Below are 119,564 nucleotides of genomic sequence, written 5' to 3' on the forward strand. Positions count from 1 at the left end.
CGGTGGAGAGGAAGTGCTCTGTTCCTGGTAGTGTTGGTGTCGAGGCTGCTGGTTGTGATGGTGGTTGATGGCTAAGGATGACGGTGTGCTTCCGGTGATTGCAGCGGTGGAGGCCGGCGTTGGAAGTAAAGGAAGAAATCTACAGAAATTGGGTGATTATGCTGGTTTTTTGGCTGACTTTGGACCCGATTTTCTCACCTTCAGGTTTTCAACAGAGATTCTATTTATAGGCAGTGGAAGAGGGCAATCTTGTCTAGGTTGGGGAAAAATTGCAACTCTTGATTCAGTTGGGAAGCATCTCAACCATTGGCTCAAAGTGTGCACCTCGAGCTGCCAAATGTGGCAGCTCAAGGCTGTGAACTGCCCGAGGTGGCCACTCAACGGAGCTGTTTCAACGTTTATAAGCTCAAACGGACAATTCTCGGGGATAGAGGGGTTTCAGGTGGCCATTTTGGTGCATGAGTTGTCAATTTTGGGGAATAAACGAGGCATTAAACGCGCCTGCAAAAGGGCTACCCAGATAGCTTCACGGGGAAGATGATGAACAGTAACAACACGATTTTTTTTTTAAAAAAATTACTTATTATTTATTTATTATTTTTGTGGGATCCAAAAATGGGTTACAACAACAATGATTAATTTTTTTCTCTATATTGAAATATAACAAGCCTCCTCCCTCCTCTTACGAAAAAAGAGATTTAAAAATGAAAAAGGATGACAGAACAAAGTTTGATACTAAAATTAAATTTTAAAAAAATTAAAGGGGCTGATTATCTAATAGATTAAAAAAAAAAAGACTAAATGAAATTCTAAGACGCACCATTTATTTAACTCGTAGTTTCTATTTATTTCAATTCATGGTGACATGGGAGAGAATGAATAGTAAAAAAAAAAGCTACAGTAAATTTAATACGACGTAGTTTTTTGTATAATCATTTGGGATGCCAATCTTTTCAGCTTTATTCCAATTAAGGTGTCGTTTAGTGGTTTTGTTTTGGTGATGATAGTTTCATGGCCAATAATTGAACAATGATGCAGGAAGTGCTTGGATTAATAAAAAGCCATACCTTTGTGGGAAAAAAGAATATACCCCTTTATAATATATATCATGCGTCTTCATCAACCTCATTTTTTGCAATCTTTTTATTCCCCTGTACTAGTTATCATTGGTCTGTATAAATCATCTACAGTCACAGCAGAAATATTTAAAGAAAAAAAATATAAAGACTATATCATTTTTCATTAATTTATTGGCTGTGAAAAAAAAAAAAAAACATTGCTCGATATTTTCTATTGTTGATCAATTGTAACCCTTCAAGTTATGACATCACTGTTTTTTAAAAATATTTAAAGGCAAAACCTCCTAGAAAGAAAAATATATAAATATTAATTGAGCTATATACTCATTATCTTCATAAATAAAGTAATTAATCAGAAGAATAAAAATATATTTGGAAGGTCTCTGGGATTCCAGTTGAAACTTGAAAGGGGAATTTTACAATATGAACTCTTACAACTTGCGTTATGTGTAATTTTTATTTATTTGAAACATCTTTTATTGAAAATAAGATATGTACAGTTGAATATATTAATTTTCTAAAATAAATAAATAAACAATAACGATCCTCCTTTGGTTGCAATGAAGGATGCTAAATGGTCAAAGAACAAAAAAACTACATTACACGAAATATTAACAGGGTATTTATTATAATAATAGTAATAATTTTTAAAGTATTTTTTATTTAGAAATATATTAAAATAATATATATTTTTTATTTTTTAAATTTATTTTTAACAATAATGTATTAAAACAATAAAAAAATAATCAAAATACCATGAAACTCCAGCAGCATCGCTGCCCGAAACGGGCAATATTGCAACGTGACTCCATTACATGCATGAGCTAACAACGTGATTGTCCTGTAATGATTTGTTTATCATTTACAAGGATCGGAGGAGAAAACCAAATAACACACAACCCTTTAAGATTGGTTAAGTGGTTCGTCAAACAAACAAATCTTGCAAAATACTTTACCCGTTGATAAAGAAATAAACACTCTTAGTTTAAAGTTACTTTAATAAAAATAATAAGATTTAAACTTGTAATTGCTTGGTCATCAAGACATTGATACAATGTCAAAGAATTATCTCAACTCAATAACTTAAACCGGAGAAGTCTTAAAATATAATTTATATTATTCTTTAACATAAAATTCATTGAAATATATATATATATATATATATATATATATATATATATATAAAACAAAAATTTAGCAATCAAAACCAGAATGGTCAATAGTTTCTGTCAAGTTTAAGGATCTATGATAGCAAAAATATGTAGTTCCGGAATGCACAAGGCATTTGATTTTCCTTCATCCGCAATAAAATGTAATTGACTTAACAAAATTCTTGAGAATTGATGGGTTGAACTTTCAAGTTACCAAGTTTTTCATGCTCGATCGATGCTTCTGGACAATCTTTCAAGTTTCAACAAAATTCTCGACAGCAACATGTTACCCTGTACCAACATCTCTTTTGCATCACAATTAAACTCCGTCTCTGGTTATTTGCTTTTGGAACAATCTCACGACAGCTGCATGTACAATAATTGTTTACCTTCCTAGTGTATATTTATTTTTCTCTCTTTTATATATTCATGTAATTCGTTATGTTTGCGATTGCTTTTTAAAGGTTTTTTTTTAAACAATACATCGAAATAATATATTTTTTATTTTTTAAAATTAATTTTTAATATTATCATATCAAAATAATCTAATATCATAAAAAATTAATTAAAAAAAATTAAAAACACTTTTTAAATACAAAAATAAATAACCTATAATTAATTCACTACTCGAGAGGAACCACACGAGAGTAGAACATGGTTTAGAAACTTCAAAAAAACTTACCTATTAATGAAAAAAAGTTAATCGTATAATGTGCTTATACATACATACATACATATATATATATATATATATATATATATTATCATAATTGATTGATGAAAATTGTTCATGCTGTTTATACGAATTCAAGAGAAAAAGAAAAGAACAGAAATTATAGTACGTAAATTAAAGGGAGGAAGGTAGTATTTATTTATATATTTATTTGTTAAAGCATAAAAATGAGTCAGTAATTCAGCCAATCATCTCCTTGATGCTTTAAGATTTGTTTAAGAATAGGTTGGTAGGTAGTTCGTTAATTGCTTACCAAAAAAAAAAAAGTAGTTCGTTAATTATATTATAAGTTAATGGTAGTTATTAGATGCATTTGAATTCACAGTAAATCAACTATGTTGAACCAATGAAAGTCTACCACGCAAGAACTTCAGTTTAGTTTTTTATATTTTCCAAAATTAGATAGCGGTCGGAAAGTCATGTCTTGTCAAAGTTTAGATAAGGTTAAAAAGCGTCTACTGTCACGTGCCCTCCGTGGCTGCCTTCTTGGCCACGGGAATAAACAAATCTATTATTTATTATTTTACTGCAAGTCTGCACACCGTTGGCTAACTCATTGTATTCTCTTGCAGTAATGATTTTAAAATAAATTAATTTAGAAAATGAATGTTAATTTACAACTCTGGGTGACTAGTAATTTTACCCAGGTTATAGAGATCAGTACTTGTTAGAAATAAACATGAAAATTGAGAGAAACAATAAAAATAATAATTTTTAATAAGTTGATTTTTTTTATTTCAAATATGTTTTTATCTCTCATTTTTTATATTTATTTCTTATATTATATGTATGTATTAATAGTTATAGACAGTGCCAATAAAAATTAAAAATTGTAAATAAAAACAACAGAGATAAAAATATATTTAGTTGAAAAGATAAAGATAATGATACAAAATAAATCTATAATAATTTTTTATTTTTTTTAAATAAAAAAACATGTCTCTTATATTCTCCGTGTCTTTTTTGCCTAAGATAAAAAGTAAACGCTATATTAAAGATGGTAGCATGTCTTAAAATAAGAGATCGGATGATCAAACTTTTTAACCTTCGGATTCACAACCACATATATTTGACAATGGGATAATGTTATATAAAATAACAATAAAAAGTTTTTAAAAAATACATAAATAGATATAACTAGTTAGTTGCCCTACACTGTTGCACGAAACTTCTTGACAATGTTATGTAAATCGATATAGCTTGCGTGTATAATAACTTATTATATCAACCTCTTGCTAAGATGAGTTTTAAATTTAACTATATAAAAATTAATTTGATTTGATGTCATCCAATTAATTTGAAAGTATAATTTTGTTAAAATTTAGTTTGATTTTTATAAAAAAAACCAAAACAATTTTAATTTAAATAATTTTTAAAAGATAATAAAAAAAAACCAAAAATTAGTTAATTTGAAAGAAAATGAATTATGAATCATTTGAAAGAAAATGAGAATTCGGTGGAAAACCAAAAGAGTGATCCTTTAATAATTAGATAAAATTGTTACAAAAAAAAAACCAAGAGAGGTCAGTGTTTTCGCGTAACCCCACTCACAATTCATTGTGGATTTGTACAATAAAATTACCATATTGTACTTGAAAGAGAAACACAAGGGCTGGTTTTATAGATATTTTGAACTTTTCCACGAGATATATTTTGTATTTAGTATTGGTAAAGGGTATACATGCCTTTTTCTCTCTTGATTGCAGAGTGTAAAGTTCAAAACACCCTTGGAAGCTGAATTTCGATTTACTTTGGGAGAGGGGCTTTCTTGGTTTTACCTTTTACTTAACGTGAGATTACAAAAATATCCTTGAATTTTAAAATAAATGCTTTTATCTTTAGGGATATTTGTGTCTTTTGCACTCTATTTTTTTTGTAAATTTCATGTGAGGTTAGGGATGTTTTGATATTTATTTAAAAGATGAAAAAATTAAAAGCTACAAGCATGAACTGGTTAAGTGTCGGCGTGTTCAGGATATCCATGCCATTTTAGCGGCACGTGACACCTCCTCTAGTATTTAAAAATACCCAATTGTCGTCTTAGACGAAACGTCTCAAGGCATCACTTCTTTCTAACCGACATGTGTTGTAAACATATTCATTGTTAGACAACGGATGAATTATTTTTTCTCCATCCTCTTTTCTCTCTCTTCCACCCACCCAAAGTTAAAAAAATTCCTAACCTTTTGTATTCTTTCAATTATGGTCCTTGTTTTTTTTTTTATTGTTTTGTATTTGCTTTAAAATTTTTTTTATAATTTCATCATTTACCATTTCATTTTTATGTTAGGTACGATTCTCTTTATTTTTATTGATATTTATTTGCTTTTCACCCTTATTCTAATTGATTTTCTTTTTAATTTCATACATGATTTATTATTATTATTATTATTTAATTTGGTCTCCATTATTTTCATTATAATTTTGTTTGTTTATTTTTTTAATTGATTTTTCTAGATCCATCCCTCGTTTTTTTATTTTGTTTGATTTAGATGTCAAATTTGATCCTTATTTTTTCAATCATGGTTTTTAAACCTAAACCAGGGGTCAACCTTAGGCAAGTCTTGGATCATAGATCAAGTGGCTGACCAAGGTTACCATGATCAAACTTAACATGAAAAAAAATATTCAATGGGTTTTAAAAAAAATTTCACAAAGACATTGCAAACTTTTATTTTTATTTTTATCATGGTTTTTAAACCTAGCCTGAAGGTCGACCCCTAAATAAGTCTCAAGTTACAGGTTGAATGGGTTGGCCAGACTTGCCCGGACAACTAAATTTTTTATTTTACAAATATATAAAAATTACATTATTTTGGTTAAAATTTTTCAAAAAACAAATCAATGGGTTTTAAGATGGTTTTTTTTTTAAAAAAAAAAAACAATTTAACAAAAAAAATTAGGTCCTTATCCTTTTGATCATGGTTTTTAAATCCGGTCTAGGGGTCGACCCCAAGCAACTCTTGGGTCATGGGTCGAATAAGTGGACCTGGGTTACTCATATCAACTAATTTTTTTATTTAGAATAAATGTCAAAATTACATGTCTTTAATAAAGATTTAACAAAATAAAATCAATGAGTTTTGAAAAAAATTAATAATAAAAAAATTATTTATCATTTTTTATTGTGGTTTTTAATTAATTTTTTGTCTTGGTTTCACCCCTCAAAAGTTTTTATTTTTTATGTTTAAATATTTTAAATATTTTTGAATTGTTTTGATGTATTGACATCAAAAATAATTTTTTTATTAAAAGAAATTATTTAGATAAATTAAAAAAAATATTTTAAAAAATAACTGCTACCATAATACTAAACAAGCTCTTAGAAGAATTAGATACTTGAACCATCCATTTTAACACCCAGTTAGAAGCATAAATGTTTGCATTAGTAGCATCAATGCTCTCTCGACAATCTTAAACCTGATTTGTTTGCTATGGAGGCCGTGGTGATAGTCCCGGAACCCTTCATTGTGCTGTCTGAGTTCTCAGCAATCTCTCCAACTTGTTTTCAACTTTTTAAAGGATTATTTTGCAAATTTTTGAATTTTTATTATGTGTTTTAAAATATTGTTAAATTTTATTTTTTTATGGCTTGTAAACATATAATTGTAGGGTGTGTAAGTAAAAATATATTAAAAAAATATGTGTGTTTGCATTTTATTTTATCTCGTGTTAAATGAATGAAAAAAAAAGAGAAAATGATAAAAAAGATAAAAGTTTTTTAACCAAATGTTTTAATTGAATATGAAAAAATGATTTTCAGATTGTTGCATATAACTCAAGCCTTACAAAAAAAAAGTATTTTTATTTATAAAAAAAGAGAAACAAAATGTTTTAGAAATGTTTTTGTTTTTTTTTGCTTTTTTATGGAATTTACAATAAGTTTATAGAATTCCTAAAATATTTGATCAATATTTCAATAACCCTAAGTTTTGTTTTTCTTTCTCTGAAAATTAATGTTCAATATTCTTGTATAAAAATACTGGTATGCGCATAGTGTTTTTATAAATTTCATCTAACAGTGAAGGCACTTTCGTGTTATTCACTCAAAATTAGCTAGGTCTAACAGCACAGTATTCAAGAGTGAGTTTTAATCTATTTTTTTTTATTAAAATTAAAATTGTTTTTGTTTTAAATTAATCTTTCAATGTTTTTAAATAGTTTTAATATGTTATTATAAAAAAAAATAAAAAAATATATTTTTTTTAACAAAAAAAACTTTAACAAATAACTATTATTATATTTTTAAACAACCTCTTAAATACAATAATGATATTTAAATCGGAGTCTACTGATTCTGTCTAAATGTAAAATCAAAATTAAGTTTATCAATTACAGTGTTGTTAGTTGTCATTACTTTGGAATCACGGGATATGGATTGAACCATTTTTCTTTTAAAAAATCTCCCTTTTAATTTTTGAAAACGTAATACTACAAAGTATATACAACACCAGAAGCTAAAAAATAGGAACCTCTCTCGTATTTCTCACTGTCTGAATCTCCAAACTTATAAAGTGTGAAAATTCGCTTAGGTCCCCGACGACATTTTTAAATCAAAGTAAATTTAATTTTACTTGTCCAGGATATTTGAACAGATGCATTGCCTCTGGCAAGAAGGGAAGTTGTATCGAAGGATTTTTCTGTTTCAGATTAGCGTTAATTTAATTTCTCAAAAAGAAAGGAAGCTAGATATGTTGTTTAGTATTATCAATAGGTAACTGTTTCGTGCTTCGTTGTGGATTCATTGTAAAAAAATATATGAGATGTTCGTTAATAATTTTTTTTATTTTCAAGTAAAATTTTGATTATCAATTTTAAATTTAATGTATGCCAATTGCCAAGTAAATCCTTTTTTTTTAATTGAAATATTGAGACAAAAACATTTTTTTATCTACTTGGCTAACCTGATTTAACCCGTTAAACTTGCAATTTAAATTATGGACCCAATTAACCTAATAATATCATTTTTAAATAGTTTTAATTTAATTATATAATAAAAAAATTAAAAAAATAATCATATAAAGTTTGTTAATATTATGAAAAAGATTATTATAATCTTATTTAAAAGCAAACTAAAAATTCCAAGTTTCTTAACAAAATAATATCTAAAATGTATTCTTAATTGAAAAATAAATTAAAATTTATATATATATATATATATATATATATATATATATATATATGAAGTGTGCTAGTTTGGTAGCCTAGCAAGTTAATTGAAAAGCTTAAAAGGGTGTTTGAGAGTGTGGTATCGGTTGCTTTTCAAATAGCTTTTTGTGCCGAAAAGCATGCCAATAATGCTTTTATATTTTTTAAAAATTATTTTTGATATCAACATATCAAAACGATCTAAAAAGTACAAATCACACTTAATTTTAACAAAAAAAAAATTGAAAATTTATAAAAAACAGGTTCCACCACAATGCCAAACGAACACTAAATGTGCTTTGGTCTAGAAACCTAGCAAAGAGCCTCGGTATAGAAACACACACTTCCACCTAGATTTTCTTAAAAAAAATTCTTGAGAGGTCTTCGCTCCATTTTGTTTTAAATGAATATTTTTTTGGTTAATAATAAAAAAATCATATTGTTTTTAAGTTGTTTTTACTTTAAAAACAACCTTAAAATACCATAAAATCTCAATGAATCACTTAACAATCTCAAAATAACTCTAGAAATCGAAGACCAACTAAATTAGAAAATGTAAACAGACCTCTGTCTATATTTTTAGACATTTTTATTAAAAAAAAAATCATCATCAAACTTTTCTCATTGAAATTAAAATTGATTGTTTTGGTTGTTATAGTAAGGCTAACATAATATTTTCTTTTTTAGGATAACTTTTTTTTTATCTCTAAAAAAAAATAAAGTTTTTAATTGAAATGAATAACTTTCAAACTATTAAGAAATAAAAAAAGTTTGACAAAATCTTAAAAAAGAAAAGAAAAGAAAAGAAACGACATGTTTTGAATAATATATATATTTTTAAATGAACATCTACTAAATACGAGGACTTTTTTTGCACCCCGAGAAACGCATGGAAAGATAATAAAAACAAGTTTCATGTTAAAACACAAAATAATGCAGTGTACAAGAATAAAATACAAAAAATTTGCTGACTAAATAAAAAAAATAAAAAAAGACAAAAAAAACAAGATGAAAAGTCTTGACTCTCACGTGAGAGGACAAATAGTGTCATGTGAGACTATTCACAGTGAAATAAGTAATTTAAATTTACACGTATCCCACGACAGCACGACCCTACAGTACCTTAGGGCATAGGAAAATGCACCCGCCACTGACGCAAAAAGGCATGATAACTTATTGACAATAATACCAAAGCTTACTAGTCCTGTCTTCGCCATCTTCTCTCTGTAGTGGCGAACCCCACAAGATCCCTCGCTAGATCCTTGTCCACCCCTCCTCGCTGGAATTCAAAACCTCAGGGCTATTTCATTTTCAATCTTGACAGGGCTTCGTCAATTCCCAGTTATATTCAAAGCACGAGCACCCTGAATAATTAATAATTATCCATAAAAATTATCTCATTTCAATAATTTAAGTTATTAAATAATACTTTAAAATATAATTTATATTATTCTTTAATATATCATCTTAAGTAAAATCCAAATCATTTAAATTTAAAATTTACACAGATTCACATTAGACACCGTTTGTCTCTGCGTTGCAATCTGCGTTTTGGCAAATTTCAAATTTTTTTTTTGCTAAAATTGAGTGCGGTTTGTACCTTTTGGATCGTTTTGATGTGCTGATGTCAAAAATAATTTTTTAAAAATAAAAAAATATCATTAGCATGTATTTCGGTACGAAAAGCTATTTGAAAAGCAACCGCTACCACACTGCCAAACACGCTCTTATTCTATGCTTAATTTTTATTAAATAAATAAGAAAGGTAAGATTTGAATTCATTATCTTGGTTATCAAGACTCTAATACCATCTTAAAGAACCATTTCAACCTAATAATTTAACCTGTTAAATAAAATTTAAAAATATAATTTATATTATTTTTTAATATTTTTACTGTTGATGATGTTGCTGAATGATGGATTAACTTGAGACACGTAGAAACCAAACCCCTGCTTTACTCGAGAACCACAAATTAAATGCTAATTCTTATTTAGAGCCTTACGATCACTTGCTAGGTTCGTGTTTTTCGCTATGCTCTTATCGGAATTGTACTGCAGGCTATGTAGAATTAGTCGTCGTTTGATAGGCAAACTGCTATACAACTCTTTCTTCGTTCATGCATAGATTAGATGGCGTCAAAACTTTATCTTATCTTGAACTACACGTACAAAAAAGTCTTCAGCACGTGGTTTGAAATGGTTGATTATCATCATTATGGTTCTCACTTCTCAGTTGTGATTCTTCTCTGGCCTGAGTCGTCAGCATCAAAGTTATGCTAGCAAACGTGAATTTAGATACTGAGTCGGAAATGTACTAACTCGATCGATAAAAAATATATTTAAGATGTTATAGGTTTTCATTATAATTATTTTAATACTCAAACCACTTTTAGGGTGTGTTTGGTATTGCGGTAGCTTTTGTGGTTGTGGTTTGAAAAAAAATTATTTTATAAAAAGTACTTTTAGTTGAGGTTGATTTGAAAAAATAGGTGTTTGGTTAAAACTGTGGTTGAAATTGAGGTCGAAGAAAAAGTAGTTTAATGTGTTTGGTTAAAAAAAAATATTTTTCAAATTGAGGTTATAAAATAATTAAAAAAAAATATATATATTAATATTAATGATTTTTAATTTAAATATTGTAAATTTAACTACTATTATTATATCATGAAATAAACAATATTGATATCAAATATTTTTTATTATTCTATTACACTATGTGCAATGCCATCACATACGAAATCTATCCAACAAGGACTACATTTTTCATGGTTTCTTAAGCGCGCAACAATAAAAATTGAATCTTTTATTATATCATCAAGTGATCTCCTTTTAATTTTTTGAATAGAACACAATTAAAATAAAAATAAAAACTGAATTTTTTTTAACTGGGCCAGACCCGGCAATAACATAATTGGAATTGCGATCAAATTTCACAACTACTAAGTCATTATAATTTTTAAAAAAACAAAAAAAAATTAAACTCATTTTCATGGTTTTTCAAAAAAAATAAAAAACAAACCTGTTCACGTGAACAGTGCGCAGTGGAGCATGGCTCCACTGTTCAATGAACAGTGGAGCCATGCTCCACTGTTGACGTTATTGTCAGTATGAGAAGCAGCAAAAATTAGTGGGTCAAAAATGCTGCTTCTCAAAACCTGCGGTCAGCATTAAAAATTAGTGGGTCCTACCAGCAAAACACATTTTTTTTCTTTTAACCAAATACCTGGTAGTGTGGTTGCGGGTGAACCTCACCTGCAACCACACTACCAAACAGCCACTTATTACCGGTCATCACTCCAATCAAGGCCAGCAGGAGAAAACGAAATTCACCATGGCCTCCACAACAAAGCTTTGCCACTACCACCATTGTTCGTCAAAAAACTCGTCAACCATGGCCACCACAACAACCATATCAGATTTCAAGCTTTGCCACTACTACCGTTGTTCACCAAAAATCCATCATTATTTAACGCTCAAGTGAGAGAGAAGCAAGGCAAAGCTACGATTCGGCTATCTTAATTAACACCAAGCTGCAAGCTACTTTCATTGAAAGGTTTGCGTAATCTGCAGAAAATTGCCAGGTCCTCGAACAACAAATCCAACCCAGAAATCAAGGAACAAAGAATGCCTGATTCATATCGCATAAAAAGCTACTACTTTTCCTGTCCAGAATTACAAAGAATCGAACAAGACCTGGATTTAAGCTTTGATGGCATTGTTTCAATCAAGGAAGATCAGGGAAACCAAGTGTATTTAGGCTATTTCTCTCGTAATCTTTCATATTGAAAACCCTAAGAATTTAGGGAATTTTTAAGAGAGGAAAAATGGATTCTGGTTGAAAAGATAAAAAGATTTTAAAAAAGACCGTGCTTTCTTGCAGCCTGGGTTATTAAAATGCAAGATATTTTATGTTATTTTAAATTAGTGTTGATTAGAGATGTAGATTTTAATTTTTTTAAAGTATGAAAAGAAAGTTTTGTCATGATTAAGACATGAGATTCTAGATTATTTTTCTATAATATAATTATAATTATAAAATCATGAATTAATTAAAAAGGAATAGACGCAATCTATGGCACGTCATCTGTATATAGATGATGCTCCCAGGTAGAACATGTGATTTTTTTAACCAATAGTATGAAGATGTAACAAATTAATATAGGTATACGTGTGTATGTCTTCAACTGATCATCCCTGTAATTTAATATATATATATATATATATATATATATATATATATATATATAGATTTTCCTTTTCTTATCATATTGACAAACACTGTTTCTTTTTTTTTTTTTTAATGCTCTGATGTTTTTTCTTCTTCACTGTCATTGGCTGCCTGGTCTAAATTAATTTCGAAGATGGCTCGTCGGCTATAATATTTAAAAGGAGGTTTAAATGGCTAGCTTAAAACCTTGGATTTAGTTTAAATGGCTACCAAAATCTCTTGGGGTTACGCATGATCCAAATCGCTGGTGGCGTCCGGCTGGAATTTGGTTTTTAAAATTGAGAATTTTTAAGTAGAGGGTGCAGATTTTTATAAATAAAATAATTAGAAACTCTCAAGGGGTCGTTAATTATGAGTGCTATCCAGAGTTAAATTGTTCCGAATTTCTCAAAACAAATATTGTTTCTCAAGTAAATAGTCCTAAATAAAAAGAAAATCCTAATTAAGTAATTAACCATTTAACAAAAAAAAAAACATGATATTAATGCCCTGGGAATGAGGCATGTCATAAATAATTAGCATAATTTTGTGGAAGAATTGTGTATATAATTATAACAGCCCACTCGTAGAAATGGTGGCGGACTCAGAAATTTATTTCCTTCAATAAGGTCAATTTATAACAACCGTCTCTCTCTTTAAATATATATTAGAGTGTTCTAAATTAAATTATTAAAGAGTAAAAAATATGTAAAATGAACGAATTGATTGTTATATATATATTAAAATAAATGCAATAGATAAATAAATATTAAAATAAATGTAAAATTAGTATTGCATGGTAATTTAATTATTAATGTTATATATTAAAATAAATGAAATAGATAAATAAATAAAAAATCAGTACAAGGATTTTACTAATTCTTTACGAAAGAGCAGATATATAAACGGATCGAACACTTTAAACCTCGTACCTCACTTTCTCATGAAATTAAGAAAAATATAAATGTAACCATGTAGGTTGTGGTCTAGTAGTAAAAGCTTGGGACTAAGAGGTTTGCTTCCTCTGTGGTCTCAGGTTCGAGCCCTAGGTTGCTCATATGATGGCCACTGGAGGCTTACATGATCGTTAACTTCAGGGCCCGTGGGATTAGTGGAGGTACGCGCAAGCTGACCCGGACACCCACGTTAAACTAAAAAAAAAAATATAAATGATGCGAAATCATCAATTAACACAGCATGATTCATTGCATTAATTAATTTCTACTGCTATAAAGTCAAGAATTAAGAAGGTTAGGGAGGTATTTAATGGGTTAATTTAAGATATTTAAATTAATTAAGTTTATTAAATTAATTAACCTAAATCTCATGTATATTTTTTTACTTTCTTATTCGTGTATTTACTTTTTTAAAAAAAAAAAATTTAAAATGAGGTCGGCTTGCAATTTGGCACGCGGGGTACCACTAGCCTTGTCTAACATGTGTGTGTGTATACACCTTTCAGTACTATAGCTTCGTACGAACAAAGGGCATTACTTTAAAAATAGGACTAAGAATTTTTATTTTTTTTTAATTTCCAAGGAAAGACACCCATCCAAGCGTCGGTCTAATCGAAGGGCAGCCAGCACCTAAGGAGGCAACTATACGGAAGGTCTTAAATGCCTGCTGTACCTCTTGAGTGGTAAACTGTTTATTTTTAAAAATAAAATTTATTTAAAAATATATTAAAATAATATATTTTTTTAAAAAAAAATATATTTTCATCCACGTTTTATTTTCCCCTCTCTGCACGGTGAATTATGACGTATCAGAGAGGGGCCAGAAAGAGTGAAAGAGGACGGGCAAGCAGAAGGAACAGAGTTGTGATCGTTGAAATGGTTTCAACTTTCAACCCAAAAACAAGACAATAATTGATAAAAACATCTTTTGTTGAGCTGATGCACATAGTTTACAAGCCCACAGATTTCATGGAGTGGGTCCCATCAGATAAAATCTCTTCGTCGGAGGCCGTGTCATCGTTGAGAATTGGCTGGTGGTCCTTAGAGACGAGCCGTGTAAAGATTCTCGGCTGCTTGGCATGATTTGATCGATCACAGAACTGGTTAGCTCTCCCTTGACGTGTACATGAAAACAAAATGTAATTTCCCGTCCCGACTATTATTGGGATAGTTTTATTCATCATTACATGGCTGTATATTTCTACATTTTAAAAAATTTTAACTTTTATTTTTTTTTGTTAATTTTAAATTAATATATTTTTAGTGTTTTCAAATCATTTTGATATGCATAATTTTTTTTAAAAAAATAAAATTATTAACATATATTTTATTATAAAAAAATATTTAAAAAATAATCATAACCATATTACAAAACAAGCTCGTACAAATTAGTGAAATTTTTATGAAAGATTCAAGTAACATTACGTTTCTTGATTTATATATAAAAAAAATTTTGCAAGATAAATTAAGAGGAGCGCTTAGCGATTTTGCAATGTAATTGAAACTAGTTTATAACCCAAAAACCATATGGAATTATGAATGTTCTAGAAGGAGTATGATTAGTTTATTAGGTAGCATGTAGCTAACAAATTATTGTATTTAAGTGTTGGGGGGGGGGGTAACTGGTTATATGCTTGCGAATAAGTTTTTTGAGCTAAGATTTTGGACCTCGATTGTTGAAAAAAAGAAAGTATATTCACATACACTATTATTTTTAAATATAATAGATATTTTTTTGAATTGTGTATTTTTTCATCTACTAAATGTGTTACAATTTATAATAAAAAAAAGATCAAAAAATTGCTATGTTTAGATTGATTTGCTTATATTTGATGTTTGTGAATGCATTGTATAGAATATTTGAAAGAATATTTTATAAATTGATTTAGGAAAGAAAGTGTTTTGAAATGAATATGTAAAAGGTTGTATAATGACTCTCACGTGACTATGAATAAAATAATAATATACGGTGAATGAATTCTAAAACCTGTTCTAGTAGTCCACCAGTAAGTTATAATAATTGGTAATAGCCTTTATCAATGGGCTACAAATAGTTGGTGAAGAATAGTCAACTAATAGTTGGTAAAGAATAGTCAATTAATAGCATGGTCACGAATGACAAGTAAAAACAAGTGTTGATGAGATGTTATATATATATATATATATATATTTCACTGTAGCTAAAGCGTTTTTTTTTTTTTTGACAGTTTTTTTTCGTTTTCTTTTTCAGTTTTTTTTTGTTGCATTTTTTTTTCGTTTTTAGTTTTGTTTTTCAATAGCAGTTTTTCCTTTTTTTTGTTTTAGTTTTTTTTTACATGTTTTTTTTTTAACGCGTGGGTTTTTCACTGTAGCAGTTTTGTTTTTTTTTCCCTCACTTTTTTTTCTTCTGTTTTTTACATATAATGTATCGTTGTGCACACAGTGAAACACTTGATTTTTTTTTTGTTTTGCTTTTTTCTTTGTGTTTTTTTTTTCTTTTAATCAATTTTTTTTGTTTAATTTAGTTTGTTAATGTGAAAAACAAATTCAATTTAGTTATCATACTTTTATTACACGGATCTCAGTTTTTTTTCTATATTAAGCTGGTTGAGAACTTAACTTTGTAGCTTTTTTCAAAAAGAAAAAAAAAATACTATGGATTACTACAGTGTTTCCCTTGCATGATTTTTGTTTGGCTGCAGTGTTTCCCCCACATGTTTATTTTTATTTTTTTTGCAGTTTTTTTTTCTGCTGCATTTTTGTTTGTTTTTGGTTTTGTTTTTCTATAGCAGTTTTTCCTCTTTTTTTTTTACATGTTTTTTTCTTTAACGCGTGGGTTTTTCACTGTAGCAGTTTTTTTTTTCCTCGCTTTTGTTTCTTCTGTTTTTTTACATATAATGTGTTGCTGTGCACACAGTGAAACACTTGATTTTTTTTTTCTTTTATTTTATTTTTAATTTTGCCTATGAGTTTTTTTTTTCTTTTTCTTTGTGTTTTTTTTCTTTTAATGAATTTTTTTTGTTTAATTTAGTTTGTTAATGTGAAAAAAAATTTAATTTAGTTATCATACTTTTATTACACGGATCTCGATTTTTTTTTCTATATTAAGCTGGTTGAGAACTTAACTTTGTAGCTTTTTTCAAAAAGAAAAAAAAATACTGTGGATTACTACAGTGTTTCTCTTGCATGATTTTTGTTTGGCTACAGTGTTTCCTCCACATGTTTATTTTTTAAATTATCTTTGATAAATTTATTTTTTTAATATTGAGTTGGTTGAAAATTTAGCTTTAGCTTTCCCCATGTTTTTTCATTATAATAATTATTATATTGTATTATATTATATGACTGTTTTTTTCTTTTTAATGATTTTTTTTTGTTTGATTTATTTTGTTAATGTTAAATTTTTTTATATTTAGTTATCATATTTTCATGATACGAATCTCGGGTTTGATAGGTTAACCTGATTTGACGAGTTATTTTTTTCATTTAGTTTAGTTTGTTAAAGTTAATTTTCTTTCTATTTAATTATCAGATTTTCATGACACGTATCCTGGCTTGACGGGTTAACTTGGTTTAATGGGTTAACCCGATTAATTCTTGGTAAACCCGTCATTTTTTTTTCTATTTAGTTATCAAACTTTCATGACCCAAATCTCAGGTTTTACAGGGTAACCTGGTTTAAAGGGTTAACCCAATTAATTCGATTTTTTTTTCTTTTTCTTCATTAGTTTTTTCCTTTCTGTTCATTTTTTTTCTTTGTTTTTTTTAATTACTCCATTTAATTATCACACTTTTATGACACGATCTTATAGCCAGACCCGCATCCAATATTCTTGGATCTGGTGTTACAACCAGGCTTACTTAAACTTGGGTCATGCAAGTTTAATTTTATTATTAATATTATAAATATTACTCTTATGTCAGATGTTGCAGCCAAACCCAAGATTCTTGGGTATAACTTTGCAGAAAAATCCAAGATTTTTCAATTTTTATTTTTTTAAATATTTTTTATACACGGCTTAGTCGATAAAATAAGCCAATTCTCATGAACATTGTGCACGGTGCCTCAAGCTACATTTTCTCGGTAAATCCCAGTATGATCAGAAAACTGCATTAATTTCTTGTAAATAAGTGCTCAAGGGTATTAATTTAGAGGCAAAATCTGTTGGTGTTAAGAGTCCAAGAAAACTGGATTTTACTTGCACCAGGGAGAGGGGGGCTAAGGCACATTGCAAAACCTAACTGTTAAACAAAAGGAAAAAATCAGACCACTATTAGCATGGAATAAAGAGGTAAGATTCAAAAGGACATACCAGTCATGATAAATTCCAATTAAACCTCTCTCGTAAATAACTCCTAAAGTGTTCTTAGCAATTGTTGGAACTACATTCATCACCCAAGATTTTGGGGATTCAAGTGCTGCTGCAAATCCCCCAAGCCTTGCATTCATATCCATGATGTTCCGATATCTTGTAGTGCCAATCAACTTATTGATCCTTTTATAAGCATGCACATGCTTTCTCAAAAGTTTATTGTCCTCCTCGAAAGATTCAGCTGTGACACCCTCAACAAGTCCCTCGGCTATTTGAGGAGGAACTGCATGAAGCCTCTCTGGAAATTTCTTCAACCCCCCTCCTGCTACTTCATTTGCACTGGATACTTTAGGGAGAGGAGTTTTGCAAGTTTCCATTTCCTTGTACCTAAAATAAATCACAGAAGAAAGAATCAGGGAAAGAATTGCAAATTATAGAAATTGCAAGGACCATTATAGCCAGTGATACCTTCAATTTTGTCAAAGGGGTCACTTGAGGGAAGGCTAATCCGATTAGTTCACCATGGAAATGGATAAAAGAAGAAGAAAAGGATGCTTTAATTGAAAATGGCACATAGAACGAAACACTCTTTCTGCAGGTTGACCTGCAATCATGTTATTTATTTATTTTATATTTGGCCCCTTCAATTAGTCGGTCAATCCATGGTTATCTTATTTTGAGCATATGTCACAAGCTGTGTATCTAGTTAGTCCAACCATTAATAAGACATTTTCTAATTTAGATGCTTGGTATGAATTCAAAACAGGGTGAAACTAAGCCTTGGCATTGCACAAAGATTCACCAACAACCACAAATGAAACATGGGTGAACCTAGTACTACTCTGTCTAGCCCAACTATAAACATCTCAAAAGAGATATTTTTAACCTAGAAATGGGATATCCTCCCCTTTCAAAAATCTTCTATTTCTAACCCTCCAAATTTCAACCAAATAGAACACAAGGAAGCAAACTCTTGAGCTTCTTCTTTTCCACTTTTAAACCACCACTCAATGCCATCTTTCTAAAAGTAAATATGGCAAACTTCGCAAATCCATGAGCATTCCAACATCACATCATACTCAATGAGCAAAACAATTAATGTTTTCATCTTCTAATTGGATGTTAAGATCTCCATCAGGTATAATAAAATACAAGCAAATCAAGTTGCATGCAAACTCACCAGACATCATCAGCATCTTTTGATTCACAAACACTAGCAGACTTCATGTGGCAGTTTTTGTCATTTACTTTTTTCCTAAAGATGGCAATATCTCCCTTCTCGTACTTTTTCTCCCAGCAAAGACTTTCAGCCAGCTCTTCAATCTTTCTTTGCTCGGCTTGGAGATCAGCCTTAGACCTCTTCCATGTTTGATAGTAGGTCTTCCAATTGATTGGCGGGCCAGAAAGGATCCAATATCCACCAGGTCTGAGGACACGGTCAACTTCCATTAAGTACATTCCATCTGGATACAGGAATCCACATGTTAAAAGGTTGTAAACTTCCACCAGGTGAACAGAGATCTATTCAATACAATCAGTTCATGAAACCTTAAATTTCAGATAATTGAACATAAAAGTTACAAGTAAATGTTAAACTAGAATAAGAAATATTCTTTTTGGGGAGTGCCATCTTAAAAAAATAAAAATAAAAATAATAAAATAATAATATTATTTAAAAACCATAAGTGAAGCAGTTTGTTAATTGTTTGTTTTCAAGTGCAAAAAAAAAGGACATAAAAGGTCAGGCCCATTGCTTAGGCCCCTAGTAGCAGGCCCACCCTAGAATTACTTTTTTTTTTTTTTTTTTATCAAGGGTGCAGACAACGCGTCGTATGTTGAGGCAAATGACATGTAATTCACTTGCCCAGTTTCCGACGACTGAAGCTGGCAAAAACTCTCTAGTTTTTTGTACCAAACAATCCATTTTTCTACCAATTTTTCACTTGAGAACACATAAAAAACAATATACACAACTCAAAAAACTCACTTGTCCCCTTAAGTTGCCAAAAATCAATCAAAAAATGAAAAATCAACCCAAGACTCCATGTAAACCCCCGGGCAATATCATAATTTACACCCTATGTCTTTCCCAAGCCCCAATCTGTATTTTCAACCAATTTAAATGCCAATAACCAACACCATCCAACTTCCCTAGTTGAATAGAACATTTGGGCACCAAACTTAATCACTTTTATGCCCGCAATCGTGACAACCAACCACTTTCTCTTTCTACCACCATTTTTTGGCGAGTCTCTCTCATTAAAAGATCTTAAAACAAATAAACTGAACTTGTGAATCAAAATAAACATTGGTAAAAATTGCAGATCAGACTTATTGTTCTTTGTGCTTTACAATTTAGCTCCCTCTTTAGATTTGGTACTTCTACCATAATTTCAATGTTAATTCATAAAGAATCCTAATTCTTCATAAGCACCATAAAGAATCCTTCTTTATTTTGAAGATGTAAGTGATTTTTACAAGAAATGGTTTGTTCACATTTCAGGAATGTTTTTACTTTGATATATAGTTTCTGCAGTGAACAGAAAGTGTCGTCAGTTGGTTATATATATATATATATTAGCATTCAATCATCAATCAACTCTTGCAAACTTATAATTTTCATGAAAAGGATCCTTAATGCTATAAATTTATGTATTCCATCGATCAGCTGAAACACTGAAGTCTCTTGCTTTAAGAAATATAAACAAAATCATCACTGATATTAATAGTAGTAGCACTAACCATTTGCAGTCCATGGAATAAGACATCGAGAGCACTGGGCCATATCGAAGGCTCTTGATGGGAAAGGAAGGCGTATTGAACCTAGAACCCCAATAACAGCAGGTACTCCCCGCTCCAATGCAAATTGTACCTGTGCTTCATGATTGTCTCGTGGTGCAAAGGACATAGCCAACACATTTCTTTTCATCAGGTATGCACCCCAGCTTGCAACCTATATGATAATTGCATTCATTAGTTTTGCAACTTAAGATAAAAAGAAACCAACATTAAAAATGAGTAGCTTTCATGCACTGCTTGCGAGAATAGAGGGGAAGGGGAGGAGGGCAGTATGTTAGGACTACTGGTGTAACAAATGATACATTTTTTTCTCCACTGTCATGTAATTAACACATAAAAAGGAAAAACCTAATGATCTTAAAACTGACAGGTCATATGACATTCGGTGAGCAAGATAGTAAAGAGGTTTTTGTACTTTAAAGAATCACCGAAAAACAAGGGATATACTATGGAACATTAGAGACTCAAGATTGGACCTGCATAAAGATATTAGAACCTTTGAAGAGGTGTGGCCATCCCCTATTTGGCCATCGCATCGAAATAAGGACAATACCAAGTGCCTGGTTATAAATAAGATGAATTTATGACAGCCCTTGAACTACAGGGGAATATCCAACTTGGTAAAGCATTACAGGACTATCAAGCAGTATTTAGGTGGCTCCACATGATAAATATCTCAAGACAAGACAATAGCTATAGAGATATTAGCAAAACAGTTAACCAAAAGTTCAGACTAATCACTGGTAGGAGCTCAATTCTAAGCTTACTAGGCTGCTGAACATTTATATACAATTTGCGTATGCATGAGTTGATTACAATTTGATTCAAAATATTGATAATAAGAGCAATCAACATACACCACAACCAGTATCTAGTGCTGTTCTGACAGAGCCATCTGCTATTGGGATCACAGATGCAAGTTCATCAATATATGCATCTGCCCCTTGAGGAAACATGGTTCCTCCTCCTGGAAATTTGAATACATCACCCTGAAATTGAACCCAGTTCTGAACAGCCTTCTCCACAGTTAGACTTTTATGAGGAACATTAGCATAGTGGACATAATCACGTCCTTTAGGCCAAGGAAATGGGGTCTTGTACCCTTTGGGTGCTGGAATAAGACAGTGCAGTTTTTCCTGTTCAGGAGGACAATGCCTTTCCCGGTATATCATATTCTCCCGTGGAAATTTCATGGCTCGATCTTGTTCTTGGCAAGGAGTATAATCAGTATACTTAACATGACATGACTTAAATACTTTGGCTTTTGGCTGAGAAGGCTCAATAATCTCAACATAATTATGATGGGTTTCAAAGTTCAGCTCGGTAAAGATATTGCAATCTGTCTTCTTGGTCATCTGTATAGCTATGCCATCTCCTTTTCCAAAACCACTCTTCTGCCATGCTCCCAAGATGTAAAAGAGACAGCATAAACAGATAACAACGAATATATACAATGGGCTTCGTGTTTTGAAGCCCATGGAGCTATGCTTGGTACCCATGTTGTGGTTGGTAGAATCCCCTGAAGCACACAATAGGATGTAATATAGTTAGAAGAAGATTTAAGTTGCCATGTAGCATTTATGGGAGAGAATAAAGGTGAGAGGACACAACTTATCTATCAAGAAAGACAGCAGATATGCTTAAATTATCAGTAGATTAAGATGCCTGCTGCCATTCAGAAGGCAAATGCATGACTCTTAATATACTCAAATTGTTTACATATATGATTGACAAAATGTCTTCTAATCTCAACACGTATGACAAATAGATTGTCTTCCACGTGAAATCATTGCTAACTTCAGGTTTACTTCAATTAATAAATACATTTGCTGTCTCATTTAAAAAATTTAAGCTCTTTTTTTATCAAGATGGTCGCGGGATCACTAATAAGAACAAGATGTATCACGAGAATCTCTGACCAGTGTTTTTAGCAATTTTAACATTAGCAGTCTCCCATAGAATTCATGAAGTAACTCAAAAATTGGAAAACAAACAAATCTACTTCCATGGAAGGCTAACTCTCATATTAGTCATCGCTCATGGACACGGAATTAAAGAACAAACTTAAAGAAACAGCACAAATAGTTACAACAGCAGAGCGCTTCGTTCTGAATTTGGGATCTAGATTTACAAATGAAGTCATTTATTGTCATGAATTGTTACACAAGCAGCTAAAAGAAATTTAGATTCACTTCCTGGGTCTAAAAGGTCTGGATTTGTTTCTTAAGCTGTAATAGCTAAAAGATACTCTCAAAGTTATTGCTGCGATTCATAGGCCTAAAGGTTGGTTATATTAAAGACGGACAGAAGACTTAAACGTTTATGGTCAAGCAATAGACTTGACAACAAAGTTACCATCTTTAACCCAACAAGATCATAAATCAGCAAACCGAAGCGAGAGAGATAGAGAGAAAGTAACATCATTTGAAAGCATTTCAAAAACCCAGAAAAAAAAGGGAGCAAAACAAGCAAAAAGACATGAACTTTTGAGATCATTTGATAGCATTCCACCAACCCATTAAGCAAAAAGAATTGAACTTTAGAAGAAAAAAAGAGTAAAAGAAGTAGAGAAATGGATCAAACGATTCAAACCTGAAAGATAAATCTAGCTAGCTCTTAAATGAGAGCTTACCTCAGAATCACAAGCAACCTTGCTCCCTCTCTCGATCTCTATGGTGCTAGAACTGGGTTTTCAAGTGTCCCCGTGCAAGTAGAGAGGCAAGCGGGGAGAGAGAGTATTAAAAGACAGGGTTTTAGTAGCTTATACATAAATAAATATTCATACCGGGACTCTGGTCTGGTAGAGTGGTAGTTACACAATATAAAAAAACTTCTATCCTGGTTATTTACAATTTTATCTGCAGTAAGAGATTGGAGAGCAGTGCATCTTCAATCAAAGATTTTTGGAAAATTGGCAAATAAATTAGAAAAGAAAAAAAGGCAAACTAATATGACAATTTTTATTTATTTACGAAATAGTATATTTTTGCTTGTAACAGTTCGCACATATATGAAATGTAGCACTGCTATACTACAACAACTAAATAATATCACAGTTGTAAAATAAAATTTTAATTGAGATCACGGATATCAACCGTGATATAATTAATTGTTGTTTCAGCATCAATTATCATCTATTTGAATGAAATTGGGTGGAAGCTGTTGGCTTTCATCCACACTGTGCTCAAAGAAATTTATCAAAGCAAGCTATTTTAAATTTTTAATGCTGTCACCTATTCTGTCAAGAACATCAACAGTAAATTTTAAAGGGTATAGTTTAATTGATCAAATTTTAGATTTATTCTTTAAGATCATCAATTCGAGTTTTATAAATTTTAAGACCACTAAAAATTTATCAAGATATAAACAAGTTAACCCGAACATCTATATTAATAATAATAAAAAATATAAACTAGAATTCAAGCTGTTTTAATGCATTGTTGTATCATCAACATAAATCAGAATTCTAAAACATTAAAAAATACTATAACATTTAGAATCATTGATGAAAATGATTATTTTAATAACAAACATCTGATGACATTCTAGAAAGTTTCTTCTGGTTTCCTTAAACACAATTAAAGAGAGAAGAAGGGAGTCCATGAGTCTGTTTACGTTAAATGTTAAAATTTGACTTTAACTTGTCATGCTTGGAAAGCTTGAGATTTACCAAAACTTTTTTTTTTTTAAGTTGTTAACTATTAAAATTTATCGTGCTTGAAAATACTAATATTTAATAAAATTATGTTTTTAAAATATGATAAAATAAAAATATGTTATTTTGCCAAAAAAAAAATCTTCAAAGGGTGTTATTCTACTAAAAAAAATTTGAATGTTATGCTAATTTTTTAAAAAATCCAAGATTTTAATGAAGATGATAGATGATGTTATTATTATTTAGTGTAAATTAGATACTTGACCCATGCTTTGCCATGTTTTTTTTTCAAATAAAAAAAATTATATACACAAGCTTCTTATATATATTTTTGTAGTTAAAAAAATAAAAATTAAAAAATTTATGCATACATGTAATTAAATAAAACAAGAACCATGTGTATTAATAAATAAGAAAAAAAACCATAAACGATAACTAAAAATAAAAATAGCAAAATTAAAAAACAAATACAGATAAATATATTTAATTTCATAAGCCGAGAAATTTACTCAATTATGTTTGCTGAATTTTTTTATTCAAGCAAACAATAAAATAAATAGAGACATAAATTAAATTAATTAAATATAATAAAAAGAAAAAAACATCATGCACAGTTGTAGATATTAAAAATATTATTTGAAGATGAAAACAAAATTATTTTTAAAAATAAAGTTCATCTATACAAAAAATAAAAAAAATATAGATAAATCCAAAAAAACTCTTCAAAATCTAAATATATATAAAAAAAAATCATCATTTAAAAAAGGCTTTCTAAACAAAATAAAAAAGAGAAGGGGTATTAATCTAAATATAAATAAAAAAAAATAGAGAAAAAAACCATATAAAAAATAAAAAATTAATTAGAAAGAAGATAATTTAGAGAAAGAAAAAAAAAAAACAAAGGCCCAACCATGTTGGGCATGGCAAGACAGGCAATTCCATATATATGTATATATATAACAAAAGGTTATAAATGGTAAAGAGATAGAACTTTTCAAAAGGTTGAAGAATAAAAATTAGAAATTTAAAGAAAAAAAGGCTGAAATAAAAATATAACAAACAAAAAATGCCAATATACAATTTATGGTCGAAAAGAGAGAAATGAAGAAGAATAAAAAAAGATCCACTAACATCAAACCTCTCATTTATAGTCAACACACATCACACCAAAAAATATATAACAACACGTCCAATAACATGACGGAAAAACATATTTTACTAATAGAAGGCACCACACATTGATCAAATTACAAGAGTGCCTCTCACAAGTATCAACACACGCAATCAACTTTTTCAAATAGGTTTTTTTATTCACTTTAAAATCATTTAAGTAATCTAATTGCGCATCAAAACTCAAAAACCAGAACTACCCCTAAAGACAAGAGGCATGTTTTTTTTTTCTCTCTCCAATGGCATTTTAATATTTCTACAACTTGTAAAAAAATATACTGACCTCTTTAACCATATCAGTCAGGACAAATATTATTTGATTTAGAGGTAAAAGAGTCTTTTATTATTATAATCCAAAATAAAATTAGTTTTTAGCTCTGATAAGGACATTGTCTAGACCTCCCTTCCCTTTTAGTTTATAGTATCTCAAAATATAAATACAAATGTAGAAGGAAGGGACCATAACATGTTTAGTTAAGGAAATAAACCAAGGACAATTTTAAATTAAAATCATGTTTCTTCAAAACAAAAAATCTTTTTTTCCGATTATTTTTTCTATCCCGTAACAATAAACAAGCATAATCTAAAACTATTGAACAAAAGAGCAACTAATTTATTTCTAGTTATATCCACCTTGCAGAACATTTGGCTGGTAATCAATGTAGTCTTGAGTCATTTTTCCATGTATTTTTCCTTTTTAACACACTTGATCAAAAGTTTTGACAAAATAGCATAGGCTAAACACATAATTTAATTTCTAAAGCCAAAAGTACTAGCTACATCTCAGATTACACACGAAAATTCCATGTACAAGGAATTCCTACGCCCAATACCCCATTTGGCCTCATATTGCTTCAAATAGGGAAACAAATGTTCCAACTATTAGCAACACAATCCAGGGACAAAGAAAATGTATAGGACACCTCCCAAACTCTGAAGACCTGACTCATCCATGGAACTCACAGGTTATCCAGAACTCGCAAAAGTCTTACATCCTTCTATCATGTTCTCTTCCATTGAAAAGACATTTTATACAAAATTGATTCAATACACAAGCTAGGAGAACCTTCCAAATGTTTGCCAGGATTTGGTCGATTTAGCTCATAAGTGAGGACAAAGCACCTCAGGTCAAAACATCAGTATCTTGGGCTCTGTACAAACATTTGTCATCTATACATGTTAGTGAAACAATATACCCGCATGCAAAGAAATCCCAGAAAAATGCAACTTGAGAAAGGGAATGGTGAACAGGTCAAGTTCATCAAGTCACTGGATGAAGTGCAATTGTGAAACAAAGAGCATTAAATCATGAGCTCACCAAGCTTCAACTCATGGCGTTCTTTATCAAAATTTTCTTTTACACCATCATTGGACTTTAATTTGCTTGACTCTACTTTTTTTCTCATTCTCCCCGAGCTCAAAGAACCTTCAACTATGAAAAAAAAGATAAGACACATGTCAATCCAACTCAGAAAGCAAAATAAACTGCCAACTAAACAATTGTACAATTTGGTAAAGTGACAGATCAAACATGATTTTAAAATGGCCATGGGATAATAAGCACAATTTTTCTGGTTTGGAGTCAATAGAGTCAGCATTGATTCTATTTTAGTCATTCCAGTATTACTTTGATCCCTTCATTCATTGGTATACACATGCTTTTTAGGCCACTGCTATGTAAATACAACTAGGCCAGCTGAATTGATTGCGATGTCACTCATGCCATTAGTTTCACAATGCTAACTTTTGTTAACCTGTGTTTGCTCAAATCAGAGAACTTGTACAAGAGTTGGGACTTGTGAAAAAGAGGATTGAGAGCCTCTTATATTTAATCTATCCCAATTTCACGATAGCAATGTCATTCACTTGAAAATTAATATTTGTTCCACCAACTGGAAGCACTCTAAAAGTAACAGGCAGCAAAACCCCACAGCAGACAAGATGAAAGCCATTTAACAACAAAGGAATAACCAACTAGTAATTGTGTGGCATTGAATAGAAAATAACAATCATACTCAAGGATTCCAGAGGAAGAACAACCCTGTCATCTCCCACCCTCCAAGGGACAAAGAAGAAATGGAAAACTTGTGCATGTATCCAAGATATATCCTACAAATTTTGCAGATATTACACCACATGCCATCATCTCGGATGACAAAAGGTAATCTGATGCTTTACAGAAAGTGGTTGATTCATCCATTATGGTTTAAAATGTAAAGGAAATAAAAAAATTTACTTGACCATAATGCAGAGCATGGGGGAAACCATTTCAGTCATAAGAACCCTGCTCTGGGTGTCAGATACTCAGATCATTCTTAAATTAATTAGTCCCTACTGTTCATTTATATTCTAAGGCACTTTGCCAAAAGCCCCTTATCTCCAAAGATATTTTATTTAGAATTATACTCTTCACATACCTGTGTTGATAACACAATAAAACGAGAACAATTAGGAGTTAGGACACAATTTGCATGAGAAAGGAAATAATGCAGCTCTTGTACCTTGCCATTCCCACACCACTTTTGATTCACCCTTCACTAGCTTAGGATACCGATCTACTCTTGAATCTTCCTGCACTAAGTCCTCAACCTGTATGATATAAATTACTTATCACCACAAAACATAAGATCATTAATTGCCAAACTATTTATCAGGCATAGAAGTCATTGTATCACAAAACTCCATTACAAATTAAAAATGCTAAGAAATTCAATAGAAAGAACAAACCAGTGTTCTAATTGCAATGAATTGGTCCCAAAATATTTGAGTGCAGGATTGGCAAAGTTACAACAAAAGCTTTCAAAAATTTCTAGCCAAATGCTTTGATGATGATGACAATAGGGGAAACTGGTAGCCTTGGAGAAGTAACAATTAGATATTAACAAAAAATGGAAGCTAACCAAAGCTGATGGTGCCGGTACAAATTACAAAAGATATGGTCCTCTACATTTTCAAAAGTAGATATTTTAAAGGATGGGTAGTATTGATTAAAGAAACCAAACCCTTTTTAGCTGCAGTTAGTTTGAGCAACAGCTCCTTCCTCTAAAATTGCTTGTATCCTCATATTTCTTAAAAACAAAAAAAATGATGGCTAGAGCAAACTTTCCCAACCAATTCAAGCAAGTCAACACAAGAGCAAATACTATTTCGCTTGCAATATCAACCCATAGGGAAAGATACACGATTATAGGCATGATCAGATTCATAGATTAATACCTTTTTCCATAAAACAAAATCTTTCCTTTCTTTGGGCGAAAGCAGATGATCCCGTAATCGGGAGGCCACCACCCAAGGTTCACATTCTGCATTTACTCTCTTTGACATCAAGGCCCTTTCCTCAAGTATGTCACAAACCTTACAAAAAGACAACAGTTCAACTAGTGTTTATTTCTTTTAAGAGCAAAACAAATGAATATGGGGACATATATCAGTGGTCAATTGCCTCAATCCTGTTAATGCAGAGGCATTAGTGCCAAGTTGCCACTGTGCGCGTTATAACATCTAGTGTGGTATCCTTATATCAACTTTACAGGATCACATTAAACCAGCAAAAGAAGACTGATAAATTCGGTCCATAGTAAGAATCCCAACTCCAGAGAAAACAATAAATTTTATCCTTGCAGGTGCAAGCGGACCTAAAGATTGACATTTTAAGGATTATAGCTATTAAAATATTGTTTCTAAACAGACTTTAATAATTCATCTTCTATGCAGAAAAGGAGGCAGGTTACAACTCTCTATCCTCCAAGAATTGATCTATCTAAACACGTTCAAATTTAAATCTGAAATTATAACTGTAGAATTGATAAGTAGGAAATCAGGTCTTGAATCAAGAACATTTAAATGATGCATGGTGATCTGTACAAGAGCTAAGCTATGGCAAGGAGCGATCATCAAATATAATAATCATGCAACTAAGGTCTTTACACCATTAGAAGTCACAGCATTGAATACCTGGTGGTAAAGTTCTTCCCCTCTGGTTGATAGATACCATCTCCGTCGAATTTTCCAAACTAAAAATGCAAACCCCACAACCTGTAGGTCAAGACAGTGAGAATGCTTTAACATTGATGCTTAAATTAATGCATAAGTGCATGCCTTTAAAAGTGAATTACCAATGCACAAACTGGCACGATAACAAGAGCATGCTCAGAAATCCATTGACGAAGTTGACAGGTAAATGGTTTGTAATGTTCCACCAACAGGTCTGGACACTTAAACTCTTTCTTCCTACCAATAAGAAAATGTCAAGAGTAATTGGGGCCTTCCAAACCAGGGGTCGGAAAGCTTCACTAAATAAACAGCATACCCATTAGGATTTGTCCTTGTCTCCAATACTTCACTAATGGTTTCCATTGCCTTCATCTTGGTATACACATACACTGGATTGTCTGAGCTATAGTTTTCCAACAGCTGGTGTCCATCCAAATCATTCAATATGTCATCCTCTTGGACCTAAAAATGAATTGTAATAATCATGTTAACAAACCCATAGAAGAATCACCACATTCACTAACGTGAATAAATAATAGTCTGGAAGATATGGTTTTCAAGCTGTGGAGTGTTGCAGAAGTTACACACCCAAATTATCCCAGTCCCATAGCACAGGAAATCAGCATAGGATTCACAAAGATGATTTTCTACCCCCTCCATCTGCAGATGCATTGTATGCAAATGGAAGATTTTAGAAAGACTGTGTTTCTTCCGTGGTCAGAAAATCATCACACTAGAATGAATAAGATTCTCAGAACAGACAAGTTTCTTAGCTCTTTCATAAACATCGCCATCTTCTATGCATGTGTTTCTGTGTTTTCTATAGCCACGAGCACATTCTAGCTTTCCCTGATTACATTCTCCGTTTCTTGGACAAGGTTCACATGAATCTGAAAGTGAGCATCCGTTATGAGGAATTGTTGACATAAGCAATAAGTATCACATTGAGTTGAGAAGTATTAGTAAGGACTACAATATTAGGATATACCGTAGCACTGGTCATTAAATATTTGAAAGAAGTCGGAAGTCAAAACTCAAAAGGTCGAAAAAGAATGTTCAAAATGCTAAAAACAAAAACAGGCAGAGCTTCATTGCATTAGACTTGCACATGATATGTGAGTTTTACCAATTCAACATCAATCCATAATATTTTTTTGTTCAAAAATATTTCTGTCTTCCAAGGACTCATAAAATCTTTTATTCAGCAAAATTCTACCATACGCTCTTGCTGATTCTACAAATAACAAAACAATTAAAGTTTGGAAATTGCAAATGTAGATTGAGAAAAGATAACTTCAGATCACAAAATATAATGTATGTAACAAAGTAAGAACACCTGCAATCAAACTCAATCCCATGCTTTAAGGTTTCGATTTGGAGTCCGAAAAGGCTAGGGTTCTTAAAATCTATAATTATAAATGTCAAGCTCTAAAACAATGAACCCAACAAAATAACAAACCAGACACAATTTACACAAAACATGGACAAGAAGAAATATATGAGAAACCAAGCAACACAAATTTAATCCTTTGTGAGGTGATGCAACTCAAGTTCAAACTGCACAAGATTCAACATTTATTGGCTTGTTCAACTAATGATATTGCATTAAAAGGCAGGTTATAATAATAAAAACCCAGAAAACAAACAAACAGGGATTACATACTGGATAAAGAATCTGAAGAGTCTAAATTGGTATCGCAGAAGGGTTTTGGAGAATGATCGATGTAATTAGCAACGAATTTACAGGTCAGAGCTACCGAGGATGCAATTGCAAGTACTGCGATGAGTCTGGGAAACTCTTGCTTTGAAGGAAACAAGTTATGGGGTGGTTCAATTTTAGATGATATAGTAGACGGGTGCGAAGAGCTACTGGATAAATCCCGTTTTGGGCGCCTTTTTGGTGTTAAAGACATGGGTTTTGTTACTTCTGTTTTTTGCAGGAGCCAAAGGAGGAGAGGGAAGGGAGACCTGTTGAAAACTATATGTTGCTCAAAGAAAAAGGTAGCTTTCTTGAGTGAGTGACTGCTGTGTAATTTTCTTCCTTTGAGGATCTAAAGTGCTATTACTCTAAAATGAAGGATTGAAAACTAGGTATTATCATTTATGTCAATCAAATGGTTGCCATTGAAGTAACTAGCGTACTGTGCTCCGCCCGGGATAAAAATAATTTTTAACATACAAAAATAAATATATAAGTATTCTTAATGTGTGTTTTCTTTCATGAAAAAAAATTAAATATAAATTTAAAAGTCAATGCATATATTATTTTTTAATATTGAGGTGGTAAAAAATTAAACTCTATAATTTATTTATTTTTATTTTATCTTTTTATAGAGTTAAAATGGTTTATGAGTTTATTAGAGTAACTCAGGTTGCCCTGGTTTATGGGTTAGATGAGATGTTTTTTTCTTTCTTTTCTTTTCTTTTTTTTAGTTGAACTTGACATGTTGTTATTTATTTTTTTTTCTCATATAATTAAAAAAAATAGTTTTAGTAAATTTATGTTATTAAACTTTATAAAGTCTATGAACCTATTCACAATTTTGACTGGTTGACATGGTTTGCGGGTATAACAAGTTTAACATTTTTTCTATTTTATCTATAAATATTAGGTTAATTGGAAATTCAGTTTCGTTTCACTTTTTATAAGGTTATCGTGATTTAAAAAAAACCTCGGTATTTGGGTTGGTGTTCGGTTTGCAATCATTTATTTTTGTTATCATATAGTTAAATAAAAAATATTAAAAAAAATTATAATCTCAGTGGAGTCTATAACTTAGTTCACGAGTTTGACATGCTAGCCCTGGTTATTCAATTCACAGGTTTGACGGGTTTGCCCGTCAACCAAATATGTTTTTTTTTTGTTTTTGGTCCTTTGTTTTTTTATTTCATCATTCAATAATGGATTGATGAGGAAATAAATTTAATAATTTATTTTTGTTTGTTTTCTACAGGGCTATAACAAATTTAAATAAATATCTATTTTAGGGTTGATGTTTAATTTTTTAAGTATATATTTTTATTATATAATTAAATAATTTTTTTTATAAAAAAAGGTTATTGAACCTAATAGAGTCCATAACCCGAGTTGCAGGAGGACTGTAGTTGATCAAATACGTTGTTGTCTTAATTTTGTTTTTTAAGTTGTCACCTTGAATTTTTTTAAAAGCCAAATCATGTTTTTATCAGTTATCCAGAATATATTTGGATCCATAAAATTGATCTATTTAAGTTGGGTTAGCTCCCATGCAATTTAATTAAAAAATTGAGCTAGACAAATAGCTGATATGGAGGGTTTTAACATTAATCTACTTGACTAAGTTTAATGATACTATAAAAAAACTCTTCAAGCTCATAGCATTTTTTTTTTTACATTTAAAAAACATTAATCTAGTTGCGGTGGGGTAAGAGCCAATAAACTAGTAACAAAACAAAATAATAATTATTTGCATTAGTAGATGCTAAAAATACTTGCTGACACGACACTATATGTAAGATTTCAGGTTAATATTTAACATAGTAGAAAAATATGACAACGGGTGCATTTCATTGCATCATGATTTTTTTAATTGAGAAACATAAATATGTGTATGCTTAACAAAATAAATTGATAAATTGAGACAAAGTTGCTCATGTTATAAAATGCTAAAATATAAAGGTATGTAAATATTTAATCCAAACCTTTTCTTTAACTCACACTTTTTTTTTTTTAATCTTAGAGGTTATTTTTTCTCACCAAAGAATAAATGTTTTTTTATTTTTATAAACATGACATGAAAATACAATTTATGTATACAAAACATAAAGAAAAAAACTTTATAGATGAATTAGAATAGCCTCTTCAAAACATTAAATACATACAAAATAATTATAAAAAAATATTTATTTTAAAAGGATGAAATAAAAAATTTTAAAAATTAGAAAAGGGAGAATTAATTTAAATATATAAAACTACATATAAAAAGAAAGGTATCAATTAAAGATAATAAAAAAGAAAAAGGTTAGGCTCTATCGGGTCTGACAAGTTAGGCTCGCTCATGTGACCTCTTTTATTTTTTTATTTGGAAATGGGCCAGACAACATGTCATCAGTCTTAATTATTTTTCAAAAACAAATAAAGGCAAATATTGTGTCATTTGCCTTTTCGGTTTTTGACCATTGAAGAGGTGATAAATAAAATCAAGCAATGTGTTTTTTACCCAAAAAATATAATTTTCAACCAATTTTTACATCAAGGTCGATATTTTTCACAGCCAGAACTAAAACTTTCTTTCTCTGTTATTGAAATCTAATGACTCCCTCTCATTTCTCAAACCATGAACTTAAAAATAAAAAAATAAATTTTCAAACCAAAATTGAATTTTATAAAACAAAAGGGACTAAAATTTTATCATTTGAAAAGGAGGACTAAGCGAACTTTGGGTAATTTTTTTGAAATTACCATATATTTTCTCACTTTGATTCCTTTTCTTTCAATATTGCCCTTTCTTAATAAATTTGAATTAATTGGTTTTTAATTTAGACATGAAATGAATCACTTGCAAAAAAAAGTTTGATGATCAAAATTAAAAAAGCTCATTGCCTATGGTGAAATTTGAGATATGTTACAATGGCATGGTGTAATCTATATAATCTTATTTGGAAACAAATTGAAAACTAATATTTAATGTAACAATACCCTAAAAATTACTATAGTTATTTTATTTCAATCAATTTTTAATAATTTTTTTTTTTAAAAAAAAACAAGCCCTTATTAAAACAACTTGAGCATCTAGGTTTGGAAGGAGCAGGCCCTATCCTAAAAAAAATAGAGTCGAACACATGTAGATCTGCAAGGCTAGACTTACAAGACCAACATTCTATTTTCTTTAAGAAAAAACTAGATGGATAACATGTGTCAATCTAATTTTAATTTAAAATATAACATATCACACATCAACAATTGGTTCAACAACAACAACTTCTAGTGATTGAAAAGTCAAGTTTTTGACTTTTAGAATTAAATTTTTTTAATTTTCAACTCTTTTTTTTGTAAAAAAAACATAAAAAACACCCCTTTAAACTTTTTTTTGCCCATCTTGAATCAACATTAAATCAATTTTAAATGATAAATCAATCCAAATCCAAAACAATTATCAAGCCCCGATCTAGTTTTTCCAACAAGTTAGATGTTAAAAAACACTCAAATAAAATTTCTTTCATGGAATGAAACTTCTTAAAACACTAGAATAAGATATTTTTGTGTCAACTAATCACTTTATCTCTCCCTCTTCATTTTTCTATGACTTCCTCTTTTTTTCCTCAAGCATAGAGACTGAAAAATAAATAAAATGAACATTTAAATCAAAATTAAAATTTCAAAAATTATAAGTATGGTAAAGAAAGAAATAGGAAATATGTGGATTGAAAAGAACTTTTCATGTGAATTTCAGTTTGGTCCCGTGGGGTTTTTATAGTTTGGTATTGTTACTTTCTATTATAAGTTTAATTTGTAACTAGGATGCAATTGAAAAAGAATTGAGTATGAAAATAAAAAAAAAAAGGCATTTAACTTGTAGTTGTAATTGAGATGTGATGTAATTGTAATATATCATAAAATCGTACACCCAATTTTCCATACATACACCCCCAAGAAAAAGGACGCCAAAGGTGTGTCGTTTAGATTGCTTGCAAGATGTAACTGGTAACCACTTAGTTTGTCTTTGTCGGAGTATAATTTTAGAGCCCCCAGCAACAGTACGTAAATCTCTCCTTAATTTTAATTCAGTCTCCCTTTCTAATTTTCAATCTACTTTCTTTGTATAATTCATAATTCACTGCTTTCTCTCCTTTCCTGTCACTTTTGTTTCTGTTTGTGATAAATTGTAGTAATTTTTTAAACTCAGTTTAAAATACAATTTTGGGATTAGTTTACGATTGAAGAAGCTTGAATTATTGATAAGTTATTCCTACTTTTGCATGAATGAAATTTCAACAGGTTTGTTTCCATGGATGATTAGGTGAGGTGATGATGCCGGACTTACTGGGTGACATGTGGGCCTGTTTACGTATTGGCAAGCTTGGTTTCTTGGCCATTTTGGTTTCTGGAGGAATTGTGTTGCAAATCTTGGTTTGTACTCTTTTCTTTTCTAATTACCTTCAATCTTTTTAGTTTAACTATTATTTTATGGCAAAGTTAATCATAATTTTCTTCTTTCCTGTGTTTTGTGTTGCAGGCATGTGCCTTGTACAATAACTGGTGGCCGATGCTATCTGGTAAGACTAAGTGATCGCGAGTTTTTGCCTAAGATGATGATTATTATTGTTGTTGTTCATATTTTCTAACTCGAAAGTTTTGAATTTTATCTGACTTGTTGTGTCATGACTGCATAATCTAGCTGTTGAAAGTGAGAAACTTACCATGTTCCTGAAAATGTAAGGTTCACAGTTACAGGAATCCTTTAATTTATTCTCACACCCTCATATGGATACTGTATTTCATGTGCAGAATCCTTGAAAATGTTCTAGAGTTTCTTTCCCTGGTTCTAAAGTATTCGCAACTGCTCATATGAAAGGAGATCAGTTGCATGCTCTTTCAGTGTGATTAATCAAATAGGAAAAGCAGGATAAAAATGAAATCGCAATTTTCAGTATAAAGTAAGTAAAAGAAAGTGACGTGCAGGTTATGCAAGAATTTGTGTCAGCTGAAGTTATGATTCAGGATGGACTAGTTCTCTAAATCCGAATTTGCTTAAGCATCCACTCTATCGTCATGAGGTTTTTCTTTTGAATGTGTAATTGTGTTAACAAACTAACTAAACTTGTCCCTATGGTGCCTATCTTTATTACAAAACGCTAGCGCATCGAACCCCTTTTCAAGTACTCACAACTCTTCACAATTGGGACATTGGCGTGCTGACACTTTAGCAATTCTGACCAGTAGAATCATCACCTGCTGCATTCCTGTAGACATAACCCTACCTGGCACAACTAGTGTAAGTGTATATTGCTCCAACTAACCTGTCATACTGGATGCTTTTTTGTGTGCTCTTATATTAGTTCTCAACATCTGTTCCAGAACTAAAGTTGAGTTTCTTATGATTCTGTCTACATTTCACTGTTGCCTTCTTGTAAATGAAAGCGATGTCTGCTATTTGCTTGTACCTTGCATGGCATTAATTTTTGCCTCCTTAAATTATATGGACATGAACAAGAACATGCATGCACTTTAATGCATTTTTTGCATAATTTTTACCTTGCTTTAAATTGAATTGCTTGTTTAGGCTCATAGACCGGTCTTAGAAAAGTCATGCTTGGTATTCCTATCCATGGATAGATAAGGCATATCTCTTTCTTTTAAAGATCACAGAGGGTGTCCATTAATTAGTTTGAGCTCACAGATATTGTAGTTCTAATGTGACTCTGAACATTGAGCATGTAAGAGTATTTTGGTTGTGTTGCTTTGATTGGATAATTCGATGTTAGTTCTTTTCATTTCCTGTAGAGGGGGGCCTTTGCATTTATCCTGAATAGTTTCCATGCAGTTAAATTTGATGCTTGAGAAACAGAGGATGGCCTTCATTAGTCATTGAGATATACGGGATTGAAATTAGCAATGCTGATGACAACTCCTTTTCTCTTGCAGTAATAATGTACGTGCTTCTTCCAATGCCTTTGCTGTTCTTTGCGGGTTCTAATCGTTCCTCACTTCTCACAGAATCTGATAATGGGTAAGGCTCTGATGTTTAAATGATTCCAGGTCAACATTTGACTTTTTATCAGTTTAAAATAGAGCGCTAAAGCAGTTAGCTATACTGTGCTTTCTGATTATTCATGAAACAGTTGGGTCAATGCAACGAAGTCCCTGACCGGAGCTTCAGCAATTGGAAGCATTGCAATACCAGTTATTTTAAAGCATGCCGGTGTTATTGGATGGGGAGCGCTAGCAATGGAGCTTTCATCATTTTTTGTATTTGTCATTGCCATAATGTGTTACATAGGCTTGAACGATGATGATGATTACAGTATGCTCTGAGATGCAGCCACTTGATTCACAAGCATAAAAAAATGTTGATTTTAGTGCTTTGCAGGACGCTTTTCTTTCTTGTTACAGCGAGCCTCACCTTCATATATGTGTGCTTACTGTTCAGCAAACATGGTGTTGTTCAAATTGAATGATATATATTGTACATGATGAGTGTCTTTACTGTGTTATCACAGTATATTAATTTTTTACTGAGGATTAAAGTACTGAGATGAGCTTGGATGATCCAATATTTCTTCCCCACCAAGGAAGTACCCATCTTGGTTTGGAGCAAAAGGGATGGTGGTGAATTGAGGAACATCATTAGGAGTTGGTTGATTCTGGGCAATCCAGGCACAGTGCTTGTTGTAAGGGATGTCAATTCTCGAGCAAGAAACCATGGTGGTGTAAAAGATGGTGGAAATGACTAAGAATATTGCAGTGTGAAGCCATGACAGATGGTACCGTGTGCTTGTAGAGGTGAGCATAGGAGAATGTTTACTGGGCATAATCCTGTATTTCTTCAAGATGGAATATGGCAAGGGTGGCCTGAACATCTGTGGAATGAATCAGCGGGTGTATACTGGGCTAAAGAACCAACCAGAACTGAAAACCACATCTCAACTTGCAAGAGTCTTTGAGTCTACGAAAATGGAGAACTACACCACAAATATCATTTAGTCCTGTATCCGTTGTGAACTGATTAAGATATTTGACAGTTGAGAGTAACTTCGGGGATGCGTTAATCAACTCAATATACTGCAATGGTTTCATTTCATCTATATTTAAGAGATACCCCTCTGTAACTTTCTACGTTGACTCTATTGTATTTGCAAACTTCATATCAATGGCCGATATCATGCTCAATGACACTAGAGAGGGTTCAATACAAGAGAGGGCTTGAATTGATACCCTGTTTACAGTAGCTTGCATGTTTTATCTAAACAAGAGCTTTTGGAAAGTGTTAATTCCAAGTTAAAAATAATAGATCATAGTTTTCTATTCGTTTATTGATTTCATAATTAATCATCAGTGAACAACAATTTCCATGAAATAATCAACTTGCTAACACCCCTTTCAATTTTCTTTTCTTTCACAAACTGTCCACAACATAGTCAAAGAAGCACTGTAAACAATAATAAAACCTTCTGTCAAAGTGCAAACAGATTTAAGTTTTGTTTTTTATTAAAAAAAACAGATATATGGATTAGAAATAACTTTTAATTTTATAAAAAAATGGTTACAAAATGAAATCAAAAGGTTAAAATGTTTATAACTTCTACCTTATATTACTTTAATTCATAAAAAAAGTTGCTTTGAATCAGTTTTTTTTGTCAAATATACTTCTAACCTGACTCGTTTTCATCATAAATTATTTGAGAAATATAACTTTTAAATTATAACTCAAATTCAAAAGTTGAAGTTGTTCTCAATGTAGTTTCTTTTATTATCCTTCCGCTGGCAAGCAAAAGGTAACAGGATCAGAGAACTAGAGGGCTTCAACTTTGAAAGGGGGAAAAGCTGCTGCGACCTGAATTGATATTTGCTAGGGCATGTATAAATTGTTTTCCTCTCTATGTGCAATTGCCCAAGGCCCTGCTCATCTTTCTTCAGCTACTATTTCCAACAAATCTCTTTGGAAACATGCATAGATACATTACAGATTCAAAACAGACCTAGCAATAAATTCAATCGAATCAAACCAAGCTGCTACGCGCTCGATTCCGAGTGATACTACCTTAACTTTGTAACAAAACCCTGGCCTAAATCTCTATGAAATCCTTGATAACCCTCCAGCATACTCACAAAAAAAAACAACTAAATCAGGTCTTTATCATCTCAATACTTACGCTTAGCTCTATAAACAACCACCAACCAACATCAAAATAATAGCAGCCAGTTAACCAAACGCTTCATAAATCACTTAATTGTCATGAGAAAAAAGTTACAAGACATGCTTGTCAGCTCAAGTTAAGGATAGCCTTAACAGTAGAAGATTTATCCACACCACTACTATTCCAACTCCAAGGGCAATCACCATTCAGATGATGAGATGATGAAACAAATTAAGCCTACTTTACCACCTCACCACCAGGTGAGAACTAACTTGAAGGCAGTCACATCGAGTCAAAAATGCCTTGCAACAAATTCAAATCATGGTGGTGATATTTATCAGTCAACTACATTGTAAAAGGTTCTAAATTCAAAAGGGTTCATTAAGCAGTATGCCTACAAGCTTCAGAATCTAACCATCTAATAAGATGGTAACTAAAAAAAATACCTATAATCCATCTATCTTGCAGTGACTCCATAATTAAGAAATCCTAATTCAGCTAACAAGTTAAGCCACGAAGACTATAACTACTATAAATCATTTCTTCATCCAAAATAGCAACCTAAGCTACAAAAAAGAAAGAACAGTTCCTCACTTAATGCTAAACCAAAAAAAGTAGCAAGCACAAATAACCAAAAATAAATAAACTCTACTAAACCGCCAAAAATAACCAAAACCCATCACTGAAAAGTATCATAGATATCCGATATCCGACGGACAGAGAACAACATAATTACTACTGGGTAAGATTATACTCATTCTCTTAAAACACAGGTTTCAAACTCGAAAAAAAAACTGTGAGGGTCCCTTTTCACTAGTCCAGTCTGAAATGCCCAGTTAAAATACAACGCGAAACTGAGGAGCGTCGGATTCACTCGCCGGCATGATTTCCCAGCGGCAAGGCTCGAGGTCGTCGGATACGGGGCAGAACCCGGCAAGAGTAACCTTATCCGCAGTAGCAGATACAGACCCGAACTCGAAAACGGTGACGTTCTTGGGGGGTGGTCGGGGTACCTCTACGGCGCCGTTCATACCGGGGATTTCGGAGGGCGGGGAGGTTTCGGGTTTCGTGGAGCTGGAAGCGGATTTTGATTCGGGTGTGGAGCTTCTTTTGAACCACGAGAGGAGACCCATGATTTGGCTTTCAAACTTTTAGTTAGGGGATTTGCTACTCTGTTTCGGGAAAAAATGAATTTTTTATTTCTGGGTTTGTACTTAGTCTTCAGAATTACGAAAATAACCTTTTCCTTTTATTTTTTGTAAACTACTAATCATCTGCTCACACTCCGCCGCGTGTAGATTCTTAAGAAGAATTTTTAAATATGATAAAAACAAATATATATATATATATATACGATTCAATAAAAAAAATTATTTATGGTAATAAATGTTAAAAAAGTTTATGACTTTAATTATAAATTGAGCCAAAACATTAAGATATTTGATCATATTATTCAACGAGCTTATAATTTTTTTTATTTAATTATGCAATAGAATTGATTCTTGTAAGAAAATATAATAATTTTAACTTTATTGGAAAAAGAACCATATTATAATTTATTATTTTTTTTATTAACATATTTGCCTCTAATTAAAAAAATATTTTTTAAAAAAGACATGTTCAAGAAAAAAAATTATAGAGGAAATATATATTATTTTTTAAAAAATATTCTTTAATGATTCATGTAATATCTCTTTTTTCTTAAAAAATAAAATAAAATATAAGAAGCATATTTCATTGAACAAAAAATAAAAGAAAGTAAAAAAAACAAATTGTGATGAATATAATAATTTGAACTTTATTTTTGTAGAATATTCACGATCACAAACATAAAAATAATAATTATACATAGCAGTTCAAATAGAATAATTAACAAAATAACTGCTAGCATTATAAAAAGGCTAGAATTTTGTTCAAAAGTAAATGCTAAATTGATTGATATCTAATGAAATGTTATTTAAAATATGTTATTATTTATTTTGACAGTCCCGTTTCTATCTCATATACATTAATTAAGAAGCAATTTACTAATATGAGTAACTAAAAATTTATAAGTATAAAAAAACTTGAATGAACAAACTATTTGCTAAAAAATACTAAGACCTCATGAATATATTGCAGTGTCTAGACACAAAATATTATAGATTAAAATAATATATTTATGTTTTTGCCTTTTTTTATAAAATATTATGGCCTGGTTGATGGGGTAAAACAATGCTTTTCAAAGAATCAATTGATCATTAGCAAATCGATTGGAAATATATTTTTTTTCTAAGTGAAATAACTTTTGTCCATAAAATTTTTTGTCTTTTCAATATTTTTTGGACACTAAAATGATGTGAATGCCTTTAAAAGTTAAAAAAATATTGAACTTGTCAAGAGAGGCTTTTTTTTTTTCATGGTTTTAGCACAATAAAAAATATTTTTCCTTTGAATAAAATTTTTTTTTGGTGTGAAAAGGCGTTTTCATCTTTTTATTATGTTTTTTTTTATAATATTAAATTTCACTTAGAGCTGCTTCATAATTTAACAAATATCAAATTAGTAAAAAAACAATTGTCAACATAGGTCTCGGGTTTTGGGTTGGTGGCCATTTTTTCTCCTTCTCTCTTCATATCAAATTTTGCTTCTTAAAGCATCTCCAACCGGAGAGGCAAGTGAGGAGGCAAAGTTAAAAAGATGTTCTTTTAGCTTTTGTTTTTTTAATTTATTATTCCAACGCAGCAGGCAACAGAGAAGCCAAAATGACTGTTTAAATTGAGAAGAGCTATTTATACAGGTTTCTGTAGAAATAGCCAAAAAGAAATTAACATTGCCAACGGCTATTTTTATAGCCGTTGGTCAACAATATTTTTTATTTCTTTAAAAGCAAGGAAAGAAACTTGTTTTTGTTTTAAATCTTGTATTGTGCCTCACTCTTCTCTCAAATTTAGAAAAACAAGAATCAATTATTCTCTGGTTAATTAATAGCATCAGTTGTGTTAATTAGCTAAAATTAAAAGGTATGTTTATTTAAAAGCTTTTTATATTTTCTCTTTAATATCTTTTGATTTTGTAGATTTTCTGTTGTTAATTTGATATTTGTGATTATTTTTATTTCTTTGTAATTTTATGTTTTTGATATGGGTTAAGGAAAACAATTTTTTTTTTATTTATGTTGTTATCTTTGACAAAATTAAGAGGAAGTAATAATGGTAGCTAATATTGATAAAAATATAGAGTGACATATTTAAAATTTAGTTTTGATTGTCTGTTTTAATTTGAGGTTAATTATATTTTGTCTTGTTGAAAATACAATTAAACCAGTATATCAATCCTCTCTTAGTTCCAAAAAATAGTCAAATTGTAATGTTAGAACAAGTAGAATGCAATGCTTGTTATTAATTCACATGTATGTAAACTACAAAATTGCTAGACATTGAATGTGCGCTTCTTTTACACTCTCCTATAAGGTTTTAACTTGAGGTTTTTTTTAATGTAGATGGATTCAAATTTTCCAAGCTCTTCCACCAACTTTCTTATGAGTGAGTCAGAAGATATTTTCTCTTAACCAAGTGATTCTAATCAATTCATTGATGACTTAACATATTTGAATTTAAATATCTATACAACAAAAAAGTCACAAAGAAGTAAAAACTTCTCACCAAAGGAAGATTGTTTACTTGTCTCTGCATGGCTAAATACAAGCAAAGATCCAATTACAGGAGTTGAACAACAAATAAAAAAATTCTGGGCTCGAGTACATGCTTACTTTGTAGAGAATGGAGGAAACTTGAATAATCGTTCTCAAATAAGCATCTCAAATAGATGGCAAGAAATAAATAGAGAAGTCGGTAAATTTGTTGGATTTGTTACTCAAATTGAAAATCGTCAGCAAAGTGGAATCACCGAAGAATCAAGGGTAATTTTAATATTCTTTTTCATGTTAAATTGTTTAACATATATTTTAACATGATTTAATTTCTCTAATTTTTTACTTACCGGATTAATGATGCTTGACAAATGTATGCTTCTTGTGTTGGCAAACGATTTCAACTAGAATATTGTTGGGTTATCCTAAGAAAAGAACCCCAATAGCAATTTGAGTGTGCAAGTCAACATCAAAGGTCAAACAAGAAACAAAAAAGTCATGTCAATGCAAGTTCGACTTCATCAGCTCCATCTACCCCTGATTCTGTTAATTTAGGAGAAGACAGTGAACCGTTGATTTATCAAGATAGACCAATTGGTCAGAAGACTGCAAAGTAACGAATTAAACGTAAACAAGGAATAAATAAAGTTGGGGAGACAACTGTAACAAATATTTTACAACAATTCAAGAATACTCTAGTTGAAATTGAGGATCAAAAGAAACAAAACAGAAAAATCATGTTAGAGCAACAAGCTATGATGATTCAATAAAGTCAAGAGAAACAAGAATTGAACAGGATTGAGAAAGAAGAACAAATTATGAAAATGAATATTTCTAATTTGGATCTAATTTCTACAGCGTATTTTCAAAATAGAAAGTTAGAAATTATGCAAAAGAGAGGTTTTAATTATTAATTAACTAGATTTATTTATTGTTTAATGTAATGTATTTTTAATTAACTAGATTTATTTATTGTTTAATGTAATGTATTTTTAATTAAATATTTAGAAATTTATTGGTTATTTTAAATATATTGTTATAAAAGTGATATCAATTCATAATACTTTTTTAAAGTTCTTCTAGCACTTAACAATAATAAGTAAGATTAATTAACATAAAAGATAACAACCATAATGAAAAACAACAATAAAACCATAATGAAAAACAACAATAAGTAGGATTAATTAACTTAAAAGATAACAACCATAATGAAAAAAAAAACATAAAAAACTTGAAAATTATGATAACATAAGAAGTTCAAAGCTAATGATTCTACTCGTTACCATATTGTTCCCATAAATGTTCAACCAAATCTTCTTGTAGTTGAGAGTTAGTTGCTCTATCCCTGATTCGATTATGAGTTTGAAGAAAATCATGTAGTTCTGGTATTTCACCATGTGACACTGATATAAAGGAATTGACTTCACGTTCATGGTTAAATCCAAGGTTCATTGCTCCTTCATCTTCAATAATCATATTATGCATTATTATGCAAGCATTCATAATATTTACAAGTGTTTCTTCATCCCAGTATCGAACAGTCCACGTACAATTGCAAAACGAGATTGGAGCACTCCAAATGCCCGCTCTACATCCTTTCTTGCAGACTCTTGCTTACTTGCAAAATATTTTCTCTTTGCTCCTAATGGCCTTGAGATTGTCTTAACAAAAGTTGACCAATTAGGATAAATCTCATCTGCTAAATAGTATCCCATTGTATATTCATGCCCATTAATTGTATAATTGACAGGAGCAGTACGACCTTCAACAAGTGCAGCGAAGATAGGTGACCGATCAAGAACATTAATATTATTTAATGATATAGGCATTCCAAAAAAAAGCATGCCATATCCAAAGATCTTGTGAAGCCACCGCCTCTAGAATTATAGTTGGTTTACGACAATGACCAGTATACATCCCATGCCATGCAATTGAACATTTCTCCCATTTCCAATGCATACAATCAATGCTCCCTAACATCCCTGGAAATCCACGCTGCTCTCCAATTGATAATAATCGACAAACATCGGCCTCGTTTGGTGCCATTAGATACCAATCACCAAAAACTTCTACGATTGCTTTGACGAAAGCTCTAAAACTTTCTATCACAGTGCTTTCTCCAATTAAAGATATTCATCAGTAAGATCTACATGAATACCATATGCAAGTATTCTGTGAGCTGTAGTTACCTTTTGAAGACAAGATAAACCAAGAACACCGAGAGCATCTGTCCTTTGTTTGAAATATGGATTATGAGCTTCCACTGCATTTACGATCCAGAAAAAAGACGACGACTCATCCTAAATCTTCTTCGAAATTGAGTTTCAGTGAATTTAGGATTTTCAGCAAAATAATCATTATATAACCTCAACTCACCTTCCTTTCTATTACGATTGACAATATTGTGGCCAAGAATAAAGCCATGATATCCTGTTCTCCACCCTTGATTATTCGATTCTTTTTCAGCAACCACAACAGCAGCAACTTGAAAAGCGAATACAGGAGTGTCATCATCAAAATCAAAAGCATCATAAAAATTAAAATTAGAATGATTCATGATGAATTTTAATGAAATATATTTTTGATTGGAGAGAAAACAATGGAATGATGAGAAAAAATGTTAAGGTATATGAGAATATTTATAGATGGATTATTTTTAAAATTTTTGAAATCTTAGAATGTTGGCGGTCATTTTTTAAAAATTTAAAATTTAAAATTTTAAAATTTAAAATGGTGGTGGTTATTTTTTTCAAAGCATAATTTTTTAAAAAAAAATTGAAAATCAAAATTTAAAATATTGATGGTTTTTTCAAAGTTTGAATTTGAATTTACTTTTAAAAAATTAAATTTTTAACAGTAACATATAAAACTGAAAATTAAAAATATTCATATAAATAAATTTTAAGTTTAATTTTAAATTATATCTTTTAACTTTCATATTATTTCATTAAATTTTATATTATTTTTATAAATTACTCATATTAATTATATAATTAATAACATCATAATTATATTATATATAAAATATCTAAATTAGTTACATGATTATATAAAAATAAATTTAACATGAAATATATTAAAATATAAATGGCTTTTCTAAATAGCTTTTTACCATTAGAATGCACATAATAAAAAAAGCTATATTTATACTATTCAAAAAGCCATTTTATCAATTTGGCTTCTCAATTTGGCTTTTTGCATTGGAGATGCTCTTACACTTCAAAATTTCATGGCTTCCCTTCAATTGTTTTCTCTTTTAGATTCCATTCATTTTTTTTTTTGTATGAAATGATTTATCAAATTAATTTTTTTAATTTCATTTTCCTTTTTTTTTCATGTGTTAAATTTTGTCTTTTTTTTTTGCTAGTTATTTTGTTCGAGATAATTTTTAAAATTGATTTTGTTTTTGTGATTTCATCCTCCTATGATTTTTTTTGTTAGATTTAATCCTCATTATTTTGATTGCTATTTCTTTCTTAACCTTGACAAGTTTTTAAATTTGATATTTTTTTCCGGCTTCATCCTTTAGTATTAAATTGTTTTGGAATTAAACGTTTTGGTTAATTTCAGGTCTAGGATTCAATGGATTGGAGGTTTGAAGAATTAATCTAGGTTTAGAAGATTCTCCCGGTCTAGCTTTATTTTTTTGGTTTTATCATTCAATATTTAATTGATTTTAGATTGGGCTCTGTTATTGTTTTTTTTGTATTTTTCACTAATTTTAAAAATAATCATGATCATTTCGCCCTTTAATATTGAGTTGCTTAGTGGTTAAACATTATAGTTTTATTCAATTTATTTTTATTGGGATTACCTTGTTTTAGCAAAAAAGTCTTATCATTGCCAAATTTCATGCATTTTATTTATTTTCATTATATTTTTTATTTGTATTATTAAATTGACTTAACTTATTAAACCCAACCATGTCAATAACCCAAGTTTAATTATTATTTTTTTAAGAAATACTTACATCACCTTAACATCATTAAAGAAAAACTAGGTTGGCTTGGAATGTAGCGGCATACCATTAATATAATAAGATTTTATTTGTTTTTGTGTTTTAAAAGTATTTTTTAAAATATATTTTTACTTTTATTTTTTTCTTTGTTTTAAATTATTTTTCTTTATAATTTTAGATCGTTTTAATGTAATATATCAAAAATAAATTTTAAAAAATAAAATAAATATTATTTTAATATATTTTTTAAATAAAAAATATTTTAAAAATAACCGCTAGCAAAATACAAAAACATTCTCCGAATGTTACAACATAATGGAGTATAGATACATCTTGGCGCGGTGTATCGCGGGCCATTAATAAATTTGATTTTAACTTTGTCTGGCAACCCAATCAGCTACTCTGTTAGCTTCTCTACTGACAAGAACTAGAGAACAATTTGTTATTGAAGTACAATATCCAATTGATTAGAGCAAGCTGTGACAGTTGGACCAGAACAATTACTCGATATACCTAAAACAATCAGCCTTGGTTCTTTAGCAGAAAGGGAGATTATGATTTCCCAGAACGCTTATTGCACAAGGCACAAACTGATATAAAAATTAAGTTGAAGAACAAGGAAGCAGGGTCGCAGCTAGACAACCATGTGCCTTGCAAAATCTTGAAAAGCCATTGTTAAATACAAATTAGCTGACAGTAGTGAAGGTGGACTGGATTATTCATTTTTAGATTTGGATCAATACATGCTACCTCAAGTCAACATGGATGGATCAGGTCGATTTCTAGCTTCAGACCTTGCTAAATGCAAAGTAAAAAGGAGTGTCGAAAGAGAGACAGAACACAGTTATCTAATCTGACAAGCCCCGAGAAATTATTAGCTACAACAATTTATCAACATTTACTTGCCAACAATCAATTTTGCTCTTGCGTGGCCCTTGTTGATCTGGAACTGGTCCGCGAGGCCAAAATGAGCCATCAGTAGCCAAACAAAAGTGATGAGCTCTCCACCTTTACTTACTTGCTGGGCATGGGCAGTTGCTCTGCAGTGACCTGCAGCGTATGACAATAATTCCACCCACACCTTGCTCAGTAGCTCCCATCTCTTCTCCTCCCGCTGTAGAAGCTTGGCCAGCCTGCATGCATCAAACAACACAGACTTGCTTCTATCTCCTTTCACGTCGACAGGCTTTACCTCTGTATTCACACCAAGAATGCTGTCACACGCTCCCCATTCTTTATTGGATCCTAGATCCCTTCTCTTAAAGAACCTTTCAGCTTCAGCACAGGTATCTCGAAATCTTATTTTACCAATACCAGCCACAGCTGCCATCATGGCTGGCTGCATAAGGAGAAGATACATCATATAATCTGAAAGGAGCATACTGAGTTCTTTTTCATCGTATTTCTGATCTGCAACATCGTAGGAGTTGCACATGCATTCTAAAAGGAGCTTGCAGAAACTTTTATCATCGGATCTCTGATCAGCATTGCCGTCCTTGTTGTACAGGAGCTCAGTTGCGATGTGCCACAGAAGAAGACTCTCGTCATAAGTAACATTGACAACGTAAGGCATTAATTTCTCCTTGAGATTTTTGTCCCAATCATTGTCCTGGAGAGCCAAATTACCCCTTGCTGAACATATTGTCTTGGCATCTTCTGGATCATCTGCAGAATCGGACTTCTTTTGCAGCTCATCAAATATAACCTCCCAAAGTTCATAAGTGAATCGCTTGTTGGACACTCGAAATATCCCATCAACGAAATCCTTGAGACCCACAAAATCAAGAGCTTTGTCCATGAAAATGCCTATCCGGCTTTTAGGTCTGTTGACACAGTATCTTACCAAATTATAGCCTTTGACAGACTCAGACCAGCTAGGAAAACCAATGAGCTTAAAGATGGCACGTTTGACATTGAAAAGGGGCACTTTCCATGCAGAGAAAAAGGCCACACAAGATTTCCAACAAGAATCGGGATCTTTCCCAAGTTTATTGAGATCAGCCACTGTCCAGTCAGAGAAAATGGCCCTGACGAAGGCTATTGTATCAAGCGAAACGGAACCCCACAACAACACGTACGTAAATTTAACATCAAGCGGGTGAAATGTGTCCTTCTTGACAATGAAACGAAATAATGCAAGGGCAACCACAACCAAAATGAAGGACAAAAGGCGGAAAACATATCCAATTACGGAGTGCACGACAACAGCCTTTGTAAAGAGAACTTCATAGATGAAATTGAGCTCTACCTCTAGTACTCTCAAAGCATCTTCTGCATCTATGCTGTGGAAGAACTTGCGGCTTTCATTCCGATCCTTGAAGCTGAAGATGAGATCAACAATCAGTCCTTTGAAAATGTTGAAGTAGTAATAAGCTCTCTGCACGACCTCAAGGTCATCTTTCAGTTTCTTAATTTGTGTATCGCGAGCTGTAGCCTGCATTTGCTTATCAGGCTCCTCAATTATAATTATTTCTGTCGGGATTTTGGCCTCAATCTTCGAATCATATTCCTCCATGAGCTTGGCGTAGTTGGGTCCTGGGTCTGGATCTTCGAGCATAGAGTCACGAAACTGATCCATGCTCGCACGGTATAAAGAATATGTCCGCTCGAAGTATTTGATGACACCAGCTAAAAAAAGGAGGACTGTCGGGATCCATACCTTATTACTGGTAAGTGTCAGGAAGAAGACATAAAGGGTAGCGAAGCCCTGCGTGGCGAATGTAAGCATGTGCCTGAGCCAGAGCTCGTTATCCTCAAGAGCAAAAGCAGTGATGGTGTCTGGGCCACCAAGGTGCACCAAAAGAAATGGAGCCCAAAACGCCAAGAGATCATTGTTGTCTCTATGCTTAGGGTCGCTGGTTCCTTGGCTGGTGGAGATGTGTCCTATGGCAAAGTTTGCCACCGTATCTGCCAGTAAGTAACCCGACCAGATCGAGAAAATAGCTAATTTGTGGGCAGTGCGTTTCCTCTGGGAGGCAAACAGTATGAGAAAGACCTGCAAAGAGAGGCTAGCAAGAATAGCAGATCTGATATTCCAATGATCCCATAGCCTCTTGACCCTATCTGGTATGGGATCTGTCATGTTAATTTAACTTTGCTCCTCCCCCCCGCCTCTCTCTTGGTGATTTTAGCAAGAATCAGCTTGTTGTCCTGTTTTAGCATCTAACACAGTTAAGTCAACTCTTGGTCTTTCTTTATCCAAGCACAGTTAAGTCGTACAAAGAACGCCATATTTAGTGAAGGTTCCATGTGATGGGAAACCCTCTCTTTGTGAATTCTAGTCACAAGTTGGCAAAAAAGAAACAAAATATTCTGCAAATGGGAGCTTTGATAATGCAAGTAGGGATCAACTTGCAATAAATAATATCACAAAGAGAAAAATAAAGCACATTCTCTTGTTATTGGTGCGAATGAATCATAAACGAGGTCATGTATTATTATTTGCAATAAATAATATCACAAAGAGAAAAAAGTTTTGCCGGAGATTTACTATCCATTATCATTTCCATCGGTAATTAGTAATTCCAATGAAATATCGACACCAAAACAATAAATAAATTCCCAATGACATGTTCCATCGCCTATTTCGTCAGAGAAAACTAAATATTGTTGATGGCAAAGCCGGCGGAATTGGCGACAAAATTTCCATCACTAATAATTCCGCCGGAAAGTTTTAAAATTTTTAACCCATTAAGAAATACTGCTTAAATTTCCAACAAAATCACCGATTAAAAGAAATTGTTGAATGTTTACTGGCCACGATCCTATATTTCTTGGAGTTTGAATATGGTAAGGGTGGCCTGAACATCTGTGTAATGAATCAGCGGATATATACTGGGCTAAAGGTAGCAGCCATCCATCAAAGTCTTCTCGCTTCTAAGAACCAGCCAGAACTGAAAACCTCGTCTCAACTTGCAAGAGTCTTTGAGTCTACGAAATTGGAGAATAAAGACTTGTGCACAAGACTTGGAAACTTCCCACCACCCTACTTTTGTATGAATGTCTCTCTCAGGCCTTAGGAAAAGAGCAGAACAAAGACTTTGAATTTTCAGCAGCAAAGACTTGGAAACCTCAACGAAGGCTAAAAAGAAAATGGCAAGGGGAAAAAAACAAAAGAAAAAAGAAAAGTAAAGAGAGAACCAGCCGAGAAGCTTTCTACGTACGTTGACTATACTGTATTTGCAAACTTCATATCAATGGCCAATACTATGCTCAATGACTACAGAGAGGGTTCAATGCAAGAGAGGGCTTGAATTGATACCCTGTTTACAGTACTCTTATATGTTTTATCTAAACAAGAGCTTTTAGAAAGTGTTTAAGCGTATTGATTACATGATTAATCATCAGTGAACAACAATTTCCATGTAATAATCAACTTGCTAACACATCTTTTAATTCCAAGTTAAAATGATAGATCATAGTTTTAGAAGGTCTAAAACTTATAAACCTGATGTGAACATGTAAATATAAAGATCTAAAAAGTGATAACAAAGTAAGACATTTTTTAAGAAAACTAAGATTAGATTTGGAATTGAATTTGATATAACAACAACTTGTATCAAGACACTAAAACTATAGTTAAGCAAATCCCCATTCAACAATCATAGAGAATTGTGAATAAGAAGTATAAAAGACATCACGAAGATTGATTAATTATTTAATAAATCAAGATAAGTTCTTTGATAATCAAAGTAAGAGAAATCTCTCAGAACACACATAAAATTATGGTAAGAGTGTATTTGATAACTTAAAATAACAAATGTTTTTATAATGTCATTTATACTTAAAAACCAATAGTCAACGTAATGGACTATTATCAACCCGTAATAAAATAATGCTCAAAATTCCTTAAATAAAACCCAAAATATTAAAATAAAATAAAAATAATAACTCTAAATTAAAACCCCAATTGCCGCCATGATGGACTTGGAAAATTAGATGTAGAATAAAATCTTTTCTTGAAAAGAATTCATAGCTAATTAGACATGTTATCACCACTTGGTACTCCAATCAAACAAGAAAATTACTTCAATTAAATTTCTTTAATAATGTCACAAGCCTCCCCCAATAAAAGCCCATGATTCTAAATTTAAATAAGCATATGAAGTGATGAATTAGGCCTTTGTTATGTATAAATTAAATTGACTAAGATTTGATCTTCACCTGTTAATATTGTCTCTTTGAAATCCACCTTGACTCAAGTATTCTAAATAAGCTTATTGAATGCATATTCGAGCTCATTTTGCCTTTAATCTTATAATTAACCTGATCAGAACTTGCAATAGATCTTTTGGTGTAGTCTTGGTCGTATTATCCACTCTTTTTTTAAAAGGATTCATCATCGACATCAAACAAAGAGAGATCATAAACATTGAAAGTAACACTAACACCATATTTATCTTATAGATCCACTTTATTGGTATTATCATTAAGGCCATGTTTGTTTCCCAGAAAGTAGTTTTCGGGAAATCATTTTCCAAACTTTCCTGTGTTTGTTTGTCATTAGGAAAGTTGGTCAACGAAAAACACTTTCTGGTCAACGAAAACACTTTCTGGTCAACGGAAAACACTTTCTCGTCAACGGAAAATACTTTCCGGTCAACGGAAAACACTTTCCAGTCAATTTCAGTCAAATAAAAATTTGACTTGGTTTTCAGGAAAGTGTTTTCCCTTTAGCTGTGTTTGTTTTCCGGAAAGTGGTTTCCAGGAAATCACTTTCCAAACTTTCTTGTGTTTGTTTGTCAGTAGGAAAGTTGGTCAATGGAAAACACTTTCCAGTAAAAGGAAAATTTGGCTTGGTTTTCAGGAAAGTGTTTTCCTGAAAAATTTAGGGGGAAAACACTTTCCGGAAGTTGTGAAAAATTTAGAAATGTCATTATTTGCTTATTATATTAAATTTAATCCTCAAACTTTTGATTGGTATATATATTTTATTTTGAATATTTATTTTTCAATTTCATCTCTTAAAATTTTATTTTTATATTAACTTTGGTCCTTATTTTTATAATTGCTATTTGCTTTTTTCTTATCATATTTTTATTAAAAAATTTTATCTATCAAATTTGGTCCTCATTCTTTTGATTGTTACTTATTTTATTTAAAATAATTTATAAAATGTTGATTATTATTATTTTAATTTCTTCATCTTTCATTTTTTTTTAAAAAAAATTTAGATTTGATCTCTATTATTTTGATTATTATTTATTTTATTTGAGATAATTTATGAAATTATATATTTTTTTTTCAATTTCATTCTCATTCAACTTTTTAATTTGTAAGATTTGTCCTTATTATTTTAATAAGCTATGTATGAATATAGGATATAATAAAATTCATCATTATAAATACTTTTTAGATTTCATTTTTTTATTGTAAGTGATTAAATATTTTATATATATTAGATAAACTTGAAAAAAAAATTCATAAATAAATTATTTTCCAGTTCATTTTCCATAACATAACCAAACACTGGAAAGTGTTTTCCAGTTCATTTTCCATAACACTGTCAAACATCAGAAAATACTTTCTCGGAATTCACTTTCCAAAAGAAAACCACTTTCCTGCAAACAAACGGAGCCTAATTCTTTCAAGGACTTGAAATGACCCATTTTCTCACAGCATCAACTTAGATCTTTCTTGTTGAATTTTTTTTTTCTGCATGTGCTCCCAAATCCAATCGCTTGGTTAAAAAAATAACCTTTTTTTCACCCTTTATTAACTTTCTATGTTGTTGTTGTTGTTAATATGGTTGATAATACCTTACATACTGAGTCAAAAACTCATGAACTCAATCAATAAAAAAAGTTCTAAAATATTCTAAGTTTACCACTATAATTGATTTAATATCCATTTTGCCTTTACAAATGTTGCTAAAAAAACTAAAATAAAAAATCACCAATCTTAGCGACCATGGACCATTGCATCACCATCCTAGAACCATCTTTTTTCTTATGAGTTTAGTGAATTAACTATAGTTGATTTGAGTTGTTTTTTGTGTTCTTTTTTTAATTGATTATTTTTTTAATTTTATCATTTAACATTTAATTGATTAGAAATTGAGTTTTATAATTTATTTTTATTTTATTTTTATGGTGTTATCCTGATCTTATGTGACCCATGTTGTTGGGATAGTATGTTAATCTAGATTGACTATGGTCATTTTTATGTTTTTTGTTTTAATTTCATTCCTTAACATTAGGTTGATTAAAAATTAAGTGTCATAATTTATTTTGATTTACTTTATGTTGGGATTATTATAGTCTAATGATTAGGGTTGTATATTTGACAAGTTAATTCAAGTCCATTCAACATGTTTCCGTCTCAATATTTTTAAAAAGTTGTTGTCTTAATTTTTTTTTTAATCAAACTATATTTTTACTAGTCGTGCAAATTATCTTTGGACCGACCCACCAAGTTAATCAAATCAACCCTCACATTGTTTAATTTCATTTGCTAGAAAAAAATTATTAGTAATGCATGAACATTTTTTTATATTATAAAAATTGATTTGACTCATGATGTAGCATAGGCCAATAATCCAGTATCTAACTAAAACATTTCTAAAACTATGGGAGCCAAAACATTAACAAAATCTAAAAAGGCTTGGAAAAATCACTCATACTAAAAAACATTGTTTATTGGAATAGTGTAATGGCAATGTTGTATTTCACACCAAAAAATTTAAAACTAGACATCGAAGCTATTAATATCTTCTCACAAGGTCCATTAGTCAACATCAAATTAATCAGGGAAAATAAATCTTTTAAAAAGTATGGTGAAACAATTAAAATACTCTTAAAAGCAAAAACAATAAAGTGCAATTTGGTACTTTAACAATGGTTTTTTCATAATTATCATGTCAGACAAAGGACAATTTGGTATTTGAATAGACATGAAAAATAAAATAAAAAGAATAAAAGGCACACTAAAACAACCAAAATGTAGGAAACCAAAATCTAAAATTGACCTTAAGAGGCTTTTTCATCTTTTTACAAAGATATATATTTTTTTATTATTATTATATCAGTTTAGGACAATTGAATCTTTTCATAAGGAGAGAAAACAAATAATAAAAAAAAAAAAGTAGCTAGTGTGTGCGTAGTAATCACCAGCATGTGAGAGGCATCCACGCCCTTCCAACGATGCGTATGACTTTTCCTAGCACCCAAAACTATCATTTCACTATATCATTGTAAGTGTCGCCACATCTTCTTTTATTTTTGGGGGCAATGCTTGTTGAAGTTGAGTGGTCAGTTTATCGTTTGTGAGACTTTCTTCTTTCTTTTGTTTCTTTTCTCTCTTCTCCTTTTAAAATGACAGCTTGATCATCTTTGTTGTTGGTATTTCAAATTCAGTCCATATTCTTTGATTTTTTATTTTTATTCTTGGTCTTTTTATAAATATTTTATTTGTTTTGAATTTCATCATTTAATCTTAATTTATCATATATTATGTTTTCCAATTGGTCATTATTCTTTTGATTTTTTTTTGTTTATTTTTTTTTGTAAAAGTCTTATTTGTTTTTAATTTCTTTAATTCAAATTAATGGTATATTATTTTTTATCAATTTAATCTTTATTCTTGTGATTCTTTTGGGTCATTTTCTAAATTTATGTTTTCTTTTCCATTTTACTCTTTAATCAAATATAAAATTTATTTTCTATGTCAATTCTGATCCTTATTTTTTTAATTTTTTTTTATTTCTTTTGCCAAATTGATTTGTTTTTTTTTTTTTTAATTTCACCTTTCAATAAAATATAAAATATATTTTCTATAACAACTTTGATTCTCATTCTTTAAATTTTATTTTTAGTTTTGAATTATTTTTATTTGATTAAATGGGAATTGAATTTTATGTTTTGTTTCATATAGGGTGCTTTGGGACTAATAATTCGCCTTACAAGTTTTTAAAAATTTAATATGAGTTGATATTTTTTAAAAAATAGATTTTGTGATTTTTTTATTCTTTTTTATATCGTGTTATTCTGATCTTATAATCTGAATCACGGGTTTTGTAGGATAACCCGAGCTAGCGTGGCCCTGATTAGTGATTATTGGTATTACAAGTTTTTCATATTAACTAGAGTTGATGGGGTCTTTTTTACACCATTTCATACTCATATATTTAATTGGTTAAGAATTGAGTTATATTGTTTTTTTTTTTTTGTGAAAATATTTTTTTTTTCCAGTTCTCATGATCTTATTTTTTAAAAATTTCTTCCATCTTATATCTTTGTGTAATTTTTTTTATTATCTAATTAAAATAAAATTAATTTATTTAACTCAATTGAATTTATAAATTTATTATTTTTTTATTTTTTAAAATGCATTTGCCACACTAAATATTATTTTACAGGAAAAAAACTAACGCGATGACATGCAAGCACGGGGTTAGTAATTTAACATAAACATTATGTTTGATATTGTGATAATTATTATTATTTTTAAGTATTTTTTATTAAAAAATATATTAAAATATTTTTTAAAAAAAAGATTTAAAAAAATCGACAAAAAAAAGGGGCTAAAGAAAGAAATCTAGGCAGTGCAATGACTCGCAGAAAACGAATAACAGACTCGCACAGACCATCCTTCTCTCCCTCTCTCTGTGTGTGAAGATTGAACAACAGAACCAGCATGAACGACAATCAAAAATCACTAATCCTCAACTCCTCGTCTCAGTACCCACTTCCTCAAGGTACCCATCTTCACTTTCTCCATTGTTAACTCCATCTTTTCATCAAATTTCTTTTTTTTTTCAGGAGTGAAGTTATCATATGGTACAGCAGGGTTCAGAGCAGATGCATCAATCCTGGAATCAACAGTATTCAGGGTTGGGATATTGGCAGCTCTTCGATCTTTGAAAACCCAATCACTGACCGGGTTAATGATCACCGCTTCTCATAATCAAGTCAATGACAATGGTGTCAAAATCGCTGACCCCAGTGGTGGCATGCTCACTCAGGAATGGGAGCCCTTCGCTGATGCCATTGCCAATTCCCCCACTCCACAACATCTCGTTCAGGTCACTATCGGATAATTCTATCTCTTCTTTTTTCTTTGTCTTTCTTTCATGGATTTTCTGTGGTTAAGTTTCAATTTTGGTTGATTGGTTAAGACCCAATTAGTTGTTTAGCATTCAGATCAGAGGCATTGGTTTTGTTAGATTGCTTAAATTGGAGAAAATATTGGACTTATGGTATGTCGATTTTTCTTTTCTTGTTAAATAGTTAATAGATGAATTTGTGAAGAAGGAGAACATCCGGTTTGATGGAGTGCGGTCTGCGGAGATGTTGTTGGGAAGAGACACGAGGCCTAGTGGTGAATCACTCCTTGAAGCTGCTAAACAGGTATCCCCTCCCTCCAATTTCCATGAATCCCCAGTATGAAAGAGAAAATGTATAATCTTGGACCTATTCTTTATTCATTTCTATAACAAATCATTTTTTTCTTGCTTGTTCTTTATGTTTAAATGAAGGGTGTCTATTCAATCGTTGGAGCTACTGCCACTGATATGGGAATTTTAACTACTCCCCAATTACATTGGATGGTTCGTGCTAGAAATAAGGGCATGAAAGCGACTGAACTTGATTACTTTGAACAGCTTTCAAGCTCATTCAGGTTTGCTTCAGACACAAAGTGTGTTTCGCATTACCAATAAAGTGATTACTTTCAAACTTATGCGATTCCAAATACAAAACATTGTCTCCACTTAAGTTCTGTATGTGATTTATTAGGTGTTTTATGTGATTTATTAGGTGCTTGGTTGATCTGACTCCAAATCAAATCAAAATGAACAACACAGATGACAAGTTAGTTGTGGATGGGGCTAATGGTGTGGGTGGAGAAAAACTTGAAGTGTTAAAGAAGATGTTGAACAGCATGGTTATTGAGGTTCGTAATTCTGGAAAAGAAGGAGGTGTACTTAATGAAGGAGTTGGTGCTGATTATGTGCAGAAAGAAAAAGTTGTTCCACGAGGATTCTATTTGAAAGATGTTGGGATTAGGTCAGCCATCTCCTCATATCTTGCAGTAGTTTTATTCTTTCTTGGCAGTCAACCTTGCAGCAAAAGCCTTAATTTTACTGAAGTTGCACTAGTTACCTGCATGTGCATTTCGTAGTAGTCTGTTTAATATGGAATTAAGTACAATATAATTTGGCAATGATTTCCATGTTTGTTAACGTAGATTCATAGCAAGATATTATGGCTTTCTGTTAATGGGTTTAAGCTGCATGGATTTGTTGGCATTTGAATGGTTAAATCAGAATGAATGATACTTTTTTATGCTTCTCTTTTGAATGTATAACTGATGCTTGTAACTATATTATTAGCAGCAGATTAATCTTGCCTCTTGGGGTATCAATCTAAGTCAAATCAGATGTGTATTATGTTTGCTGAAATTGATATATCCTAGGTCTCGTTTGATTCTAACTCGTAGCAGGGGAAGCTAATTGTTTGGGCATTTCTAGTTTTTCAGGTGTGCAAGTTTGGATGGAGATGCTGATCGGCTTGTTTATTTTTCTGTGCAATCAAATAATGCCAGCAATATCAATCTTGTTGACGGGGACAAGATACTATCTTTATTTGCTTTGTTCATCAAGGAGCAACTAAGTATTCTTAAAATGGAAGGGGATGATCATGTAGATGACAATTATGAAGCTCGTCTTGGGATTGTACAAACAGCTTATGCAAATGGAGCATCCACAGATTATCTCAAACAGTTGGGCTTAGAAGTTGTGTTTGCTCCTACAGGAGTGAAATACTTGCATGAGAAAGCTGCTGAGTATGATATTGGGATCTATTTTGAGGCCAATGGCCATGGCACCATCCTGTTCTCAGAGGGCTTCTTATCTTGGTTAGATGCCAGAAATAACGAGCTCTCTTCCAAATCTAAAGGTTATTTCTGAATTCTGATATGATCTTCTATTGATAGTCTTGAATGTCAGTAAATATCATGAAGCATTTGGTTCCTTCAGGTTCAGAACAGCAAAAGGCTGCTTTGCGACTATTGGCAGTTAGTAACTTGATCAACCAAGCTGTTGGGGATGCTTTAAGTGGTTTGCTGTTGGTAGAAGCCATTTTACAATACAAGGGATGGTCAATACACAACTGGAGTGAGCTTTACCATGACCTACCAAGCAGGCAGCTTAAGGTTTACTTTCTTGATTACTTATCATGAAGAAGCCCATTTTTTGAGTTTAGGTTTCTCACCACATGTTTTAGTCTGTGACACCACTTGTCCCCCATAATGCACCTTTCTGCAATTTTGAAACTCTAAAGGAAGCATCGTGTCAAATAGGCTAAGAAAATTACTAGCTTCCATTTGTAACCATTACACAACATATGTTTTTCTCCTTCAAATTCAGAAATTAACTCTTGTGCTGCTTTGGATCATTGACAGGTTAAAGTCGTGGACAGAACTGCTGTTGTTACAGCAAATGCTGAAACTGTGGTTGTGAGACCCCCTCTCATTCAAGAAGCCATCAACGTTGAAGTTGGTAGTAGCATTTTTGAAACCTGATTTTATGGAACTGCGCATTATGCCTTTAGATTTGCGTGTGTGATTTTCTCGTGTACTCTGAGTTTCACTAGTGGTCTGCACCATCCATTTTTTTTGCTCAGCTTTGATTAGAAGACAAAAAAAATAACATAGAAGCATGAAAATCCCAGTTATCAATAGGCCTTTGGCTTAGTAGTAGTGAGTTCCTTGCATTTGCAAGAGGTCAGAGCTTCAAATCTTTCTTCTGTAGAATTTGAGCTTAAAAAATGCTCCATTACAAGAAGAGGCCATTGTAGCTCCTCATATCTGTAGTGGCGGCCAATTCAATCTGTCGTGGTAACACGACTCTCTTGTCCCACTAACTACTGACCACCAACGCTAACCCCTTGACTGCAGACTGCAAGGTCCTATGTTGACAAAAAAAAAATGCAACTTCTAGTTAATTAACGTTAAGCATGTAAATAGTATACAAACACTCCGTGTGGCAATGGATGGGATGGGCATGTGCATGTGCATTTGCACGCGCAGATGAGGATTTCTCAAGCTACAAATTGTTTTTCCCTTCATATGGCTAACTATGTCTACTTCAATTACTTTTGTTCAGCCAAATACCCTCGAGGGCGATCATTCATACGGCCATCTGGAACAGAGGATGTCATACGTGTATACGCAGAGGCATCAATCCAAGAAGCAGCAGACAGCCTTGCCAACTCCGTAGCAAAACTTGCGGACCAGTTCCTCGGATTTGGCAACTCCGGATAGGCAGATGGTCTCTGCTCTTCAACTCTTTTCTTTAACCAAAATGATGACATTGTCACTCTCAGGATTCTCATTTCACCAACTTTAATTACAGAGTTCACATTTATAATTGTGGAATGGAAAAATTGTAGCATTTTCACTTGACTGAATATCTCTGGTTATTTTCATTTTTTTTTTTTTTATCAAGGCAGGGAAGGACAGCGGGTTTTATTTCTTTTTTTTTTGTTTTTGATTGGGAGAGAGGGTCAAACTCGCAACCCCTTTGGACCCAACCGTCTTGGACCATTTGGTTACACAAGGCCTTGGCAAGTACAACCTTAAACTTAATGCTTCCTAAAAGCCCCACAATAATTAACAACATGACAGCTTCATTAACTTCAAACCAACATTGCAGCTGTTTACATTTTATCCTGAGGACGCACCATGGATTGGCCTATAAATTTTCCCATGCTGAAGCTCCCAATAAATTTAGGCACGCTGAATGCCCAGGGATCCTCGAGCATGCTTTCCACATCACATTTCGCAAGTAAAATTCCTCGAAAAATTTCAAGATGATGGAAATATGCATACTGTCAAGCACGTGCGTAGCACTCAACTGGCTTTTATCACTCACGAGTCTAAAGCAATATTTTGTAAGACAGGAGGGGCTGGTAAATGGCAGGTCTCAGTGATATGGTGGCATTTAATTGTCGGAGTACAAGACAAACTATCCAAGTGAATTTTGGTAAAGTATTTGACTGCAAGTTTTCACTTAAACCAGCACCCATGCCAGATTCTAGGATGAGAGCATGACTTAACCCTCAAAAACATGCAGAAACCAGGCAGTCCAGTTTAACATTTATGATTTGTTTCAAAAGACAAATCAGAGCAAACTGCAAAGTACATAGCAGCTTTTAGCCAAATCTGCATAAACTTGAATTACATTTTGGTTACAGAACCTATCACTAACCATAATCTTCAAATTCTTCAACACATAGTCCAAAAAGGCCTTACAAGCATTTACTAGAAATATATCCCTTACTCACAGAACTGCACGGCATTTGATGATATCTTCATAAATTATGATATTTAAGAGTTTCATTCCAGCTGAAGAAAAAACCGAGGATCAAGATGAATCTTTCTAGTGAAAATCAAGGCAGAAATAGGAAATACTCAGATGGCTGCAACTGGTACCAGATCTGATTCTAAAATTTCCTCTACACTTTATATTGTATAGCTTGTAGAATTTGAATATGTTCCAACATATGAAAGAGATGACTTCTGGGCTTACGTATTTCTCTCGCTTCTTTAGTAACTTTACAAAAATTAACGATGAAATTGAAAGATGCAACTCCTGGTTTTATGATGATGAATGAAATACGCCATGGGCGCCCTAACAATGCACTAACTTTGAATTTCTTCTGAATACTACAGGGCATATAAAGTTGCATTCAACACCATGTTTCTCCTTTTCATACTGAATCGCTCAACATCGTTCACCAAAACCAAGCAATCCTGCATGATGCAGCTAAAACCAGATAATGTGGCCTAGCACATTCCCTGCACTAGGCAGTATTCCTTGCACTAATGCACTCTGCCAAACTGAACCCTCATTAAAGAAAATTTCCAAACTTGTCTTCCCTTTTAAATATCATATAATGTCACACAACATCAAACTACACGCTCTTATGAAATATAGAAAATTGATACAGGAAGCGGGGGGCTGGAGTTTCAATGGAAGTTCTAGTTAGGATAGGATGATGGAAATGGATGGAAAGATGGAAGAATGGAAGGAAAGATAATGTTCAACCCTATAGAGATACAGAAAACACCACTTTAGAGAGGAAGAACAAGGATTAAACTCATAAATCTCACTGATACAGTCACATCACAATGAGACTAGACTTTAGGATAGCTCGCCACTCAATGGAATCCACCAAAGAGATACAAAACTACAAATAAGCTTAACAAGCTCACTTTAATTTTAACTTGAACAAATTCTCTCCTCTTCCATCCTCAGGTTATAACATATATATAGCTAAAACTTACAATTAAAAGACAAAAGAAAGCATTGTCATGAGAAGTTCAACCAACCTGCTATAGCTAACATAGAAAACTTGGTCCTATACTAAAGTGCTAGCTTGACGAGGAAAATAAATGATACGTTAGGGTAGCTACGAGATATCATCGGTTTGCTCATTTAATACTTTGGGTGCCTAAGTTACATGGGACAAGAGAGATTTGAAGAGAATGAGAGGAGAGTAAGAAAGCTGGGAAGAAGAAGAGAAGGAGCAGGAGAATAGAGGGGAAAGTAAGGGAGGAGGAAATCTGTAAATTTTTTTAATTCATCCAAAGTAGAATAACATTAAGCCCAATAATAAAATCCAATAACATTGGATGTGCCCGATGACATTAACCTGGCTGTGATACCAAAGCCGACGAGGGACAAGAGAGATTTGAAAGGAAGGAGAGAAGAGAAAGAATGAAAGAGAAGATGGGAAGAAGAAGAGAAAGAGGAGAGTAGAGAGGGGAAAGAATGGGAGGAGGAAATCTGTAAATTTTTAAAATTCATCCAAAACCAGTACATAATGTGAAAAATTACATACGAATAGCAACACCCTACACAACCACCAGCAATTAGGGCTAAAGGCTCACTAGAAATAAAATGAAGTCTAAAATAAAATAACATTAAGCTCAATCAAAGAGTGATGAGTTAGGCTATCCTTCATCTCTTATGACCAAACACAGGTGCGAACTATGTCCCAGGCCACCGTTAAGTCATGTGGATTTTAATTTGCTTGCCTTTCATGTCCTTCCATTAATAATATTTCAGCTCCTACATCATTTAGGAATGCTCCTGCATTAAAGGCCCTGCTCTCTAAGTAACTAGAGCTCTTTTTCTAATAAAAAAAAATACCAGGATCAAACCCACTTCTAATTGACAAATGTCTCTTAATAAGACACTAACAGGTAAAGAGTAAGAAATTCCAAGAGGTTACATCTTCTACATTGTTAGACCAAAAAGTAAAAAACGAGTGCTGAAAGTGTAAGTGATCCAATAACATGTGCGAGGTAGGGGTGTTCACTGATCCCTTTCTTAAGGGCATTCCAACCCTCAAAGCTTCTTATTTTTCCAAAGAGATCCACTCCATCCTATCTCTCTCCCCCTCCGCTAAACTGTATGCGTCCATTCACTCAAGAATCATTTCATGCTTCTTAGAAGTTGAAAAAAATAAACATTCGAATAAACCCCTTCCACCAACTAAAGTATGAACCTCCAACTTATTGTTCAAGCAAAATACTTTTTGTGCAATTCATGTTGCACGATCAATAATCCATGTTTTTAGAGTATTCTGAAGTTGCATACTGATTATTCTAATGAAAATCTTCTGAAGTTGCATCTAACAGGAGGAAAACTAACCTTTTTAATCCTTGGCCAAACTACAAGTGGCAAGCAGTACAGCAATATGATCTAACATTAAAGCCTAGTGCCCTTGGTTTGCAAGCAATTTAAAGGTTTCATAGTTGGGGGGGGGGGGGGGATCAGATGGTTGCCCAACCTCAAACAAAATTTCCCAGCTGGCAGCTTTTTGGAAGGAAGTTTTATGATCCTCCAATTGGCACCACAACATCAAAACCAAATGATCAAATATGGTTTTTGGAGACTACATGTGTGTGGTGCTGAACTAATTAGCCAGTAAATGGTTAAAGCATTGTTACGGTGTAATTACAGACTCCCAGCAGTCCAAGTCCAGACATTGCAATAACCAGAATGGACACCAAATTTTATCATAAGATGGCCTCCACAAATATAGAGTGACATGTATATTATTATAGATTTATATCCATATCAAGCAATTAGCAACCATAAAATCAATCAACAACACTTGAACAAAAAAGCAAACACTTCCAGTATTGGGGGGAAAGTATAGAGATGTCGTGAAACAATCATCCATTACCTCCACAATGCTGCCTCAAATTTATAATCTGCTTATAATCAACAAAGAAATCCAACATTCCCTCTAACTTTCAGAACCAGCTTTCGAGCTCCGAAAATCCTTTTTCAATTCAGTAACTCTTTTCATACAAGCTGCCTTTGACTTCCCCGGAACAGCAGCTGCAATCTTCTCCCACCTCATTGCCACATCCTTAGAAAATACTTTCAATGCATTTAACAAAGCAATATCCTCTCCTGTAGTCCACCCCAATCCACCACCAACCTCCTGCCCACTTTCATCACTCTCCAATCCTTGATTCCCACTTTCAGCTCTTGTATCCAGTGGCTTCCTGTTCTTCAAAAATCTCGCATAGGAATCACTGTCATCCATCTTCTTCTCTCCCAATTCTTTTGCTTTCTTTATCACACTCTCCACTCTATACCTCCCATTAAATGCCTCAGCAATCACCTCCCATCTCCTTGGCTTCCCTACAGGATTCTTCACCATTTGTTTCTTCAGAATCTCCGAATCCTCTTCATTCCACTCCTTCTCTCCCTCCTTTCTCACCAAACCCTTTTCACCACTAGCCAAAGTTTCAGCCTTTTTCCCTTTACTCGACAACCCATTTGTTATTTCCACATTTTGAATCGGATTCTTCACAATCTCTTCAGATCTAATCGGTTTTGATCTCTTTTTTCTAGCTTGTTTTTCTTCTACAATTTCGGGTTCTTGTTCAAGGGGTTCAAGGATTGGGCCTTGACCAACACGAATGTCACCTCCAGTGAGGTGAGAGGGAGCTAAAGGGCCAACGAGGAGGGAGATGGAGACCCACAAGAGGAGGGATCTGATTGGTTCTGTTTGGAGGTAGAGAAATGAGAGAAGCAACAAAAGGGAAGAGAGAGAGATTGATAGGAAGAGGAACAATTTGTTAAGTGGTTTATGTTGGGTTTGGGTATTGGTTACTGAAGATGGGATCGGGCGAGATTGAAAGAGGAATCGAGGTCTGGCGTCCTCGTCTAAAAACTCCATGCTTCTCTTTTTGAGAGCTAAAGAGACGAGCCGACGTGAACTAATGAAAGTTCGGTTTTTCAAGTGGAAAGTCTTTGGTCCCTATTTGTTGCCAAACATTCTACTTTATTTACATTTTTCTTCCAAGAAAAAAATTGCACACGTGTGATAGTATCTTGGTGCATAAAATTCAAAATAAGATTAAACCAGTTGATTGCTGAAAAGTAAATTTGTTTAAAAATAAATTTTAAAAAGTAAATTATTTTATAATATCTAATAGTTTCATAAAAAATAAATTGAAAAATATTTTACAGTGTTCGGTTATATTATAAAAAATAACCTGAAAAATAATTTATTAATATTTTTTTTCAAGTTTATTAAAATAACGATGAACAAATTTTAGAAATTAAAAAGTTAAAGGAGAATGAAATTAAAAAAAATCTAATTTAATAAATTATCTTAAATAAAATAAATAACAATCAAAATAATTGAGATTAAATTTAACAAATAAAAAAATGATAAAATTAAAATAATAATAATTGCAATTTCATAAATTATTTCAAATAAAATAAGTAATAATAAAAAAAATAAGGATTAAATTTGATAGATAAAAAATTTCAATTAAAAAAATAATAAGAGAAAAGCAAATAACAATTATAAAAATAGGGACCAAAGTTGATATAAAAATCAAATTAAATCAAATTCTAAGGGATAAATTGAATATAAAATATATAGCAATCAAAAGTTTAAGGATCAAATTTGATATGATTAACAAATAATATGAGATTTTTAAATTTTTATAATTTTTAAAAAGTATTTTTGTCAAAAATAAAATAAAAATATTTTTTTGTAAATCAAACCAAAATTTTTTTTGACTAGAAAGTGTTTTTATTAATCAATTTTCTGTATGGCAAATAAATATAGAAAATTTTAAAAAATAATTTTCAAATACTACTTTTTTATAAAATAAACGGGGCTAGTTTAGCTTTTTTTTTAGCAATGACATGAATATTATTTGTTGAGAGACTATTTTGATACTTCAATTTAGCAAGGTTGTCCAATAACAATATTTGAAACTTGCTGAAGCATGTGTGTTTTTTCATATAATCACATAAAATCTTATAAGATTTCACCGTGTTAGAAATTATATTTTATATTCTTCATCAAATAAAAATTTCAAAAATAATCAAAAGATCAAATTATCTTCATGTATAATAAAATAAATGTCATGTCTATTTCTTTTTCCAATCTCTTTTCTTTTCTTCCCTCATTTCTTTCACTTCCTTTCTCAATAAGGATTGTACAACCAATGAAAATCAATTTGGTTTCTTTTAGGGTTTTAAAAAATACTAGTGCTGGTAGTCTTATTGCCAGATAGTTGTGAATGCTGTGATGAATTGGGGTCAATTTCACTCAATGCAAAATGCCTGCTGGATTGGTGTTGGTGATGTTATCTTGATGTTCTGATTGTTGCTACCTAATTTTTAACCTATATTTTTGATAAATTTTCAAAAAAAAAATTAAAAAAAAAAGAAATAAATATATCAAAATGCATTTTTTGTATTTTTCGTTGTTTTGTTTTTGCTATTTTTTATTTTTCTGAAAATTTATCAAAAATATGAGTTAAAAATTGGATAACAACAGATGTCATCTCTTTACAATGCTTGTCCTCTCTTTACAATGCTTATGAAGCAAAAATTCATCAATGTTTTGCATAATAAGCTTGTAAAGAAAACAAAAAGTTTTTATGGCTTATCGAGTGATCCACTCAGTCAAAAATTTTATTTTTTAAAAGAAAATGGTTTTATTATCTTGATTGGCCTGAAAATTTATCAAAAATATAGGTTAAAAATTGAATAGCAATACTGACAACCATAATTAATATTTTATTTAATTCCATGTTTAAAATTTTCCAAAGATACATGAAAATAAGCTTCGAAACCATTCTAACTTCGTAGCTTACAGACTTACAAGTTTTGAGGCCCAATGACATTATCAAAAGACCCGGAGCATTGATGTTTTAAGTGTGTTTAATAAATTGTGCTGCTTTGATTTTTGTTAGGAGTTGTTCTTTTCCTAGAGGCTACTCTTCCTTTGAGATTTATTCAACCCTATTTCATTTCTGTCGTTAAGAGGGCATTGGTTCAAGTTCATGAATCTTCAGTTCAACATCTGTCATCAAGAATAAGGTATTTAATTTGATATTAAAAGTGATAATTATGATAACGTGGTGGAACGAGATAGCAGAAAAATTATAGTCCAAGATAAAAATTCACCATTGGACCTACACATTAAAGTGCATGAATTGAGATATCAAGGCAATTATGAATGAACATTATCTTATTTTAGTGTGATGTAGTATTTATGAATATGTATTATAGTTATTGCAAGGTACACTATGATAATATAACATGAATTTCATATATGATGGACAATGTAATACATATACCTTTAATATAAAAAAGAAACATGTAGAGAGGAGAGGACGGTTGTTGAGAGGAGAGGTAAAAATATATATATTTTTATCTCGATTTATGAAGAAAAAAGAAAGGAGATTCTAGAAAATAAAATTATGTGAGAAAATTTGCAGAAAATATTAATATGACCAAGTATGTCCTAGGTTTATAATGTTTTTTATAGCCTAGAAAAATCTACGTGGATTAAAAAAAAAATAGAATATTAAAACATAAAGAAAAATAATATAAAATCCAAAATAAACAGTAAATTCATGAAAATTAAAGAAAAATAACAAAATTCACCAAAACAAACAACTTATAAGCCTAATTTCATGAGACCCAACAATCCAATAATGTATAAAGTTAACTCCGATATGTAAAATCTCTTGTAAGGATTGGAGTTTAATTCAGCAATTATATTTTTTGTTATTGTTATTTTAAATTATTATTTTAGTTTAGTGTGACCAAACATTCTTTTAAGTTTAAATTATTAATCGATGAAAATATTTGTTAAATTATCCATGTAATGTGTTTGAGGTATCTCCATATAACTTCCTAGAACCCTAATCACTGCAAACACAGCTACATAAGAAATGATGTGATGTAGATCAAGCTATTAATAACTAGTAATGATTTATAAAGATTCAAAATGTTTTGAAAATTAATTCCTGGCCTAATTTATCCGTGTCAACTAACTCTATAGTATTAACATGTTAGAGGTTAATGGAGTGTAAATGATGTTAATATATTTTTAATGGTCGATAACAATAGTAATGTAGGTATATAGATTGCTAGAACTTAAAGAAGTGTTCTTTCCAACTTGAAAACGAATCCATGAGAGTTTTTTAGATAAAATTATTTGTTTTCTTAATTATTATTTTTATTTATATATAGTTTAAAAATTAAATATTATATTTACTAATTTTATTTTATCGAGTGTTTTATAACTTTTATTTTTAAGTTTGCTAAGTTATTTATATTAATTTCTTGAGTTTATTTTTAAAAAAATATATAATAATTAGTGAAAAATAAAATTTTAAATTAGATTTTTTAACATTATAATCTTATATGGTTGAATTTGATGTTGTTTTATTATTGTTGTTGTTGTTTTCATTTGCGTTATTAATACTTTGCCATAATAGTGTTTGATATTATAAAGACGATTAGTTTTTAAAATGTTTTTTATTAAACATATATTAAAAAATAACAAAAATTTTAAATTAAAAAGATATATTTTTTAAAAATACAATGGTAGTATAAAAATAAACATTATCTTAGAGTGTATTTGAAAGTGTGGTTGTAGTTGCTTTTCAAAGTTCTTTTCACTCTGACATGCATTAAAATAATATTTTTTTTTATTTTTTAAAAATTATTTTTGATATCAATACATTAAAATGATCTAAAAATAAAAAAATAATAATTTAAAATAAATAAAAAAATAAAATATATTTTTAAAACACAGAAACAAACAATACTAAATCTCTCTTCAACTGAGTGACGCCTCCATCGGAATTCTCTGGTTGTTGCAAATACTCCTCCTTCACCGGTTAGATTTCCCTCTCTCTTCAATTCTATTTATTATATGCGTTTGAATTGCTTATCCTTAATTTTATGATTATCTGTTTTAAGATAGAAAAATCAGTTTATATTTCGCTTTTTTCTTCTCTAGTCGATAACTATTTACATATCTGCGCTTGGTAGGAAGATGTTGGAATGTGGTTCCTTAAAATTTTTTAAAAAAAATTGTTAATTTTTTTTATATTTTCATATTATTTTAATTTATTAATATTAAAAATAATTTTTAAAAAAATAATTTTTTTTATTTTAATACATTTCTAAATAAAAAGTACTTTAAACTGTTACCACTATCACAATTTCAAATACTCTTTAATAGTGTGTTTCTTCCGTGTTTAGAAAATATTTTTATTTTTTTATTAATTTTAAATATTTTAATATATTATTGTGAAAAATAAATTTTAAAAAATAAAAAATATTATTTTTATATATTTATAAATAAAAAATATTTTATCAAATATTACCATAATTTCAAATCGCTAATACAAGTCATTTAAAGAACATTTGAAAAAAATATGAAAGAATCAATATAGAAAAAGAGAAGAGAAATAAGAAGAGAAAGCTGAACCGGATGGCCTTGACATTTTAGTTGTGAACAGTGACGGAGCTAGAGTTTCTTAGACGAGCAGATGAATTATTAACAAATATTATGTTAAGTTAATACGTGTTAGAAATCAATTCAAAACATATATAATAATTCATATAAAGTAAAATTAATTTTAAAATATTTTAAAATAAAAAAACTTACATTATAATTATTCTTTTTAAATTTTCATATTTTGAAACCGCTTAATAACACTTACATATCTATATGAATATAATAAATATGTTGATTAAATTATACTTAATTATTTCTAGACATTTAATTGAGGAATAATGTCTAGTGTTTGTGTAATAAGAATAATACTTGAAAAACATGTTTTTTTTATTTTATATTTTACTTACAAACAATTCATGTGAAAATATTAAATTTTAATAAATTACTCTACCAATACAAGAAATGTCAATAATAGTGGTTTTGCATGATATTAATTTATTTTCTTATAATAAAAAAATAAATATTTAATTGATTAAATTAACAGATTTAAATATTTATTTTGAACATATTCATATCAAAATCTTTAAATGAATGATCATAAATTTTAATATTTTTAATAACTAACTATAAAAAAATAAAATTAAAATTAGATAATAAAACAAATAAAAAAAATGATAGAAATTTACCTAAAGTATAAAACAAAAAATAAGAAAGTTAATTACTTAACTGTATTTTAAGGAAAATTTGTATACTGGAGAAAGCCAAAGAACAAGCTGGATATATAAAAAAATTTGTATAATTAAGGTAAGATAAAAAAAGGAAAGGAAATGAGCTCCAATAACAACTTTTCAATATCAACCATTCACTACATTATTATATTAATATTTTAATATAAAAAGTATTAATAAAATAAATAAAGGGGCAATTGCCCCGTTTTGTACCATGTGGCTCCGCCATTGGTTGTGGATGAAGATCCTGTTTGGAAAAAACCAGTAAAGCTTGAAGAAGAGGAAGAACATGATTCAGCTGGAAAAAAATAAAAAATATCAATACTATACTTTAGTGTATTTTGAGGATTTGGATCTTGCTTTGATAATGTGCTTGTGTGTTATTCTCGTGTGTTTCTAGATGAAGAGAAGCCTCAAGTTGTCGAAGAAGACAGAGAAGTTAAACGAACGAGGATACTGGAGCTAATTAGAGCTCAACGCGCTTACAATGCAATAGCAGAGGATGGAAATCGTCGGGTTACATTTTCTCCTAAACGTGCGATTTCTGCTGGTCCTTGCTCCAACATGTATCCTCCTCCTAAAAGGAAAGTTCAGATCGACATGCCTTCACCTGAGCATGAAGGGAATTCTTTGCAATATGGTGGAGATGATACAGATTTGTCACCTCCACGTCAACGGCAGAGACAGTACCATAGCCCATCTCCTGCACCTGATACAAATTTGAATTCAGATTTGTCACCACCTCATAAATGAAGGTATCGAAATGATACTCCATCTCCAGAACCGCCGATGAAGCCTTCAGGAGAAGTTAGTGATTTGTGATTTTAACGAAGGCAGCGAAGACTCCATCATTCTCCATCACCTGAACCTGATACGAAATCCAAACATTCCAGTGGTCTGCATCCTGATTTGTCACCACCTCGAAGACGTAGGGCTGATACTGAATCATCTTCTCCACTGCCTAAATTGAAGCCTTCGAGAGAAGATACTGATTTGTCTCCTCCAAGACAACAGAGGCGACGGCACCATTCTCCTTCACCGAAACCCGAGTCAGATCTTTCACCCCCAAGGAGAAGCAAGAAGGATGTCGAGGGATCAGGATCACCTGATAATTCCCAATCATCACGGTAGCGTTCAACTCAGAGTTGTAATTCACGTGCATCTATGGCTCAAGACATTTCTACACCTGGAAAAACTGGAAAGAATCATCTGGTTCAGCTTCTTCAAAGGAACAGCCAAAAACTGGTCTGATTACTGGTCGTGGTAAGCGGGAAGAAATTTTTAAAACTAAGATGGACGCATCATTGTTGTAAGTTCCTATGAGCGCCTAAAGTGCTTGATCTCTTTGCTCATTTCATGTGCTGAATTTGTCTTATTTCATGGTTAATTAAGTAGTTCTGTTCTTTCCATCTGCGCAATGTCTGTTCACATATTCATTTCAACTGTGAGTTCTTTTGAATGCAAACCTTCTATTAACCAGTATCAGCTCTCTGGCACACATTAACCATACGGATTTCTTACATGTGATTGTGAAAGCTGAAGCTGCTGTTTGTTTCATCATAAACTGAACTATGGGGTAAAGATGTTCTAAGATGGGAAAGAAGATTTTCTGTGTGTTTCTAGGATGTGGACTTAGTGTTGTAGGAATTTCTTAAATCATGCATAGGTGGATGGTTGTGGTAGTTGGTTTTTTTTACTCCAAAATGTGTTAAAATACTCCTCCATTTCCAATTGTTTGGTGTAAAACCAATTAAGTCTCTATATTTTACACTCTCCGAAAATAAGTGAAAACGCTTTTGTTGAAATTGGGTTTAACCTCATTCGATGGTGAAACAATAGACCCTTTTTTTCGTGTTTGTGACGTTGAAAATATTAGGAAGGGCCTTGTGGTCTAAATTACTAGAGGGGACTGCCATGGATCATGGTGAGAATAATTGGAACACCAGTTGTAGATTTATCAGTAACATTTGCTGAGGGTTCAACATGTCTGCCAAACTTGGGGTTCATCAAGCCTGTGAGTTTTTGCAATAGGGTTGTATTTGTATTTAAGTGACCTTGTGATATGAGTAATATTTCCAGCATTCAGCTTGCAAATACATTGAAGCAGGAAAAAATTACCACTAATGGCCGGAAAATGCTTCTTTGTCTTGGAAAAAGGAATGGTACCTTTTCTCTTATAATTCTTGCTCCTTTTACCATTAAATTGTATAAATTTCTTATTACAATTTTGGCTTCCATTTATTGATGCTTAATTTAAACTAGAACTTTTTGGTGGCCCTTGATGAATATCATGGAGTAGGGCAGTGGCATTCTATACTGATTTAATATAGCTAATGCACAATCTGACAGCAATGTGGAGAAGTGAACAAGCTGGTGTTTGCTTATGTTTTGGTTTCATGAAACCCGTCCTATTTGAGAGTGTAACCAATGATACTTTGAACATGCTTTTAACCATGTTTTACTAATCAATACAGCAGAAGAGTGCATATCAAAGGATAATTACTTGAAATTGAAACAAAAAGTTGAAGAAAAACCCGGGGTACTATTTTAACTTGTATTTATGAACGCACATTCTTGAGTGGTCTTATATGTCATAATTTGATACTCTAGTTGTTTCTGTGGAAGTGGATTCACTGACTTAAATCTGACCGGTATTGTCTTGGAACTATATGATATTTTGGGAGCCTTGTTGATATTAGTTAAAGTTGTTTATATGTCTGGATGGATGTTTATTTCGCAAGGATTGGGGTTTTGCAGTTTGCACAGTTCTTTAATGGCTTTTTATCTCTCTCTGTGTGGGTGTTTGCATGCACATAGTTACCAGAAAAATTCAACAGGTGGTTCGCAGCATGGGTTTTGAAAACAGGGTACGCTTAGATGGTGGGCTTAGTTGGGAAGTTAATTTGGATCCTGGTACTGTTTGGAGTTTGGATGCCTATTTGGTTTGTTGAGGGAAATGATATTATGATGCCATAAACAAACCAAAGACATGTCCTTAGGGCACTAATATTATGAAGCCTCCAATAGGTTTGGAATTTTCTTCGATAAAGCATCATGCTGCAAAATGAGTGTTCCTTGTTTCCTGTAACTATTTTTGGACCATTCTGTATTTATTTTGTTCTTTTGGTGTTTTAGTTATCTTTTTATCCTTTTTTCATACATGAAGCATGAGTTTTACTTCTTTGCTGCATTGTTTAATCAGTAGAGTAAGTTGGAGTGGGGAAAGGGCTTGGCTCAAAAGCGGGAAGCTGAGCTAGGTTGGAGGAGTTAGACCTGGAGAAGGAAAAGTTATTTGCACGGACTAGGTAAGACTAAGTATACCGAACAATGCCTTGGTGCTAGTATTTGCTTTGAATGTGTCGTAATTTCATGTTTGTATCAGTCAACAGAAAAAAAAATTATGCTCACTATTTTACCAAATAAACCTCTGGAATCTCTCCTCTTCTCTCTTATTTTTTGTCATCTCTGTTTTGCTCGCTATTAATCGAATTTCTCACCATGTCACACTCTCCCATTTCCCTTACCAAAAGTCTATGTGATGATATTGCTTGTTGCAAACTAAAGTAGTCATTGATTAACTATTGGACACATCTGCAATTGTCATCATTGTTGTTGGTGGTGTTGATAGAATTTCAGCTTCCTGTAAAAAATACCATTTGGCTCAAAAAAAAAAGAAAAGAAAAAGAAAACCCTTCTAGTTGATTTGCTAAACCCATCATCCCGGCAACAAAGACTGGCACTGTGTGACGAGAAAACTAGAGGTAATTAAGAAGCTGAAAAGCTAGCCACTTTCAATATCCATTTTTTTCCAAATTTTCTTTGAAGGCTACCTGCTCAATCTGTTAAGAATTAGCAATGAACAATTTCTCGATGCAAAATAGGCAGTGTATTTGTTCTGAAACTGAAATCTTGGATTGAATGTTTTTTAACACTAGATTAGCGTGTTGGATGAATAAGATGCTTGATGAAACCTCCCTGATTGTTAATTTTATTTAATAGCATTGTGGACTGCTGTATCCTTCTTGTTTCTCTCATTAAAGGATCACATCATTTCCTTAAAGCTTTTCTTTTAACTTAATATTATTTTTCTTTTTATGAGGGAAAAATGTTGGGGTGTCTGTCAGAAACTTCTTTTAGATCCAAAGAAAGATGGGGAAAGAAATGAACCTTTGTGTGATATAGCAATTTGTTGATGCATGTTGTATTTGCAGGGATGATCTGGAGCTTAACAAAGGGCTAAAGAAAAGAGTACGATGAGATGATCCCATTATAACATTTGGTCAAGGTGATTAGCTGACTGATTAAAATTTGGCTTAGATTTTGCATGGTTTGGTACCTAGTTTTTTCCGTTTTTGAAAATTCAAATGATTTTCTGTTTGACTTTGATTCTTAAATATTGAGTCTTGATACGTTGTAGTCGGATATTCTTGACATGATGCAGAAAAAGTGCTCCGAACCTGTTCTTGCAGACCTAGTGGATAGTGAGAAGATGACGGAATCAAGATTTATAATTCCCCAGGACATACCAAGTCCCAACTAGATAAAACGAGGATTTGATGCTGCACCAAATCGATCAATATGGTATAAAACCAGGAAGACTTTGGGATGGGGTTGATCGAAGTAACGGTGAGTTCAAATTTGAATTAATTGCTCACTCTTGCACGGACTAACCCATATTTTGAATTAATTGATCGAAGAAATTGGATAAATATAATATTTGCAGTGTATTCGATTTTCAGCAAATGATGCAAGGAGAACTATCGTCGTTTTGCAGTATCAATGTGGAGATTCATATTTGTTGGGAAAACTAGGAACAAATAACCGGACACCAATCTAGCCGGATCAATTCACAAGTTCCAATTCCTTTCCCTCTTTGTGCAATCAAAATTAGGATCAAACAATCACACAAATCAATACAAATATTTTTACGTGGAAAACCCGATGCGGAAAAAACCATAGGACCGTAGTCCACCTAAAAACTTCCATTATCAACAAATAATGGGTTCACAATTATTCTTCCTCAGATTCAACTAAGGGCTACAACATATATATCATCAAGAACAACCTATTCTTGGATTACAATAAGATTAAAGAGAGAAATGTTTGAGAAAAACTCACAATACTGACAGCGCCAATCAAAATGACCATCTTCCATACCATCAATCTTCGATCCACCATTCAGAATGAAGAGTAATGTGTCTAGAAGTTGCTGTCAAAATCTCAGCCCGATCCAACGGTGAACGAGCTGGAAATCAAAGAAAGAAGACAAACTGCTCTGCTGCCTCGTCTTTTTTCTTTTTCACGTTTTTCTCCTCTGTTTTTGCTCTCTTTCAATTCTATTCTACTCGCTCTGCCTTCTACAGTGGTAGACCATATATTAATTCAAAGAGGCAGCCAACTGCCTTTTACTAATTAATGTGGTGGTCCCACCATCACATGGTGCGGAACCACACACAACAAATCTCCCCCTCATGCACCATGTGAGGAATTCGTCATACTAGCGATCAACATGTAAGGTTCAATTTAGAAGGTTCTACCAAGCTTGTTTCCCTTCTGCAAAACTCAAACTTCTCTCTAGGTAGAGGTTTGGTCATCATATCTGACACGTTGATCAACATGATGACCAAACCTCTACCTAGAGAGAAGTTTGAGTTTTGGAGAAGGGAAGTAGGCTTGGTAGAGCCTCCTAAATTGAAGCTTATATGTTGATCGCCAGTATGACGAATTCCTCACATGGTGCGTAAGGGGGAGATTTGTTGTGTGTGGTCCCGCACCATGTGATGGTGGGACCACCACATTAATTAGTAAGAGGCAATTGCCTCTTTGAATTAATATATGGTCTGCCACTGTAGAAGGCATAGAGAGTAAAATATAATTGAAAGAGAGGAAAAACGTGAGAAAGAAAGAAGAAGAGGCAGTAGAGTAGTTTGTCTTTTTTCTTTGATTTCCAGCTCGTTCACTGTTGGATCGGGCTGAGATTTTGACAATAGCTTTTAGACACATTACTTTTCATTCTGAACGGTTGGATTGAAGATTGGTGGTGTGGAAGTTGGTTGTTTTGATATAAAACAGGGTTGTCAGTGTTGTGAGCTTTTCTCAAACATTTCTCTCTTTAATCTTATTGTATTCCAAGAATAGGTTGTTCTTGATTATATATGTTGTAGCTCTTGGATGAATCTAAGGAAGAACAATTGTAAACCCATTATTTGTTGATAGTGGAAGTTTTTAGGTGGATTACGGTCCCGTGGTTTTTCCCGCATCGGTTTTTCCACATAAAAATCTTGGTGTTGATTTGTGTGATTGTTGCATTATATTTGTTGATTGTCTGATCCTGATTTTGATTGCACAAAGAGTGAAAAGAATTAGAACTTGTGAATTGATTTGGCTAGATTGGTGTCCGGTTATTTGTTCCTAGTTTTCCCAACAATATTCTCTCATATGAAGAGCTTGGGGGTACTTTCTATCTTTGTCCACACTAGAAAAACTAAAGCATGTTTGACTAGTAAAAAGTGCAACAGCTTTAGTTCAAGGTGGTCATGAACTGAGTTCTTGTTGAATCAGGTCCTGAGACCTCAAGCATTGCCCAGAGATCAGTGATCAATTGTGGCTTATCCTTGCGATCTCTAATATGCCATCAAGGAAAACTTTTTTTGGCAAATGCGGTTGCACTATTTCTAGGGAAAGGCACGGAGTTTTGTCACCGTATTTGGAGTTTACAGAGTAAATTTTAGGTTGATTGAAGCTGCTTGTTTCTAGTTGCCTCTTCTTTGTTGTTTTTGATGCATTTCCAATCAAAAAATACTTTGAAAAATAACTGCCACTATAATACCAAACCCTACCTAAATAGGGTCATCTAAACAGTGGAAAGAGAACAAGAAACAGTAGATTTGGTGAAAGTACATGCAAAAACTCATGTTTGGTGTTATTTATTTCCCTTGGGAAAGCTTATTTATGAAGATTAAGACCAGCCCGCGCTACTGGAATTGCTACCTTTTGATTGTAAATTTGGCAAATCACCAATGGCATGGTCCTCAAGGAGGTTAATATTTTAGGTTTTCCAATGTATTATTCATCCACTCATGAAGATGAGATGTGTAATTACCATGGCATGCTCCTGTCAGTTCATGTAAGGAAACTGGAAAAAAAGGGCTATTTTTACCTTTTCAAACTTGAAGCAGAAACATTATGGAACACAAAAGCTCCTGCAAAACCAGCAATAGATTGAGCTACTCAAGCAAATCTTAATTCCTTTCTGCAAGAACAATGTAATATTAGTGATAGCAATGGAGGCTGTAAGGTAGTTCACTTCTCTCACTAACAGAATCTCCAGTTTGAAATTTTGTTTGTTTTGAACTCAACTGAACAGATGTTTGGTTTTAGATAAGCTGAACTTAATCACTCTTGCTAACAGATAGAGATGGGTTGCTTGAGAGTAATCTCTCCACTTAAAAGGTTATCCCTCTTGCAAATTTCTAGATTTCGGAGCTTTCTGAAGGTGGTGTATTTACAGGATTTTAAGTGCATGCTACATAACTTTGAATCTTCAAGTAAAAGAGGTATTGTGAAAGGAAAACCATGATTCTTTTATTATTTATCTGTAACTTTGTTTTTATCCCACAACCAAATTGAGGTCTCCAATACTAACATGACATCTTGTCCTTGTAGCAAGGATTCCGGTCTGATTGCATCTTCTGAGAATTTTAGTCAAAGATGCTGCTTGATGCTGTTAATCTCTGATCATGGAAGGATGATGAGTCAATTAGCACAATCAGGTTAGGTTGCTGACATCAACTGATTTTCTCTTTATATTTTACACAGTACCTACAGAGTAATTGTTAGATGGAACAAGGAAGTGTTGGACTTCACTTTTGTAAATGTCTTGAGGAATTTTTCCCCTCTTGCACCCTTCTATTTCCAACGGTGATCAATGGTGTAGAAGTTGGAAATCTTATTCGCCAGTATCTCTGCTATGCGCCAAAGTATATTGATTTGTAAGCATCTAAAGGGATAAGTGGAGTCTTTTCCTTTATTTAAACTAAATTTGTGATGTTGACTAGTAGCAGACGTTGTGGCTAAAGATAAGGAGGAGAGTAAAGAAAAAAAATTCAAATTTTATTAGTATACCTGGAAATTTTATAGTCAACATTAAACTTTCATGAATTTCTCTTATTAGACCCTATACCCGTGTACAAAGGGAAAAAGATAAAATTATAAATAAAATGAAGAGCTAGGGGCTTATTTGGATAAATTTATCTGCTTCCCCTGATTTTATGAGTTCACTTGTACTCCTGTATCATATGTTTGCCCAGCTTTCCAATCATTAGGTATGTCGTTGACTGGAACTACCCATGTCTCATCTCCACCCTCTTCACTGAATAACATTCTAAGTGACAATGGTCCATTGGGGGGTGAAGTAGTTGTCCATACAGCTCCATAGCTTCTGTCCAAGACCTTGCATGCAAAATTTTGTGTCTGCGCATAAAACTTTTGTTAGTAACAGTTTCACCGACTCAAATAACATGTAAAAACTGGACGATTTAATTTTGCTTGCTTTTATACAATGAGCTAGAGACTAGTTGCTGCTCTTACTATCTTTACTTTCAATTTCTTCTACCTGTGTTATATCAGCTAATATCCCCTTTGCCGTCATATTTTACTATTTAAAATTGCCTTTTAATATCATCGGTGACACATAGTTTTCTTGAAGCTGAATACAAAATCAAGTGATTGGATAGTAAATTATTTCGAAGATTAAAAGGTGCATTTAATATTACATACAGTGCATATTACCTCACACAGGTGAACAGCAGTGATATCCCTCCTTCCTTGTTGATACCAAACGACAAAACCCATGTACGAAGGGTGGTCGCTGCTCTCATCAATTTTGATGGTTATGTTTTTGTTTGGATAGTTGCATGAAACACTACATGGAGAAAGAGTTGAATTAGTCCACATCACATGACAAACCTTCATGAAATACAGAGCAGAAGTTTTCATTAGGAAAACGATGGAATAGCCAGCTATGGGAGCCTTTTTTTGTAATAACGATGCTTAATAACCCTACTATTTTAAGACTTCATCTTTGGGGAGATTATTTGAAGTGTTGGCCGTGCTGATGGTTAAAACCAATACACTTCCATTTCCTCACCCTATTAAAAGCGTAGTCTTTGACTCTTTGATTGAGTCATAAGTTTCTTTTACCTGTCTCTTGTGAATCAAAAAATAAGAGGTCTTCTGCATAAAGTCATCATACACATCTTACCGTTTATATTCAACATCAACTACTCCAAGGGCCATTAAAGATGCAGCCGCATCTGTTGTTTGAGCCATCCGACCAAAGGCTCTTCTACTGAGAATGAAGTCAGTGTTATGACTTGATCCATGGTCGGTTACAACAATGGTGACTCCTTTGTCAGTGCAATAGTGACTGTCGGTGCACCTTACCTGGTTCAGTAAATCATTATGGTGAGTATTTCGACATATAAAGAGAACCAATATCAGAATCAGGCTATGTAATGCTATAGCAGAAAAAATAATAATGTTGGTATGCAATTATTTTTGTTAATATTTTGCTTACAAGTGATTATGATGCTTTTAATTAGTACCTGATAGCAAGCACCACAGCCGACACCATCACGGTAGAGGTCAGATACAGCTGATACATCCCCGCCGTTCAGGGTCGCACCGAAGGAACCATATCCACATCTGCCTGCTGCAAATCATAAAAAGAGACTGGTAAGAATGCATGCTCAATTGGTAGTAAGTGCACGGTTAATCTAATTGTTTTTAAATATTTGATTAGATGTCTCTTACTGTCTGTTCCATTTTCATAAGAATTTGGATAGTAAGCTGCCCTAGAATGAATGAAACAGTCGCTACATGTTGCAGCCTCTGCTAGAGTCTGCATAAAAAGCAAAGTTCCTGAAAGGAACAAAAGGAATTGCAGAGTAGGAACCATCATCAGCATAAAAAGAACAAAGACAAGAAAAGCAAAGGAGATGAGAGGGTAATGCATGAAATGAACAAAGTTTGTGGTATTTATAGCGAAACAAGCCGCCCATATTCTTTAGTTTGGTAGGCATTGCCAAGTTTGACATTGAGATAAAACAATATTTTCATTGAGTGGAGTTTCTGGTTGTTTCCGAGCACAGTTATGCATTTCGAGCCTTGACTTTATAGAAGCTAAAATAATTTTTTTTTATTAGACTTATATTTTATTTATTTTACATACAAAAATTCATCCATGTAATTTTAACTAAACACCCAATTTCTCAAATCAATTTTTTTTTTGAAATCACAACCATAAAAACTATTATAATTTCACACACTTAGCAAGTAGTTGTTTTAGTAAAATATAAAAAACTGCAATCTCTCCCTTTAAACTTTATAGCGCCTTTCCTTTTTTTTGTTTGTTGAAGTCTTTGGTTTAGCAAAAAGTCATTATTTAATCTGCATTCTAGTGTGAAATGTTCTATTTAATTTGCCAAATTCAAGAGTTCTCTAGCCAGCATTTCTAATCACGTTTTATTCTGCTTCCACTTGTGTGATTGGAAACGAGGTTGAGCCATGTTTTGCTAAAATTTGAATAATTTTTTGTTTTAAATTATTTTTTTAAATATTTTTGGATGTTTTGTACGTTAAAAATAAATTTTAAAAAATAAAAAAACTATATATTATTTTATATATTTTTAAATAAAAAATATTTTTTTTTATTTTGTACTGTTTTCCATTAAAAGCATGTTATAGATGTGCATTAGTGGAAACATATGTTAGCAGATTCACACGGTCCAGCTGCGGGACCATGATGGCTGCTTGGAGAGGGAGTTTGGATGTAACTAGGATTGGATACTTTAAACAATGTGACTGGAGAAATTTGTAAATGGAGGTCAGTTGGGTGCTTTTCCACCAAAGTGCCCATGGATTAGGCATCTATTAATTTTCTCACTAGTTATTATCACTCTGGCTTTGATTTTTTTTTTTTATAACCCGGGATGTTCGGGACAGCTTGTGCGCACCACAATTAATCTCCGGGCTTACTGAACATCCTGCAAGCCCAGTGAGCATGTAATGCACCGCGGGGGTGATAGACGTACACAAGTGGGGCTTGAACCCTGATGTGGAGGAAGGAAACAAGTTCCTTTAACCACTAGGCTATAACCCCATGTTTCCCTGGCTTTGATTTATATGGGTAGGAAGGTGTACACGAAACACACATTTATCTTTAAAGAGATGTCGAGGAGTGTAACAATAATTGTTTTTTAAATGTATTTCTATCTAGAAATATATTAAAATAATATTTTTTTTATTTTTAAAAAATTATTTTTGATATAAATATATTAAATTTTTTTTTAAAAAAATAAAAAATTAAAATTAAATTTTAATAAATTAAATTTTAAATTTTAAATTTTCATGAAATATAAAGTCATGATGTTGCTCAACTGAAAAGTGTGCATTGGATTTTGAGTAAATAACAGATTCTTCTGAAAACATTGAACTTGCTTGTATCATAAGATGTGAATGGAGACCACTGAGATGACTGGCATGTTATGTTATGTTACAAAAGTCACAATTTCAAGCATTCCAAAGAATTTTGATATTACATCACATTACATTAGAATTCCTCAGTAAGCACTCTGCATTTCAACCATAATCCACAGTAGTTTATTTTGTCCTCCAGTTTTCTATATTTTGGTCCTTTATTTATTTATTTTTTAATTGCAAAACTGAAGTTGAAATTACTATAGACCTTCTTATTAAACGATGTGGATTATAACAGTAATCTACAATAGTTTCTATTTTTTTTTTGTCGTTTGGTTTTTTATGTATTGTTCTTATATTTTTTTTGTAATTTCGCTTTCTAGCATTGCAATTCAGTGGGTATAGGCTTTGCAGGTTGTTTTGTCTGTATATGGATAGGGATTTTGAGGTGTTGAGGATATATTTTAATGATGCATTCATCAGGCGTGATTTTATAAAATAAAATTTTATTTTATTAGTTTATAACAATTAAATTTTTTAGGATCGAATTTGAGATATTGACAAATAGTGAATCCTTTTAATTTTATACCTTTAGGGGCTAAGTTGCATAGACATTGAAATATTTTTGTCGTTTTTTAATTTTTTGTGTCTAGTTTTTTTTTTAATTTGGTCCTCCCAAGTTTTTTTTTTTTTTCTTGAAATTCATTCTGGCTATTCTAATTTTCAGAGTTGCCCCCTCATTATATTGTCATTTTAAATTCGATACTTATTCTTTGAATCATTATATTTGTGTTCTTGGTTATTCTTTGAATCATTATATTTTTGTTCTTGTCATCACCTTTTTCATTCATTTTGTTTGGCATTTTTATATTTATTCAGGTTTTCATGATAACTCTTTTTTTTTTTTTTCTCTCTCTTTTTCCATTTTGTCATGTTGAGTCCATTTACTATCGTTGCCTGTTCTAACTATTTGTGTTTCAGGAGCGCAGGAATTTAGCCAAGCTGGCTGGACATTACTTGGCAGGCTAGAGAATGCCGACGCCGGAGACCACATCAGCCATGACATGGGAAGCACTAGTTTCAGCAAGCCGTCGTAAAATATCTGTGCAGTGCGCGTGAACCTTTCACGTAGCAACTAGAAAGATAGTGTTTGATGACGGCCCCTGATATTTTACACGAGAATTAATTACAGGCCCTGTATCACATGACTCGAACGAGTTATGACGTGCTGCTTAGATCAGATGCCACCATGAAACCTTGTTCAAGCTCTCAAAAGTTTCTCATTGTTACCACTACCAAACTTGTTTATTCGATCTTTAACCCACACTATCCTCAAGGAATATATGATTGTAGCATGTTTCGGAGCTACTGCCGTCCTCTTTCCCTCTCTGTTCTCTCGCCCATGGCCTCCTTCATTTTCCTTTAAGAGGTTAGAAATTAAGGGAAGACTTCATCCTCGAGAATCCAGACAGGTTTGCTATGGCCTCTACTTCACGTAAAAGCTCAACGTGCTCTGTTTGTCTGGCTGTTTGATTGTGTTTCTAAAATGTTTTTGAAAAAATTTGAATTTTTTTTAATTTTTTTTTTAATTTTAAATTAATATGTTTTTAGTGTTTTCAAATTATTTTGATATGCTAATATCAAAAATAATTTTTAAAAAATAAAAAAATATTATTGACATGTGTTTTAACACAAAAAATTATTTGAAAAGCAACTTATAATCATACTATCGTTTTAAACAATCTCTTATCAAAAAAAACCAGTAAAATCGAGTTGACTTTCAAAAAAAAAAAAAAACATTTTTAATATGTATTTTAACATGAAAAATTATTTAAAAAGTAATCATAACAACACTACTAAACGAGCTATAGTCGGCTCACTGCAGTGCAAGGAGGTAATTTGAACTGTGTGAAATGGCAAGACAAGCACTGGATTAATGGAGCCCAAATATCAGAATCTAGTAAAACTTTGGTATTGCCAAACCGTCGTGCAAAACCTTCACAGTGATGCCTGTGTCACATGAGTCGAACCATATCTAGCCCATATAATGTCATTTGATATGATCAGTTTGACCTTATGGGTGCTGGTTCATGAACCATATCTAGCCCATATAATGTCATTTGATATGATCAGTTTGACCTTATGTGTGCTGGTTCATGAACCATATCTAACCCCGGAAAAAGATTTCAGGAAATAACCAATTATTTGGTTTCTTTACTTTGAACCACCTCGCCACTGCTGGCTCGTGTAAAGCAGAGACCCCAGAGTAGCAAAGAAGTAATCAACTTCTCATCAACTTTCCGGAACCTGTGGCTTCCCAGAAGTAGACTGCCACTAAGGGCACTTATTTGTGCCTAGAGATTGGATTACGTGTCTCTAAAATTAAAAGGAAAATTAGTTATACAAAGTTTTATTACAGTCTTGGAAATCTGTAAAATATTATAATTATTAAAATAAATTCATATTCATAATAAATTCTAATCATGCATGTGTGCATATTCTCTGAGCACCGGAACGCTCCTGTTTCTTGGTTCTTTAATTTTTCAAGTTTTTTAATTTGATCTTTTAAAATTATATTTATTAGGATTAGGTGGTCTTTGTAATCTGTTCCTCTTCATTTTCTATCATAATATTATAGTCTCGACAAAAATATCTTGTCGTTTAGTTAATTCTTGATTTTTATAAAAAAATTATTTATTTTTATTGTTTATATAAAATTAAAAATAAGAGACCAAAATTAAATAAAAAAAAGTATTAAAGTCTTAAATCCTATTTGTTTTTATGTTTTAAAAATATTTTTTTCTTTGCTTCAAATTAATATATTTTTTAATATTTTTAGATTATTTTAATGTGTTGATATCAAAAATAATTTTTTAAAAATAAAAAATATATATTATTTTAATTAATTTTTAAATAAAAAATATTTTAAAAACAATCTGCAACTATACTCTAAAGTATTAAAAAGAGAAGGAATAAGAAGTGCTAGTTTACTTTCAATACGTATGATATATAAGATTGAAAACTTTATATATACTTATTTATTTTATGCGCGTGTTAGAGATTAAAACAATATTGTTCATACATTCTTTCACACAAAACAGCAAGTAAATGAAAACTTTATAGATCAATTAGTTATGTAATTGAGAGCCGGGCATAACAAGATTTATTATAAGTTAAAATCCTTAAACATCAAGAATATCATAACAATAAAAAGACACCAAAATAGTTAATTTTATTCATCCATACTTTACCTGTCAAGAAATTATTACAACTATTTATATAGAAAAAACTATAAAACCTGAGTGCTATATAATAGGAAAATAAAAATAGAAAAACTAGAAAAGCTAATAATAAAGGACAGAAAAGTAAAAATATAAAAATTAATTACTAAACTAAAAAAGAAGATATTTAAGTAAAATATTTATTTATTCAAAAAAACTCATGCATTAATTTATCTTGACTGTTTGGTTTTATTATTAATAAAACTTCTAGATTAGAGCAAAAGAAGCTTTATTTGTTATAAATTATTTTAAAATATAGATAATGAGCACATTTGATATCAAATTAATATAAGAGTTATTCACATTTAGAGTCAAGTCTTTGTTGAAAAATATTTTTCAATACAAGTACTTTAATTGGTGAGAAATATTCTTCAATATAAATAATTTAACATGAAATATTAACATATCTAAAACCAAATATGAATGAATAAAAAATTAAATAATTCTTGATTGAAAAAAATATTCAAACCCAAAATCTTAACCATACATTAAAAAATTACAAGATTTTCTCATGGCTTATATAGATGTAGCTGAGAAATAAAAAATAGACTGGTTGGACATCAAAATTGTTAGAGGTGAGAGGCCCTAAACTATGTGGACTTTGGGTTCAAATCACTCTCATGCACCCAACTTGATTTTGGGTTTAGGTTAATTGAAAAAATAATTTTTTGGTCTTGGAATTTTTTTTTGTCCCAACCCATAAACAATACTTGTTAAAATTCACTGAATCTAATTGATTATTTTTTATCAGTTTAATATGAACGTTTTGGCTTTATTTTTTAATGTTAGATGTTAAACTTTAAAAATAAAACATAAAAAAAAAAAACGTTTGGATAGTTTAAAACATCTATAATAAATTAGCTTTTATTTTATAAAAATGTTAGAATTAATTTCTTTTGTTGAAGTTAATTATGACATCCCAAGTCCATAGTATAAATAAGGTTGTGACGCAAATATGAGTTAAGAATAACGAAGTTTGTTATAAGTCATAACGCTTGAAGATCAATAATACCATAATTATAAGAAAACATCTAAAATACTTAATTTTTATTCATTATAGTCTTGCTTTTCAAAATGCTATGAAAACCTTTTATATTGAAAAAAAAAACTAGAAAACCTTGTTAATATTAGATTAAAAAAAAATAAACTAGTAAAAAATATTCCCTTTAAATAAGAAAAATAATAAAAAAGTATAGTAATATAAAATAAAATAATAAAAAAATATTTATTTTTCTAAAAAAACTTGTGTCAGTCTCCTCGGTTATAAGAAATTCATCCTCGAGTTTAGACCTCAGTTAGATATTGTCCCCCACCAGGAACATCTCTTTGTATCTAAGTCACCCCACCATGAAACCATAATACAATGCGGGTTGCTCTATTATAGGTCTCAACACAACACTTTTATGCTCCATCATGGATCTTTAACATAACACATTTATATAACCTGTACCATCATGGATTCCACTATCAAAATTCCCAATAAAAGTAATTGGCATAAAAAAAAAATAACACACTAGTTTCTAAACATTTTTTTTTCCAATAGAAAACATCATCACTCTCTTCTATACAAGCATGACTTATTCTAGACTTATTCTAGGCATGGATGTCTCCCATTTCAAAAAATTATTACAATTGTTTATAAAAAAAAAACTATAAAATCCTAGTAATATTAATAGAAAAAATAAAATATGAAATAATATTGAATAAAAGAAATAAAATAGAAAAAATATTCTCTTCAAATAAAAAAAAAAACTTGAAAAGCATGGTAACACACCTAATAAAAAAAGAAAAATAAAAAAATAAAATTAACTAAAAAAAATATATATTTTTTTCAAAAAAACCAAAACTTCAACATCATGCTGGGGGGACTGTTTAGAGGTACGAAAACCTGAGAAAGATTTTATTATTATTATTATTATTTTTTATGTTTCGCCTATTTTGTTTTTGTATTTTTTATGACTTTTATGTCAGTGCATCCTTTTTTATTTTTTGCACGTTGTTTGCGTTTAGCCTTAGATTACTATTCACAGAGAGAAAATCGAGTCAATTTATTGGTTCGAAGACTTTGAAGGGTAGGCAAAAGTGGAGTTGTTGGAATAATAGAAGAATATCCTACCCGTTACTTTTAGCACTACTACTTTTTGTAATTAATTAATCTGATATAATTCCAAATTATGCCTATCATGTAAGATTTAATCAATTGTATTTATACGCTTATTAATTATAAGATAATTTAATTTATCTTGATCATATCAAATTGAATTAAATAATTGCGAGTCATCCAACTTCGAATCCAACATCATGAATCTTTCATCTAAAGGGGTAGATAATTCAAATTTATTAAAACCTTTTTTTTTTTTTTTTGCAAGGATGACAACGAGTTATTAGCATCATAAACATGTTTAAATTGTTTCTAAATTAAATAAGAGAAAATTTTATAAAGAATAAATATATATAAATTGAGATTTAGAACACTATAAAATAAAACGATATAATAGATAGACGACAACTGTGGGGCTTTCAGGTGGGTAGGTTGACGCCACTAATTTATTCATTAATTATTCCTATAGGCAACACTTTGGCTAGAAGACCCCTCTAGTTTCATTTATTCATTAATTGTCCTTATATTTAATATTGGCAACACTTTTATTAGTTGATAATCTTAACAAAATTTACAGTCCCTTAACAAAACTGACTTTGATGGGGGGAAAAAAACTATTGTATTTTATTAAAATAAGTCACAGGCATGCCACCGAAATGTGACATTCGAGATTTAAATACACATAGTATTTTGATTTTCAAAATCTTAATTTATTTAAATATTAATTCATTTTCATCAACATTAATTGTATAATTTTTTTTAAATTATAAAAATGAAATTTTAGTAACTAAAAGCATTGATAATTTTTCCGTAAAGATTAAATTATCTTTAAACAATGTCAGTTTTATTAAAAAAAATAATAATACTTGTGACAAGTTTACTTTACTAGTAACCATGCTTTAACCTAAAAAATCAAATCATAAATTTTTTATATTATATCTTGAAATCAGAGCTGACTTAAGCTAAGGGTTACTTAAACAATTACCCAAGATCTTCACTTAACAACAGGTCTAAAAAATAAATAAAATATATTTGTTAATTTATTTTATCAAGTAAAAATTACCCTCATTTAAAAACAGATTCCAAGTATAAAATGAAAATTATTCAAGGCTCTACTTGTCAGATATACATAAAAAATATTTTTTTAAAATTTTTAAAAACTATTTTGCTCAAGATCTCCATTAATCTTAAGCCACTGTGCTCAAAATTTAAACCATTATGTTGATGGAACTCCCTTAATTGGAGAAGATATTAGGTAAAAATTACTAATGGTCTATTATCCAAAGAAATTGCAAGAAAAGGGGGTTCAATTCATATTTGTAGAAAAATCGGGGAGCTATAATAAAAAAACAAAACAAAACAATAGAGATTAGGGGACAGAAAGGCAACGCAAGTCGGCAACTGGAATCTTTCAACCTCCAACAATTGATTCTCTTTTATATTCTCTCTTTAAATTATTTCAATAAACCAGCCCATAATTCACAACACAAACCATTTTTATTTTTGTTTTTTAGATAAAGCAAGCAAAAACACTCGAGGCTTCCCTGACATCAAAACATGACGGTTTCTTCTGCAGAAAATATTGTTGATGATGCGTGCGTTTTTTTTTTTTTTCCTTTTAATATTTGCAAGCTATTTATTGGGTCCTTTTAAGTTCTTAGATTTGTATACAATTTAAGATCATTAATGTGTTGGTGTTCGTCTCTTTTATTTCATTCTTTTGATGTTGGTTTTCTCTTTATTTTTGGAGTTATGATCCCTCTAACCATGGGCTTGATTTTCATAATCTTTTTTCTTAATGCATTTTAGAGTTTCCATCATATACGTATTGATTCAGTAATGGGAGACCCACAAGTCTTTGTTATTATTATTTTCCCCTGTGATCTGCTAGATAATATTGCATGCATTGCTCTCGATATTATTTTTTCTTCTTTTGACAATTATCTTAGGACAATTCATCGAGAGTATACAGAGGTCTTATAAGTTTCCCAAAACGTAGTTGTTTTTGTTAGGATTGATCTTCCTTTTTAATCGAAGCATGAGTGTTGTTGATAGGAACTGGTGGTGGAAGAGCTAGCTAGGATATGATAGGTTCAAAGTAGTTGGTTGCTCCCAAATCTGGAACTGTTGGCTATGAATGCTTTTAATAAGTTAGTAACTGTCCTGTTATCACTTTAAATCATAATTAGGAGCCCACATCTTTCATACATAGACATGTGCCTGATGAAACAAGCTTCAATGGACAAGTTTTTTTTTTTTTTTTTCCTCTTGTCAAAATCATGTAATGTTGGAAGAAAATGAATGACGAGATAGGATATTAGTGACTCAATCTAGTGGCAAAGTGGTTTTGACACTGGCTCTTGATGCTAAAGTAACTGCCTGGTAAGCTGGTGATAAAAGATTTGTACTGTTCGCCGTTTGGGATTCTTCATTATTGAATCACACTCGTTTTTTTGTTTTTTTTTTTTTATAAAAAATTGGATGCAGTACATTCTCTCTCTCCAGGCTTGCTCCTTTGGAAGCGATACTATTTGATGTTGATGGGACTCTCTGTGATTCAGATCCCCTCCACCATTATGCCTTCCGAGAAATGCTTCAAGAGGTAATGCTTCTGTACTGAAAACTCAGGTCTTCATTGTGTTGTGATCATATTTTTCTTCCACACACATGTCATGTGCATCACACCATGCAAAGCTGTAACAGGAGATGTTCTTTCCTTGAGGAGGTGAATATGTTAAATCATGCTGTCTAATTGATAGACCTATCACTTAAGCTATACTTTTTGAAAACTACTAATCCAGATTGGAGAACTAATCACATTGTGTTGTCCAACAGATAAATTTCAATGATGGGGTCCCAATTACGGAGGAATTCTTTGTTAAGAATATTGCTGGCAAGCATAATGAGGATATTGCTTTGACCCTCTTTCCCGATGATCTCCAGCGAGGCTTAAAATTCACGGATGATAAGGAAGCCATGTTTCGAAGGTAGATCACCTACTAGTTAGTTCCTTTGTTGAGATTCCCTCTAGGTCCAAACCATGTAACTTCTTCTATTTGAAACAGGTTGGCATCTGAGCAACTTAAGCCTATAAATGGTCTATACAAATTGAAGAAATGGGTTGAAGACCGTGGGCTGAAACGAGCTGCAGTTACGAATGCTCCAAGAGCAAATGCTGAACTCATGATCTCACTTCTGGGCCTCTCAGATTTTTTCCATGCTGTTATCATTGGGGATGATTGTCAACATGCCAAACCACACCCAGAACCCTACTTGAAGGCTCTTGAAGTACTCAATGTGTCAAAGGACCACACCTTTGTGTGCGAGGTTGGCCTTCTTCCTGGATTTGTTATTTTCTAAGCTTCTGAAGCTCGGGAGATTTTCCTAACATTCTGTTCTGTTTTTCCTTGGTTAGGATTCTGTTTCAGGCATAAAAGCTGGGGTGGCCGCCGGGATGCCTGTTGTTGGTTTAACTACCAGAAACCCAGAACATTTATTGCTGGAGGCAAAGCCTACACTTCTTATAAAGGATTATGAAGATCCGAAGTTGTGGACAGCTCTGGAAGAACTTGATAAGCAAGCAGCTGCTGCAAAACCTGCTGCTTGAATAATCTCCTTGGTAACTAGAAGGATTATGATTTACCTGAATAATTCTTTTCCAATAGAACTAGCGTATCTTACCCCCTGAAGCTGCTTGCGGTCTGACATCAAGCGCATTGGCCCATAATGAATGGCGTCCATTTGGTTTTAGGGGATGTGTCCCTCCTAACATTCATAGAGACCATGCGGACGCAGTGCTTCTCAAAGGTACTGGGGTAATCACTTGAAAATAAATGGAATCACAATCCACAATTGTATTCTACTTTCGGTGTGTAATCTGAAAACAAATTTATATTCGATCATTATGATCTGATTATGCATTTTCTGATGTTTACTATTCGGAACTCTTGTCACTTTCGGAGCCACGTCTTTGCAAATAGGCCCTTCAGAATGAACCCTTCCAAACCTTTCACCGATTCACAGAATGATAATGGCACAATCCAATCTAGCTAACTTGGCAGTCAGAGTTTGTTTGAGATTTTATATTCAAACTACAGTGTGGGGGATATATTTATGTGTTAGGATTTAAAGAGTATCAGCTAGAGGAAAAAACAAAATACTAGACTAGGAGATGTTTGTTAATATTTGAAATGCCTCGGGCCGTGATCATGTCAGTATTTATTAATAGACAACAAAGTAGTAACGTGAAATGCATTAAAGGATGTTTGGGAGTGTGGTAGCTGTTGCTTTTCAAATAGCTTTTCGTGCCGAAAAGCATGCCAATAATGTTTTTTATTTTTTAAAAAATTATTTTTGATATCAGCACATCAAAACGATCCAGAAAATACAAACCAAACTCAATTTTAGCAAAAAAAAAAAAAAAACAAGTTTGAATTTTTTCGAAAAGCAGGTCACACCTCAATCCCAAACATCCTGTCTAAAAAGAAGGCAGTGAACCAGCCCACCCGCGTCTGTGGCTCCCCTTTTTTCCTGTTTACTGTTTGTTTTTATGTTATAAAAATGATTTTAAAAAAAGTTTTAATTTTTTAAAAAAAAAATTAATATTTTTTTAGTTTTTTTATATATGCTAATATTAAAAATAATTTTTTTAAAATAAAAATTATTATTTTAATACATTTCTAAAATAAAATATATTTAAAAAAAACTACCAAATTCCCTATTTGGTTAATCTTCAATTATCTTGGGCACTTGGACCTCTTGTTCATTCAATACGCCCTTGAAGAAGAACAAGCTCTCTCTTCTCAAAGAGTATATAGATAGATCCTTGTGCTATTTGCAGCCTCGCATCAAATAAAAGCAATGACAGCTTCTTCTGGTGAAAACTCGGCTGAGAGGTATTTCTCTTAATCTCCTTTCGTGCTTCATCTTCGTTTCCAGGTTTTAATGTTGATTGTGTACGTCAATGGATGTTTAGAAAACCAAAAAGGTTTTACTGCCTATGATTCTGTGTCTCAGTCTCAATCCACTCTGTCCTGTTTTGTAATTAATTACCTGGTTCTACACCAGGTGTTTTGTTTATGTTTTAAATACATGTATCATTTAGGGAGAGATTTTAGCAGATATTAGTAAAAGCGTTAGCATAAAACTTCAGAGTTGAGACACGAGAATAAAAAATGTGACGAATCCATCGGATCAAGTGGTGCTGAGTGTTAGGACAGCTGAAAACACATCCCTTGTTTTCTGTAATCCACCTAACTACCCAAATATTGTTTTCTCGGTTGATTATTTCATGCATCCTCTTTATTGAATGTAATACAAATTTTAAATGGATGCTAAGCACGAAGATGGAAATGATGTCTCTAATGGTATTGAAACAAAAACCAGATCCAAAAAGAGTTTCATTTTCACGCTGCCTGAAGTTCAAACATCTCAGCTTTTTTTGTGGAAAATAGATTAGGCCCTGGGGAAGGAAATGGATAAAGGCGGATTGAAAATAATAATAACCAAGTCACTGGGCGTGATATGATAAGCAAACTGGACTGAAGATGCAATTTTGATGCTTAGTTGGTGGTTAAGAAATCAGGGGCACGACTCACGAGCCATGGCGATTGATGATCTTGATTCAATTGTCTTCGTTTTCTGGGTGCAGAAAAAGCTCTCTTTCTGGATTTGCTCCACTGGAAGCTGTATTATTTGATGTTGATGGAACTTTATGCGATTCTGATCCCCTTCACTATTTTACCTTTCGAGAAATGCTTCAAGAGGTAATTTGTTTAATGAATAGGGTCCTTGTTTCTGATCAATGATCAAATGAGTTAAATTACACAAAATGAAGTGGAGGGGATTAACCAACATTTTGGTTTGTAATAGATAAATTTCAACGGAGGGGTTCCTATTACCGAGAAGTTCTTCTCTGAGAAACTTTCTGGCAAGCACAATGAAGATATGGCTTTGGTTCTCTTCCCTGATGATATTGAAGGAGGCATGAAATTTCTTGCTGATAAAGAAGCTGTGTTTCGGAGGTAAAATGCCAAAGTTTCTTATATATATATAGTTATTAGTTTTCCTGAAGCCCTTACCATAAGATTTCTCCAATGGAAAAACAGATTGGCCCCGGAAAGATTGAAGGCTGTAAATGGCTTATACAAAATGAAGAAATGGGTTGAAGATCATGGCTTGAAACGGGCTGCAGTCACTAACGCTCCAAGAGAGAATGCTGAACTCATCATATCGATTCTGGGGCTCACAGATTTCTTTGAAGCTCTTATAATAGGAAGTGAATGTGAGCATCCAAAACCACACCCAGACCCCTACTTGAAGGCTCTTGAAGCACTCAAGGTGTCAAAAGACCACACTTTTGTATTTGAGGTATCCCTTCTTCCCTCAGCTCCCTCCAAATATTGCTCCAAGCCATTGTTCTTTCGTGAAATCTGATGCTTTGCTTTTCTGGTTTTCACTTGAACAGGATTCTGTTTCAGGGATAAAAGCTGGAGTGGCAGCTGGGTTGCCGGTTGTTGGGTTGACTACAGGGAACCCAGAGCATGCGCTGGTGGAAGCAAACCCTACCCTTCTCCTCAAGGATTATAATGATCCGAAACTCTGGGCAGCACTGGAAGAGCTTGAGAGTGCAGGAAAAGCTGTAGCTTGAATAATTCATTTGCAAAATAGTGTATTACTGCTCATCTTTCCACCATTATTTACTGCTTAACCTGTAAAACATACTGCTCGAGCAAGGATCACGATCACAGGCTTGATTAAGGGCTTGCGTTGTCAAATGAGGTCTAATAATAGCATCTTGACAGTTAAATTCTTCTGTAAATGCTCAAAGTGTCTTTTCAAATGCAATCTTATTTTTGCCTTTTGTAAGTGAGACTAAGATTTTTGAATAAAAATAAGACATTTAAAAAAAAACAATGAAATTATCACAGAAAACTAATAAAATGACTAAGTTCTAGACAAATATAAAATCCCGCTAATGTTTATAGATTTATTTTTTAAAATTAAAGGGATTGACACTAAAAACATAAAGATTAATTAAGTTATTAACTCATTGTTTTATTAAAAACACAGGATTAAATAACAGTTTTCTCGTGTTGTAAATTTTTTCCATAAATCTGGAAAAAAGAAAAAGAGAATGGAAACTTGAGTCTCGCTTTCATCATTGGCTAAAATAATTAGACCTTGGAGAAAATAAAGGGGTCAAAGTGAACGGGAAGTTTCTGATTTAGGAATTTGGGATAGGGCCATGGTGATACAATGATTTAGAGCTTATTATATTTATTTTTATGATTATTTTTAAATTATTTTGATGTGCTAATATTAAAATAATATTTAAAAAAAAATTATTTTGATGTATTTCCAACTAAAAAATAATTTAAAAAGAAATCATTACTATAATATCAACAAGCTCTTAAGCTTATTATTTGATGCAAAACTAATTTTTTTGGATATTAATTAAACAAACTACAAGATCACCTAGTTTTCTCGTATATACAAATATATTATATTGTAGATTATAATAGTTATACTCGATGTACTCTTTTATTCTTTAATTTTTCTATTTTAGTATTGGATTTTTTTTCTTAATTTGTTCATTTTACATTGAGTTGATTTGAACATGGACTTTTGATGATTTGTTTTGATTGACTTGATATATGATTCTCATGACATAAAAAAAATGTCGTTCAGTTAATGTATTTAGCAAAATAAAATTATTCTTAGTGTCAATAGATTTTATTTAGTAAGGAAAGTTCTATTATAGTATTTTTAACTCTTCATTTAGTGAAAGATGTAGATAGGGGCTCTAGAATATTTTTTCATCGGGTTGTTTTTTTGTTTTTGGGAGATTGAAGGGTAATGTGAGGTTAATTGCAGGTATAATAAAGTCTATGTTAAGTTTTTTTTTAGATGTTTTTAAGTGAGAGGAGGATTGAAAAACAAGATTTTTTTTTTGTCCAATGAGTCGAAACCTGCGCTGTATCGTCACAATTCAAAATAAAGTCTATGGTTGATGAAGAAAATTTATCTTATTTTTTTTAATATATAATTAAATAAAAAATAGTTTAAAAAACATAAACTTATTAAACCTAGTTAAATTTATGGCTCATGTCGTAAGTTTGATGGGTTAACTTAAATTGATTTAGTATTTCATTGTTTACTAGTGTTGTGCTATTGTCATATTTTTTAATATATTCACATTAAAATTATTAAATTTATTTTTAATTAAAACTTTACTTTAAACTAATGACTCATTTTTTTTACTGCCGAAAAACATTTGCATGAACATTATGTATGTACATTTAAAAAATAATTATTCTACTTGTGATGTAACATGTGTTAATTATCTATAGGTTAAAATTTTACTAGATCATTCTACAAACTTAATTTTATAAGATGATCAACTCAATGTAACTAGCACAATTTAGAATGACTTTTGAATTAGACTACAAAGTTTTTGTTTTAATTGCTTTGGCTTTTTTTTTTTTTTGGTAATTATGACAGTTTATACCTTTATATAAATTGTTGATTTTTTTTCCCATCGTATTATTGAATTTAAAGATTTTTGCAGAATATTTATAAGTCTTCCTTTATTAATTTTAATTTTAAAACTTAAGAACTCTAGTTTCTATTCATGTTTCATGGAATTGTGACAATACATGAGCTTGACTGAAATTCATATGCATTTATCGATATAAGATTAGTAATATATGTTTATTTACTGCTGAAAAACACGCACAATACCATAACATTACCTATGTACACCATAAAAGAAAATTGATTCTACCAATTTTAAGAGCAGCGTTATGTTATACTGGATGGAACCCTGAATGAAGGCCGTAGATGGCTTATAAAAGAAATAATAATAATAATAATAATAAATGGGTTGAAGATCATGGCTAGAAAGTAGAAACGGACTGCGGTTACTAATGCTCCAAGAGAGAATGCTAAATGACAAAAAAAAAAAAAAAAAAATCAGGTTTAAATTTGCCTCAGACAATAAATTATTTATATAGAATGTTTGAGCTAACTTATACACACCTTAATTTTTATAAACCCTAAAATTAATAATTAGATAAACCTTTAATAGAAATTAATTAAAAATAAATTATTATAACTATGGTAGGTGTTTTAATAATAAAAAAATTTTTAAAAAAATAAACCATTTTTAATTAAAACTATTTGATGGCATGTCACAAATGTGTATTTTGTACTATATAAATGTACAAATGGATAACATCTAAGTTTTTCAATTCATAAGGATTAAAAGGGAATAAGCTAGATTTCAAACTAGGAAAGTTAAGAAGCATTTGGGAAGCCGCTAGTGCGTATTTTTCAAAATTTTAAATTAATTTTTATTTTATTTTGATATATTAATATTAAAAAAGTAAATTTTAAAAAATAAAAAATGTTATTTAACTACATTTGGAAGTGAAAAAAAAAACCACCGTACTAAACAATTAAAAAATAAAAATCCTGAGTAAGGATTATAATAAGAGCAACTACTAGACATCCGCAAAGGAAAGCGGTCGAAAGACTTGCAACAGAGACAAATTCAGGATATATAAAAAATCATCCCAGCTGAAAAAACTGGACCTGCCGTATCATGCCTGTCAACCACTAACTATATCAGATTTTCTCTTCACCATTCATCTCATGCAGCCCATGAGACTGAATCAATCTCATCCCTTGCATTTTTGTATAACTCAAGCCTTCTTGCACATTTCTGCCTCCTTTCCATTAATGCAGGATCTTCATCTAGCAATGCTGCAAGTTGTTTTCCCTACAGAACAAATGACTGAAAAATCAATAAAACACGTACTTGTAATTGTCTTGCAGTAGGCAAATGGTAAAAAAAAAAAAAAAAAACCAAGTTTATATGACATCAAATCCCCATTGGAGAATATGCCAAGGTTTTTTCCATACCTCCTTTTTACCCACTTGGGTGTAGAAGTGATCCAGTAAAGATCGCTTGGCCTCCTTCACTTGACAATGAACCACAGCCTTTGGAATTGAATTCCTCAGTGTCTGAGACACCATACCAACATAAGAGGATACGTTTGATCCTATCCTACGAAAATGCCCCTCTGCGTATCGGTCTACATTAGAGACAGTTGGATCTCCACCCTTCTCCGCCTCTAGGGGAAGTTTTCTGAAGAAATCAGCAGTCAGGTAAGAGGATTCCATTTCCACCAACCTCAAAGTTGTCTTCTTGCTGTCTTCACGGAACCTCTCCAGTGCATCATAGGCTGCAGAAGCTATTTCAGCTTGAAGAGTTGGAAAGCGCTTCAACTCCTGTTCATTTCCCAAATCACTAATTATCATTCTTTCTAGATCTTTTCCAGTCATATACCTATAAAGTTTCTGAATTCCAAACCTGGGTTTCTCCAATTGACCTCCTTACAATCTCCTTCAAAATAGAGTGAACCTGCGAGATAACACCAATCAATAGAACATATTGCAGATTCCATGACTGGATAAGATCTGATGGAATTTGTATTGAGGAATGATGAAAGCTGAGACAGAATTTTATGACCACATCTTGTGATGCAAACCTTTGTTGCGTATCCAGAGACTCTTATTCTTAAAAGACACTACTTATTTGAATTAACTTTGAAAAGAATTCCTGAACGTTAGCCAAACTTCCATTTATTTTTCTTCTGTAATGTTTTGAATACATATCACTCAGATATCATCCATAGCCCTGAAATTTCCTGAGCCTTCAGACCAGCAAACATCTCATGAACATATAAGAATTCCTTATCCATCATTATCAGTTACTTAATATGAAAACTCACCATGAAGAACAGATGATGGAAGTTTAAAACAAGAAACATGGTTACTTACGGCATCTACAGAAGCTTCAGCAGGGCCTCTGAAGTAATTAAGTGCACCATCTATAAGACGTCGATAACCTTGCTCTGGTGCAATTAGATGAGGTTGATATCCATCTGCCTCTGAAACCACTTTTCTTACATTTTGCAGAGACAAGTGACGGTCAAATGGAAGCTTCCTCAAAGCAGTAGGAAGCTGGTAGTCAAAAACTCCATAAATTCGACCACCACCAGGACGCCTGAGGTTTAATAAAAAAAAAAAACTGGTTATAGTAGTTCTAAGAATCTAATCATTCAGATAATTAGAAAGGAAAACAATATCATCAAAAACAAACAGCTCATAATGAAGAATTGATGGGAATTTCTAAGATTGATCTATTCAAATATAACATGAAAGAACAAGTGCACTTGAATCAAGAGAATGAGTATTCCTTCAATGCAACTATGCACGTTTCCCTTGAACACAAAATCAATCAAAACTAAGACCTGGCCTTATGTATTTACTATTGATATGATTCAAAATGAAGCAACAAATTGTGTTATGATGCTGCTTCCACTAACAGCTGGAAACAGTTTCATTAACAGAAAGAATGGTGAAAAACAAAGTTTGTCATGGTACCCTCCATCCAAATGTTCCTTGAATACACGATCAAATGCTTGGCATAACTCTAGAATAGTATATAGCTGAGCCTGTTACACACACATAACAACAATTAGTAAATAATCAACCCAGCTGATGTCCATCTATCAACAATAAACAAATAGTACATGAACTCCTCACCCCAGCATCAATTGCAACAGGTCTACCAAGGTCATCCAACTCTGATTCAAGATCATCGATGCTTCTATTTATTAAAGATGTGATACCTGGTATGCGAGTTTTAATTACAGATTCCAAATGCTAGAAACACATCAATTCTCATTAGTGATCAGCAATTGTAAATGGAATTGAGAAAAAAATATAGAAGTGGAAAAATGTTAACATAACTTGGAAAACTGTCAACATTACATTGGACATGCAGAGTTAGTTTCTGAAAACTAGAGGATAAGATGAAGAGAAGAATTTCACCCTAATAGACTTGACATTTAGCAATTGATAAAGAAGTTGGGATAACAACAAGTGGAGAAAATGCTGTCAGATTCGCATATAAAGCAGAAATTGAACCTTGGACAGAAGTTTTGCAAGATATTCAGAACCCATTCTGCCAGCCAAGTGTCCATAATCAGGACTGGTGGAAAAGAACTCGCGCTCCCTTTGACGAGCAGCAATCATATCCACATTTTTATTAATATCAGCTTGAGAGCGGTTAACAATTCCAACCCATGGGTGTTGAAGCGGGTAAGCCCTTCCTTCAAGAACCTTAAATTACACAGAGAGGAATGTAATTAAGTATAAATTATCAAATGCAAAGAAACAAATGCTCACTAACATAACTTATAAAAGTACAAGGGGGTTTGTTTGATTTTTATTTGCAGTCATAAAACATATGGAATGCTCTAATTATGCCCATTTTGGACTCAATTGATAGAACGGATTAGCATTTTTCAAATATCAACTAGACTGAAGCGAAACATTTCAGTACTACAAAATTGCAGTAGAACAGAGAAAAGCAAGAAAGTTTACATCTTGTGCATTTGTTCCCTTATCCATCAAGTCAAGCTTTGTCAACACACCAAATGTCCTTTCACCTGGAAAGAAACAGAAAAACTCCACATCCAGGAAAGAACACCAAAAATATATAAAAAAAAGTTGGGGAATGCACCATGTAAGGCTGGGGTGAGTCCTAAAAAAAGAAACAGAGAAGAAAGTAAAACCTGCTGGATCAACTTCTCTAGCAAGTTTGATAGCATCAGATGTTGCTATATCTTGATTGGCTGGAGTTATGGCCAGAATAATGCAATTTGGCTGCATTCCATTGGTCACATATTAGTGCATTAAAACGTAGGGGGGCAGAAGCAGATCATAAAGAACTTGAAAATAGATATATTTATCAATTCTCATAAATTTGGGATAATAAAAAAAAAAAATTTCCTTTCCCCAACTTCTGCAGGATAATGTTCCAAACCCCAACCTTAATTACTCCAACCTACCCATCCTTTTTACCAATAGAGCTTTAGGCCAAAAAGAAAGTTGAACCAATTCCCTCAAGCAAGTTATACAACTGAATTTCATGAAAAGAGGGACAAAACACACTGACATCCTCTCAATTAACAAATAGAGATTACATGGAAAAAACAACAGATCAATATTAACCAAAAAATGTAGCAATACCTCATACATTCATAACAAAAACCAATCACAAAGTATTGGAAACTTCATTCATTATGATCAATGGAAAACAGACATTATACAGTAGTTTAAAAACACTGAAAACAGAAAGACTAATAAAATGAAACTCCTAGAGCTTCTACTGTGGTTTGGAGCACACATGTGGTGTGGGTGGAGCCACTAATCAAGTCTCCCTTAGCCACCAAAATTTTGCTTTTGCTAAAGACAAATAACAAGAGTCCTCCAGAGAGGCAAATTAGAAAGCATAATTGATGAAGAGAACCATTGCACAAATTCAGAGAAAGAAAGAGGGTAGACATGCAATAATTGAGTAAATCTAGTAATTCGTGTAAGTGTATGTATAAATCTACAGAAGTGTATACAATCTTAAATCCACAAATTGTGCATATTTTTAGCAATTTATGATATGAATATTACATCTAATGCTCATTAAGTGATAAATTTTATCAATAAATTGCTCAAAAATAAGTTTGATCTACCTTCTCAACATATAAACGAACCATATTCTCGATGTCCTTAACAATGCTCTCTGGTTGACCCTCTATCATTAACAAACATCTCTAGTTATGCACTTGATGGTTGAATGAAGAAACTAATAAAAATAGCACACGCATTTTAACAGAAGAAAGGGCAGAATCATACAAGAGAAGGAAAGAGAAGTGTACCTACTGCAACTTTTGTTAAACCAGGCAAATCTATTAAAGTCAAGTTGACAACTGCGAGAGGAAAAAAAAATGACATACCGTGAACATTCTGCAAGAAATTGATATATTCAAAACGATTGTAATTCTATTATGATCCAGTCAAGATAAGGGTCACCATAAATAGTGTTCCGGAAAATAGATGTAATATGATGTTTGCTGCACAGCTCAAGTTCTTTTACCATTTGGGGAGTAGATACTCAGATGAATAGGAACAGGAGATATCTGCTTTGACTTCCCAGTAATTTTATCAGTTTCATCTTGAATTTCCTTTCGGACCATGGCTGCACACAAAGAAATACAGTTAACCACTGGTAAATGTACCTTCTACTCCAAAAGATAAGAAAAAGGTAGAGAAACACAAACATTGTATAGCCAAATAACTTCTATCTTGTAAAAGTGGCAGTTTTCTGATAAACAACTTAATATGGCCAAATAAGGAAAGAGATCAAATTTGAAATATTGGAAGAAAGTAGTCAACCAATATACCATGAGGAAAGTTCAGCTATGAAACCTATCAAAATTTTAGTCGGAAAGCCATTAGAACCCTCATCTTAGAAACATGTCATCCCAAATAAATCATCTAATCATATCAAAATTCAGAAGCACAAAAACAATGCAAAATGTCAAAAGTGTAAACAGAGAGGGAATCTGGAGCAGGCTGGGAGATAAGACACGTATCTGGTCAGCATTTCACCAGAAAACAAACACTTAACTACTTTCTGAAAGATTATGCAACTAAGTAACGCAATCATACATTATAATCGGCATAACAGATCACATACCAAAATCTGTGAATCTCTCCCTTTGCTTGTGAAGAAACTCTGCATACTCGGTTATTCCTGGTTCTGTCTTGTGCAGTTGCAATACCAAAGGCCGCCTTGTCACGATCCCTGAAAATCACACGAAAACTATAAGAAATAAAACGTGGAAGGAATATTTTTTCCTGTCAATCAAACCAAGGAAACTTAAAAATTATTCATTTTTCATTTTCATTTCAATCTTAAAGTGCAATCAAATTTCAAGGTATACCAATATATAACCCAAATTTTATGCAAAACATTATTGATGTAATTAATCCAAACAAGCGAGAAACAAAAAAAATTCATATGAAATTCATAACTTCAACTTTTCTTCTTTTTTTCCTCAAGTTACATCAACTAATAATTCCAAAACTTTCAATGAGATTCATATCTTCCAACTTTTTTCTTCTTTTTTTCCTCAAGTCACATCAACTAAAAATTACAAAACTTTCAATTTATGCATTTTTTTTAAGTTTCAGTTTAAATTCATACATGTAAACAACAAAACAGAGTCCAAAACAAAGAAGGTAGGAGAAAGCAAAGGGGAAACTGCAGGACCAAAAAAATGTTCCACAAAACAAACCAGGAAGAAAATATAAAACTATTTGCTAAAGTAGTTTGACTCAATTGACTTGAAACTTTAATACCTAAGAAAACATTCACGTTTTCTATTATTTCTTTTAAATTTCTCAGCATCCAATCATATTTTAAACTAAAATCAACAAAATAAAGAAAAACATAAATTGAAAATTTACCTGATCCTCTTGGAAGAAAATCTCTACCCACAATGCTCTCCAACACTGATGACTTTCCAGAACTCTACAATAATATATACACAAAAGCATACATATTGTAATATTTATTACCTATATACGTATAAATATACACTTGGATATACATAAATATATGGCCAAAAAATTGATTTATTTGCATTTTCGATAAATTAATTTTATTCAAGTTAGAGAAAAATAAATAAAATCCTTAGAACAAAAAACAAATTCTCATTTGAAACAGAAATACAAAGCAGACCTTAACAGCTCAAAAACAACTACTACACTCACTAAAAATATCAAAACACATAAAAAATCATACGTATGCAACACATATAAAGACACGATACGTATGCGTGCACGGTACACGGAAAAAAAATGTAAAAAAATAAGAGGAAAATAAAGAGAAACTTTCAAAAACAACCGCGTGCACTTCAGATTTCCAAAACACACAAATATATATAACAAAAATACAGTGTGAGTGGAGATACAGAGAGAGAGGAGGACCTGGCCACCAACAACGGCGACAGAGGGAAGAGACTCCCAGAGAGTAGGCAAAGAAGCGGCAGCTGCGCCACCAGAGTCACCGCCGTAGTCACCGAGAATAGTACAGGCCCTCTGTATTCTATTAACAAGACTAATCAAGCTCTCCATGGTAGCCATTTGAGAAGAAGAAACCTTAGGTTTCTCTTCTGTAACTGCAAGATGTTTCTGCAAAGAGGTAGTTGAGATTGTTTTTGAATTTGAAATGGAGCGCAAAAGGGAAACTAAAAAACACGAAGTGAACGTGACAGAGAGCAGGTAGAGGAGAAAGATAAAGAGAGCTATTTTCGCTTTTCTTGTTTTATTTCGATTATTTGGGATTTGAGGGAGAGAGAAAGTATGTGTCATTTATACTGATGCGCCATGTCAGCTAACCTCATGGTTGGTTTGAATTGGAGTGGACCTCCCCGTGACTCCCACTAGGTCATCGCTTATCGTATTTTTTTTTTATGGCTAAAAATCACTATTCGTCCCTGTAGTTTTCGAATGTGATCATATTACACCTTTTTATTTAATAATTTGGTCACACTATCCGCCTGTACCTCCCTTTTTTTTAGTCATTCAATAACCTCTGTTAAGTTTTTAGCAATTTTAGCCTTATTTATGGTTTTTTTTTTTCAAATGTGTATGATCACCATAAAAAAACCTATTTTACTAAAATATTAAACTTCATTACATTGATTTACTTTAAATATATTTATTACATTCAAACTATTTATTATATAACTAATAAAATGCATCTATAGACTTTGTTAACTGTTACTTTACATTTATCCTTTCATAAAAAATATTATAAAATCGACGTTAGATTAGATTTTGTTTTCATTTTTATATTTTTTCTTGAATTTAAATTTTAGTATCTACTGCCTATAAGGACTAGATTGACACATGTCAACATGGCATTGTTTTTCACAAGTCAACTTATGGGCTTCTTAGTCAATTAACGGGAAAAGTAAAAAGTGAGTCTCTGATGACGAAACGGCTGATTTTTTTAAAACTTTTGAATTTTAAATTTTTTATTTTAAGTTATTTTTATATTTTTAGATTATTTTAATTTGTTGTATTAAAAATTATTTTTTAAAAATAAAAAAAATAATTTAATATATTTTTAAATAAAAAATAATTTAAAAAACAACCACTATCATAATATCAAACACATTTATAATATAATTAAATTATTAGTAAATGATTTAATATGATCAAATTTAGAAAGTAAATTGACCAACAATGATTTTTACTTATTTTTAATTTTTTTAAATACAAACAAATGCTATATTTGTATATCTAAATTCTTTTATAAGAATATGTTTTTTCAACTATATATATTTACATTTATAAAGCTCTTACGGGGTTTTTACAAGTCTTTTTAGTCTACAATATAGATGTATTGTATTTTATAGTATAAAATTAGAACCTATTACAAATTTTACGATTCATATCATTGTCCTTAATAATCAAATTATTAAATATGCAATGGCTAAAATGTTTTACACACATAAATATTTTATATATATATTTTATAACTATTTTTTACTGACAATAAAAGGTATTGCTGGACCAAGTTGGCATGTTAATTGAAACTGAGTTCATTCGTTATGTAATTTTAAGGATATACTTCTACATGTTAATCTCATGAAAGTATAGATGATCCAAATTTTTATATTGATTTTATTGTAAGTAAAGAATGAATCTTTCAAATATAATTTAGATAATATTTTTTATAATTATTTACTTATTGTTGTTTATTCATTGTAATATTTGTAAAAATTAATTATGTAAAGCAATCATTTTATTTTTTTTTGATAAAAATCAAGGCTCAAAGCCTAAAAACTAAATTAACCGGGGAATTACATAATCAATCGGGTTATATTACAAAATCATTACATGACGTTTTTAGTGTCACTGCAAAAGCCATTATTTTAGTTGTTGTTGAACATCGCACGCTCCATCTAAAAACCATGGGAACCCTTCCTCTCGTTGGTGCATGAATTGTAGGCTAGTCTATTTTCCTTGCCTGTTTACCCTAGTACTTGTACTTTGTTTTAGTTTTAATTTTTATCTTTTAACATTTTTCTTTTAAATTAGACTAATTTTATTTTATTTTAGAAAATTAAGCATTAACAAATCACAAACAAATTCTCTTGATATTGTACTATTCCCAATTAAAACAAACTATCAAATCAAATCTTAAATAAAATCAATGCAGCGGGATGGGATTGAAAAATAAGTTAAGGGACATAAAAAAAGCATATGAACTTGCTCCTTGATCGTGCAAATCAGTTCTTTGATTTTGATAAAAAAAAAAAAAAAGTAACGAACATTTCTTTAAGCTTCAAATTTGATCCCTCAAGGTCTAATTATTGTAAATCAATTAAATTGAATTTTGTTTCACAAAACCGAGACTTAACCGAGCTACATAATATTTTCTTCACGCCTCGAGATCCTCATGTGTGCGCATGAAAAACGGATTACCAAGGCCAAACGCAAATCAAAGTAATTTTAAAGAACCAAATTGTAAGATAAAAAATTGAGAGTCGAAATTCCATGGACCAAAAAAGAAGAAGATGCAATGTTCGAATAGAAGCCTTTTAGTTTTTTTTTATAATATAATTATAATTATAATATTTTTGGATCAAAAACCAATATTTAGTGTGTCTAATTTGGATGGACATATGGAGGCATAACCTCATGAAATCCAAAGTAATAAAACACGGATTTTATGCCCCGTTTATTTGCTGAAAAATATTTTTTTAAAAAAATTTTCAAGAAAAGTGAATTATTTTTTGATATTTTGTAATATAATAGAAAATAAGTTGAAAAACACTCTCTAGTATTTGAATATGTCATGGAAAATGAGTTGAAAAATAACTTATTAATATTTTATTTTTTTCAAGTTTATTAAAATAACGAGGAACAAATCTTACAAATTAAAAGGTTGAATAAGAATGAAATTGAAAAAAAAAAAATATAATTTCATAAATTATCTCAAATAAAATAAATAATTATCAAAAGAATAGAGATAAAATCTAAAAAATAAAAAAATTAAAAGATGAAGAAATTCAAATAATAATAATAATTAACATTTCATAAATTATTTCAAATAAAATAAGTAACAATCAAAAGAATGAGGATCAAATTTGATAGATAAAAACATTCAATTAAAAAATGATAAGGAAAAGCAAATAATAATTATAAAAATAAGAACTAAAATTAATATAAAAATTAAATTTTAAGGGATGAAATTAAAAAAATAAATATTCAAAACAAAATATATATAGCAATCAAAAGTTTGTGGGCCAAATTTTATATAATCAGCAAATAATATGACATTTTTAATTTTTTCACAACTTTCAGAAAGTATTTTTCGTCTAAAATAAAAGAAAAACATTTTCCTGAAAACCTAGCTAAATTTTTCTTTGACTGAAAAGTATTTTCTGTTAACTAACTTTTCTAATGACAAATAAAACATAAAAAATTTAAAAAGTAAATTTTAAAAAATTAATTTCAGAAATCAAACACAGTATTAGAAGTTTCAAAATCTATTATTTTATAAAAGTCATTATTATACAGTCGAATTCTCCAAACTCTTCAGAGTTGGATATATAGACAGAATTTAGAGTACAACAAACCAATCTTAGAAGAATTTTGACTGGTTAGCAAAGACGAAGTATTTTTTATTTTAAAATAATAAAATATATCAAAATAATATATATATTTTTTAAAAAATTATTTTTTATATTAATACATTAAAATGATATAAAATATAAAAAAATATTAATTTAAAATAAAAAATAAAAAAATATATTTAAAAAAAAACACTTTCAAAATACAATATCAAACACACCGAAATATCTTTGTATCAGAGGTCTATGCACAGAGACCAAGTTCGTTATATGGACAACTTACTGCCAGCAGGTCTAAAAATACAGTCCGATTTAAGCTTCTCAGCTCTAGTTTCTGACACAGCAACAAAGCTGAAGATTATTTCAGCATATATCATGCCTCTTGAGCTCCTCGCTAAGCCGCTTGTTAGCTCAAGAGTACTGGAAATGAATTACGATAGTCCACAGAATGAATTGATTGAAACTGCACAATGAACCGATCTCTGCGCAATAGTCATGCCCAGTCTATCAAGATTGTAGTCTAAACGTGCTTCTGTAAAAGGGCTTTGTTCTTGAAATTCTTTTGTAACCAGACCGGCATAAATTTGCGCGCCATATGTTTCTTATAATGCCGGGACAGAGGTTGAAAATGATAAGGATAAAGTTCACAATATTAAGATTGACGATAAACACTGATATCTTTATCCTAGAGTTTCAATTTTCCCAGTTCTCTGTTTGTTCCTGTCTCTGCAATTCCCATCCCTCTGCAACTACAACTCTTATAAAGAGTTCTCATTGTAACAGACTTTACGTGTATATATATGGCTGAGTAAACACAGTTTTACTCAAGCAATTTCAGTTGTAATTTAATTCTTTCATGGTATCAGAGCGTCTCATAGCTAACGCTTCCAACGATCCTATGGCTACTACTTCAGATTTTTCTTCCGCTGCATTTCATCTTCCAGCTCAAGTTATTTCCATCAAACTTGATGGAACTAATTTCCTTGCCTGGACTGCTCAATTGCTTCCTCTGTTTCGGAGTTATGGTCTCATGGGAATTGTTGATGGATCTGATTTTTGTCCTCCTCAATTTTCCAGCGAAGAATATAAAATCCAAGGTATTACTAATTCTGCTTATATGGCTTGGCAGTATAAGGACCAAACAATCCTTGGATGGATTATCTCCTCATTATCTCCTACGGTGGTTTCCACCATTTATGGCCTTGAAACTTCTCGTCTTGCTTGGCAAGCCCTTGGTGCACGTTTTGCTGCGCCATCAACTTCTAGAATTTCTCTTATCAAGCGAAAGTTGCAATCTTTACAGCAAGGCTCCTTGCCTTGTCAGAAATTTCTGGATGAAGTCAAAAACTCTTGCAGATGAACTCTCTGCTGTTGGCAAACCTATTGATGATTCTGATCTAATATTATCTGTTCTCAATGGTCTCAACTCTTCATTTCATTCATTTGTCACTACGTATATGCTCCTCTCCAAAGAGAAATCCATGTCATTCTCAGATTTTCATGCAGAACTACTGAACCATGACCTTATGCAACAATTTCATAGTCAATCTCTTCACCATGAGGCAGGTTCTTATGCTCTTTACTCACATAAACCTGCAGCTAAAATCAGTTCTCGTCACAGCAGTAATAAATCTCGCTTCTCCGGGGTATCTAAAGGATCGGGTAGTGCTTCCTCTCAATTTCAGCAACCACTACCTCACCTCTCACGTCCATCTTCATCAGCTCCTTCTGACTCTCGTTCCAGATCTCCATGCCAAATCTGCAAACGAGAGGGCCATCAGGCCTTGGATTGCTTTAACCACATGAATTACTCTTTTCAAGGACGACATCCTCCTACTGACTTAGCAGCCATGGTTGCAGAAGCCAATACAACTTATTTAAATCAACATCAATGGTATGCAGACAGTGGTGCTAATATTCACGTTACTTCAGATATTGCTAATCTTGCAACTTCTCATCCTTACGAAGGTGATGCTTCTGTGGGCGTAGGTAACGGTACAGGTTTGCACATATCTCATACTGGCAATGCTTCCATTAAAACCCTCTCTTCTACTACTCTTGCCTTAAATAATGTTGCTTATTGTCCTCAAGCATCAGCTCATCTCCTCTCTATCAATAAATTCTGTCAGGATAATAATGTCCTTTTTGAACTCACTGGTTCTGATTTTTCTGTTAAGGATATCCTGACGGGGAACACGCTCCTGACGGGACCAAGTGATAATGGATTGTATCCGATCAACCTTCATCAACTATCTGCTTCACCATATCATGCTTTCACAATGACTGTTGGTGTCAAGGCTCCTACTTCCATCTGGCACTGTCGCCTGGGCCATCCTTCCCTAGAAACTCTTCGTCGTGTCATTTCCAAATTTTCTCTTCCAGTTAGTGATTCCATCAATAAAACATCAGTTTGTGCACCTTGCCAACTAGGCAAGTCTAAACAATTGCCCTTTTCTGACTCATCAAGAGAGTCCACTGCTCCCCTAGAAATAATTCACTCTGATGTCTGGTCCAATTCCACACCTTCATTAAGTGGTTGTCGTTATTATGTTATTTTTATTGACGATTTTTCTCGTTTTTGTTGGATGTTTCCTATTTCACATAAGTCTGATGTTTATTCTACATTTGTTAAATTCAAGCTTTTAGTGGAGAAACAATTTAAATTCCCAATTCGGCAATTTCAAAGTGATAATGGTGGTGAATATTGTTCCACCATCTTTAAACATTTTTTAAGGGATAATGGAATTTTTCATCGACTATCATGTCCTCACACTTCTCAACAAAATGGCCTTGCTGAGAGGAAACATCGTCATATTATGGATATGGGACTTACTCTTCTAGCTCAATCAGGCTTATCTAAGAAATTTTGGGTTGATGCTTTTCTCACTGCTATCTTTATCATTAATCGACTACCTACTAAAGTTCTTGATTATGTTTCACCATATGAACGTCTTTTTCATCTTCCTCCAGACTTCACGTATTTTCGAGCATTTGGATGTCAATGTTTTCCATGTCTTCGTCCTTACACAAATGATAAATTATCATATCGTAGCATGCCTTGTATTTTCATTGGTTATAGCTCCAATCACAAAGGATTTCGATGTTTAGATCCTTCCTCCAGACGTGTCTATATCTCTCGAAATGTGATTTTTGACGAAGAGCAATTTCCTGCACACTCCATTATCACAGATCCTGCCAGCTGCGTCTCCTCTTCAGGTATGTCTCCAGGTTTGTTCTTCACTCCTCCTTCACATATTTTCCCCTCATCCTCTGATTTTTCTCCTCCCCCAGCAACTTCCTCACCTACCCAGGTTCTCACTGACCTTCCCTTACATAATATTCATCCTGCTCCAGCTATTAATTCCAATGAATACCATCTCCCCTCCTCTCTCCCATCTCTCTATTCTGGCCAACCCGATTCTTCTGAATCCATTCCCATACCTAGTGCACCAACTCTTAGTCCTTCTTCTGACCACCATGACAATACCATCCTTAACCTCCAAAATGGTGCCCTATCTACTCATGAGTCTTCCACCAAAATAATCACTAGATCACAGACTGGTCATCATAAGCCTCGTAGGTTCCCTAACTTTCATTTATATTCCACTCGTCACCCCCTTCAAGCTTTGCATGCAGGTCTGATTTGTGTTGAGCCCCGTTCCTATGCTGAAGCAGTAACCATTCCTGAGTGGCGTGCGGCAATGGACAGTGAATTCCAGTCCTTGTTACAGAATGATACATGGTCACTATGTTCTCGTCCCCTGGTAAGAATTTGGTTCCATGTAAATGGGTTTTTAAAACTCAAACGGCGACCTGATGGCAGTATTGAACGTCACAAGGCCAGATTAGTTGCTGTGGGATATCTACAGAGAAGTGGCGTTGATTTTCTTGACACATTTAGTCCAGTCATCAAGCCTTCCACTGTCCGAATGGTTCTTGCCATCGCTGTTTCTTTCAACTGGGATATTCGTCAACTTGATGTCTCTAACGCCTTCCTTCATGGTGTGTTAGAAGAGGAAGTTTATATGACACAACCCAAAGGATTTGTTGATCCTGCACACCCCCAATTTGTTTGTAAGCTTCATAAATCTCTTTACGGGTTGAAACAAGCTCCCCGTGCCTGGTTTAATCGACTGTCTACTGCTCTTTTGGCTCTTGATTTTCGAAGTTCACAAGTTGATTCCTCACTATTTATCTGTCATCGTGACAATGTCCATGCACTCTTCTTAGTTTACGTGGATGACATTCTGGTTACCTCAAATGATCAGAATTTTATTATCACTCTTATATCTCAATTACAACTTGAGTTTGCTATGAAGGATCTTGGTCAGTTGACATATTTTCTGGGAATTGAAGCCATACGTAATTCTTCAGGGTTACATCTTCGACAAACAAGGTATATAATTGATCTTCTGGACCGTGTGCAGCTTACTGGTATCCGCCCATACCATGCACCTTGTGTCTCCGGGTCTAAGCTATCCAAGTTTGATGGAGAAAGTATTCCAGACCCATCTGAATATAGGCAAACAGTGGGGGCTTTACAGTATGTAACTCTCACACGCCCGGACATTGCATACTCAGTCAATCAACTCTGTCAACACATGCAAGCGCCTACTTCAGCTCACTGGACAGCAGCCAAACGCGTGTTACGATACTTAAAACAAACACTTGATTATGGTCTCTTCTACAGACCTGGTTCCTTTGCAATCAATGCCTATTGTGACTCTGATTGGGCCGGTGATCCTGACGACAGACGCTCCACCTGTGGCTATGGTGTTTTTGTTGGGTCCAATCTCATATCTTGGTCTGCTAAGAAACAACCTGTAGTGTCAAAATCCAATACTGAAGCTGAATACAGGTGTTTAGCTCTAGTTACAGCTGAGGTGTATTGGCTAAGAATGTTGTTGCGTGAGTTGCAGGTTTCTCTTGCTTCTGCTCCAGTCGTATGGTGTGACAATATAAGTGCCTTAGCTCTTGCCTCCAATCCTATTTTCCATGCCCGATCGAAACACATTGAAGTGGATTACCACTTTGTCAGAGAAAAGGTGGCAAATAAAGATATACTACTTCAACATGTTCCCACCTCTCTGCAACCTGCAGATATTTTTACCAAGGGACACACGGCTGATCGGTTCTGTTACCTCCGGGATAAACTTTCTGTGATAGATGTCCCTGCCAGTTTACAGGGGAATGATAAGGATAAAGTTCACAATATTAAGATTGACGATAAACACTGATATCTTTATCCTAGAGTTTCAATGTTCCCAGTTCTCTGTTTGTTCCTGTCTCTGCAATTCCCATCCCTCTGCAACTACAACTCTTATAAGGAGTTCTCATTGTAACAGACTTTACGTGTATATATATGGTTGAGTAAACACAGTTTTACTCAAGCAATTTCAGTTGTAATTTAATTCTTTCAGAAAACTAAAACACAAAAGTATTTTAACATCCCAAGTGTTTATTGATTGATTCACAAATCTGACTAACTAGTTATAACCATTCTAACACAAATCCTTTTTTATCGAGATTCCTACTTACACTAGGATTTTGTCGGAAAGTGCAGGGGCATAACTAGGAACCAGGGCCTGACACGCTCTCTGTCTCTCTTCCTCTGCTGTCCTTCGAGACTCTAGAGCAAGCTTTTCAAGTATCAGGAATACGTTAGTCTAGAAAAGAAGCTGCATGGTTTATTTGTCGATGATGAGTTTCTTCTTCATGTTCTTCCATTGTCCAGCTAAAAAACAGAAGTAGCATGTGAAGGTCAAACCTGATTTCTTTCATTTATTCACAAATCCATAATAGATGAAATGGTAAAACGACTATACAAAATTAAAGAAACTTCTTCCCTGCAATTGTTCTGTATTTATAGGACTTGCTTAAACTTCCTAGCTCTTACCTTGTTCATTAATTCTCTTGTGTGTTTAAACTATCAACCAGTCTCTAATTGTGCCCCAGCAACCTCGGTTTCACTGGTAAGGCTTGTCTTGGATTTAGCATCATCTAGATAATGTTGATAAATGTAGGAAAGAAAGCCCCAGATTGCCAGCAGCATTGCCATAACCTTCACACCATTCATCTTATCGTGGAAAAATATCACAGCAAGAATGGGAACAAGAGGCAAAGCCAGTGTACTTATGACATTAGAGAAAAGAGAGGATACCTCAAAAATCAACCCCAACAAACCCACTGAGGAAACTTGCCATGTAATAGCAGTCCAAATCAGAGTCATCAAATAGGATACTTTTCCTTCTTTATATTCTTTCATCTCATTTTCAAGACTTTCCCATTCCCCGCTTGCAAAAAGTCCCACCACACAGCCGCAAGTTGCAACAAAAGATGGATATATTTGCATATTCAACACGGTAGAGAAGGTTTCTTTATTGATAACCTTCTCAAAAGAAAGCTGCACGAGGGAAAGGTACAAAGAGTATGTTGCTGATGCACCAAGTGTACAGAAAAATCCAATTACGTATTTTCTTCTGGGAATGCCTGCAGGGTTCTCAGAGTCTGCATTAACTGCTAGAAAGGAGGTTGAAGCAGTAAGGAGAACTAGAGAATTGAACACAAATGGAGAAAACTTTTGTGAATTAAGGAAGAAGGAGAAGAGTGCATTAAAGGCCAGTTGAGTTGCACAGAGAAGAGAATAAGTGGAGACAGGAAGGTATAAGAGTCCATACGAGTACATCAAGTTGTCACATGTTAAGAGTGCCCCAAAGCCAATGTATAGAAATGCAAGAGTGGATAGTTTAGGACCTTCTGGTTTGTTTGCAAAGGAAGAGCTAATGGGATTTGTTGCGGTGTTGGAATTGATAGAAGAAGGGAAGAAGAAAAGGAGGGGAAGTAGAATTGGAAAGCCAGCAGATTGAACAAACGTTGCCATCCACTTGCTATTCCCACCTTTGTCATAGTATAATCCTCCCAAAAGAGTGGCGGCAGATTGGCCTGAGAGAAGAAATAGTATATAGCAGCTCACTCGGAGCCACCACTTGTAATGAATCAGTTTTAGTAGCTGCATTTTGTTGTTAATAGAGGAGGCATCATTGCTCGAGTTTGGCTCTTTATCATCTGCAGCTGGAAAATAGCAAAACCATTCACTTGAATACAAACAAGTGAAGAGCAAATTTTTTTTTTTTTTGATTTGAGGAAACCCCACCCCCTGAAAAGCACATTTTGTGAGCCCAGGTGAGCAAGTAAAACCTCGGCTGTCTTAGGCTCTTATAAAAAGTGCACGCCCTGACTCGAACTCGAGACCTGCTGTGCAGATCTCAAGCCCTTTGCCATCACACTACGCCTTTTGGGGACGCGAAGAGCAAAATGATTATTACTTGCAGAGGATTTTGATCTCCCACACCTGTTCTTGCCTTAAGTCCATCTATGAGTATTCATGGCATGATTGCATGTTAACTGCGTATATTGAAAGTTAACCAGACTCTAATTTAAGAAGAACAGGCTTCACTAACTTGTCATGCTTCATTTATATCATATGCTGGATCATTTCATAAGGGGTTATGTAGGACATAAAACTGGATTAAATAAAGCAAGCCACTGGTCTACCTATCTCATATTGGTCACCAATTAATTACTGAAGCAATTTCTGAATATTTTGGATTCTAAGTTTTCGATTGAAGAAGAAGATCATAAGAAAATGAATGGAAGATTAATCATATGCTTTGGACACTGATACGACAACTAAATTCGATATAGAAAAGAGAATAAGCAGTACATGTATGGAGAAGCAGCGCACTTATAGTAAAAATAATCTGACTAACCTGTGATTTGTAGTTCAATCCCCTCAGCATCCTCCATGAAGATCAATTATAACCAGAGATGTAGCCAAAGGGGGAGGTGTTCTTATCTTTCTTCCACTGCCTTTAAGCAGAGAGAAAAGGGTCTTGAATCATAGAGCATGACAGTGTTTGTAAAGAAGTGAAGAGAATGTATACGAGAAGAAATAAGATAGAATAAGGAAGATAAGAAAGAGCAGAATAATAAACTGATATTTATTTGAATAGAATCAATAATTCTTATTAATTTTATCCATGCAATCGTTACACATTTATATTAAAATAAACATAACAGAATTCCAATCTTATAGCATGAAATCATGCTATGTTCTGTTAACTTAATAACAGACTAACTAATACCTAGAGACTAGGACAAAAGCTTATTATTAGCATGATAAATAGAACTAACAGAAATAACAGACTTCACGACAGCTCCTTCTTTGACAGCTTCAGCAAGCAAACTTCAACACTCCTCCTTGCTTGAGGAGCTGCAAACTCCAATCCTTTGTCTTAAAAACTCAAACCTGTTTGCTGGAAGTGGTTTAGTAAACAGATCAACCAATTGATTTTCAGACTTGCAATAAATCAACTTAACTTCACCATGTTTCTGCACCTCACGCAAGAAATACAGTTTGATATTAAAATGTTTAGTTTTTCCATGAAAAACTGGATTATGAGATATTGCAGTAGCTGCTTGATTGTCAACTGAGATTTCAGTTGCTTCTTCTTCTTCCATATGTACATCACGTAGCAATTTCTGAAGCCAAAGAGCTTGGTTTACAGCTGCTGTGGCAGCAATGAACTCTGCATCTGCAGTAGATTGAGCCACCGTGTCTTGCTTCTTGGATGACCATGAAAATATAGCTGACCCTAGGTTGAAACAAAAACCAGAGGTGCTCTTCATGTCATCAATGGATCCTCCCCAATCACTGTCAGAAAATCCATGTAGTTTTAATTCCTGACACTTCTGAAATTTAACTCCATAGCTGCAGGTCCCTTTGATGTATCTTAGGATTCTTTTAGCAGCTCTCATGTGAATTTCACTCGGATAATGCATAAACCGAGATAGTAAACTTGTTGCATGAAGTATGTCGGGTCTAGATGCTGTTAAATACAACAAACACCCAATTAAGCTTCTGAATTTCTCTTCATCCACCTTGGCAGTGCCATCTTCTTTGCTGAATTTTTCTTTTTGGTTCATTGGAGTAGTTGTTGGCTTGCAACTTTCCATATGAAATTTTTTCAAAATTTCCATTGAATACTTCTTTTGACAAATGAAGATTTCATCCTTGCCCTGCAAGATTTCCATTCCCAGGAAGAAGCTCATTAAACCGAGATCAGTCATCTCAAAAACTTCCATCATATTCAGCTTGAAATGTTCAACCTGTTCTGTGTTGCTCCCTGTCACCAAGAGATCATCAACATAAAGTGAAATTATAATCACATCATTGTTGATACTCTTCACATAAAGAGTTGCTTCAGACAAGCTCTTTTGAAAGCCAGCACCTGTCAAATAATCATCAATCCGGCCATACCATGCCCTAGGTGCTTGCTTTAACCCATAGAGAGCCTTTTTCAGAAAATACACTTTGTCTTCCTTCCCTTGAATTTCAAAACCTGCAGGCTGCTCCACGTAAATTTCTTCTTGTAATATGCCATTGAGGAAGGCAGATTTAACATCTAACTGGAATACTTTCCAGTTCTTTTGAGCAGCTACAGCAAGCAAAAATCTAATGGTGTCCATTCTTGCTACAGGTGCAAAAGTATCTGAATAATCAACACCATAGATTTGTGCATATCCCTTGACCACCAACCTGGCTTTATACTTGTTGATGGTGCTGTCAGCATTCAGTTTAGTCCTGAATATCCACTTCACGCCAATGATGTTTTTTCCAGGTGGTCTGTCAACAAGTTCCCATGTGCAATTCTTCTCAATCATTGATATCTCCTCCTGCATTGTTTTCTGCCATTCTGGACTTTGTTTAGCTTCTTCATAGTTTTCTGGTTCACAGAGGGCTACATTACTTCTTTGATAAACATCCTCAAGTGATCGGATGCCTCTTGTTGGTGGATCATCAAATGTTTCATCTAGCAATGGATCTGCATGCTACTGATTTCTTTGTGAGTGTCCCCAGTTCCATTTTTCTTCTTCATGAGGCTGTTTATTCATTTGTAATTGTCCCCAGTCCCACTGATCTTCTTCTTAAAAGTGGACATCCCTGGTAACAACCATTTTTTGTGTTTGAGGATGGTATACTTTGTAAGCTTTAGATGTACCACTATAGCCAACAAATATTCCTAGTGCAGCCTTCTTGTCCAGCTTGTCCCTTTTGATCTGTGGAATGTGAACAAAACACAGACTGCCAAAGACTTTAAGAAATCTTAAAGAAGGTTTGTAATTATACCAAGCTTCAAAAGGTGTCTTCTCATCAAGCAATTTTGTGGGCAATCTGTTTTGAAGAAACACTGCAGTGCTGGCTGCTTCTGCCCAAAAATCCTTTGGTAAGTTCTTGTCATGCAACATGCATCTCACCATCTCCATGATGTATCGATTCCTTCTTTCACTAACACCGTTCTGCTCTGGTGTGTAAGGGGCAGTGAGTTGATGATCAATGCCAGCTTCCTCACAATAGAGATTGAACTCTGATGAGGTATACTCTTTGCCATTATCAGACCTAATGGCCTGAATTCTGTAATTGCTTATGTTTTCCACATTCTTCTTGAATTTAAAAAAAAATCCCAGCAACTTCTGATTTGTATTTCATGAAGAAAATCCAGCACATCCTAGAAAAATCATCAATAAAAAGAATATAGTATCGACTACCTTTGATTGAAGGTGTGCTGAGTGGACCAGCAACATCAGTGTGAATCAATTGGAGTTTCTGTGTAGATCTCCAAGTTGATTTCGGGAATGGCTTCCTGCTTTGTTTACCAAATTGACATGCACTGCAATTTGATGGAAAATCAGTGAATTGAGGCACTCCTCTTACAGAATCATGTTTCTTCATGCTTATCATCCTCTGTTGATGGCAGTGGCCTAGTCTTTTATGCCACACTTCCATATCAGTCAGCTTTGTATGAAAAGCTGAATACTCCTCCTCAAATGGTAGGAATGAAAAACTCTTTCCTTTCATCCTAGCTTGTAAAATTAGTTGTCCAGCAGCATCAAAGACATAGCAAAAATAATTTTCAAAGACAACCTTCATCCCTTTCTCAATCAATTGCCCCACACTTAATAGATTTTGATCTATTTCAGGTACATATAAAACTTCAGAAATGGTTTTTGTACCTGACTTTGTGGTGATGGCAATTGTCCCCTTTCCTTTTGCAGCTATGCAAGCACCATTCCCAATTCTGACCTTTGCAACTTCAGTAGATTGCAAGGTTCGAAAGAGGCTTCTATCAGGGGTCATGTGATTCGTACACCCACTGTCTATCAGCCAGTGGTCTGAGGTGGTTTGGACTGAAAAACATGAAGCTACGAACATTTGATCTTCATCATCTTGACTGGCAACTTGTGCATCAACATCTTGTCTCTGAGTTGTTTTCCTGCAGATGATTGCCTCATGTCCCATTTGATTGCATTTGCTGCATTTTGCATCAGGCCTTTTCCAGCACTTGAAAGGTGCATGTCCTGTCTTGTTGCAGTGTTGACAGGGTGGAAAAGTTCTTTTGAGAAATTTTCCTTTGTTCTGGAATTTGCGAGCAGTATTGTTACTACTGCTTGAAGCCTGATTTTTCCTGAAATGACTTTTAGAATCAGTATACTTCGCTTGTAATGCTACTTCTATAACATGATCCAGCCTCATCAGTCTCCTTTGTTCTTGAGCCTGCAAAGCATTTATCAATTCTGCCAAATTGATCTTGGACAGGTCCTTGGTGTTTTCCAAGGTAGTTATAGATGCCTCATATCTTTCAGGCACCGTAACCAGGATTTTCTCTACAATTCTACAGTCATTAAATTCTGTGCCCAGTAATCTCACCTTGTTGACAATTCCAAGCAATTTTTCTGAGTACTCTTTGATGGTCTCAGACTCCTTCATCCTCTGCAGCTCAAACTCTCTTATGAGGTTGAGGCTTTTCATTCCACGTATCCTTTCATCTCCAGCATACTCCTCCTTCAGATAATCCCATATATCTTTGGCAGATTTTAGGGACATAATCCTTGTGAAAACTGTTGTTGAGACAGCAGCAAATAGACTTGCCTTTGCTTTGGATTTTTTGGTTTTTCTCTCCTTGTGACTCTTAATCTGAGTCAAGGTAGGATTTGTTGGCAGTGGTGGAACTTCATAATCCTCTTCTATAGCCTCCCAAAGATCAAGTGCTTCCAAGTAGGTTTCCATCCTTACTGCCCAAAGTTGATAATTTTCTCCATTGAAGATTGGAGAAGAAATGTGAGAAAAACTTGCTTCATTATCCATCACAGGTCCTTTAAGAAATCAGCTCTGATACCAATTGACAGTGTTTGTAAAGAAGTGAAGAGAATGTATACGAGAAGAAATAAGATAGAATAAGGAAGATAAGAAAGAGCAGAATAATAAACTGATATTTATTTGAATAGAATCAATAATTCTTATTAATTTTATCCATGCAATCGTTACACATTTATATTAAAATAAACATAACAGAATTCCAATCTTATAGCATGAAATCATGCTATGTTCTGTTAACTTAATAACAGACTAACTAATACCTAGAGACTAGGACAAAAGCTTATTATTAGCATGATAAATAGAACTAACAGAAATAACAGACTTCACGACAGCTCCTTCTTTGACAGCTTCAGCAAGCAAACTTCAACAGAGCATTTAAAGGATGATTTTTCCATATCAGTCTGTCAAAACTTTACATTTTGCAGTGCTCTAAAACTCCATTGGCTAATTAAAACTCTTGCGAAGTTGACTTGCTGGCCTATCTTAGGTCTGATTTCTTTGGAACCAGGATGAGGCGCTGGTCTTAATTTCAATAAAGTGGAATGGATAATCATGGAATTACAGTCCATGCTTTAAGTAAGTGGTCAAAATTGGCTAGCCACCTAGCTAGTGGTTGTGGATCCGTACTAAAAATAGCCTTTTTGGCTTGATTTCAATACCAGTGCGGCTGCTTTGACGTAACCAAAATCTACTGTTGACCTGTTGTTTGGATTTTTGCATTATGAATAACACAAGTCATCATCCATTTGCCCATCACCATTTAATTTCACGAGATGAAATAATCTTTTTGGTAATGATATCTGCGATTTTGGGTGTCAGGGTTGCCAAAAACATGAA

The 119,564-nt window shown here is 32.4% G+C and overlaps 12 protein-coding genes, 1 long non-coding RNA gene and 1 pseudogene across 31 annotated transcripts; 5 read left to right on the forward strand and 9 right to left on the reverse strand.

Annotated features, from left to right (window-relative positions):
• Positions 1–17,212: 17,212 nt before the first annotated feature.
• LOC118039303 (probable methyltransferase PMT14) lies at positions 17,213–23,193 on the reverse strand. Of its 3 annotated transcripts, XM_035045994.2 has the most exons (6): positions 22,998–23,188; positions 21,223–21,884; positions 20,309–20,519; positions 18,747–19,029; positions 17,567–17,953; positions 17,213–17,495 (listed from the first exon to the last, which is right to left on the reverse strand). In XM_035045994.2, the coding sequence occupies exons 2-6, from the start codon at positions 21,862–21,864 to the stop codon at positions 17,492–17,494; spliced, it is 1,527 nt and encodes a 508-aa protein (XP_034901885.1). In that variant the 5' UTR covers positions 21,865–21,884; positions 22,998–23,188; the 3' UTR covers positions 17,213–17,491. The 3 variants fall into 3 exon arrangements, with proteins under 3 accessions (XP_034901885.1, XP_034901884.1, XP_034901883.1); XM_035045993.2 differs by having other exon boundaries at positions 17,213–17,953; positions 22,958–23,193; XM_035045992.2 differs by having other exon boundaries at positions 17,213–17,953; positions 22,998–23,191.
• A 2,730-nt stretch (positions 23,194–25,923) lies between these two features.
• Positions 25,924–31,228, reverse strand: LOC118039305 (uncharacterized). 2 transcript variants are annotated; one of them, XM_035045995.1, is made up of 10 exons: positions 30,847–31,225; positions 29,946–30,073; positions 29,772–29,843; positions 29,500–29,645; positions 29,306–29,420; positions 29,145–29,225; positions 28,407–28,544; positions 27,692–27,779; positions 26,509–26,622; positions 25,924–26,341 (listed from the first exon to the last, which is right to left on the reverse strand). In XM_035045995.1, the coding sequence occupies exons 1-10, from the start codon at positions 31,094–31,096 to the stop codon at positions 26,319–26,321; spliced, it is 1,155 nt and encodes a 384-aa protein (XP_034901886.1). In that variant the 5' UTR covers positions 31,097–31,225; the 3' UTR covers positions 25,924–26,318. The 2 variants fall into 2 exon arrangements, with proteins under 2 accessions (XP_034901886.1, XP_073264624.1); XM_073408523.1 differs by lacking the exons at positions 25,924–26,341; positions 26,509–26,622 and having other exon boundaries at positions 27,692–27,796; positions 30,847–31,228.
• A 3,535-nt stretch (positions 31,229–34,763) lies between these two features.
• Positions 34,764–37,353, forward strand: LOC118039306 (vacuolar protein sorting-associated protein 55 homolog). Of its 4 annotated transcripts, none has more exons than XM_035045999.2 (5): positions 34,764–34,919; positions 35,183–35,292; positions 35,399–35,438; positions 36,808–36,892; positions 37,005–37,353. In XM_035045999.2, the coding sequence occupies exons 2-5, from the start codon at positions 35,191–35,193 to the stop codon at positions 37,195–37,197; spliced, it is 420 nt and encodes a 139-aa protein (XP_034901890.1). In that variant the 5' UTR covers positions 34,764–34,919; positions 35,183–35,190; the 3' UTR covers positions 37,198–37,353. The 4 variants fall into 4 exon arrangements, with proteins under 4 accessions (XP_034901890.1, XP_034901889.1, XP_073262069.1 ...); XM_035045998.2 differs by having other exon boundaries at positions 34,765–34,919; positions 35,161–35,292; XM_073405968.1 differs by lacking the exon at positions 34,764–34,919 and adding an exon at positions 34,954–35,050 and having other exon boundaries at positions 35,161–35,292.
• A 2,333-nt stretch (positions 37,354–39,686) lies between these two features.
• LOC118039307 (uncharacterized) lies at positions 39,687–40,211 on the reverse strand. Its single transcript, XM_035046000.2, has one exon. It carries the CDS (start codon positions 40,151–40,153, stop codon positions 39,857–39,859), a length of 297 nt encoding a protein of 98 aa, XP_034901891.1. The 5' UTR covers positions 40,154–40,211; the 3' UTR covers positions 39,687–39,856.
• A 3,712-nt stretch (positions 40,212–43,923) lies between these two features.
• Positions 43,924–46,505, reverse strand: LOC140956113 (uncharacterized; annotated as a pseudogene).
• Positions 46,506–47,300: 795 nt separating this feature from the next.
• Positions 47,301–49,933, reverse strand: LOC118039308 (uncharacterized). The gene has a single exon (XM_035046001.2). It carries the CDS (start codon positions 49,689–49,691, stop codon positions 47,508–47,510), a length of 2,184 nt encoding a protein of 727 aa, XP_034901892.1. The 5' UTR covers positions 49,692–49,933; the 3' UTR covers positions 47,301–47,507.
• Positions 49,934–56,148: 6,215 nt separating this feature from the next.
• LOC118039309 (phosphoacetylglucosamine mutase) lies at positions 56,149–60,010 on the forward strand. The gene is made up of 9 exons (XM_035046002.2): positions 56,149–56,303; positions 56,368–56,630; positions 56,836–56,955; positions 57,084–57,226; positions 57,364–57,612; positions 58,085–58,503; positions 58,584–58,759; positions 59,009–59,105; positions 59,712–60,010. Exons 1-9 carry the CDS (start codon positions 56,243–56,245, stop codon positions 59,867–59,869), a joined length of 1,686 nt encoding a protein of 561 aa, XP_034901893.1. The 5' UTR covers positions 56,149–56,242; the 3' UTR covers positions 59,870–60,010.
• A 3,619-nt stretch (positions 60,011–63,629) lies between these two features.
• On the reverse strand, positions 63,630–64,888 carry LOC118039310 (transcription factor MAMYB). Its single transcript, XM_035046003.2, has one exon. The coding sequence runs from the start codon at positions 64,810–64,812 to the stop codon at positions 63,868–63,870; it is 945 nt and encodes a 314-aa protein (XP_034901894.1). The 5' UTR covers positions 64,813–64,888; the 3' UTR covers positions 63,630–63,867.
• A 5,365-nt stretch (positions 64,889–70,253) lies between these two features.
• Positions 70,254–82,932, forward strand: LOC118039183 (uncharacterized). 10 transcript variants are annotated; one of them, XR_012170872.1, is made up of 11 exons: positions 70,254–71,397; positions 72,926–73,115; positions 73,291–73,393; positions 74,300–74,373; positions 74,530–74,714; positions 74,828–76,541; positions 76,650–77,385; positions 77,500–77,644; positions 77,754–77,860; positions 79,691–79,823; positions 79,977–80,376. It is a non-coding gene; the product is annotated as an uncharacterized lncRNA (long non-coding RNA). The 10 variants fall into 10 exon arrangements; XR_012170863.1 differs by lacking the exon at positions 72,926–73,115 and adding an exon at positions 82,548–82,932 and having other exon boundaries at positions 70,255–71,397; positions 79,977–80,094; XR_012170864.1 differs by lacking the exon at positions 72,926–73,115 and adding an exon at positions 82,556–82,932 and having other exon boundaries at positions 70,255–71,397; positions 79,977–80,094.
• LOC118039311 (expansin-like B1) lies at positions 78,180–80,103 on the reverse strand. Its single transcript, XM_035046004.2, has 5 exons — positions 79,902–80,103; positions 79,694–79,800; positions 79,351–79,532; positions 78,879–79,011; positions 78,180–78,560 (listed from the first exon to the last, which is right to left on the reverse strand). The coding sequence occupies exons 1-5, from the start codon at positions 80,101–80,103 to the stop codon at positions 78,357–78,359; spliced, it is 828 nt and encodes a 275-aa protein (XP_034901895.1). The 3' UTR covers positions 78,180–78,356.
• Positions 82,933–88,394: 5,462 nt separating the features above from the next.
• On the forward strand, positions 88,395–90,885 carry LOC118039312 (haloacid dehalogenase-like hydrolase domain-containing protein Sgpp). The gene is made up of 5 exons (XM_035046005.2): positions 88,395–88,543; positions 89,436–89,550; positions 89,784–89,935; positions 90,014–90,275; positions 90,364–90,885. The coding sequence occupies exons 1-5, from the start codon at positions 88,506–88,508 to the stop codon at positions 90,553–90,555; spliced, it is 759 nt and encodes a 252-aa protein (XP_034901896.1). The 5' UTR covers positions 88,395–88,505; the 3' UTR covers positions 90,556–90,885.
• A 799-nt stretch (positions 90,886–91,684) lies between these two features.
• On the forward strand, positions 91,685–93,805 carry LOC118039313 (haloacid dehalogenase-like hydrolase domain-containing protein Sgpp). Its single transcript, XM_035046006.2, has 5 exons — positions 91,685–91,843; positions 92,599–92,713; positions 92,820–92,971; positions 93,056–93,317; positions 93,415–93,805. Exons 1-5 carry the CDS (start codon positions 91,809–91,811, stop codon positions 93,595–93,597), a joined length of 747 nt encoding a protein of 248 aa, XP_034901897.1. The 5' UTR covers positions 91,685–91,808; the 3' UTR covers positions 93,598–93,805.
• Positions 93,806–96,378: 2,573 nt separating this feature from the next.
• On the reverse strand, positions 96,379–103,217 carry LOC118039314 (phragmoplastin DRP1E). The gene is made up of 15 exons (XM_035046007.2): positions 102,852–103,217; positions 102,330–102,393; positions 101,557–101,664; positions 100,954–101,055; positions 100,736–100,786; positions 100,550–100,611; positions 99,596–99,686; positions 99,405–99,469; positions 98,946–99,140; positions 98,562–98,681; positions 98,400–98,470; positions 97,794–98,019; positions 97,324–97,374; positions 96,873–97,241; positions 96,379–96,729 (listed from the first exon to the last, which is right to left on the reverse strand). The coding sequence occupies exons 1-15, from the start codon at positions 103,005–103,007 to the stop codon at positions 96,601–96,603; spliced, it is 1,860 nt and encodes a 619-aa protein (XP_034901898.1). The 5' UTR covers positions 103,008–103,217; the 3' UTR covers positions 96,379–96,600.
• Positions 103,218–111,990: 8,773 nt separating this feature from the next.
• LOC118039315 (probable purine permease 11) lies at positions 111,991–114,418 on the reverse strand. 4 transcript variants are annotated; one of them, XM_035046008.2, is made up of 3 exons: positions 114,280–114,418; positions 112,407–113,581; positions 111,991–112,244 (listed from the first exon to the last, which is right to left on the reverse strand). In XM_035046008.2, exons 1-2 carry the CDS (start codon positions 114,314–114,316, stop codon positions 112,440–112,442), a joined length of 1,179 nt encoding a protein of 392 aa, XP_034901899.1. In that variant the 5' UTR covers positions 114,317–114,418; the 3' UTR covers positions 111,991–112,244; positions 112,407–112,439. The 4 variants fall into 4 exon arrangements, with proteins under 4 accessions (XP_034901899.1, XP_034901901.1, XP_034901903.1 ...); XM_035046010.2 differs by having other exon boundaries at positions 112,407–113,575; positions 114,280–114,412; XM_035046012.2 differs by having other exon boundaries at positions 112,407–113,604; positions 114,280–114,382.
• Positions 114,419–119,564: the final 5,146 nt, after the last annotated feature.

This window comes from Populus alba, chromosome 1, assembly GCF_005239225.2.
Source record: "Populus alba chromosome 1, ASM523922v2, whole genome shotgun sequence".
In the NCBI taxonomy this organism is placed as follows: Eukaryota; Viridiplantae; Streptophyta; class Magnoliopsida; order Malpighiales; family Salicaceae; genus Populus; species Populus alba.

Bases quoted from the DNA above. Each gene is read 5' to 3' on its own strand.
- LOC118039305 (XM_035045995.1), bottom strand. From the start codon at position 31,096: ATGTCTTTAACACCAAAAAGGCGCCCAAAACGGGATTTATCCAGTAGC. The intron at 27,780-28,406 runs GTATTAATCTAT...TATATCATACAG, and splicing joins ATTTTGTTTTATGGAAAAAG to GTTGAGGACTTAGTGCAGGA. The intron at 26,342-26,508 runs GTGAGCTCATGA...ATGTTTGTACAG, and splicing joins ACGCCATGAGTTGAAGCTTG to AGCCCAAGATACTGATGTTT.
- LOC118039307 (XM_035046000.2), bottom strand. From the start codon at position 40,153: ATGGGTCTCCTCTCGTGGTTCAAAAGAAGCTCCACACCCGAATCAAAA.
- LOC118039309 (XM_035046002.2), top strand. From the start codon at position 56,243: ATGAACGACAATCAAAAATCACTAATCCTCAACTCCTCGTCTCAGTAC. The intron at 56,956-57,083 runs GTATCCCCTCCC...GTTTAAATGAAG, and splicing joins TCCTTGAAGCTGCTAAACAG to GGTGTCTATTCAATCGTTGG. The intron at 57,227-57,363 runs GTTTGCTTCAGA...GTGATTTATTAG, and splicing joins CAGCTTTCAAGCTCATTCAG to GTGCTTGGTTGATCTGACTC.
- LOC118039312 (XM_035046005.2), top strand. From the start codon at position 88,506: ATGACGGTTTCTTCTGCAGAAAATATTGTTGATGATGC. The intron at 88,544-89,435 runs GTGCGTTTTTTT...AATTGGATGCAG, and splicing joins GAAAATATTGTTGATGATGC to TACATTCTCTCTCTCCAGGC. The intron at 90,276-90,363 runs GTTGGCCTTCTT...TTCCTTGGTTAG, and splicing joins ACCACACCTTTGTGTGCGAG to GATTCTGTTTCAGGCATAAA.
- LOC118039306 (XM_035045999.2), top strand. From the start codon at position 35,191: ATGATGCCGGACTTACTGGGTGACATGTGGGCCTGTTTACGTATTGGC. The intron at 35,439-36,807 runs GTAAGACTAAGT...TTTCTCTTGCAG, and splicing joins CTGGTGGCCGATGCTATCTG to TAATAATGTACGTGCTTCTT. The intron at 36,893-37,004 runs GTAAGGCTCTGA...TTCATGAAACAG, and splicing joins CTCACAGAATCTGATAATGG to TTGGGTCAATGCAACGAAGT.
- LOC118039314 (XM_035046007.2), bottom strand. From the start codon at position 103,007: ATGGCTACCATGGAGAGCTTGATTAGTCTTGTTAATAGAATACAGAGG. The intron at 98,471-98,561 runs GTGAGGAGTTCA...TGTGTGTAACAG, and splicing joins CTGTTGCAATTGATGCTGGG to GCTCAGCTATATACTATTCT. The intron at 96,730-96,872 runs GTATGGAAAAAA...TTTGTTCTGTAG, and splicing joins CCCAAGTGGGTAAAAAGGAG to GGAAAACAACTTGCAGCATT.
- LOC118039313 (XM_035046006.2), top strand. From the start codon at position 91,809: ATGACAGCTTCTTCTGGTGAAAACTCGGCTGAGAG. The intron at 91,844-92,598 runs GTATTTCTCTTA...TTCTGGGTGCAG, and splicing joins GGTGAAAACTCGGCTGAGAG to AAAAAGCTCTCTTTCTGGAT. The intron at 92,714-92,819 runs GTAATTTGTTTA...GGTTTGTAATAG, and splicing joins TTCGAGAAATGCTTCAAGAG to ATAAATTTCAACGGAGGGGT.
- LOC118039315 (XM_035046008.2), bottom strand. From the start codon at position 114,316: ATGGAGGATGCTGAGGGGATTGAACTACAAATCACAG. The intron at 113,582-114,279 runs GTTAGTCAGATT...GCTATTTTCCAG, and splicing joins GATTGAACTACAAATCACAG to CTGCAGATGATAAAGAGCCA.
- LOC118039310 (XM_035046003.2), bottom strand. From the start codon at position 64,812: ATGGAGTTTTTAGACGAGGACGCCAGACCTCGATTCCTCTTTCAATCT.
- LOC118039303 (XM_035045993.2), bottom strand. From the start codon at position 21,864: ATGGGTACCAAGCATAGCTCCATGGGCTTCAAAACACGAAGCCCATTG. The intron at 20,520-21,222 runs GTATGTTGATTG...ATTATCATATAG, and splicing joins CACTAGATACTGGTTGTGGT to GTTGCAAGCTGGGGTGCATA. The intron at 17,954-18,746 runs GTGAGTTTGCAT...GATTTATTTTAG, and splicing joins AAAGATGCTGATGATGTCTG to GTACAAGGAAATGGAAACTT.
- LOC118039311 (XM_035046004.2), bottom strand. From the start codon at position 80,103: ATGCATTACCCTCTCATCTCCTTTGCTTTTCTTGTCTTTGTTCTTTTT. The intron at 79,801-79,901 runs GTAAGAGACATC...TATGATTTGCAG, and splicing joins TTATGAAAATGGAACAGACA to CAGGCAGATGTGGATATGGT. The intron at 79,012-79,350 runs GTAAGATGTGTA...TTCTCCATGTAG, and splicing joins GTTGATGTTGAATATAAACG to TGTTTCATGCAACTATCCAA.
- LOC118039308 (XM_035046001.2), bottom strand. From the start codon at position 49,691: ATGACAGATCCCATACCAGATAGGGTCAAGAGGCTATGGGATCATTGG.